Genomic DNA, 113,139 nt, shown 5'->3' with positions numbered 1-113,139 from the left:
GGGCTAAAGTGAAACCCTACCTCAAACAAACAAACAAACAAAACAAACAAATAAATAAATAAAAATAAGAAAGAAGCCGGGCGTGGTGGCGCATGCCTTTAATCCCAGCACTCGGGAGGCAGAGGTAGGAGGATCGCCGTGAGTTCGAGGCCACCCTGAGACTCCATAGTGAATTCCAGGTCAGCCTGGGCTAGAGTGAGACCCTACCTTGAAAAACCAAAAAAAAAAAAAAAAAAGAAAGAAAGAAAGAAAAAAGAAAAAAAGAGGTAAAACGAGGACTGAAGGTGTAGATCAGTGATAGGACACCTGCCTAGCATGCGTGAGTCCGTAGGTTTGATCCTCAGCACCACAGAAGATTAAAGATAAGACAACAGAGACAGTGTTCACAGCCTAATGGGGCACCGAGGGGAGATTTAGTGCTTAAAGGCACCTGCTTGCAAAGCCTGATAGCCCAGGTTCAATTCCTTGGTATCCATATAAAGCCAGATGCACAGAGTGGCACATGCATCTAGAATTTGTTTGCAGTGGTAAGAGGTCTTGGTATGTCCATTCTCTCTCTCTCTCTTTTTCTCTCTCTTTCTCCTTGCAAAAACTAAATAAATAAATATTTTTAAACCGAGGACGGGGGAGTCACTGAGGCTGAGGCATGGCCAAGGCCGTGCGGGTCGTCCTCATAGCCCTCTGTCCACAGGCATTCAGTGCAGTGCTTAGCAAATTCAAGCTTTGCTTTTTGGGGCTTTCTGGAATTTGTTTTAGAACATCTTCTGAGCTTGGTTGAATGGCAGATGGTGGGATTTGTTGGCCCGCTCTGCCTCGCCCGCCCTTCCATGCCCTTCCAGAACTAGAGTCCTTACAGCGTGCAATCTGAAAAGGGAATTCTCAGTGTTTTTGTTGTTGTTGTTGTTGTTTCGTTTTTTTTTTTTTTTTTTTTTTGAGGTAGGGTTTCACTCTAGTCTAGGCTGACCTGGAATTCACTATGTAGTCTCAGGGTGGCATCGAACTCACTGCGATCCTTCTACCTCTGCCTCCTGAGTGCTGGGATTAAAAGTGTGCCCCACCACACCTGGCTCAGGTGTTTGTTTTGTTTTGTTTTTTAATTTTTATTCATTTGAAAGCAAGAGAAAGAGGCAGAGAGAGAGAGAGAGAGTGGGCACATCAGGGCCTCCAGCCACTGTAAATGAATACCAGACACATGTGCCACCTTGTGCAGCTGGCTTACGTGGATCCAGGGGAATCGAACCTGGGTCCTTTGACTTTGCAGGCAAGTGCCTTAACCCCTAAGCCATTCCCTCCAGCCCCTCAGGTTTGTTTTTAAAAGCAGAGGCGTTGAATAACGGGGCTTGCACCTGGCGGGTGGGGAAGCTGCGGCAGAAGTGAGGTCGAGGGCTGCGGAGAGCTCACACTTGCCCGTGTCCATCGCCGTGAGTTCCCAGCAGTAGCCTCCTTGCTGTCTGGAATCTATTTCTTCTGAGTTTATATCTCAGGAATCCAAACTTTCCCATCTCTTGGGTCACCGTCCTTGCTAAGGACATGTCCTGCTCTCCTTTGAGGACAGAGCAAGCTGGAGTAACCTTCTTGGTCTCTCTCTGAGCAAGTTCAAACTTCGGAGGATGGGGACCAAGGTGACTACTGAAGACCAAGTGACTCAGTGCCCCCATCCCGGCTGTTAGGTCTCTAGGCACAGCTAAGCCACTGTGCGGCCTCCAGAGCCCTCATGACTGATGGGAGGCGGACAGGAGTTCGTGTGCGCAGGAGCTTTTCCACTGTCCCTGCTCCGTGCAGGGTGGCGTGGCATCTCCAGTACTGTAGACACACCGTCTTCCCAGGTCCTCAGACCCAACATCAGCCACGGGTGGGATCTGAGGATGGCACCAGGCACAGGTGCAGAGCCCACTCAAGCACCCCATGCACCTTCTCTGCAAAGGCAGAGTCCTTCGGGTGTGCAGGAAAGGGAGGGAGCAGGGATGACAGGTGTCAGGATCCAATGCCCCATTTTTATCAGCAAGCATTTGGCAATACCTCCTGTAGTGCTCTGAATTGACACTCATAACCAACAGGACTTTTCATGCATTTAATTTCTTAAAATTGCAACATAATGCCTGAACCGTGCAAGGCAGGAAAATGAAAACAATTGATTACCAAAGAGCACATGTTTTAAAATGTCAGTAGTCAGGCTGCATAGCCCCAGAAAGCATAATAAATGAGAGCCAGGCGCTTGCCTCTGCTTGTCATGAATAAGTTAGGCTCTACGAAAAGGAAAAGCTCTGGGGGCTGCAGAGATGGCTTAGCGGTTAAGGCGCTTGCCTGTGAAGCCTAAAGACCCAAGTTCCATTCCCCAAAACCAGATGCACAAAGTGGCACATGCATCTGGAGTTTGCTTGCAGTGGCTGGAGGTCCTGGCGTGCCCATTCTCTCTATTTGCCTCTTTGTCTTTCTTCTACTCTCTCTCAAATAAATAAATAAATAAAATATTTAAACAAAAAAGAAAAGTTCAAAAGTTATTCTATAGATGAACAAAAACAATGAGCCCAGATACACTATGAGACCCTAGACTTCATATTATTTTCATTGTGTTTGGGGTTTTAATTGTGTTTGTTATTTTTGTCTGTTTTTATTTGTTTGTTTTTCAAGGTAGGGTTTCTATCTAGCCCAGGCTGACCTGGCACTCACTCTGTAGTCTCAGGCTGGCCTCAAACTCACAGCAATCCTCCTATCTCTGACTCCCAAGTGCTGGGATTAAAGGCGTGCACCACCACACCCAACAGTTTTTGTCTGTTTTTTTGAGGTAAGGTCTCACTCTAGCCCAGGCTGGCTTTGAACTCACAATGATCCTCCTACCTTGGTCTCCAGCTTCTGGGATAAAAGGTGTGTGCAACCACACCTGGCTTAATTGTGTTTTATTTTGTTACCTGCAAACATAAATTGCTTTTCATGGAGTTCTGAGGGCAGGAATGGTTTCAAAACAAGCTGGGCCTGGTCAGTAAATGACAGCGGTGGTTGCCTACTGTGAAATCCAAATCCAAATCTAATCTCTCCAGAACCACACGCACCAGCTCCCCTCCCACAACCACTCAGTTAATGCTTGTGTTTTGGAAGAAAATATGCCAAAGGATTGACGGTGGTTTCTAAGGCAGAAAGTGAATTTCAAGAAACATTTCCATTCTTTTCATCCTTTTGTAAAATTTCCTCACATGTCTTCATTGTATAAAAATTCGTTTACAGGGCTGGAGGGATGGCTTAGGTCGAAGGACCCAGGTTCAATTCCCCCGGACCCACGTTAGCCAGCTGCACAAGGGGGCACACGCGTCTGGAGTTCGTTTGCAGTGGCTGGAGGCCCTGGGGTGCCCGTTCATTTCCTTTCTCTCCCTCTCTCTCCCTCTCTCTCTCTCTCTCTCTCTCTCTCTCTGGCAAATAAATTAATTAAATATTTTTAAAATTTGTTTACAACCTGTGGTTTGCCATAAAAAAAAAAACAAACAGCTGTTTTGGAAAACGATGCATCAGAGAGACCTCTAGTGGCTGTTTGTTTTGTTTCCTTTAAGAAAGATGCGAAGAGGGGCGGGGGGGGGGGTTAAAGGCCGGTGGGGGAGGGGGGGGCGAAAACCACTGATTGATTTTTGCTCACTCCAAGCACGACAACATGAGAGGCTCAGGAGCCCTCCTGGCGATGAGGCTGGCTCCTTGCTCCCCTGTCTGCACCGCCGCCCCGTGGCCAAAGGAGGTACTGCGTCGGGGGAACGAAGGCAGGGTAGGGACCCCGCCCTGCTGCAGAGGCCCTGATCTCTGTACTATTTATGGGGGTGGCCCTTAAGAACTTTATCACTGGCTACTTGGCAATCTAGAGAAGCTTATGGACGCCCCTGTCAGAATAATGGCTCATAACTATATAAAATAAATAAGTATATGTGTTTAAAATAAACTAACAATGGGCTGGAGAGATGATGGTTCAGTGGTTAAAAGTGCTTGCTTGCAAAACCTGACAGCCTGGGTTCCATTCCCTAGTGCCCACGTAAAGCCGGATGCATAATGTGGTGCATGCGTCCGAAGTTCATTTGAAACAAGAGGCTCTCGTACGCCCATTCATTCTCTGTCAAGTAAAAAATAATATTTAAAAAACTAAAATTAATGATAATGAAATGGTTATAAAATGGAATTGCATAATATAGTAATAAATAATGCATTTTCTTGTTACGTGATTAACCAGTTCCAGTGGCAGATCTAATAACATTTCCTAAGGTGTGAGGCATACTCAAGATATGCTGGGTCATCCAGCAATAACCAATTGCACCAGTGTTTGGGATTTTTTAGTTGTAACAGTTGCATGGTCTGCCAAGACCCCATGGGAATTCCTAACAGAAGGAAAGCAAAGCTGGGCGTGGTGGCGCAGGCCTTTAATCCCAGCGCTCAAGAGGCAGAAGTAGGAGACTCACAGTGAGTTCGAGGCCACCCTGAGAATACAGTGAATTCCAGGTCAGCCTGGACTAGAGTGAAACCCTACCTCGGAAGGGGGGGGGGGGGGAATCAGGAGCGATTTCTTTTTTCCTCATCCAAGTGCACGGATTTCCTGGTTTCTGCCTGTGCTGCGGAGCTTGGGTCTATCTCATAAATTCTCTGGAAGGACCTGGAATTCTCAGGCTGGGAGAGCCTGTCACAAAGGCAGCGAGGACAGCCAAGTAAAGAGAAGGGCAGAGGCGGCTCCCAGGCTGGGTGGCGGAGGGTGACCCGCGCCCCGCCCCTCCCTTCCTTTTGTAGTCCCTGGTGCTCCGGCGGGAATCTGGAGGGCCCTAGAGCAGCTTACAGCTGGGTGCGGCTGCTCCGGGGGGCACCTAGCACCCACCATGCGTTCTCTGGTCCTGCTCTGGGGCTGCCTGGCGCTCCCAGGTGAGATGGGGGCGGGTGGCAGGGATGGAGGGATATGGGGGTCCACAGAGGAGCTCCAGAGCCATTTCCTTCTCCCACACTGAGCCCTAGCCCGCTGGTCCTCAGCCTCAGTCCCCAGCACTGAGAGCTGGACACGCTTGCGGTTTCTGGGCTCAGAGCCAGGTAGCCCCCAAACCCACTGCTTCTAGGCCCTGAATGGCTGTGCAGTTGTAAGAGGAACAGTGCATCTCTGAGCTCAAAAACACCAATTTTCTCATCCCGTTAACTCGGGATATTTATGGAAGTTCCGCTATGCCTGCCTTACCCTTTTTTATTTTATTTTATTTTATTTTATTTTATTTTATTTTATTTTATTTTATTTTATTTTATTTTATTTGTTTTGGGGAGGGAAAGGTGATGGAGGTGGTACTGAGGCCCTAGGGAATGACAAGTAAGCACTCTTCCATTAAGCAATATTCCCCACCCTCTTTTTGCTTTTTATTTTGATACAGGATCTCCCTAAGTTGCCCAGGCTGGCCTTGAATTTGTGATCCTCCTGCCTCAGCTACTCAAGCAGCTGAAATCACAGGCTGGCCCCACAAGGTCCTGCTCTTTCCTTACCCTCTTTTTTTTGGGGGGGGGGTTGAGGTAGGGTCTTGCTGTAGCCCAGGCTGACCTGGAATTCACTATGTAGTCTCAGGCTGGCCTCGAACTCATAGCAATCCTCCTACCTCTGCCTCCCAAGTGCTGGGTTTCAAGGCGTGCGCCACCACGTCCGGCTGATATATCTTCTAACGCACAAAATCAGGGTGCATCTTGTAACTGATGTCAAGTGTTCAACTGGCTGTGGGGTTTTTTTTTCCCTTAATAATGCATAAAATTATATTGAGGTTTACACTTCTTAAATGCAACGAAGCCAGATATTATCATCATCTGCAAATATGAGAACCCAGAAGCCCAGAGGGGTTGAATAACTTGCCCAAAGGGGCATTACTGCTCAATGACAAGGCTGGGGCCCGACTCCCAGCTGACTGACTCTGGGGCGTCTCTGATAAGTGAGGGTTGGGGGAAAGGCACCAAGGGAGGGAGATAGCAGGCTTCCCCTCCAGAGCTTCTCTCGGGGAAAGCCTTCCTTCCTCTGGGTGAAATGAAACCTTCTGGTCTTGACCTGGGAAATGCCATGTCTCTCCTGCTGCGATTTCAGGTTATGAAGCCATGAAAGGACCCAAAGAGATCAGCGGATTTGAAGGGGACACCGTGTCCCTGAAATGCACGTACGAGACCAAGCTGCGGAAGCACAGGAAATACTGGTGCAGACAGGTCGGGCTCGTGGTGTCTCGCTGTTCTGGAACCATCTACACGAGAGACGAGCAGGAGGTGGGGCAGGGCAGGACGTCCATCCATGATCGTCGCCAAGAGCTCTCCGTCACTGTCACCATGAGGAGCCTCACGCTGCAGGACGCTGGGATATACTGGTGTGGGATCGACAGGCTGGGCTTCGACGACGGGTTCCAGGTCAAGCTGACTGTCTTTCCAGGTAACTGTCTCTCCTCCCTCTTGCCTGGCAACAGGGAGACTCAACGGGGAGCAGGGAGAGGTGGGAAGTCTTCAATCATGGATCCAAGCTTCTCCATTGCAAAAGGGGACAAGATCCTGGTACCCAGCTACCAGGAGTCGTTAGGACTAAGCGCTGAGCAGCACTGGGGATGTGGGCAGGGCCAGGAGAGCCTCAGCATGTCTTCCCTTGGGCTGCTGGAGTTGCCCCACTGGCACCTGACAGAGTAGGACAGAGGTACACCTGTCACTCTCGGGGCTCAGAGGTGCTAGAGGGAGATTGCCATGGACTGAGGGCGCAAAAAGGACATCCCAGGGGATAAGGAAGGACACCTATATGCCTTGTGTCTGAAGTGCCCCCCAGGCGTCCTGAGGTCGGGCCAGTCATTTCTGCCTAACCTGTGCCGTGCTGGCTTCACCGTGCTGACGGCTTCTGCCCCCTGTCTTGGACTCCTAGACCTGGGGAGCTAAGGGAAGAGATGTGAGAGGGCACAGGACATGGGAGGCCTGGTGTGCAGGTCAGCAAAGGCAAGATGGGTCTGTCTCTGCGTCTGTGTGTCACAGATGGGACCCAGAGGCTTTAAAGACCGGGATTTACCCGAGGTGTGGCAGGAAGTGGTAGAGGCAGGATTCAAACCCAGATCTTAGCTGCCTTTGGTTCTGTTCTTTTCCACCTGGCCCCAGGCCCATCCTCAGAGCCTGATGTCTTTCATGTCTGGGTCCTTAGTGTAATTTAAGAACATAAAGTCAAAGTCACTGAGTAATACCAGCAACATCAAAACCACCTTGACAGCTGGGCGTGATGGTGCACGCCTTGAATCCCAGAACTCAGGAGGCAGAGGTAGGAGGATCGCTGTGAGTTCAAGGCCACCCTGAGACTCTATAGTGAATTCCAGGTCAGCCTGAGTGAGCTACAGTGTGCCCTACCTCAAAAAACAAAAAACAAAACAAAACAAAAAAAACGGGGGGGGGGGGCTGGAGAGATGGTTTAGTGGTTAAGCTCTTGCCTGTGAAGCCTAAGGACCCCGGTTCGAGGCTCACTTCCCCAAGACCCCCCGTAAGCCAGATGCACAAGGTGGCGCATGCATCTGGAGTTTGTTTGCAGTGGCTACAGGCCCTGGTGCACCCATATTCTCTCTCTGTGTCTCTCCCTCTTTCTCTGTCTGTAGCTCTCAAATAAACAAACAAAACAAATTTCAAAAAAACACCTGGGCTCAGTGGTGGAGCCCTTGACGCATGTTCTACAAGCCTGCGTCCGTCCTGCCGCCCCCAAGCACTGCAGAAAAAAAAAAAAAAATCAAAGCAATTGAATCCGGGCACTGGCCAGATGGCTCCATGGATAAAACACTTGCTGCACAAACATTTGGACCTGAGCTCAGATCCCCAGAGCCCACATAAATGCCAGGAGAGTGGTGCCGCAGCCTGCCTGTAATGCCAGCGCCCTGGAGGAGGTGGAGACAGGCCATCCCCAGGGCAAGGTGACTAGACTACAGCGGACCCAGTGAACTCTGGGGTCAAGGGAAGACACCACTACCAGCCACTGGCGTCCACAGGCACGGACACCCATGCGTGCGCACACAAACCCCATTCTGTGCTTCTTACAAGTCCTTCAATCCCTTCCGGTTCTTGTTGGTATTCAACTGTCCTTTTTGCCTAGTTGTGGTCAATTTTGACTGATTTCTTAAAACGTTTTGTTTATTTATTTGCAAAGAGGGTGTGTGGGCGGGGGAATGGGCATGTACCAGGGCCTCCAACCGCACAAACTCCAGAAGCACGTGCCACTTTGTGTGTCTCGCTTTGTATGGGTACTGGGGAATCGAACCCAGGCTGTCAGCCTTGGCAAGCACGTGCTTCAAACTGCTGAGCCATCTCCCCAGCCAGCTTCGGCTGTTTATGAGGCTTTCCTATGTCTGGTTCTCAACTACAGCACGTCTCTGTGTGTGATCAACCCATGTGTTCGTGTCCCGTGCCCCACCCACCTGCTGTGGGCTCCCCAACCGCTGGGGACGCTGGTAGTTAACAATGTATGCCCATCTCTCATGGCAACCCACCTGCCACAGCCGATTTCCAGCCACCAACCAGCTCGCTAAATTCCTCAGAAGTTAACAAGCAGCTCTCCCATGGCCGCATGAGCCATTTCCTGCAGACTGATGAATACAGAGAGAGATGTAGGAGAATTTGTGGAAAGCAGGGCTGGAGAGATGGTTTCGTGGGTAAGGCACTTGCTAGCAAAGACAAAGGGCTTTTTTTTTTTTTTTTTTTTTTTTTTGTTCTCAAGTACCCAAATAAAGCTAGATACACGGGAGGACGCGCATCTGGAGTCGCTTTGCAGTGGCTAAAGGCCCTGGGGTGGCCATTCTCTCTCTCTCTCTCATAAATAAATAAAATATTTTAAAAAGAAAGGTTCAAACAAGCCAAGTGTACCCACTGTCATTTCATTTATTCCTTGTTGCCTGGAGGCCCTAGACAATGGATAGTGACTCATAAATACAGAAAACAAGAAATGCTGGAGCATTGCATGTAGTAATTGGGGTGGGGGTGGACAACTTCCAGGCTGGCTGTAGTCAGAAAGGTCTGGAAGGTTCTGGAGACTGTGGGGAGGAGGAGCACCACAGGTGCACCCACCTGGGCTTCTGCCACCTTTGTGGGGCAAAAGGGAGCAAGCTTTTCTGGCCCTGAGGAGCCACAGTCGTTTGGGAGGCCCCGCAAAGTCATAAGCGCGATGGAATTGAGTACCTGTTCCTCTGGAGGTGAGGGCAGAATGTGGGAGCCCACAGAGGAAAAGGGGGGACTTCGCTGTGCTCTGCAGAGTGAGTTGACTTTTGAGCTGGACTGAAGATCAGAAGTACGTTAGCCAGGCATGGTGCAACACGCGTTCGAACCCAGCACTGGGGAGGCTGAGGCAGGAGGATCACTGTGAATTTAAGAGTTCAAGGCTAGCCTGGAGCTACAGAGTGAGTTTTAGGTCAGTGTGGACTAGAGTTATACCCAGCCTCAAAAAAAACAGAAGCCGGGCATGGTGGCGCACGCCTTTAATCCCAGCACTCGGGAGGCAGAGGTAAGAGGATTGCCATGAGTTCAAGGCCACCCTCAGATGACAGAGTTAATCCAGGTCAGCCTGGACCAGAGTGAGACCCTACCTCGAAAAAAAAAAAAAAAAAAAAAAAGAAGGAGGAGGAGGAGGAGGAAAAAGAGGAAGAGGAAGAGAAAGAGGAAAAAGAAGTGCTTTAGACAGACGTGGAAAACGAAGTCATCACACAGGGGAACAGCTCCTCAAAGACACCAAGGCTGAAAGAGTGACACCGCCCCCCCCCCAAACAGGGAGAGGACAGCTCTGTGTGGCTGGGCCCCACATGGGGGGAGAAGTGGTGCCCACATGGTAGTTTGAAGTCCAGGTTTCAGGGGCCAACTTTGAAGGGCATGCTCCAGTCCATATGTGACGGGGCACCACCAGCAGCCGGAAGCAAGGTGCTTCTCAGAGCTGCAGGAGGCATCTGTGGGAAGGGAGCACGGGAGGGCGAGGGACACGCGAGTGGATGGAAGGCAGAAGCACCTGGTATCAGCTGGGAGCTGCCAGTCATAACCTCTGACTGGCTAGGAGAAGAACGTGTCGCTGTGTGCCAAGACTGGGGGAATGCTGCCCGCTGTTCCCAAGGTTGGCCCAGTGGCTGGGCCTCCCCTCAAAGCAGCCTCTCCCTTCCCTCTAGGAAAAGGGGACAGTGCCAGTCAGGCTGGTGTCTGCTGTCCTCCCTCCCCCAGCCCCTCTTTCCAGCCTCTCACTGCTACAAGGAGCCTGCAGCCTAAGGCCCATGCCTGGCAAACTCAGCCCCCAGAATTGAGTGAGTCGATACTGGGCTTTTCTGTCCCCTCCTCCCACAACACTCAGGAAACATCCAGCCAGTGCTGTACCTGGTCCCACAGCCCCCTCACGCCCACCCCGAAGCCAGACTGTCCCACTGAGGAAGCAGAGGCTTGGGGCAGGGAGGGGCTGGGGCACACAGGAAGCCAAGGAGTCAAGAGGGGTGTGCAGCTCATCCATCCCCAAACCCTTTCTCCATCCGGGGACTGGAGGAGAGCCAGGAAGGCTAGCCTTGGCCCTGACTCATGCCGGCCACCTTCTCACACAGGGGGCCTCTGGCTGTTGACAGAGATCAAGGCCTTCCTGAGCATAGTTGGAAGGGAGCATGTGAGAGAGTGACGGTGAACTTGACCTTCGTGGGATGGGGGATGGGTCCACCTCACCTGTCATGAGGAAACTGGCAGACATGCCTGGTCCCTACTCTCGGTGGGTAGAGTGGTCTCACCTAAGCCTCTGGTTGCTTAGTGGGGAGTCATTTACTTGAGCATGTCTGACAGAGTGGGGAGGCTAGTGGGCAGAGGTCAAGGGTGAGCCCGGGGAGGCTGGGGCTCAAGGGCCAGGGCAGGTGCTGAGGAATCGCTTTTGGACTTGTAGCTTCTCCTGATCTCCGCCCGACAGTCGCCACGGCCGAGCAGGAGAAGTCGGGGGTCAAGGTCCCTGCGTTCATAGGGGCGACCTCAGCCCCATCCGCAGGAACCTCCCGTTTCCCAGGAGCCTCTCGGAACGCAGGGAGCCCTCCTCACACAGCGACCTCTCCCCATGCAGGGAGCTCCCGCCCAGCCATCTGGCTACCCACCACACCAAAGGACCCCGGCCTTGACCCCGGCAGAAGCAGCTCCCAGCCCAGGTGAGTCTGGGGGACTGAGGCCAACCTCCGGCCTTAGTTCAAGCAGACATCTCCTCTTGTCATGGCCACAGCCTTCGGCGCAGAGGGCAGAGTTCAGCCCCCAACTCCCACACAGAGCCCCTTGAGCAACGCACATCCTGCAGTGTAGGAATCAGCAGCCTTGTTGCCATGGACACCCAGGACCATCTAAGACAAAGCCCCCCCCCCACACACCCCAGAACCTAGCTTCTCCCAGCCTTAGCGTCAGTCACTTCGACTCAGTAGCCTTGGCCTATGCAGCACTTGGTAGTAAGCCCTGTGCTGCACATGAAAATATGGACCCCCTCCCCTGACAGTTTTTTTTTTTTTTGTGGGGGGGGGTTCAAGGTAGGATTGCACTGTAGCCCAGGCTAACCTGGAATTCACTATGGAGTCTCAGCGTGGCCTCAAACTCACAGCGATCCTCCTACCTCTGCCTCCCAAGTGCTGGGATTAAAGGCGTGCACCACCACGCCCGGCTAAAAATTTAATTTATTTATTTGGGAGCAACAGACAGAGAAAGAGGCAGATGGAGAGAGAATGGGCAAGCCAGGGCCTCCAGCCACTGCAAATGGGACTCCAGATGCTTGTGCCACCTTGTGCATCTGGCTTACATGGGTCCTGGGAAATACAAGCCTCAAACCAGGGTCCTTAGGCTTCACAGGCAAGTGCTTAACCGCTAAGCCATCTCTCCAGACCAGTTTTTTCTTTAAACAACCGAAGTCCCTAAGGCTGGGGGAGTCTCCCTGTGCTCCCTTCCAGACATGCAGGCCAGTGCCAGCAGGATCAGACCCAGCTGAGAGTGTCTTGTGGGGCTGGCTCTGGGGTCTGGGGGGTCCTTCGCACCCCAGACAGAGTACACACTAATGAGCAGACGGTACCACGTAAACCAGGTGTGGTGCACACCCAATCCCAGCACTCAGGAGGTAGAGTCAAGATCAGAAGTTCAAGGACATTCTTGGCTATATATGGAGTTTATTTAACATTTTATTTTTTAAATTTATTTATTTATTTATGAGAGAGAGAATGGGCACACCAGGGTCTGTAGCCACTTCAAATGAACTGCAGACACATGCACCACCTTGTGCATCTGGCTTACATGGGTTCTGGGGAATTGAACTGGGTGCTTAGGCTTCACTGGGTGCTTAGCGCCTTAACTGCTAAGCCATCTCTCCAGCCCTGTATATGGAGTTTTTGAGGCCATCAGCCTGGACTACATGAGACCCTGTCTCATTGAATTAGACTCCAGACTAGGGCTTTCTCTGACAATGCCTGAGTTTTAAGGACATGGGTGGCTTATCCAGTGACAGCCACTGGTCTCTTTCCATTTCATTCCCAGGGCGTCTATCCCAGCGGTCCGAATGCTGGCCCCGGCCCTGGTGGTCTTGGGCCTTCTGCTAGCTGCAGGTCTCATTGCCTTCGGCAGCCACATCCTCCGACGGTGGAAGAACGGTGAGCTGTGGGCGGGGCAGCAAGGCGGGAGGCCCGAGGAGAGCGGGCTGCCCTGGCAACCCTGGGAAGAGTGGCAGGCCTCAGCGGGCCTGTCTGAGATACAGACATCCGGGCCCTGCCACTCCCTTCTGAGGGAGTCACAAGGCAGCCCACACTGGGAAAAAACAACTCAAGTGGGAAATGGGAGAAGGAGGGCTTCCAAGCTCCTGGGTCTGTCTGAGCTCACCAAGCATATCTTCCCTATTGGACCCAGCAAGTCCACACTCAGTCTGGGCAGGCCCAGCTCTTTGTGTGGGGGCTGTCCAGGGTGATGCAGGCCTGCGCCCTTGAACCTTACACAGCATGGATGCTGCGCCCCTCCCCCCACCCCACACACTTGCTGCTGGGCCTCTAGAGTGTTTGGTCCATTTTAGGGGCTTGGATTCAAATCTCAGTTCCGTGTTTATTTTATTTTTTTCTTCACTGAGGTAGGGTCTAGCCCAGGCTGACCTGGAATTCACTATGTAGTCTCAGACTGGCCTTGAACTCACAACATTCCTCCTATCTCTGCCTCCCAAATGCTGGGATTAAAGGTGTGCATCACCACGCGCTCTAGCCAGTTCTATTCTTTTTTTAGAGCTATGTGACCTCTAGCAATGCACCTAACAGCCCCTACCCTAGTTTCTCCAGGTGACAGATATCTTCCCATCAAAAAATAGAATACAAAGTATACAAGTATACACGTACCTGGAAGTTTTCTAATAGCCACATGAAGTTTTCTTTTAAATCGGGAATGGTGGCACATGCCTGTAATCCCAGCACTGAGGAGGTAGAGGCAGGAGGATCAGGAGTTTAAGGACAGCCTTGGCTAAACAGTGAGTTCAAACAAAGCCTGGGCTACATGAGACCCTGTCTCAAAAAAATAAAAGTAAAAAAATTAGTGAAGTTAATTGTAACAATATAGTTTATTTAATTTAACATATCCAAAACAAGCCGGGCGTGGTGGTGCACGCCTTTAATCCCAGCACTCGGGAGGCAGAGGTGGGAGGATCGCTGTGAGTTCAAGGCCACCCTGAGATTACATAGTGAATTCCAGGTCAGCCTGGGTCAGAGCGAGACCCTACCTCAAAAAAAAAAAAAAAAAAAAAGAATAAACATATCCAAAACATTATCAATTCAACATTGGGTCTACATTAAACTATGAAGGAAAGTCACACAGGCATAGTGATACAAATCTCTACAGTACAAGCTACTCAAGAGGCTGAGGTAGGAGGATCACTTGAGCCAGTCCTTTAAGGCCAGCCTGAGTAGCTCAGCAAGATCCTACCTCAAAGCGTCAACAACAACAACAACAACAAAAACAAATGCCTGGCGTGGTGGCACATGCTTTTAATCCCAGAGACAGAGGTAGGAGGATGGCTGTGAGTTTGAGGCCAGCCTAAGACTATATAGTGGATTCCAGGTCATCTTGGGCTAGCGCGAGACCAAAAAAAAAAAGGTAGTCTACATTTATTTTTTCCATATTAAGTCATTGAATGCTGATATGATTTAAAGTAATCCCGCTCCCATGCTGGGTGGCCTGTGTGCCCCCCCACCCGCAGGGTGGCACAGTCAAGAGGATTAAGTGATGTCATAGTATTGGCAGCTACCAGGCGCTGGGTACAGCTCTGTAGCTTACGTGCATGAATCTCCTCGGCACTGTGGAGAACCCTCGTTTTATAGAGGAGACTGGGACACACAGCCGTTCACCACCTTGCCCTGCATTTGCAGAACTGGGACGTGAGGTACTCAACAGTGGCATCCCAGTGATGGTGGACCTAGGGGCCATCGTGGGCCTGCTTCCTATCTCCCCCCCCCCGTGTGCCCCCTCCTCTCCCCCCAGGAAAAAAAAAAATCTCAGCTTTGCTCTGGTCTTCTCAGAGGAGTCCAGGAGGGAAGACATAGGATGGACACGCTCCTGGACTCAGCCTGAGAACCCCTGAGCCCCTTTGCCTCTGGAAATGTGGGCCCCAGCTAGCAGCAGCGCCTCCCTCTGGTAGGATGCGAGATATGCAAAGTCACAAAGCAAAGGCAACCAGACCTACTACCGTTATTAGAGCGCACCCAGGGCGAGTGTCTATGGGTGCACAGGGGCCTCTTGCCACTGCAGAGGAAGGCCAGACGCTTGTGCCACGTTTTGCGTCCAGCTTTACGTGGGTAGCTTGGGAATTAACCCTGGCGGCAGGCTTTGTAAGTAAGGGTATTTAACTGCTGAGCAATCACCCGAGCACCTGCATTTTGTTGTTGTTTTAATTTTTCATTTATTCATTTGCACTTAGGGAGCAGGTCTCTTGTTGATGCAAATGAATACTGGTCCGGCTTTACATGGGTGGGCTAGGTAATTAAACCCCAGGCCCACACACAGGCTTTGCAAACAAGGGTTTTTAAACCACTGAGCCATCTCCTCAGTCCTGAAACTCTCATTTTAAGAAAATTAGTCAGCTTTTCATCAGTGTAACAAGTCCATAAGGTAGTCAACCGAGAGAAAAGGTTTATTTCATAGCAGGGCATAGTGGCACACGCCTTTAGTCCCAAAACTCAGGAGGCAGAGATAGGAGGATCACTATGAGTTCGAGGCCAGCCTGAGACTACATAGTGACTTCCAGATCAGCCTGGGCTAGAGTGAGATGCTACCTTAAAAAAAAAAAAAAAAAAAAAAAAAAAGGTTATTTCAGTTGGCCCTGTTCCATTGGACCTGTGAAAAGATATACCATATTGTGGAAAGAAATAGAAATTGTTCACCTCATGACCAGGAAGGGAAGGGGGATCCCAGAGCCCTCTTCAAGAACACACCTTCAGTGAGCTAAAGACTTCCACCACCTCCCAACGCCACCAAACTGGGACCAGACTTCAATAGGACATGTAAGATCCAAGCCATAGCTATCTCATCTACACATTAAAGTTTGAGAGGCAATCACACTATTTCCCTAACCACTTTCTGGCTCACACAGGGGATCTCAAAGATCAAATACTTCCCAAGGGGTTGAGCTGGAGGGGGCTCCAGCCCAGTGCCTGCTAGCTCCCTCTGGAAGTACTTATTTACAGGTCCAAGGAACTAGTGCATTCTGGGAACACAGGGTGCTACTCCTGACCTCAAGGGGCTCCTTCTTGATCTCTTTCAGCTTGTCCGATGACAGAGACCCCGCAGAACGAGAAGGTCTACCTCCCGACTTCGGTAAGGACAAAAGCAGCTGAAGTCCAGACCATCCCCCTGGGGCTGAGATCAGACTCCTGGGCCTGCCTGTGTGTCTTTCCTCCTGGTCTTGTGGGTTGACCAGGAAGAACTTGTTCCTGGCCATGAAGGAATCTGTGGGGGTCTCGTGGCCAGCCCTTCAGGGTGGGAGCCAAACTGGCCACTATCAGCCCTGATTTCCCACCCAGCGTGAGGCAGGGTCGCAAAGAGCCACGTGAGTGTCTCTTCCCCAGGACACTCTCTTCCCATCATGACTGTTTAGAATCAGAGGACATCAGCACTGGGACCACGGGGAGTGTGTGGAGCCACCTGGCCCAGCTTTTCTCTGAGCTCAGAGGCCCTCTCACCTATCAGCAGTCTGAATGGTTTTAGAGCGTAGTCCCAGGCCACCTCTACAGGGCTGGGGCTGGGCACCAGCTAGCCCAAAGAGGGGCGCAAGATGATTCCAGTGAGTTTTCGCAAAACAAGAAGCTGAAGTCCAGAGAGTATAGACAGAGCTATTGTCTAAGCTCACACTGCAGGCAGTCCAAAGTCCAAGGCACTGCACGACTCGGATTTCTCTGTTTGTTTGCATCTTCCTTCCTTCTTTTCTCTCTCTCTGTCTTTGTTTCTTTCTTTCTGTGTGTGTGTGAGAGAGAGAGAGAGAGAATGTGTACGAGTGTACCAGGACTTCCTGTCACTTCAGATGAACTCCAGACTCATGCACCACTTGGTTCCTCGGGCTTTCCATGGGTACTGGAGAATCAAACCTGGGCTGTCAGGCTTTGCAAGCAAGCGCCTTTAACCTCTGAGCCAATGTCTCACTATGGTGTCCCTGCCCTAGGACCCAGCTGAAGGTGTGGCTATGGGGACCAGGGGGCAGAGGGATGGGCTGTGTCTACTTTCATGGAGAGGGAAGCTGCCCAAGGCTATACTTTGCTCTGGAGGAAGAGCCTGCTTCCCATGCCAAGGCTCCTAGGGAGGGAGAGGGGCTGCAGAAGTTGATTCAGAAACTAGAAGCCCTGCCTGCCTTCACCTCCCCACCCCCCAGCCCTCACCCAGCTGTTCACGGAGGCTTCATTCCCCCAAACACAGGTCCAGGAAAGGGGGCCCACTATCCTCTTCTTTCCTGGCGCCAGTGAGGACAAAAGATTCATGCCCGATCCCCCCAGGGAGGGCTGGGGTGGGAATGGACTCTTCCGCGGCTTAGGAAGCGGCTGCTGTTGTCTCAGGAAATGGGACAAGGCCAAAGGTGACCTGGGGAGTGAGGGAAAAGTCACGGAGGCCGAACAGCGCCATGGGCCACCTTCAGGGGTGGCCTGCTGGCTGGGCTTGTGACTAGCTCACTGGGGAAAGGGCCTGTGGGGGTGGGGAGGCTCTCTCTGCCGCTCCTAGTCCAGGCGGGCTGGTCTGCACTGCTTCTTGTGCGCAGCTCTGTGCCAGGCCCCTGCCCAGGTGAGAGGAAACAGGAAAGCGCCCAGGATTAATGAACAGAGGGGTGGCCTCTTTAGGAGGAAAGATGGAAGAGGGCACCCCAAAGGTCAGAAGTCAGAGCCCCTGAACATGACCAGCTGAGGGTGTGTGCTTTATCTTAATTTTTTTTTCCTTTTTGTCTTTCCTGTGGTCTTCAGTGGAGACTAGAGGGAGTGGGGGGTGCTGGAGAGCAGAGAGCAGGAAGGTTGTTTTTGTTTATTTGTTTTCTTTTGTGGCAAGCCCAACAGACTGGCCTTTTGTTGTTGTTGTTGTTTTGTTCTGTTTTAATTGTTGCCCCAGGGCCTCCAGCCACTGCAGTCGAACTCCAGACACGTGCAACCTTGCACATGCATCACCTTGTGCGTCTGGCTTACGTGGGATCTGGGGAGTCAAACGTGGGTCCTTAGGCTTCGCAGGCAAGGACCTTAACCACTAAGCCATCTCTCCAGCTCCCCCACCCCACTTTTTCCCACACACACAGGTCAAAGAAGGAAGGGACCAGACACTTGTCTTGCCAAAGAGTTAGAAAGCCAGGAACGCTGGACATGGCGGCACATGTCTGTCATCCAGCGCTTGGGAGGCTAGAGGATCACCAGTTCCAAGCCAGTCTGGGCTACACAAGACAGACAGACAGAAGAGAGGAGGAAGAGGAGAACAGGGAGTGTGACAGCTCAGAGCACAGTCTCCCTCCCCAAACAGCTACTCATTTTATTCCTTCTGTGCAGGGCCGTGTATTATCAGGGACTTTATGTGTGTCCTTGAACCCTCATACCTCCTATATTTCAGACCACTTTATAGTCAACACAACAGAGGCTGAGAGACAGGAATTACCTGTCTTGCAGTCACCAGACAACACTGGGCTGGGCAAAGTAGCCGTAGTTTGTGAGGCTGGCTGCACAGCCTGGTACTTCGTGCATCCTTTCATATGGAAGCACATGGTCAAAGGAATGGAGAAGATGAGTCCTTGGCCCAAGGCTGGTTCCCCAGCGTACGGAATATTATTTGTTTGCTATTTGGTGAATTTTGTTGTTGTTTTGTTTTGTTTTGTGTTTCAAGGCAGGGTCTCACTCGGGCTCAGGCTGACCTGGAATTCACTATGGAGTCTCAGGCTGGCCTTGAACTCATGGCGATCCTCCTACCTCTGCCTCCAGAGTGCTGGGATTTAAAGGCGTGTGACACCATGCCTGGCTGGTGAATCTTTTTTTTTTTTTTTTTTTTTGGTTTTTCGAGGTAGGGTCTCACTCTGGTCCAGGCTGACCTGGAATTAACTCTGTCATCTCAGGGTGGCCTTGAACTCATGGCGATCCTCCTACTCCTGCCTCCCAAGTGCTGGGATTAAAGGCGTGCGCCACCACGCCCGGCTAGGCTGGTGAATCTTTTGAGGCTCACTGAAAAAATGGACAGCCTGCCTGCTCTCTCTGCTTTAAAGTTTAGAAATAACACAATGAAAAGCAAACCATTTCAGAGGGTCTTGCTTGTTGGTTATTAAGATGCTATCTGGATATTTATTATAACCCTGCGGAAAACTAGTCACATCCCCAATCTTATAGCAGCGGAAACTGAGCCTTGGAGGGTTAGTAGCTTGGCCAGGGTCACACTGAGGTGTAGGAAGTAGTTGAGGCGCCCTGGAGCTGTGTTCTTCCTCTGAGGGCTCTCTTGGGCTTGGCTCCAGACCGTCCCTGCTGCCAAGGACGGGCTGTTCTGAATTCTGACTGCGCCTCTCTTACAGCCCCTCGGGAATGGCTGGGCCACTGATGCCATGATCAACCTTGCTGCACCCCCCGAGCCGCTCTCCAGCCCCACGCTCTCTGCTGACCCCTGCGCTGAGGTCCAGTACCTAAACCAGGTGTGCACAGAGGGGCCTGGGCTCTGGAGCCACGCCGCCTGGCTCCACTGGGACAATGGGAGGAAGGTCTTTTTCCTGAGCATCCATGACCCTGCACCCGCCCACCCATCCTGTCAAATCCTCAAGCCTAAATTATTCCACAAGAGCTCCTAACAATATCTTCTTTTTCCCTGCCCGTAATGTTCTTAAATAGCTCACTGGGAGTCAGTTTAAAGAGCCCTGAGACAATCCAGGTGTCATGTACATGCCTCTAACCCTAGCATTTGGGACACTGGGAAAGAGGGTGGGGAGTTTGAGGCCAGACTACATGGTGACTATCTCAAAAAAAAAAAAAAAAAAAAGCAACAGAGCTCTGTGGCCGAGGGGTGGCTCAGTGTTACCCATATGCTTACCATGCGAGTACGCAAGGTGAGACCTGAGTTTGGATTCAAGCTGGGGGTGGCAGCCCATGCCTGTAACCCCAGTGTTGGAAAGGCGTAGATAGGAAAGTCCCTGGGGTGGGCTGGGTAGCTAGTCAAGCTACATCCATGAGCTCTAGGATCACTGTGAGCCCCCGCCTCAAAAAATAAAGTGGAAGATGGTTGAGAAAGTCACTGGACACCAATCTCTGGCCTCCACGCACGTGTGTGTGCACACACACATGCACCCACATGTGTGTACCCAGACACACATCAACACGCATACAAACAAACAAAAAATAACCAGAGCTCTGAACAAGCAGAATTCTCCCATCAGTGGCCAGAGAAGCTGTTCTCCGAGGCAGCAGAGGCTGAGAGTTAGAGAAGGGGCAGGACTCAAGCCTGGGGTCTCTGCAGTGCCCCTGCAGATGGCATTGTGGAGATTCCCCCTCCACCCACCACCCCTGTGAGGCAGCCCCGACCCGGAGACCCCGGTCTCAGACTGTGCTTTTCAACCTCCTGTTGTCATCTCTCCAGACTACAGAAGAAGCCCTTTGCCAGCACGCGGAGGACTTGGTGGCATCTCCCCTGCAGATACCCGAGGAGGAGCTGCGCTTCTCTGAGTTCATCTCGGTGTAACTACAGCGCGCCCCGGGCCGGCGCCAGGGAGCTGCAAGACTGCGTTAGCACTAACTCTCAGGAGCTTGCTGCCACAGCCTCACGGTTCTTCTGGGCACGCTCCAGGGCTCTGCCCACCCTCTCCTCAGGCTCCCCCCCCCTTTTAAATAATATCATACTTTTTTGTTTGTTTTTGCTTTTTATTTATTTTTTTATTAACAACTTCCATGGTTGTAAACAATATCCCATGGTAATACCCTCCCCCCACTTTCCCCTTTGAAACTCCACTCTCCATCATATCCCCTCCCCCTCTCAATCAGTCTCTCTTTTATTTTGATGTCATCATCTTTTCCTCCTCTTATGATGGTCTTGTGTAGGTAGTGTCAGGCACAGTGAGGTCATGGATATCCAGGCCATTTTGTGCTTGGGGGGAGCACATTGTAAGGGATCCTACCCTTCCTTTGGCTTTTGCATTCTTTCCTTCCTCAGGCTCCCTTTTTGCATGCCCTAGCATAACTGGGCCTTGGAGCCCAGGGTGGTGCCTAGCTGTCCTGGCATGTTTCCCACCCTAGGCAGGGCTCACAGCTGTGGACCTTCATGGGAGGAGGGGGCAGGACCTGGCAGGACTCAGCAGGTCTGGGCTGAGTTTACATCTCCTCCAGGGAATCCCTTGGGCCTGAGTGCACAGCAACGGGCCCTGCTTCTGGTCCCCTGAAGACTCTACCTTCTCCCCCTCCAATTCTGCATCAGGTGCTGATGAGGAGGCAACATCTGTATCTATGAACCACCTGCGTCCAGGCCCTTAGGAAACTAAGATGGGGTTCCTGGGTCCCACCAGTGCTTGCACAAACCAGCCTGGGGCGGGGCTGGGGACTCTGATAGGTGGTAAGAGATTCCTGCACCCAAGTGCGAGGCCCAGTGGGCCCCTTGTAGCCTAGAGAGCCCACCTTTGAAGTGCAGGTCTTCCCGCCCTCTCTGGAGGCAGGGCTCTGTCCAGAGAGCAGCTTCCTAGAGTTTGCATGGCAGGCGCCGGTTGGAGGCTGGCAGGGAATGGCTGCCTTTCCTCTCTCCCTTCACGGCCCTGCATTCCTGGCTGTGGAAGGATGCTGCAGCTTAGCTCAGACAGAAGGGGTTACTACTGATGGCATCTGCTGCCTGGGTCAGGTATACGAAATGAGAGTGTGTGCGCGGGAGGAAGAGGCAGGTAAGAACTTGAAGATGATGGAAGAAAGAAAGAGAAGAAAGGAAGGAAGGAAAGAGGGGCAGGTGCTCAGTAAACAAAAGTTTTAAGAGAAAAGCCAAAAGAAGGGGGAAATGTCACCTGCAATGTCTCCTCCACATGACAACAACCCTGATGGCATTTGGCTCTATTTCCTTCCTGGTCTTTTTTCCCCTCCACCTTATTTTGCTGCCACTCCTGTTACAGAGTGTGTGCAACTCAAAGGGCTGCTTTTCCTGCTTCGTCATTACAATGTGTCACTTCATGCTCCACAGCCCAAATAAACTTTACCAGATGCATAACGTTTTGGTATGTCAGTGTCCTGATTGACTTAACTGGTTCTCTAGCACTAGAGACTTTGTTTGCATTTTTTAAAATATATTTTTCTTTTTATTTACTTCTTTGACAGAGAGAAAGGCACGTCAGGGCCTTTAGCCACTGTAAACGAACTCCAGACGCGTGCGCCACCTTGTGCATCTGGCTAACCTGGGTCCTAGGGAATGGAACCTGGGCCCTTTGGCTTTGCAGGCAAATGCCTTAACCACTAAACCATCCCTCCAGTCCTTTGTTTGCATTTTAATCTTGGCACTGGGCTTTGTTTGCTATTGGAGGTCTCTAAGAAGGATTTGCATGTGCGGAAAATACTTGGCAGATAAAAGATCAGCTTTTCCTTTCCTTTTTGTCTCTTTTTCTTCCCTCATCCCTCCTCTGCTTTCTTTTATTCCTCTTCCCTCTCTCTTTCCTTTCCTTTCCTCCCCCCAGCAGCCCCTCTCTCCCTGCCTTCCTCTCTTCTTTCTTTCTTCTTGGTTTCCTTCTTTCTTTTGTTTTGTCCCTACCAGGGTTTCTGAAAGGTCTCATTGTCTCTATGTTTGCCCCCTGAGGATGTCTCTGAGAGCTTGGAAGGTCCCAGGGGGCAGGAGGAGGTCAGACAAAGCCAAAACCCCAAAGAAGGGCTGTGCCCTACTTCCTTCGTCCGAAAGTGCCCGAGTCTGAGTTCTGAAGGCTCTGCCCAGGATCCTGGCAGAAGGTATAGAGCAGAAAAGTTCAAGTGGTTCCACCGAACCCCAAAAAGTTCATCAACAGAAGGCTTTCCAGCCTGACAGTAACACCCAGCCTTTGCGAGGCAGAGGCAGAAGGATCCCAAGTTCAAGGCTTGCCTGGACTAAATAATGAGACCCTGCCTCAAAACCACGCAAAACAAGAAAAAAAGGGGGAAAAAAAGGCATGGTGGATGTAGTGACACAAGTCTGTAATCTCAGCACTGGGGAGGCTGAGGCAAGTAGACTGCCATTAGTTCAAGGCCAGCCTGGTCCACATGGTAACTCCAGACCAGCTGAGGCTAGTGAGACCTGGTCTCAAAAAAACCCATAAACAACTGGGTTACCAGCCGCACAGGCATTCAGCCAGTCACTCTCCAGCTCCTACTAAGACTGCCAGGCCCACTTCACAGGCAGGGGAGGAAGACCACTCCCTGACCAGTTAGCATTTTGCAACCCCAGTTTTTAATTTTTTTTTTTTCCAGGTAGGTTCTCACTCTGGCCCAGGCTGACCTGGAACTCACTATGTAGTCTCAGGGTGTCCTTGAACTCATAGCAATCCTCCTACCTCTGCCTCCTGAGTGCTGGGATTAAAGGCATGCACCACCACGCCTGGCTAATTTTTAAATTTTTATTTATTTATTTGTTTGAGAGAGAGAGAAACAGGGGCACCAGGGCTTATAGCCACTATGAACAAATTCCAGACACATGCACCACCTTGTGCACCAGGCTTACATTGGTCCTGGGGAATCAAATCTTGGGCCTTTGGCTTTGCAGGCAGGCAAGTGCCTTCACCACTAAGCCTTCTCTCCAGCCCTGCACCCCATTTTGACACACCTTGATTTTACATATGTACCCCAAGATACTGGATACTCAATTTGTGTGTGTGTGTGTATGTGTATGTGTGTGTTTTCAAAAACTTTAAGCAAAAGGATGGGAAAAATCAGTGCTCAGCCATCTGAGATGAAATGTTAGTGTGGGGACTTCTTCTGGGAAGTAAACTACAAAGGATAAAAAAAAAAAAAAAAAAAAAACTAGGAGAGGGGCTGGAAAGATAGCCCAGCAGTTAAGGCTCTTGCCTGTGAAGCTGAATGACCTGGGTTCAATTCCCCAATACCCATGTAAAGCCAGAGGCACAAAGTGGAGCATGCAGTTTACGGAGTTTATGGAGTTTAGGGCAGCTGGAGACACTGATGTGCCCATTCTCTCCCTCCCTCCCTCCCTGTCTCCCTCCCTCTCTCTCTCTCTCTCTCTCCCATTTCCTCTCTCCTTGGGAATAAATACACAAACAAAACTGGGAACGTTTCAAAGAGATACATACATTTAGTTTTCCCAAATAGGAAAATAATCCAATAATATTAAGCTTTCCGTTATCCTCCCATTTGTTTCTTTAAACCGAACATGTTGGGGCAAGGGAAATGGCTCAGTGGCAAGGTGCTTGCCACTCAAACACGAATACCTGAGCTCAGATCCCCAGCACCACGTATAGCTGCATGGTGATGTGCGCCCATAATACTGGCACCAAGGAGGCTTAGACAGGGGTCCTCACTCACGTCGCGTGCGGGCTGGCAGGTCAAGCCAGACCTACGAGATCCTTCAAGTCATCGGGAGACCCTTTCTCAAAGAACAAGGTGGAAAGCCAGGCACAGTGGCTCTGCCTTATAATCCCAGCAATTGGGAGGCTAAAGTAAGAGAACCATTTTGAGTTCAAGGCCAGTCTGGGCTACAGAGTGAATTTTAGGTCAGTGTGGGCTAGAGTGAGACCCTACCTCAAAAACAGAGAAAAAGGGAGAGAAGGAGGGGGTTGGAGAAACCTGAAGTTGATCTCTGGCCTCCACATACACACCCCCCACATGCATACGTGAGCACACCACACAAACACACTGACACACAAATGCACACACACGTGCAAGAAAAAGATAGAAAAGAAAAAATAAACCTGCTGGGGCTAGAGAGATGGCTTAGTGGTTAAGCACTTGCCTGAGAAGCCTAAGGACCCCAGTTCGAGGCTCGATTCTCCGGGACCCATGTAAGCCAGATGCACAAGGGAGCGCATGTGTCTGGAGTTCATTTGCAGGGGCTGGAGACCCTGGCGCACCCATTCTCTATCTTCCTCTTTCTCTCTCTGTCACTCTTAAATAAATAAATAAAATTTAAAAAAAAAAACCTGCTAACCCCAAATGGGAGTGTGGACAAGAAAAATGGGTGACATTGCCCCATCTGGCTTCCCTTGGGAAGAACTGGATGCTGATTCTAATCCATTCAGTTCCATTATGCAAGGAGGAAGAAGAAATAGAAGTAGAAAAGATGGGCAGTAGCCCCTAGGTGCTGAGCGAGGGGAGGTAACGAGTTCACGGGCGTTTCCCCACAGAAATCAATCCCTACCCATGGTCACAGCCAGTGCTGGCAGCTGGCAGGGTGAGGCTCCACCCCTCACCCTGAGTGGCCCTTCTGGGCTGGGACTCATCATGCACACTGAATGCGAGTGGCTTTTGTTGTCTGGTCTGCTTGTGGCAGGTTCTCACTCCGTAGGGCAGGCCTGGAACTCACAGCAATCCTCCCGTCTCAGCCTCCCGAGTAATGGGACTACGGATGCGTGCCACTGCACCTGGCACTTGCACTTGTGGCCCCTTTCCATTTTCTTTCTTGCTTTTTAAAATGTGTAGGGTTTCGGGCTGGAGGGATGGCTTGGCAGTTAAGGTGCTTGCTTGTGAAGCCTAAAAATCCAGCCTGGATTCCCCAGGACCCATGTAAAGCCAGATTCCCAAGGTGGAGCATGTGTCTGGAGTTCATTTGCAGAGGCTGAAGGCCTTGGCATGCTCATTCTCTCTCTCTCTCTTCCCTCTCTCAAATATAAATAAATTATTTAAAAAATAAAAATTTGTGGGGTTTCTTGTATTATTGTTCCTTTTATTTCTCTTGTACAGTTAGAGATGACACTTTCTTTTTTTTTAATTATTTATTTATTTATTTATTTGAGAGCGACAGACACAGAGAGAAAGACAGATAGAGGGAGAGAGAGAGAATGGGCGCGCCAGGGCTTCCAGCCTCTGCAAACGAACTCCAGATGCGTGCGCCCCCTTGTGCATCTGGCTAACGTGGGACCTGGGGAACTGAGCCTTGAACCGGTGTCCTTAGGCTTCACAGGCAAGCACTTAACCGCTAAGCCATCTCTCCAGCCCAACACTTTCTTTATTAAACAAAAAGAGGGCCTGGAGAGACGGCTTAGCAGCTAAGGTACCTGCCTGCAAAGGCAAAGGAACCAGGTTCAGCTCCTCAGGACCCACAGAAGCCACATGCACAAGGAGGCACATGCGTCTGGAGTTCTTTTGCAGTGGTTGGAGGCCCTGGCGTACCCATTTTCTCTCTCTCTCTCTTTCTTGCTCTCTGCCTCTCTCAAATAAATGAAGAAAGAATCACCAAAGTTTGTGAAAAAAACAAACAACCAACCAAAAAAACCCCAAAAATAAAATAAATTAAAATAAAAACAGGGTCTCATGTTGCCCAGGATGTCCTCAAACTTGCTATGTAGCCAAGGATGACCCTAAAGTCCTCCTGACCCTCTGCCTCCACACCCCTAGGGCAAGGATTGTAAGTGCCACCACATACCTGATTTACGTGGTGCAGGGGATGGAACCCAGGGCTTTAAGTGTGCTAAGCAAGCACTCTACCAACTGAGCTACAAGCTCAACCTAGCTTTTTTGGCTTTCTGAAATCTGCCTAGTAAGCCCAGGTTGGCCTCATGTCAATCTCCGCCTCTGGGTGCTAGGATAGCATGCATCACAACACCTGGCAATACCCTCAATTTCTCATCTGGTTAACAAAGATCACCAGTAAGACAGCTGTCCCTCAGTGTCCTTGAAGGACTGGCCCCAGGACCACCTGCAGAAACCCACAGACAGGTGCTCAAAGCTCAGTGCTAACCTGCACACACCTACCTCCTGCATGCATTCTATCAGCTCTCAATGACTTGAGAGGTATGGAGGCATACACCTGGAATCCCAGCACTCAGGAGCCTGAGGCAGGAGGGTCAAGACCCAGGCCAGCCCATAATCCCAGCCCAGGGCCGATTGATGGAAATTTGGATTGTTTCCAGTTTGGGGTTTTGGGTTTGTTTGTTTGTTGTTTTTTTTTTTTTTTTTTTTTTTGGTTTTGTTCCCCCCACCCCAAGGTAAGGTCTTGTTTGAGCACAGGCTGACCTGGAATTCACTCTGAGTGTCAGAGTGGCCTTGAACTCAAGGCTATCCTCCTACCTCTGTTGGGATTAAAGGCATGAACCACCACATCTGGCCAGTTTGGGATTTTACAAAAAGAGCTACTATGCTCATTCATGTTTGAGTCTTTGTGTATTCTAATTTCTCCTGGGTAAATACCTAGGAGAAGAAGAATATGCAACATGCACAGATTCCTAGGTTCAATCCCCAGTGCCACAAAAAGGAAAAAAAAAAAAAAAAAAAAAGTCCAGGTCATGTGGCATGTGGATGCTTGTACTTGTAAAATTTCACATTCCCATTGGCCGTGTTTGGGAGCGAATTCCAGTTCCTCCATACCCCCAATGGATGGATGGATATATATATTTGGTTTTTTGAGATAGAGTCTTGCTCTAGCCCAAGCTGACCTGGAATTCACTATGCAGTCTCAGGGTGGCCTCACACTCACTATAATTCTCCCACCTCTGTCTCCTAAGTGCTGGGATTAAAGGCATGTGCCACCTCACCTGGCCCTACACCCATACATACACATGTGGTGAAATCTGGTTTACAATTTTTTAGTACTAAGGATCAAAAGTGTGACATTTGCTGGGCATTGTGGCCTTTAATCCCATCACTCGGGAGGTGGAGGCAGGAGGATCACCATGAGTTCGAGGCCACCTTGAGATTACATAGTAAATTCCAGGACTGCCTGAGCTAGAGTGAGACCCTACCTCGAAAAACAAAAAAAAAGTGTGACATTTTGCCAGGCATGGTGGCACATGCCTTTAATTCCAGCCCTCAGGAGGCAGAGGTACAGAAGGATCACCAAGAGTTCGAGGCCATCCTGAAACTACACAGTGAATTCCAGGGCAGCCTGGACTACTGTGAGACCCTACCTCGAAAACAAAACAACATAAAAAAAAAAGTGGCATTTCAACATCACCTCCTGCCCCTGTGTTGAGCACCCAGGTCCATCCAAGCATTGGCACCAGGAGAGTCTGTGACACCTTCAGAGAGGATGAAACTGAGGTCCAGAGAGGAAGGGAGATGGGCCTGAAGGCCACACAAGTTGCGTCTGGAGTCACATGAATTGGCCATGAAGTCCTTTCTCCCTTCAGCCTCCAGGACTTAGAGAGAGTGTCCTCGACAGTCCAAGTGTAGAGGGGAGGAAAGAAGACAGGACAGAACGCGGGACACATTCTACCTTCTGTCCTAGAGTCGCTTGTACTGTGCTCTCTGGCTTTTCAGCTTCTCCCAAAACTGTCCAAACAAAGATAAACTGAGCCCAGAAACATTTGCTTTCACATTTAATCAAAGGAACACAAAGAAACCTGGAGAGAAAGCTTAAGAACTGGATGGCTGGGAAAGGGGAGAGAGGAAGGGCAACTGGGCGCCGGTGGACTATGGACAGGGTCCGCATTCTCCCGAGGTCCCCAAAACACAAGAGCCCACAGTGAGGACAGAATCAAAGAGCTAACTTGGTGAGCAAGCACACCCTACAACTCAGCGCTGTGCCAGGCGAGCTGAGGCGGCCCAGGGCCTCTGCTCTCACCTGATGGGTACCTGGAGCATAGTGGGGCTCTGCGGGAGAGGTAGGAGGCTGTTCAGAGAGGAGGGGCCCAGCCCTGCCACTTGGGCAACACCAAAGGGAAGGTGTTGGGACTACCACCACAGGGAAGGGCTCATGCCAATTTTCCAGTATGGTACCTACCTGATCCCCATCAAAGAGTAAAGATCTTGTGGAAGGGGGAGCTTTGTGGGTTAACCAAGGTGATGGAGCTGTCATAACAGACCCTTCCCTGCCTCTGCACCCAAGTCCTCCAGGGGAGGTGAGAACTGGCAGATAAAGTCCATGTTGTAGTGAATGGAAAATGGTCCATTTCCCTCCCAGTCCCCTCAGACTGAGGGTGAGGGAGGGCATGTTGAACCAAGGACAGGACAGTAACTAAAGGAGAAACAAAGACTATGAAGATGGCTGCATCGTATATGCAGAGCTATGCAGATGAGCTGGGATCAGGCTTGACCTCTAGTCCCATTGGCACATCCTATGCAAATGAGCTTCCTAATATAATAAATATATTTCTAGCATTTGTAATAAATATTCTGTTCATTCTCCCTCCCCTTCCCTAGGAAACGGGCACACAGTGGTTCAGGGGTCAGTGTTGGCTGACTCTGCAGCGTAGACTCACTGACAGAAGAGCTGGGAGGCACAGAAAGGGGGAGAACTGGGGGAGACCCTTGTAGGGACAGGCACCCCCTCAGGAAGAGGGTGAGGGATGACATAGACGCCTTGGAATGTCTAGGACAGGATTCTTCTCTTAAGAGGATTCTCCTGTTTTACAAGATCACCCTCCCCAAGGGCTGAAGGGTGGTATTTAGGATGGGGGATGATAGAGAGCCGAGGAAGATGTCTGGGGAGCGCCCAGGGGCTGAGATAAGGGCCTTGTTAAGAAACCCAGGGCTGACAGGAGATCCATAAAGGGTCCCCAAAGAGTTACCTTCTAAAGAAAACAACCCTTTGTCTCTGCTCCCTCAAACCAAGCACATACTCTCTCTCTCTTTTTCTCTCTCTCTCTCTCTGTCTCTCTCTCACACAGGGTCAGAAACAGGCCGCCCAGCCAGCAGTGCGGATAGCGGCCCCTGGAGCCTGTGGCGAGTAGCTGCTAGCGCGCACCTGTGTGTTTCCAAACCCAGCTTCACAGTTCTGCACACACGCCTCCTTAGCCCCTAACGCCAATGAGCCACCTAGATCCATCACCCAGAGATGCTCATGGACACAGCTCAGCGTGTCCTCACTACGGGCCGTGAAGCCTGGGGCGCTGCGGTCCCCACACCAGAGAGCTCAGCCTTCCAACCCCGTCTCCCAACTTGGGCTGAGCTCGCCGTCCTGTGCCAGCCTCTCCCTGTTTGGGAGCAGGGTTGATCCGCCAGGGGCATATTGGGGAAGTCTGCAAAGACTTCGGCAGTGAGAAGCTGAGGATGAAGCGAGGGATGGAGCCTCACTCGCTCCGGGCAGAGCTGCAGGCTGTGCCACCCAGCTGCAGCATGGCTCCTCCGGTCTCCAAGATGGCCCAGATTGGCACCATTACCCGGGTCCGCCTGGCTACCAGTGGGCCGAGGACTCCCCTGGCCACACAGGAACGGCTCAAGGCTGTTCCTAGGACTATGGTAAGAGGAGAGGGGAGTCCAGGATCGGGGTGGGTGTGGCCAGTCCAGACGAGACAAAGCTGCCAGGGACCATATATACCCACTGACTACAGCTCCCCAGACAGCTTTGCTCTTCTTGGGAATAAGCATTATGGGGGTTGGGGAGTGACTCTGGGACACTTCTGGGCACAGCTCAGCCCTTAGAGAGAGGGACATTGGTGGCCAGTGGACATCGGGAGGGGTGTGGGTAGCACCTGAGCACAGAGACACCCCGCGGACAACTCGCCTGCCTCTGCACTGAACCCAGCTGCAGTGCCTGCTGGGAACTGCATGATCCAGAGAGAGCCAGACATGGGGGCTAAAGATCGTGGCCAGGGTCCCAGGTGCGGGGAAGGGAGTGAATTTACGTTCTAGATGTCAGCCAGCCAACGTCCAGATCAAGGCTCTCAGTACACCCAGCTGACGGGCACCCACTGGGGTTCTGTCCGCAGCTTCTCCATGGCGGCCTGGAGCTCCCGGAAGGTCCTCTCCAAGTTGCTGTTGACCAAGCTGAGGTCAAAGTAGTGCCCGTAGCCCCTCTGGATGCGGCTGCTCTCCTCCACTGTCCGCCGCAGGTCAGTGTCCTGCCAGGAACAAGGGGCCTCCCAAGGTAAGTCGCCCATGACTCCCCCAACATCAGGGGTGTCTAGAGCCCGCCCCTTCAAGTCCAGCAAAAGTGCGGTGGACTTCCTGGCCAGTTGGCAGGAGCCTTCCCTGTGCCCCTCAAGATTTTGCTCCTGCACCAATCTCAAAAGGAAGGGAGGAAAAAAAAGAAGAAAAAAATTTTAAAAAGAAGAAAAAAATTAAAAAGGAAGGAAGAGAAAATAAGGGAAGGGGATGGGGAGGGGAAGAAAAGAAGGGAGGGAGAGAGGGAAAGCTGTAGAAAGTGCCAAGCAGGGGACTCAATGCTTGTCAACCTACGCCTACCATCACTAGAGTTCTGCAAGGAAGGGGCAGCCATCTCCCACGTACAACACAAAACTAAGGTACAAAGAGTCGCCCATGGCTGAGGAGGGTCGGCTTGACTCCCCTAGCCAGTGGCCCCTCTAGTCCGACCAGGCCCCTCTTTCATGCAGCATGTGGTGACCCCAGGACACACTTGGTACGAGGTAACCCCCACACCTGACCCAGAGGAAGCTGTCTGGGTAGGAATGAGAAAGGAACTTGAAAACTAATTTAATGACGCTTGTGGCCAGCTGTGCCCCAAAGGCTCTAGGCAGCTGCAGTTGTTGCCAGGGACGACGGGGTGCCCAGGGCAGGGATGTGGCAATGCTCTGGAAAGAAAGCAAGCAGCCCAGCCTAGACAGCCTCTGTGGAGCCTGAGCCCTGCAGTAGCAGTTGTGACCAGCAGAGGGACCCCTGAGCTCAGAGCTCCACAAACCACTCCAGCCTCGAGGCAAGTTTCCTCCAGGCACTTCTCCAGGTCACCTCCGGCCCACAGATCTTCCACTAGCTCTCTGGAACTTCCTTCGGCCCCACTCTCTGCCTTAAGGTCACATACTCTATTTCACCAGATATATTTATATATATATATGTATGTGTAATTTTTTTTTTTCTTTTACACCTTTTAGTAAGAGAAAACATGAGCCAAGAAGCATGCCTGATGCCAGCCCCGCCCACCTGGTCCTGAGCCTGCAGTTCCCCAGATCTACCGAGAGAGGGCGCATCCCACACAGCTCACACCCTGGCTCAATCATTTCCTGTCCGCATCTACAAATCTGTGATCAAAAGTCCTACCTCTCCGAAGTGAGTGGGCATCTCCTCCCCATTAGCTCAGCCCATCTCCCACCACTTCAAACGTTCATTAAGCCTTCCCACGACAGCTCGGGGGCCCCTCACCGTGAGCTGCTTGGTGGACACTCCACTCTCTAGTGCGGCCCGGTTCATGGCCCGCAGGGTCTCAAAGTCAGGGGCCTCGATGAACACCACGTAAGGGACAAACTCGGCCGTCCTCAGCACCTTCACCGCCTGGGTGACGAGAGGAAGGGTGGATGCACACACCCACATGGGCTGGCAGCAGGAACGATTCTGGGTGGTAGAGTGGGCCCCTGGGAGTGGATGGATATGCCCGGATGGGGTTGTTTGGGGTTCTGGCACCTGAATCCTGGTATATGAGCAACTAGTGGGTGGCTGGGGTTGGAGTAACGGGGTGAGTCTGGGAGCGGAGCCTGGGAGGCTGAGAAAGGGCATCTGGGTAGCCGGGTCCCTAGCAGTAGTGGAGGGGAGCATGGAACTGGAGGTCAGCACCTGAGCACATGGGAAGGGAGCTGAGGGGGGAGGCAGAGTGCTGGGAGAGGGCACTGGCAGGTGGGGAAAGGGTGGACGGGACAGTACCTGGGGGTTGACGTCCAGCACGCACACCTTGCCGGAGGCAACCACGCCCCGTATGGAGTCGATCCGGGTGCCGTACAGGTTGCCCTCATACTCGCCATGTTCCAGGTAGCGCCCAGCGCGGATGTCGGCCTCCATCTCCCCACGGGACACAAAGCTGTAGCCCTGCCCTTCGCGCTCCGAGTCCTTGGGTCGCCGCGAAGTGTCTGCGGAGGGGGAGGGAGGCAGGGTGGCATGGTCAGGAGCAGAGGCCGCCCCACCTCCAAGACGTTTGTACCTGTGTATCCACGTGAGTGCAAGCCTGCCCTTCACCTTCCCAGCACCGCCGCCTTCTCACACCTACCTCCATGAGCCTCCCCCTCTAGCACGCACGTGTATACACACAGGCACACACACACACACACACACACACACACACACACCCTTCAGAGGACCCAGTGGGCATTCATGAGCGGCTGAGGTGCCGGAAGAGCGATACGCAGCCCAAAGACACACAGCAAGGGCCAAGCAGACCTGGAGTCAGCCCTCCCGTTCCAGTCTCCACGAACCTGAAGCACTCCCCAGTACCATCACGCCCACCCCCCCGCTGTCCCATCACTGAGGAGCCCTGTCTACTATAAGCTTACACACACTTCAACCCAATCTCACCAGTTCTCAAGAAATTTCTTTTTCTTTTTTTTTTTTCCTTTTATGCCTTTTAGCAAAAGAAAACTGGAGCGAAGCCAGCCCCGCCTATCTGGTCCTGAGACTGCAGCTGCCAATGGCTACCGACAGAGGGCGCCTATCGCACGGCCAGCCTGCACCCGAAGGATCCACCTGACCTGGTGTCCCCTTGGATGCCCATTCACAGCACTCAGCCCAGGCCACCTCCTGCCCCGGACAATCCCTGTCGTCCCCTGGCCCCGTCCAGGAGGACATAACCCTCTACTCACAGGGCACTGTGGTGCCGTAGCGATCTGGATCCCACAGGATGAGCTTGTTCTTCAGGCTACGCCGGCCCACACCCTGCGCCCCAATCAGCACCAGGGTTTTCCGGCGGAACGGGGGCATTCGGGCAACTTCCTCATAAATGAGCAGCTCATGGCGGTCAAACTCTGGACATGGGAAGAGGCACTGCTCATCAGTCTGCACCGTAGGGGAGGGGCAGGACCCTCAGAGAGAGTCAAGAACAACAACAACAACAAAAGAGCTTGGGGGCTGGAGGGATGGTTTAGTGGTTAAGGCGCTTGCCTGAGAAGCCTAAGGACACAGGTTTGATTCCCAAGGACCCATGTCAGCCAGATGCACAAGGTGGTGCATGTGTCTGGAGTTCGTTTGCAGTGGCTAGAGGCCCTGGTGTGCCCATTCTTTCTCTCTCTCTCCGTCTCTCTCTCTCTCTTTCCTGCCTCTTTTGCTCACATAAATAATTTAATTTTAAAGAAGAGCTTGGGAGGGGGACAGAGCAGGGCAGAAGTAGACAGGGCCTAGGAAACACGGCTGGAAGCATCTGAGGCAGAAGGAACTCATACAACATTTGTAAGGGACCAAGAGGACATGCCAGCTTAGAGGAGGATGAGGGGGTGGCCTCAATACCCACCTGCATTCTTGGTGGTCAAATACATCATTCGCTTCTTTTTCTTTCCTGAAAGGCTGCCACAGAGGGTCCCTGGCCACAGGGAGATGGGTGAGTAAAACAGGCAGGGCTGTGCCAGTTCTTAAATTGGGGCCTGGGGCCGGGAAGGGGGGTCCTACCCGAGGTTGGGGTCAGCTCCAGGTCTCGCTTGACAAAAGCTTTCCGCTTCTCCTCCAGCAGTTGGCTGGGGATAAGCCCAGCGCTGCCCCCTGCTACATGGCAAGCCTGAAATGACACGAGCCAAAGATACGCCTGAGAGGGAGGGCCCTTTTCAGCACCCCCCCCCCCGCCCCCATACACAGCCCATACCTACTGACACAATAGGAGTGCCTGGGCCTCACCTGCCACCAGTTGGCATCATCCTGGTTCACAATCTGAAGCAAGTCCCCGGCATTGAAGCGCAGGCCTGCTTCCTTGCAGGGGATGAGGCTGTCTCGGGCTGGGTCATAGTCAAAGTGGCATTTAACAAATACCTGGGCCCCGGGGAATTGCAGATAGGTCACGGGAAAAGAACAGAGGGCGCCTCTATTAAGGGGGTCAAAGACAGGCAGTCCCACCCCTGTGCCTTCCCCTCACAGACAAAAGGCACTAGAAAGCCAGGCCTGGTGGCGCATGCTCAGGAGGCAGAGGTAGGAGGAGGGCTGTGAGTTCGAGGCCAGCCTGAGACTACAAAGTGACTTCCAGGTCAGCCCGGGCTAGAATTTCTGGGCTAAGAGTGCTGCGTCCAGGCCTGCCCACCCTGTCTTCTTGGTTCCAACCTCCCTTGGTAACTAGAACTAAGCTATTCAGATTAAGGAGTGGGGAAATTATTCAGAGTTTGGGACAGGCCTCAGGATTTAGTAAGGACAGTCAAGCAGTGGGGTCATGGGCATCTAACCCCATATTCTTCCTTCTACCCACCCCTCCTGGAGGAAAAGGGCTCTAGGACAGAGTTCCACAGGCAAAGTAGAGGTGGGCGGAGCAGCTCCGCTATACACCCACCAGGAGGCAGCTTATACGGGCACGCGGCCAAACCCACTCTGCACAGGGGGGCACACTGGCGCACAGATCACTGCTCCCATTGGAGCCGACACCCCTTTCCTTGCACTCTCAGGTAGGGGTAGGTGTCCCGGGCCTGCATGCGCACACACGTCTCTTGCAGGGGCGACCAAGCACAGGAGAAGCAAATAGACAAGCGGCTGCACTTGGCTGTGGTGAGTGGTGCCAGCCGGCCCGTCCCACTGCCCACTGTGCCTCCCGCGAGCTGCTTGGCACACCAGACAGGTCCCCCAAGATCCGTGAACCTGTCAGCTAGGAGGCTCAGGTGGCCTGGGGGCTTTGTGCTGGGTGGGGTTCAGGCAGACAAGCCCACCTGGCGGGGTAGATGGGGCTCCTGGTAGCTAGGCAGGATCTTGAGGATCACGCTGCCGCTGGCGCTGCGCAGAAGTTCCTGCAGGGCCCGGGGGTCGCAGCCCACCGGCTGCCCGTTCACCTCTTTGATGATATCGCCCACGTGCAGCAGGCCTTGCTGAGCCACCATGCCCCCATGCAGAATGCGTGCGATCACCAGTTCACCGCCCTCCACGCGAAATGTCACGCCCTGAGGGACAGAAGGGCCCATATAAGGATGCCCCTGCCCAGTCTTCAAATGGGGTCTGCGATGGGCCCTCCATTCTTGTCCCCTTGCCCTACTCAAAAACTCCTCTTCCATTCCTGGGCCACCAATTCTTCTCTTACAGACGGTGTTAAAGGGGGAGGGGGGCGAGCCGGGAGAGGCCACCACGCACACGCATGAGCACATGCACGCAGCTCCTGCGCACAGGGCAAGCCCTCTCCTGAGCCAAGCTGGGCCTGATGGCTGCCTTCGACTCCCTCCTGACCTTTCTCGTTCCCCACTGGCCACTCTCCGTCTGCCCACCAGACCTCGGCTGGGACCCTCACCAGGTGCTCTCCTGCGGTCTTGCGGATTCCCACCATGCGCACGGCGTCCGGAGGTACCGGCTGGTTGCTGAAGGTGGGGTCCAAGCCAGGGCTGGGGGGTGGTGTTTCATAGGTCTTTGAGGCCACGGAGTCGTGTGTCTCCAGCAGGGACTGGGGCCGTGGTGGAAGAGAGACAAGGGGACAGTCAGTGCCTAATGATCCCTTCCCTCCCCGCCCCCAGCTGCGTGCCCCTCCCACGCCACCACCCACTGCCAGCATCCGGGAACCTGGAAGTGGGGCTCCTGGAGGATGCGGGCCAGCTCCGAGGCGGTGCTGCTGCGCTCGGCCAGCTGCGCCAGGTCCCGCAGGATTTCCTGCACCAGCTCCAAGTTGTTGTCCCGCACAGCCTGCAGCTTTGTCTCCTCCAGCCGCTCGTGGGCCTGTGGGTGGGGCAGGGGGTGGAGCGAGTCCTGGGGTGCCAAACAGCGCTCCTCCTCTGCCCCCCAAATCCTGACCCAGACCCCACCCACAGCGTTGCTCCGGGCACCCCCTCCTGCTTCTCTCTCACACACCAGCACACTCAGGCCCTTTGGCGTACTTTCTCCTTTCTCCCCCAGTTGATGATTAGACCCCAGTTTAGGGGAGGGGGACTCCATCTCCTGGGCATAGAGGGTCACCACACATCATCCAACTGTTCCCAAGAAACCGGATCTGAGTTCAGCTTCTTCTACTCGATACCATCCATGGTCACTTGGGACCTTGGAGACTCCGTGGTTCAAGAGGAGAAAGCCAAAGAAGGGAAGGAACTTTCCTAAGGTCAAAGGGGCGTGAACTTGGGTCTCCAGGCCCACAGCTCAGTGCTCCCAGGGAGGGAGGAGACACCTGCACCTACTCCTCACTCTACTGGCTCTGGGCTCCATGGCAAAGGGGCTGTGAAAAGGAAAGGATGGTTTTTGCGGTGGGCAGCAAATAATCTTGAGTGACAAAACGATGCCATTCTGGGATGTATAGGAAGATGAGTTATTGGTTTGTTTGTTTATTTATTTATTAAAAAGAGAGAGAGAGAGAGAATATGGGCACACTAGAGCCTCCACCCACTGCAAACAAACCCCAGGAGCATGTGCCACCTTGTGCATCTGGCTTACATGTGTCCTGGGGAATTGAACCTGGGTTCTTTGGCTTTGCAGGCAAGCACCTTAACTGCTAAGCCATCTCTCCAGCCCTTTTTTTTTTTTTTTTTTTTTTTTTTTTTTTGAGGTAGGGTCTCACTCTAGCCCAGACTGACCTGGGATTCACTCTGTAGTCTCAGGGTAGCCTCGGACTCACAGTGATCCTCCTACCTCTGCCTCCCAAGGGCTGGGATTAAAGAAGTTATTTACCCCTCTTACCCTGCACCTTTTTGGTGCGTGTGTAGAGTGTGTGTGGTGTGGTATGTGATGTGCTCATGCCCCGTGCCCACACAGAACACAGAACTCTTTCTACTCATCCTCTTGTTTCCTTGAGGTGAAGTCTCTCACTCAAGCCTAAGCAGCATTTCTGTCAGTGAGCCCCAGCGTTTCTCCGGTCGTCACCCCCTCCAGAGCTGGTGAAGTGTGTGGCCACACGCAGATTTTTACATGGGGAACTGAACTTGAGCAGTCTCAGACCTTCTCAGACCCTCATGCTTGTGTGGCAAGCACCATTACCCACCACTGAGCCAACTCCAGCCTGAGTTACCCCCCTGAATCACCTGAAGGTTGTTGCAGACCATCTTTTTGTTTGTCTGTCTATGAATGTGTACACACACACACACACACACACACACACACACACACACACACACACGCTGGGTTCTCTTGAGGCTGCTGTCGCTGCTGTAAATGAATGCCTGCTGGCTTTACATAAGTGGCTGGGGAATTGAACTTGGGCAGTTGAACCCAGGCCACTAACTCTGTAGCCCAGCCTGGCCTTGAACTCATGGCAATCCTCCTACCTCAGCCTCCTGAGTGCTATTAAAAGTGCGCCCTACCAAATCGGGCATGGTGGTGCACGCCTTTAATCCCAGCACTCGGGAAGCAGAGATAGGAGGATCACTATGAGTTTGAGGCTACCCTGAGAACACAGTGAATTCCAGGTCAGCCTGGGCTAAAGCGACACCCTACCTCGAAAAAAAAAAAAAGATAGACAATGGCCTAAAGATCCTCTTGGGCTGAAGAGATGGCTTAGTAGTTAAACACTTGCCTGTGAAGTCTAATGACCCCAGTTCAAGGCTCAATTCCCCAGGACCCATGTTAGCCAGATGCACAAGGGGGCACAAGCATTTGGAGTTCATTTGCAGAGGCTGGAGGCCCTGATGCACCCATTCTCTCTCTCTCTCTCTCTGCCTTTCTCTCTGTGTCTGTCGCTCTCAAATAAATAAATAATAAACAAAAAAAGTGTACCCTACCAGCTTGTTTTTTTCTTGTTGTTTGTTAGTTTTTACTTTTGTTTTTGCGAGGTGCGGTTTCCCTCTAGCACAGGCTGACCTGGAACTCACTATGTAGTCTCAGGGTGGCCTTGAACTCATGGTGATCCTCCTATGCTGGGATTAAAGGTGTGTGCACCACCACACCCAGATCCCAGCTTAGTTTTTTTTTGTAACCTAACAGTATGCTCTAGAAATCATTCCATGACGCTACTTTGGGATTTTCCTCTAGTATTATTATTATTGCCTTTTGTTTTTGTTTTTGTTTTTTGTGGTAGGGTCTCACAGTAGCTCATGCTGACCTGGAATTCTCTATGTAGTCTCAGAGTTGGCCTTGAACTCATGCTGATCCTCCTACCTCTGCCTCCGCTGAGTGTTGGGATGAAAGGTGTGCGCCACCACGCCCGGCCTGTTGCCTTTTGTGTGTAGACCTGTGTGTATCTGTGTGGATGCATGTGTGTAGGTGGATATGGAGACCAGAGGTCCATGTCTGGCGTCTTCCTCAGTCCCTCTCCACCTTTCTAAGACAGGGTCTCTCACTGAGCCCAGAGCTCACAGAGTCAGCAAGCCCCAGGCAGTCTCCTGTTTCTGTCTCCCCAGCATTAGAAGTACAGGCATTCGCCACTACACTCAGCATTGTTGTTGTTGTTGTTTTAATTTTTAATGTAATTTAATTCATTTACTTGAGAGAGACAGAGAATGGGCACAGCAGGGCCTCCAGCCACTGCACATGAACTCCAGACACATGCCCCACCTTGTGCATCTGGCCTCCATGGGTCCTGGGGAATCGAACCTGGATCCTTATGCTTCACAGGTATGTGCTTTAACCATTAAGCGATCTCTCCAGCTCTGCACTTGGCACTTTTATGTGAGTTCTGGGAATCCAAACTAAAGCCCTCAGGCTGGGATGGCAAGCACTTGACCCACTGAGCCATCTCCCTGGCCCTATTATTTCATCTTTAATTACTTCATTTTACTCTATCCCATGACGGGAGTCCTGGAAACATTCATTTGGTCTCTTGAGTAGAAAGGTTGTTCCTAATACGTTGCTGCTGCAAATGAGGCTGTGGTGAAACCCATGGCACAGTGCTGTGTCTGTGCAGATCTGTGTGTGTTTCTGGAAGCCTTGCTGGGTCAAGCAGTAAATCCGCGTGCAGTTTTCTTAGGTGTCGGCAGACCCTCTACCACCAGCGCTGAACGCAAGACTTCCCTGAAGCTCACATGCTGATCAAATCTTTGAATGCCTGCCAGTCACATGGATGAGAAATGACCTCTCGGTGGGGCTGGATTGACAGTTTGCTTATTATGAGTGCAGCCAAGCGTCCCTTTGTATGTTTAAGGACCATCTGTATATCTGCTACCGTGAACTGGCAGTTCATGTCTTTTGCCAATTTTTCTATTTCATTTTTTTTCTCCATTCCCATTTTTTTTTTTTTTTTCGAGGTAGGGTCTCACTCTGGTCCAGGCTGACCTGGAATTCACTCTGTAGTCTCAGGGTGGCCTTGAACTCACGGCTATCCTCCTACCTCTGCCTCCCGAGTGCTGGGATTAAAGGTGTGCGCCACCACGCCCAGCGATTCCATTCCCATTTTTAAATGTTCTCTCTATACCCTTTATTTGTAATATCTTTTGCAAATCCTTCTTCTGCAGTTTGTCATTTATCCTTTCGTTCTGCTAATGGTAATTTTGCCATGAGAAAATAGTTTGAACACAGCTGAATTCATCAATCTTTGACGCATATGAATTTTGAGGTACAGGGAGGCCTTGTTTCCTATGATGTATATTTTCACATTTAGATCTCTAATGTGCTTGGGGTTTACTCAGCTATATGTGTAAGGTATGGATCTAGTTTACTATATTTAAAACTGGTCATCTGGCCAGGTGTGGTGGCACACGTCCTTAATCCCAGCACTTGAGAGGCAGAGGTAGGAGGATCACTGTGAGTTCAAAGCCACCCTGAGATTACATAGTGAATTCCAGTCAGCCTGGGCTGCAGTGAGACCCTACGTTGAAAATACAACAACACCAACAACAAAATGATCATCTAGATGTCTCATTGTTATTTATTAGAAATGCATAATAAGAGGCTAGAGAAATGGCTCAGAAGTTAAGGCATTTGCCTACAAAGGCTGACCACCCAGATTCAATTCCTCAGTACCCACATAAAGCCAGATGCACAAAGGGGCATATGCATTTGGAGGCCATTTACAGTGGCCAAAGACCCTGGCATGCCCTCTGTCTCTCTCTGCTCGCAAATAAATTAAAAAAATATTTTAAGTGCATAATTTTTAAAAATGTATGGGCTGGAGAGATGGCTTAATGGTTAAGGTGCTTGCCTACAAAACCTAAGGACCCAGATTCAAGTCCCCAGTGTCCACATAAAGCCAGCTGCACCAGTGACACAACTGTGCAATGTCGCACATGCACACAAGGGGGCGCACACATCTGGAGTTTGTTTGCCGTGGCTGATGGCCCTGGCGCCATTCTTTCTCTTTCTCTCTCTCAAAGGCTCTGGCAATCTCCTCCATCCACACGCTCACCCATCCCTCTAAGAAACCACCATCTTCACTGCCTGTGCTCATCACTTGCTGGCTTCTTGTTTGTTATTACATCTTTATGTATTCTATACATCCCTAAGATGAATATAATTTTTAGTGATTTTTTACCTTTAATTTTTATTTATTTATTAAAGAGAGAGGGAGAGGAAGAAGAAGAGGCAGGTAGAGAGAGAATGGGTACATCATGACCTCCAGCCAGTGCAAATGAACTCCAGACGCATGTGTCACCTTGTGCATCTGGCTTACGTGGGTCCTGAGGAATCAAGCCTGGGTCCTTAGGGTTCACAGGCAAGTGCCTTAACCACTAAGCCATCTCTCCAGCCTGATTTTTACCTTCCAAGTTATTCTTTTATTTTTATTTTTATTTATTTATTTTTTTGGTTTATTTTTATTTATTTATTTGAGAGCAACAGACAGAGAACGAGGCAGAGAGAGAGAGAGAGAGAGAGAGAGCGAGCGCGCGCGTTAGGGCTTCCAGCCACTGCAGACGAACTCCAGATGCGTGCGCCCCCTTGTGCATCTGGCTAACGTGGGTCCTGGGGAATCGAGCCTCGAACCGGGGTTCTTAGGCTTCACAGGCAAGCGCTTAACCACTAAGCCATCTCTCCAGCCCCCAAGTTATTCTTTTTAATATTTTTATTTATTTATTTGGCATAGAAAGAGGGAGAGAGAGAGAGAGGATGGGCATGCCAGGGCCTCTAGCCACTGCAAGCAAACTCCAGACACGTGCGCCCCCTTGTGCATCTGGCTAACGTGGGTCCTGGGGAATTGAACCTGGGTCCTTTGGCTTTGTAGGCAAATGCCTTAACGGCTAAGCCATCCCTCCACCCACCCCCACCTTTTTTTTTTTTTTAAACAGATCCTGCCTCAAGTTTATTTGTAGAGAGGGCACAGGACGCCTGCCATCTGCAAACAGCCAAGGGAGACGTGCCAGCCCATCTGTCTTTACGCTGGTGGAGGAGAGCTTTACTGTGGGGCCTGAGCTGGAGCGGGAGGTGCAGCCTGGGTCGGGGCCTTAGCTGGAGCTGCAGCTTGGGCCTTGGGTTGTGTTTGGCAGAGCCTGCACTCTGGCCGATGTAGGGACGAACACGCTTCCCAAGCTTGGGGTGGGCGGTGAAGGCAAGTCGGCTGAGCTTGCGGCTGGGACCTGGGGGAGCATGGGCATGGACGTTTGGACGCGGGGGCCTTGACAGCCTCGCGTGAGCGCTCATCGCCTTCGCGTTGTGGGCCCACATCTTCCTCGGGCCCTGCTTGTGGTGCTTCTTGGCAAAACGCATGTTCCTCAGGACCTCCCCCCATTAAGAGATTCATATCTTTGGGATCAGGGCTTCTCGGTGCCATTTCCGGGACTGGTTGTGCGTGGTATGGTTCTTGGACTTGGCCACGTCTGCACGGCAACCCACACAACCCACGGCTCCCAAAGCGCCAGAGACTAGAAGCTGTTCTTAATTTTTGAATAAGTAATTCACACACACGCAGCAGTATTGGATGCAGTGGGTCCTGAAGAGAGCCAGGATTATGATTTGAATTTCTGAGGCAACTATTTGTATCATTCTGTTTTTGATGCCATCAGCAGAGGCTGGGAGTATAACTCAGTTGAGAGAGTGCTTGCTCAGAATATACCACGCTCTGGGTTTGAGCCCCAGCACTGTGTAAACTAAATGTGGTACCATGCCCATGGTGCTAGCACTCATGAGGCAGGAGGATCAGAAGTTCAAGGTCCACTACATAGCAAGTTTATGGCTAACCTGGAACAGATGATACTTTGTCTAAAAAACAAAATCATGACCTCACAGTGGCTGATGCTACCTACACAACACCTGCACAATAGGAGGGAAAAATAGTGACATCAAAATAGAAAAGAGGGGGCTGGAGAGATAGCTCAGTTGTTAAGGTACTTGCCTACAAAGCCTAAGGACCCAGGTTTGCTTCCCCAGGACCCACGCTAGCCAGATGCACAAGGGGGCGCATGCATCTGGAGTTTGTTTGCAGTGGCTGGAGGCCCTGGCATGCCCATTCTCTCTGCCTGTGTCTCTCTACTTGCAAATAAATTATGGGAGGGGGGATTTGGGAAGGGGAAAAGAGAGAGTGGTGGGAAGGGACTATGATCATGGTATATTGTTTATATTTTTTATATTTATGGAAGTTGCCAATCAAAGAAAGTTCTTTTAGGGCTGGTTAAGGCAATTGCCTGCAAAGCCTAACCACCCAGGTTTGATTCCCCAGGACCTACGTAAAGCCAGATACACAAGATGGCACATGTGTCTGGAATTTGTTTGCAGTGGCTGGAGGCCCTGTCATGCCCATTCTCTCTTTTTAACTGCCTCTTTCTCTCTCTCAAATGAACAAAAAATAAAATGTAAGAAAGGTTTTAGGGCTGGAGAGGTGGCCTAGAAGTTAAGGCACTTGCCTGTGAAGCCTAAGGACCCATGTTTGATTCTCCAGGTCCCACACAGCCAGACACCAGGTAATGCAAGTGTGCAAGGTTGCACATGTGCACTAGGTGGCACACACACCTGGAGTTCGATTACAGTGGCTGGAGACCGTGGTGCACCAATTCTGTCTCTCTCTCAACCCCATTCTCACTCTCTTGCACTTTTTTTAAAAAGACATGCAAAGCCAAAGCACCCAGGTTTGATTACCCAGGACCCACATAAGCCAGATGCACATGGTGGTGCATGTGTCTGGAGTTCATTTACAGTGACTGAAGGCCTTGGTGTGCCCATTCTCATTCTCTACTTACCTCTCTCTCTCTCTCAAATAAATAAATAAAAATGAGAAAATGAGTTTTTTGGTTTTTTTTTTAAAGGCCAGTCTGTTGGGCTTGCCTCAAAAAAAAAAAAGTTTTTAAAAAATCATCTTTAGCAAAGCAGAGCTCAGGCTCAGAGTGACCAGTGGCTGGGCTCAGAGACACAGCCGGCTGACAGCAGAGGCAGCGCCCCACCCTGCCGATTCCTGAGCCAGAGCCAACAGTGGACTGCAAACACAGAAACTCCATAGCCATTTCCTTACAAAGCTCTTCCCTCCACCCTACTACACTAAGCCTTTCTGATTTTCATAGAAGACAGAGAATTCTCCTTTGAACCATGGGCTCATATTTAAATTTTAAAAAATGAACCAAAGCCGAGCGTGGTGGTGTACGCCTTTTAAACCCAGCACTCAGGAAACAGAGGTAGGAGGATTGCCACGAGTTCGAGGCTACCCTGAGACTACATAGTGAATTCCAAGAAACCTGAACCAAGAGTGGGTGATGAGCCAGAGGGTGAAAGAACTCCTCAGCCAGGGTTGAGCAGAGGTGACTTGCTTTGGTCCGTGGACATCAGCAAGCGCAACACAGGCAAGCAGCGGCCTGACAGGTGCTTATCATTTGGGGCTTATCCCCCCACCTTGCTGGCAGGGTCTAGGCTACCCTCCTAGAGACTGAGAGATGACATGGAGAGAGGCTTGTCCACCGGGGATGTTGCAGCCTTCTCAACTGAGACAGCAGACATGTGGGCAAGGCCCTCCCGGACCACCCAGTCCCTGGAGAGCAAGCCCAGGCCAGAAAAGCTGCCAGATCCACCCGAAAAACCATGCGAGCAGAATCGCAGTGGTTTCAAGCTGTAGCACACTGGGTGGTTTGGGGGCTGCCACTGATTTGCTGGGCTCCCCACGGCCTCTTCTTGTCAAAGCCCCTCTCTTAAGTGACCTCCCTGAGCCCTCATTTTTCTAGTGCTCTGGCTGGCTTGGCCAGCTCTTCCACCCCAGCCTTACCACAGGACCGTCCCTTTGGACTCCAGGCTGACGGCTAAAAGCACACCATAGGAATTCCATCACAGCCACGACTGCCACCCGTCCCACCCTGACTCTAGGAGACAGGTGACATTCTCTCCGCTTCTCAGCAGAAACAAGTCCAGAGAGATTCACAGACATACTAAAGTCACAGGGGTTATGGTTTGAACCTGAAAAGTCCCTCATAGGCTCATGTTTTAGAAACTTCTTTCCCAGCTGGTGACGCTCGCTATTCAGGAGGACGATGGAGTCTAGCTGGCACATGTTGGGTTACTGGGGGGCAGGCTGTTGAAGGTGTTGCTCAATCTCCGGTTCTGGCAGCTCTCTGCTTCCTGGCCCTGAGCGATGTGAGGAGACTCTACCACATACTCCCTTGGCCACAAACTCTAACATGCCTTTCCCACCATCATAGACTGAGGTCCTCTGAAGCCCTGAGCTAAAATAAGTCTTTCCTGAGCTGGAGAGATTGCTTAGTGGTTAAGGTGCTTGCCTGTGAAGCCTAATAGCCCTGGTTTGATTCCCCAGTGCCCACATAAAGCCAGACACACAAAGTGGTGCATGCATCTGGAGTTCGTTTGCAGTGACTGGAGGCCCTGGAGCACCTATTCTCTTTGTATCTCTCTCTCCCTCTCTCTCTCTAATTGCAAATAAATAAAACATAATATTAAAAAATAAGTTTTAAGTTGGGTGTAGTGGTGCACGCCTTTAATCCCAGCAGAGGTAGGAGGATCACTGTGAGTTTGAGGCCACCCTGAGACTACATGGTGAATTCCAGGTCAGCCTAAACTAGAATGAGACCCTACCTTGAAAAACCAAAATAATAATAATAATAATAATAATAATAATGTTTTAGCCAGGCATGGTGGTGCATGCCTCTGATACTAGATAGTGAATTCCAGGTGAGCCTGGGCTAGAGCAGGCTGACAAAACAAAACAAAAACAAAACAAAAAACAAGTTTTTCCTGCCTTAAGTTTGCTGTATTAGGCATTAATAACACAGTAACATAAAAGCCAGTCAGTGAGTCTTGGGCTCGATGTGCTGGTCTCACGTGTATTGGTTCATACACTGCCTTTGCATGCCTCCCACTGGCATGCATTTTCCTGATTTTTTTAAAAAAATTTTATTTATTTATTTGAGAGCAACAGACACAGAGAGAAAGACAGATAGAGGGAGAGAGAGAGAATGGGTGCACCAGGGCTTTCAGCCTCTGCAAACGAACTCCAGACGCGTGCGCCCCCTTGTGCATCTGGCCAACGTGGGACCTGGGGAACCGAGCCTCGAACCGGGGTCCTTAGGCTTCACAGGCAAGCGCTCAACCGCTAAGCCATCTCTCCAGCCCCATTTTCCTGATTTCTGAATGACACCTGCCTTGGATTCCTCACCTTGAACTTGCCTGCTGTTAAAACACCTGCTGCTGAGCCTGTGTCGGCTCTCCCAGAAGCCAGCCACCTGCCAGGAAGCCACCTGTGGCCTACAGCCAACACCGAGTCTTATGATCTACCTGCCAGGCTTGGCTTCACCTCAGCACTTTTAATTCTCTTGGGTTTGTCCCATGGGCGCCCCCTCCCTGCTCTGAGATCTACCCAGTCAGGCCCTTGCACACACTTGCCATATCTCCAGAGAGGAGCGAAGGCCAACCCCACGTGGCAAGGGAAGGAGGTGATTGCTACCACAGATAATTCACTGCAGCACAAAGGTAACTTGTCAACGAGACTGTATTGTGAGGGCCTAGGACTGGGGCATTACGGGACCCACTGAGAGGAAGTCAGACTTGAGAGCCACTGGAAGAACAAACCACCTGCAGCTCATTACCATAGCCCTGGTACCGTGCCCGGTGCATGATGGATGTGTAATTGACAGTTGTTGAATAGAATGGAAGAATGAATGAGGAGCAAGCGAGTGAGTGATACGGCCAGCCAACAATCCCTCTTTGGAGAGCTGTCAAGTGGGTTGGACAAGGGCACCAGGGGAAAGAACGTGACTGAGGAAAGTCTCCCTGGGAAAGAGGCTGATCACTTGGCCCTGAACCTGGGTTTACTTCACTCATCTCACTGAAGAAGCTACTATGACCCAGAGAAGTCTTTTCCAACACTCCCAACTCTGAAAGTGTTGGAAGGTCACAGATGTTGAAGGGGAAAACTCCACACATTCATCAATTCTACAGCCAGTGCCCACTCTAGAGAAAGCTTCACGCTGTGCAGAAGCAGACAGACACAAGGACTTTCACTATAGCACCGTGCTTCACAAAAGAAAATCGCCTCCACCTGTCAATAGTGGAGCCAATAACCTCTACCCGTGTGCAATTAGCATACAACAGTGTGTTAAGCAGATGAACCTTGCTATCGATGTCTATACTTAGGTCATAACTTTACGCCTTGTATGAACTAGAAATCTCAAAAACAGAAGCAGCTGACGACTGTCATGCCATTCATGGAAAATTCAAAGACATATATCACAAGGGCATATTATTTGTGGCTAAACATATATGCAGACAAGAATAGCAAACCTAGGGCTGGAGAGATGGCGTAGTGGTTAAGCGCTTGCCTGTGAAGCCTAAGGACCCCGGTTCGAGGCTCGGTTCCCCAGGTCCCACGTTAGCCAGATGCACAAGGGGGCGCACGCGTCTGGAGTTCGTTTGCAGAGGCTGGAGGTCCTGGCGCGCCCATTCTCTCTCTCTCTCTACCTGTCTTTCTCTCTGTGTCTGTCGCTCTCAAATAAATAAAAAAAATTAAAAAAAAAAAAAAAAGAATAGCAAACCTAGCCGGGTGTGGTGGCGCACACCTTTAATCCCAGCATTTGGGAGGCAGAGATAGGAGGATTGCAGTGAGTTCAAGGCCACCCTGAGACTACATAGTGAATTCCAGGTCAGCCTGGGCTAGAGTGAGACCCTACGTCAAAAAAAAAAAAAAAAAAAAAAAGAATAGCAACCCTTATGCTGGAGAGATGGCTTAGCAGTTACGGTGCTTGCCTGCAAAGCCTAAGGATCCAGGATCCAGGTTCGATTCTCCAGGTCCCACATAAGCCATCTGCATAAGGTGGTGCATACATCTGGAGTTCATTTGCAGTGACTATAGAGACCCTGGACACCCATTCTCTATCTCTCTACCTCTCTCTCTAATAAATAAATAAAAATAAATCTTAAAAAAAAAGCAAACCTTCAGGGAAATGATGTCATCAGTCTCTAGCCAGTGTTTACCCTTGGAGAAAGTGGTAAAAATAAAAAAGAGATACATACATTTTCTTTTATTCTTTTGTTGTTGTTGTTTTTATCTTTCTTTTTTAGTTTTTCAAGGTAGGGTCTCACTCTAGCCCACGCTGACCTGGAATTCACTATGTAGTTTCAGGGTGGCCTTGAACTCACAGCAATCCTCCTACCTCTGCCTCCCGAGAGCTGGGATTAAAGGTGTGCACCACCATGCCTGGTTTCCTTTTTCCATATATATATTTTTATTTATCTATCTATTTATTTATTTGCAAACAGAGAGATAGAGAGAGAGAAGACAGAATGGGCATGCCAGGGCCTCCAGATGAGGCAAGTGAACTTTAGATGCATGTGCCACTTTGTGCATCTTGCCTTATGTGGGTACTGGGGAATTAAACCCAGGTTATTAGGCTTTGCAGGAACTGCTAAGCCTCTCTCCAGCCCATTCTTTATTTTAGAGAGAGAATTGGTGTGCCAGGGCCTCCACCACTGCAATCGAACTCCAGATGCTTATGCCACCTAGCAGGCATGTGCGACCTTGCACTTGCCTCACCTTTGTGTGTCTGGCTAAAGTGGGATCTGGAGAGTCAAACATGGGTCCTTAGGCTTCACAGGCAAGCACCTTAACTGCTAAATCATCTCTCCAGCCCTATCTCAGTTTTCTCTCCCCCAGCGTTTCTCATTATTTAACTCTCTTGGACTTTTCATCATCTGCTCATTTTTGGATTTTTTTGTGTGTTTGTTTTGTGATGATTTGTTTTACTTTTGGGTTTGTTGTTTTTGTTTGGTTGGTTTTGGTTTTGTTTTGTTTGTTGAGGTAGGATCTCACTCTAGCCCAGGCTGATGAGATTTAAAATGTATTTTATTTATTTATTTGAAAGAAAGAGGCAAACAAAGACAGTGAGTATGGACACACCAGAGCCTCCTGCCACTACAAATGAACTCCAAACACATGTGCCGCTTAGTGCATTTGGCTTTTATGTTGGTACTGGGGAATCAAACCCAGGGCCATCAGGCTTTGCAAGCAGTGACTTTAACCAATGAGCAATCTCTCTAGCCCCTGTTGTTGTTTTTAAGTCAAGGTCTCATGCAGCCCAGGTTGGCCTTGAATTCACTATGTTGGCAAGGATGGCCTTGAACTCCTGATCCTCCACCTCCATAGTGCTGAGATTAATGTCATGTGCCACCATAGATGGCTCTTGTTTTGTTTTATTGAGACAGGGACTTGCTATGTAGCCCAGGCAAACTCACAATCCTCCTGCCTCGGATTACCAAGTTCTAGGATTAAAAGAGTGTGCCACCCCACCCGAACCATCTGCTTTTAACCTCCTAAACCCTCAAGTACTCCACGCAAGACCATCACCACGTTGTCTCCCAGGATGCAGCAGCCGTCCCCGCTCCCGGGCCTGCTCTTTCTCACGTCCCTTGCCAGGGTTGGCCATAGCCCCTCTGTTTCCCAGAGCCCCCTGCCCAGCCCTAGAGAAAACCCGCCACCTCACTGTACTGCCGCCCCCCCCAGCCACTCTATCACTGTCATTGCTGACGTCCTGCAACTGAACCCACATTCCTGAAGACCCCAGGGACTGCCTCAATTTTCTTTTTTTCTTTCTTTCTTTCTTTTTTGTTATTGTTGTTGTTGTTTTGTTTATCCAGGTAGGGTTTTACTCTAGCCCAGGCTGACCTGGAATTCACTGTGTAGTCTCAGACTCATGACGATCCTCCTACCTCTGCCTCCCAAGTGCTGGGATTAAAGGCGTGCGCCACACCCAGCCTGTCTCAGTTTTCTCCCCGTGCCCAACTGCCATCCCCTGCCATGCCTACCCACACGCAGCCTTCCACTTCTGGGCCTCTTTAGCATCGCTGATCAACCCCTCCGTGACAGCCACACCCCGTGTAGTCATGCCATCCTCCAGAACTGTCCTCCAAGGAAAGCTTTTACTCTCTTCCTCCTTCTCTCTGTTCTTGGCCTTCTTCCCTTCCATCTCTAGGCCCCTGCTTCTCCTCAAACACCTTGTGACCTCAGACAGACCCAGAGCCTTCACTCCTGTTGTCTCTTTACCTCTCTAGCTCCTCCCAACCTGGACCCCAGAGGTGCTGCTTTCCTAGCCAGCTTCCTTCATGGCTCCTGCCACATCTGGCAGACCAGAGTCCTAAGTCAAAGCCACCTTCTTTGTTTCAAGACTGAGTCATCCCACCTTGAAAGTCAACCATACCCAGGGGTCCTTCCCTGGACAGTCTGGGTCCCTGTCCACTGGATTTCATATCCTCACCTTCAGTTCTTCTACCTATATCTATATCTATATCTATATCTATATCTATATCTATATCTATATTTATCTATCTATCTATATAATTACTTATTTATTTATTTATTTAAGAGAGAGAATGAATATGGGTGTTCCAAGGCCTCTTGCCACTACAAATGAACTCTAGACACATGCACCATGTTGAGCATATGGCTTTACATGGGCACTGGGGAATTGAACCTGGGCTGGCAGGCTTTGCCCACCTGAGCCATCTCCCCAGACCCCAACTTTCACTTCCAAATCCCCTGCTTGACCCCTGGTCTAAATCCCAGAGGAGAACTGGTGTCCTCACTGAGACATGGCAACAGTCACCCTGGTCTCCCACCATGTCCAGGAGCACATCCTGCCCCTCAGAAGGGCATCTTCCCTTCTGCCACACTTGCTGTCAGCTTTGCCAGCCTCACCCCTCCTGGGGTAGAACCCCAGATGACTTGCTATGTCCCACTCCACATCTCCCAAACACCAAGTTACACCTATCACCTCAGCTCAAGATGGCTTTAAAAAAAAAATCAATAGTTTGTTTATTTATTTGAGAGATAAAGAGACAGAGAAAGAGAATGGGCACGCCAGGGCCTCCAGCCACTGCAAACGAACTCCAGATGCATGCACCCCCTTGTGCATCTGGACTATGTGGGTCCTGGGCAACCAAACCAGGTTCCTTAGACTTGGCAGGCAAACGCCTTCACAGCAAAGCCATTTCCCCAGCCCTCAAGATGGCTCTCAACAACCCCAACTTAAACTACTCCAGGGCCCTTAACTGGTCTCTGCAATCCCAGATGTGACTGTCCAGCAGTCCTCCTGCCAAGATAACACTCTGAAATGACTATTTATCACTGCCCTACCCCACAAAAGCTGCATAATCTCCTTGATGCCCAAGGAGTAATGCCCGTGTCTCCATGTATGGTCACCAGCACCTTCTACAACCGCCACTGTCTCCATGGCTCACTTCCCTTGTCTCCACCCAGCTCAGGACGCGCCACCACTCTGCGTCCCCCACACAAGCAAGTTAGGCAGCAGTCCTCTCTATTCCCTGACCATGTGTGCCTCTGGCCCTAGCCCAGCTAGTACTGACTATCTTAATGTCTATTTTCCCGAGTAGTCCTCTTATTTGACATGCCTGTGCAAATATCCAAAGGCCCAGAAATGACTGGGATGCACCTGGGAGATTCCGCTGCATGGGCCCGCTCCCCTGTCAATCATGCCCTTGCCCACCACTCACCATAGGTACAGGACAACCTTTCTACCTGTGAGCCCAGGTTCATCACCTGGGCATGATGTTCTACACATCCCTTGGAGGTGGGGGGGGGGCATCGTGTGCCACATTTCCCATTCCCAAGTACCCCTGAGGGTCCCAGGTAGAACACCCCGTGCCCACCTCCTTGGAGCACCATACCTTAGCCAGGGATCTGACTATGGGACTTTCCATAATGCCTCGAAGAAAGATCAGATCCAGCTCTGCGGCCCCCGTGGCACTGGGGAGAGATCCCAGGTTGTCCAGGACTTGTTGCATGGCTGGGGGGAAGGGGAAGGCAGTGAGACACTGGGCACAGAAGGCCAAAATTTACCCCAACACCTCCTCTTCCCTCCCCAGGCCCACAAAAGTTATCCACTCCCCAGCAGCAGACACCCAGATCCTTGTACTCTCGGGGCAGAGACTCCAGCACAGGTGGTAGTTTCTTGGCCTGTCTTCTCCAGCCCTGGCAAAGTCAGCCTGGGCAGGTGGGAGGCACCCAGCAGCAGGAGGTGAACCCCTCTGACAGGGAGCAGGTGTCCCATCCCAGATTCTGCCCAGCCCTGGAGGACCACAGACTCCTCACTCAATCTCTACATGGGCTAAAGCCCGGGGACTGCGCCTAGCGAGTTCAAGGGTAAGACAGACAATGCTTGGGGCCTGTCTCTGAGCACAGGCCAAGTGAAGCAGGCAGCCACACGGGAGGCCAGGGCCCACCAGCCCCGAGTCCCAGCCGCACTACTGACGCGCTGTGACACTGCACAAGTCACTGACCCTCCCCAGCCTCCGTCTTGCCCTCAGCCCTGACAGCGAATCACGCTTGGGAAATTAGTTGAGTGACCAAAGTGGAAGATGAGGTCTGGAACACTGCCAGAGCCTGGGGATACAGGCACCCTGGGGCTCAGGGTGGCCCAGGGGGCACCCAAGGGCAGAGGTCACAGCCCATCACCTCAGGAATAAGCACGCTCGGCCTGGAACAGAGCGTGACCGGAACGTGAGGACACCTGGAGTTAGGCCTCTGAGACATTGGGGTGGGAGCTGTCTTTAACCCCCACCCCACCCCATCCCAGCAGCAGCAGACGCTCCAGGAGGTGACAGGTTCCCGGGGAAGCAGTGTGCCCAGCTGGGGGCAGAGATGGGCAGGGGGTATCATTACTCTGCCCACCCTGCCACCCACGCCTACATCTGCACAACAGCACCCGAGCCCTGGAGGAGGTGGGGAGACACACTCCCTGGTACCCCTCAACATTCTCACCAGTGCTGTCCTCCTCCAAGAAGGAGTGGGGGGTGAGCAGAAGACCCTGAAACTGGAGCTGAAGAGATGGTTCAGACCTGGGGGGTTTCCCCTTCCCTCTACTCCTCCCCACCTTCTGCAGAAAAAACAGCCAAGCTTTCCTTCGGAGCCCTCCTGTCTGAACCTGGGCTTCACATGATCTGAGACCTGTAAGGTCCTTAGTGGCTCCTTACAGGAACGCTTCCAGCTCTGCAAGGGGTCCGCTGTACCTGGGCCTGCCCACAGACTCCTAGCCTGCCAGTGATTGGGGTGGAGGGGACTGAACAACTGGGGTTGGGGTGGTACCCTCTACCTAGATCAGCTCTCCTGGCTGGCTGGGTCCCCAGATCATTCCTAGGGCGTGCAGTCCCCCCACAATCCACCGCACCACCCATGCATGGGAGGGTCAGTTAAAGGGGTGAGCTCTCCACCCCCAGGCGCCCCAGCCCACCTTTCCCTACCTTCTCTGCGGAGCTCCGCTTCCTCAGAGGAGCCCAGGGAAATCCCCTCCAAAGAGGCTCCACTGCCTGGGCTGCAGGCCATGGCGACCCCCGCCTGGCTCCCAGAGCAGCTGCCCAAGTGGTGGGTGCCTTCCCAGGGCTGGAGAAGGAGGGACGCCCCCCCCCCCACCCAATGCTGTGGAATCAGCCAATGGCAAGGCCCCGCCTCCCCGACTGCCTTGTCGATTGGCCAAAGCCCCGCTAGCTGCTGGTGGGGACGGGGTGTAATGTGGAGGGGGCGTAATGGGTGGCAGGGAGGGAGGGCTATGGGAGGAGAGTGATCTTACAGATCCCCTCGCTGAGTATCCTCAGAGGCAGGGAGGCAGCAGCTGAGAGCAGGCTCGGAGGACAGGGGTAACCCCCCCCAATGGTGTGGTGCCCAGGGACCCTTCCTTCTGAGCCAGTGCCACAAAGCCAGGTGGAGAGGAGGACATTGGACTCCATCTCCTTCCTGCGCCCCTCTTTTTTCTGGAAGTCCCTCCTCCACGACACCCCATACCATTGTCCCCCTCCCCTTCCCCCCACACCCCACTCTTTCACCTCTGCCCTCCCTCCATTGGGTCGTTTTCTCTACAATGACCCCTTCAGTCACAGGAAGCCCCTAAAAACTATTCTAGTTCCTCCCCACCCTCCGTCCCCATCAGGGACTGTCGTGGTACTGAAAGGATAAAAGTTGCCCTATTTCTGCTGCCCTGTTTTCTAGTTGCTCTGCTAACCTGCCTTTTTAAGCTTCTGTAATATGGCTTGCTTGCTGCTGCACTGAACCACAGAACTGCCATTTTGCAACCGCCTCCATTTTGTAAAAAGTATACCATGAGGACCTGACCTTTTGTACGCCTTACCCAATGCCTAAATTCCAGGAACTCGAGCTGAACAAACAACTCCTAGTTCCTCATAAAGACACAACCAATCAATGGTCAACACATATCTGAAGTCCCCAGACACGAGCCCACCCCGTGGGCCCCACCCAATCAGAGGGACCCACGGCTGAAAAGCCCCTATGACTCTGCATACCTGTGTTTTTAGCCTTTATAAGCTGACCAAACCCATTGCTAGGGGCTCTTCACCCCTCCTGCGAGAGGAATCTGTGTTGAGCCCCGATGCATCGGATTCAATAAACCTCGTGCGGTTTGCATTGAGAGCGTCCTGCGTGAGTGTTCTTGGGGTCGCATAGACAGCCCTGAGCAGGGACCCCTCTGGAGAACCCCACATTTGGTGCATTGGCCGGGAAGCTCTACAAGACCCCAGACCTCATTTAGGACCCCTCAGAGGTAAGAGGCGCCTCCTGTCTTGTCTGTGTACGTCTGTACTTTTATCTCTGTCCTCTGGAAAAATTCTCAATTTCAACCGGTTTCAGTATCTGGATGCCTTCCCTTTGGGTGCTCTGAGTCGGGGCTGACGGGCCTGAGGACCACCACCCAGCAATCTGGAGGACGCTCCTGATTGCCCCCAGGAGACAGGTTTTTCTGTCTCCTATCTGAAGAACTCGGATCGAGTTCGCCTCTGTCGGGAAGCATCATCTGGGTCCCGCTCGCCGCCATCTGCTTCAGTTTCATTTTTACTCGAGCAGCGATCGGGCCGCCTTTGTCTCTTTGTTCTCGGTGTTCTCCAGATCCTTTTGTTCTCCTATCTCTTTTATTCCTCTCCTAACATGGGACAGACTATCTCAACCCCTTTAGACTTGACTTTAGCTCACTGGACTGACGTTAAGAGCTGAGCTCATAGTTTATCTGTTGAAATAAAGAAAGGAAAATGGCAAACTCTATGTGAGGGAGAATGGACTATGTTTAATGTTGGATGGCCCTGAGGAGGGACCTTTAGCCAGATCTTATTCAGGCTGTTAAACGGATCATCTTGCAGGAGCCCGGAGGCCACCCCGACCAGATGCCTTACATTTTTACTTGGCAGGATCTTGTCCAAGACCCGCCTTCCTGGTTGAAGCCCTGGATTCCTCCCCAACCCACTAACAGTAGCCCCTTGGGGACTTCAAAAGTTCTCGTTGCAGGACCCCCCTGGGAGGAAAAGAAGATTTACCCGGACATTCAGACGGAGCTCCTCCTCCTGGATTCACCACCACCCTACCCGCCAACCCACACCCCCACAGCTCCTCCTCCTGCCCCCTCACCAGAGGGGGCACGGGGGGGGGGGCCCAGCCACGGGGACCCGAAGTAGACGAGCTCTGTCTCCTGATACTACCGTTGCCCTACCACTCAGGGCTATAGGACCCCCACCCCCTTTAGGACCAGGGGATGACCCAACTCAGAGACCTCTGCCACCCCTACAATATTGGCCTTTCTCCTCCGCAGACCTTGATAATTGGAAGGCCAACCACCCTCCCTTCTCGGAGGACCCCTCAAAATTAACTGCACTCATGGAATCCCTAGTTTTCTCCCACCAGCCCACATGGGATGATTGCCAGCAGTTACTCCAGACCCTCTTCACGACCGAGGAGAGGGAACGTATCCTGTTGGAAGCCAGAAAGAACGTTCCTGGTGACGACGGGTGCCCAACCCAACTCCAGAACATCATAGATGACGGGTTCCCCCTGATCAGACCCAATTGGGACTTCAACACCCCTGACGGTAGGGAGCATCTCCGAATCTATCGCCAGGCTCTGGTGGCTGGTCTCCGTGGGGCTGCAAGATGCCCTACCAATTTGGCCAAGGTAAGGGAAGTCATTCAGGGACCTAATGAGGTCCCCTCTGTGTTCCTTGAGCGCCTCATGGAGGCCTATCGTAGGTATATGCCCTTTGATCCTATGGCGGAGGAACAAAGAGTTTCAGTGCTGATGTATTTTGTAGATCAGTCAGCACCAGATATCAGAAGGAAATTACAAAGACTAGATGGGTTAAGCCGTTATACTCTGTCAGACTTAGTTAAGGAAGCAGAAAAGGTTTATAATAAAAGAGAAACTGAAGAGGAAAAAGAAGAGAGAAGGGTAAAAGAACAGGAAGAAAGGGACCATAAACGTGATAAGAGGCATGAGAAAAACATGACTAGAATTCTGGCCGCCGTAATCCAGAATAAAAGAGACGCAGGCAGACCTAGGGATACTAGGCAGAAGCAAAACCCGGGCAACAGGCGCCAATTAGAAAAGGACCCAGACTCCGGAATCTCCGGACAGTTGACTTGAACTAGGCTGCCCCAAGGATTCAAGAACGCACCCACCATCTTTGACGAGGCACTTCACCAGGACCTGGCCTCCTTCCGAACTTCAAACCCCCAGGTAACTCTCCTCCAATACGTTGATGACTTACTCCTCGCGGCTGGAACCCAAACTGAATGTGAACAGGGGACAAAGGCACTATTGGAGGAACTGGCCCGCCTGGGTTACCGTGCCTCAGCGAAGAAGGCCCAACTCTGCAAAAGGCAAGTAACCTACTTGGGGTATTCCCTGAAAGGAGGGCAGAGATGTCTGACAGAAGCACGTAAACAGGCTGTGGAACAGATCCCAGTGCCTGCAAATGCCAAGCAAGTATGGGAATTCCTGGGATCTGCAGGATTTTTTAGACTGTGGATACCGGGGTTCGATGCCCTGGCGGCCCCCTTGACTAAGACGTCTGCAGTTTTCCAATGGGGAGAGGAACAACAACAGGCTTTTGACGACATCAAGCGTGCCCTCTTAAAGGCACCTGCTCTCTCCCTTCCCGACACCTCCAAGCCATTTTACTTGTATATACATGAACAGAAAGGCATTGCAAAAGGGGTACTGACTTAGAAACTAGAGCCCTGGCGAAAGCCAGTGGCCTATTTATCAAAAAATTGGATCCTGTGGCCGCCAGGTGGCCCCCTTGCCTCAAGATTATTGCCGCCGTGGCTTTACTATTAAAGGATGCTGATAAATTAACTCTGGGGCAGACTGTCACAGTCATTGGATCCCATGCACTGGAGAGTGTCATCCGTCAGCCTCTAGACCGATGGCTCTCAAACGCCCGAATCACCCACTACCAGAGTCTCCTCCTTAACTCGGACAGAGTCAAGTTTGCACCCCCCACTCAACTAAATCCGGCTACCCTCTGGCCAGATCCCGACTCCACAGTAATTCACAGCTGTGGGGACATCTTGGCTGAGGTTACCGGAATGAGACCTGATCTGACGGACCAGCCACTACCGGATGCCAAGGTAACCTGGTTCACTGATGGCAGTAGCTACCTCCTTGAAGGTAAGCGGATGGCAGGGGCGGCAATTGTTGACGGAGACAGGGTGATCTGGGCTAACAAACTGCCTGAAGGGACTTCAGCCCAGAAGGCCGAACTAATTGCATTAACCCAAGCCTTAAATATGGCAGAAGGGAAAAAGGCTACCATATATACAGACAGCCGGTATGCTTTTGCAACTGCACATGTGCATGGTGCCATCTACCGGCAGAGAGGATTATTAACCTCTGCAGGAAAAGAAATCAAAAACAAACAAGAAATTTTAGATTTACTCGATGCCCTGCATCGGCCTGCCAAGCTGGCTATAGTCCATTGTCTGGGGCACCAAAAAGGAAACTCTCCAGTGGCAAGAGGAAACAGGATGGCTGATGTAGAGGCCAAAAAGGCTGCTCAAGGAACGTATCTGTTCCCCTTAGTTGAAAAAGAAATTGACCTCCCAAAATTACAGCCTTCAGAATATACTGAACAGGACCTAAGAGATATGACTAGAATACAAAAGAAATTTAATAAGGACACCCAAAGATGGGAGACAGAAGAAGGAAAACATATCCTACCTAGACAACAAGCAGAATCCACTCTGCAACAGCTACATAGGCTAACTCATTTTGGAGCTAGAAAATTAATAGAAACTCTCAAAAAGACTGATTATCACATAATAGGACTCAAAGAAATAGCTGAGAAACTGGTAAAACAATGCATCCCATGTCAGAAAGTAAATACCCAGACCTCCCAGACGGACCCTGGTAAGAGACTTCACGGAGATCGACCAGGCTTGTATTGGGAGACTGATTTCACTGAGCTGAAACCTGCCCGCTATGGGAATAAATATCTTCTAGTTTTTATAGACACATTCTCTGGATGGGTGGAAGCCTACCCCACTAAGAAAGAGACAGCCACGATGCTAACCAAAAAACTTTTAGAAGAAATCATCCCCAGATATGGGGTACCTCAGGTAATAGGCTCAGACAACGGTCCTGCCTTTGTTGCCCAGGTAAATCAGGAGGTGGCCAAAACTTTGGGGATTAATTGGAAATTACATTGTGCTTATAGACCCCAGAGCTCAGGACAGGTAGAAAGAATGAATAGAACATTAAAAGAGACCATGACTAAATTGTCCTTAGAGACTGGCTGTACAGATTGGACGATGCTCCTTCCGTGGGCCCTCTTCCAGGTTCGCAACACCCCTTACAAGTTTAACCTAACTCCTTTTGAGATTTTATTTGGGGTCCCAACCCCACTTAATAAATTGCTAATGCAGAACCCAGATATGATTTCTTCCTCTGATCTGAACCACAGGCTCTAGGTGCTATATATCCTCCAAAAGGACTTATGGCCAAAACTGAAAGAGAGCTATCTACCTGCTAAGGACCCAGCCCCGCACTCATACCAGCCGGGGGACTCAGTCTACGTGAGGTGACACCGACCCTCAAACCTTGAACCTCGTTGGAAGGGGCCCTTCACGGTACTCCTGACGACACCCACCGCCGTGAAGGTAGAAGGGATAGCTGTCTGGATCCACGCATCTCACGTGAAACCAGCTCCATCACCTGACCCCCGCTGGCAGCTGACAAAGACTGATAACCCCCTTAAACTGCGTCTTCGCCGTGTCTCTGTCAGCCGCGATGAAGTTTCTTAAGGTTTGGACATTGTTAACCATATTGTTGCCTTGTTCTCTATCCTCTTCACCCTATCAACTTTACAATTATACCTGGCAGGTCATTAATCAAGCAGGGGATGTAGCTAACACCACATCTCAACTATCAACGTCTACCCCCTGGCCAATCTTAGAAGTAGACCTTTGCAAACTAGCTTTAGGGGCTGACTCCGCTTGGGGTACTCCTGACCATTTTTTGCCTCAGCCAACACCTGTTAACACCCAAAAGAGATATGCTTCTCTTCCCGGTTGTTTTAATGCCGCTGCCCAGAGCTTCTTAAATATGGCCCCTATATATGTTTGCCCAGGGACCCATAGAGATCGTTCCCAGGGCTCGAAGTGTGGTTATTCCACGGATTATTTCTGTGCTTCCTGGGGATGTGAAACCACTGGTGATGTCTATTGGAAACCCTCCTCTAAGTGGGATTATATCACAATTAAACGGAAAAAATCCCTCAAAGTCTCAACTTAACTCGGGACCGGTGCACTTTGACCCAAATTGCCAAAATTGGTGCAATCCCATAACTATCTCTTTCACTGAACATGCAAAAACCAAGGATTGGGGACTTAGAGGATTTGAGTGGGGCCTTCGCTTATACGTGTCAGGGAAGGACCCCGGCCTAACTTTTAAGATTAAGCTAACCAAAACTCTCCCAGATTCCCAAAAAGCCAGTAGGCCCCAACCCTGTACTCCATAACCCACAATCCCCAGCTCAACCTAAACCACCCCAGCAATCACTCCCCTCTACTTCCCCGACTGCAGCTGCCTCTGCCTTTTTCAGACCCACGGTTCCCCCAAGGTCCCCCTCCTCTGCCGATCTCATCCTAACTCTGATCAATTCCTCTATTCAGATCTTTAATTCTGTCAACCATACTCCAAAGGAATGTTGGATTTGTTACTCTTCCAGCCCCCCCTTCTATGAAGGGCTAGCCGCCTCAGGAAATGTAACGTTTACCAAGGAGACCTCTGGCCTACGCTGGCGGCCCCCACCTGGCACTCAGGGACTCACTATGAGTTTTGTCTCTGGAGCAGGACTCTGTCTGGTAGGCCCTCGCATGTTGCCTCCTACCTCCCTCCAGGAAATCTGTAATCAGACTCTCAGCATAGACTCCCAAAATTACAAATATGTTTCAGCCCCCTCGGACGCCTACCTCACTTGCTCCACAGGGTTAACTACCTATATAGAAAAAACAACTTTTCTAGAGAAAAAGGACTATTGTGTGCTTATCAACTTGCTGCCCAGACTTGCTATAAGAAATTCTGATGATTTTCAAAGAATCTGGAATTCTGGCCCTTCCACCCCTTCTAGGAATAAGAGAGAGCCTATAACTACCCTTACATTAGCCTTAATAACGGGGTTAGGTGTTGCAGGAGCAGGCACTGGCATAGCTTCCCTTGTCACCTCCAACCAACAGTACGCTCAGCTCAGCCTAGCAATAGACAAAGACCTACAAGAATTACAGTCAGGAATGCAGAACCTAAAGGACTCGGTTTCTTCACTTTCAGAGGTTGTATTACAGAATAGAAGAGGCCTAGATTTATTATTTTTACAACAAGGGGGACTCTGTGCAGCTCTAAAAGAAGAGTGCTGCTTCTATGCAGACAAGACTGGATTAGTAGAAAACAGCTTGCAGAAAGTACGAGAAAGCCTAGAACAACGCAAACAGGAGAGACAACAGAACCAGTCTTGGTATGAATCCTGGTTCACCAGGTCCCCCTGGATGACTACTTTAATCTCCACCTTGCTAGGGCCACTTATCATCTTAATTCTCCTCTTCACCTTCGGTCCATGCATAATAAATAAATTAGTTACCTTTATTAGAGAAAGGATCAGCACCGTCCAAGTCATGATACTTAAACAACAGTACCAGTCTCTTGCAGAAACTGAAATTCCATGATTGTATTTATGACAAAGAAAAGGGGGAAATGAAAGGATAAAAGTTGCTGTATTTCTGCTGCCCTGTTTTCTAGTTGCTCTGCTAACCTGCCTTTTTTTTTTTAATTTTTTTTTTATTTATTTATTTGAGAGCGACAGACACAGAGAGAAAGACAGATAGAGGGAGAGAGAGAATGGGCGCGCCAGGGCTTCCAGCCTCTGCAAACGAACTCCAGACACGTGCGCCCCCTTGTGCATCTGGCTAACGGGGGACCTGGGGAACCGAGCCTCGAACCGGGGTCCTTAGGCTTCACAGGCAAGCGCTTAACCGCTAAGCCATCTCTCCAGCCCTAACCTGCCTTTTTAAGCTTCTGTAATATGGCTTGCTTGCTGCTGCACTGAATCACAGAACTGCCATTTTGCAACTGCCTCCATTTTGTAAAAAGTATACCATGAGGACCTGACCTTTTGTACGCCTTACCCAATGCCTAAATTCTAGGAACTCGAGCTGAACAAACAACTCCTAGTTCCTCATAAAGACACAACCAATCAACAGTCAACACATATCTGAAGTCCCCAGACACGAGCCCACCCCGTGGGCCCCACCTAATCAGAGGGACCCACGGCTGAAAAGCCCCTATGACTCTGCATACCTGTGTTTTTAGCCTTTATAAGCTGACCAAACCCATTGCTAGGGGCTCTTCACCCCTCCTGCGAGAGGAATCTGTGTTGAGCCCCGATGCATCGGATTCAATAAACCTCGTGCGGTTTGCATTGAGAGCGTCTTGCGTGAGTGTTCTTGGGGTCGCGTAGACAGCCCTGAGCAGGGACCCCTCTGGGGAACCCCACAGTACCACTGTGACAAGAAGCACATACTTCAACCCCAAATGCCACCTGCTGTTGGGGAACAGGGTTGTGGGAAAAGGTGACAGACCCTGAGACAGAGAAGACTCGGCCCCATGAGCCCATCTCAGCAGCCCCTGCTCCCCCTGCACCGTCTCCCCTCACCTCTGCCCCTGGGCGAGGGTTGATGCCAAGGAAGCCAGCCAGACGCCCACCGTGGAAGTGGTGGAGGGAAGCGCTGAGGAGAGTGTATTCAGCGGCAGGAATAATGGTGGGCGACGGGGAGGGCCTTAGCACTTGCTATGACCCCCTGACCCTATTCCTCTGAACCCCTGTGTAAACAAGGCCATCACCAGGACTCTGTGGCAGCCACCAGTTAGTCATTCCCGGAGGAGTGGCACCAGGTCGCCTTGCACCCCTGGTTGCCACGGCAACAGCAGGATTACACGCCAGGACAGTAACTCTGGGATGCCAGAAAATTTAAAGGGACAGCGAGCTATCCGAAAGCACCCCACATCCCCCACTTTGAATGACAGAAAGGAATGAGTGTGGGGAGGAAGGAAGAGAGGGAGAAGTTGCAGATCAGAGCAAAATGTCTAAACGCCCAACCTGTGCCACCTCATATAGCTCCCACCCACCTCCACCTCCTCCTTAGGGAGTGGGATGGGAATCCCCTCACAAGGACCACAATCACCCAAGGGCCTTACTAACTTCACCTCTGCAGAGCCCAAGCCAGGGATGTCCCAGAGAAGCAAGGGGTGGGGAGGTGAACCTGACCTCAGATGGGGGGAACAGCTGTCTCTGCCAAACCCCCTGGGAGGTATAATGACCAGCAGATGACAAGAGGCAGAACCCACCCTTAGGTCTTGAAGCTGACAGCTAGGATAACCCCCAGCAAAGGGCCGCCTCAGGAAACAAACAGGAGCTCTGTGGGCTACAGGCCCAAGGACTCCATGGAGAGAGCTGGCCCCACCCACTGCACAAGTGGCCTGGGGCAGGGGAGCCAAGTCACAGGGCTTGTTTCTCCCTCTGCACCCCTGTGGCCACTGCTAATGGGTTTACTGGGCAGTCTCAGATGAGAGGCCTTTAATCACAGGCTCAGGGATGGGTTTCATTAACTCCTAAGCAGCTTAAAATGGAACCAAGGCCCACTGGAGCAGAGTGGGGAGAGGCCAGGGGGCACTGAGCCCTCCAAGCTATAGAAGCTAAGGGACATTGTGCAGACCCTCCACTGCAGAAAGGAAGCTTTTGTGGTAGACAAGGGTATCAAGGCACCTTCACTTTCTTCGAGGGTAGGGACATGGAGTCATTATAAGCAAAGGAGGGGCTGTGGATGTCTTATAGAGTTACTGCAAGAGGTTCAGAGCAGTTTGTGGCCGCTGAGAGGGCTCTTAGCTTCTAGACGGAACTTAACCTGGGACTCTTCTTGAAAGTGCTCTAGGGTCCGTGAGCTACTGGAGGGAGGTGCAAATTTGGGGCATGGAAGCATGTATCTATGACGGGACCCATTGCTTTGATCACAATCTCAGAGATCTAGGAACAGTAAAAGCTAAAAAAAAAAAAAAAAAGCCAGTCTGGTGGCGTATGCCTTTAATCCCAGCACTTGGGGGCAGAGATAGGAGGATCACTGTGAGTTCAAGGCCACCCTGATCTAGAGTGAATCCCTACCTGAAAGAAACAAAAAAGTGAGAAAAAAAAAAAAAATAAAGAAGCAAACACTGACCCTGTCCTAAAGCCTCATGTGAGAGGGCCAGGGTTGACTCACAGCCATAGGTTAACGTCATAACAAGACACCAGCAGCAGCACGATTGTGACAACGTCTCACGGAGATGAACACTCCTTTTTCACCGCCTTCAAGCCTTACAACTCTTTCAGAGGAGGAGATGCTGCTAGGGGAGTGCGGGGGGGGCGGGGGGCATTGGCTCTTGGGCTTTCCTAGCCAGTCTGAGTGGTGCACTCTCCTGCCTCAACACTTTCAGTGGAGCAAAGTACAGGCATCCCGAAATGGGGTTCTTGCTACCCCAGTACCCCCACCCACCTCCAGCATGCCAGTGTAGGACAGTACACTGTGGACTCCTCAGTCCCTCCAACTGGCTCCATTCTCCAATGCCCAGCGCCCCAGCCACCTCCTAAGCGCACTTCCTTGCCATTGCCCTCCAGCCACAGCATACGCCCACCTTCTCCGGAGCAGGCATCCTGGCCCTCAGGCAGAGGAGCTGCCTACCTAGAGCAGGCGCAGGTCTTGTTTCTCCTCTGCCTGCTTCTACCCCAAGGACCCACAGAGGGGGCTAGGGCCTGCATGGAGAGCTGAGCGACCCCCACATCCTTGCCTGGCCACGTGTGAACCACTGAGATAAGCTGGTGACAAGCCTTATCTGCTTCTTACCAGACTCGGAGTTGGTGGCGGCAACTGGCATGGTGACGTCAGCGAGGGCTCTGAAGTGTCTCTCCTGGAGAAGGGAGATAGAATGATGAGAAAACACAGGGCCCAAGAGAATTGGAAGGGCATCCTCTCAGGAAGAAAGCCCTACCCCAATCTGGGGGTTGCATTATAAGAATGACCCCAGGTGCTCTGGCAAGGAAGGTAGATTGTAGGCCCCTTCTCTGAGCAGGAAGGGATGGGGGGAGGGGCATGGCAGAGGTTCATCAATTTTTTTTCCCCCCCCAAGGTCCCAAAGCAAGTACAAAGCACTACAGTGAAAACCTAGGTTATATGACTCTAAATTAGAATGATAATGTTGGAGGCAGGGGAGATGGCTCAGCATGCAAGAGCCCTTGCTTTGCAAGCATGACGGTCTGAGAAGGCCCGATTCAATTCCCCAGCGCCCACACAGGCAGCTGGGCATAGCCACACATGCCAGTCACTTCAGTCCTGTGGAAAGTGTCAGAAGAGTCACTGGGGCTCACTGGGCAGCCAGTCTAAAACCCAAAACCGCAGCTCTGGATCCAGTGAGAGACTCTGTCTGAGGAAACACGTGGGCAAGGGAGAATGCTCAACGTTCTCCACTATCTGCCTGCACACACGCGTGTGCACCACACACCGCACCATGCCACACACACTACAGAGGCTTCCTCTAGCCTCTGCATGCACACACATACATAACACACACACACACCACCACCACCACCACCATATATACTACACGTGCGAAAATAAAAATAAAATAATTAAAATTTAAAAAATAATGTTCCTAGCTGGGCATGGTAATACACAACTGTATGCCATCTCAGAAGCACAGGAAGCCAAGACAGAAGGGTCCCTTGAGCCCAGGAGTTTGAGAACAGCCTGGACAACATAGGGAGATCGCATCTCAAAACAAACAAGTTTTCTCCCTGCCAACTCCCTCCCCTTGTTTTTTTTTGTTTGTTTGGGGTTTGGGGGGGTTGTTTGTTTGTTTTTGTTTTTTGGGGTAGGGTCTCACTCTAGCCCAGGCTGACCTGGAATTCGCTATGGAGTCTCAGGGTGGCCTCGAACTGTCAATGATCTTCCCACCTCTGGCCTTCCTGAGTGCTGGGATTAAAGGCCACCACACCCCCTCCTCTCGTTTTGTTTTTAAGGGGAGAAAGAAGCATAAATCCTGAATCCCAGAGAAAAGCAGGAAAGGTGAGTGTGTCCCCTGACTGTAAGATCTGGGAGAAAAACCACCACCGCCAGTTATTCACCTCTGGGTCCCTCCACCATAGCGCCTCTGGCTTTTCTCTCTCCCCTCTTCCCTGCCTAGCCTGGAGCAGGGACCGGGAGAGCCTGGGCTGCAGGCAGGAATGAACTTAGAGCTGGCAGCTCCAGCACCTATCCCAGGGTTTCTCCAAGCTGGGGTTCGTTCCCTTATCCTCCCAGGACAGGGGAAAGGGGCGACCCACCCCCTTCCTTCCCTCACCTTCCCGGGGTGTGTGCTACAGGATAAAACCCTAATTCCCCTGTTGCCATGACAACAGGAGGCAGTGGCTCACAGCTGAGGTGGGGGAGTAGGGGGGAATCAGCTGGCAGTGCCCACTTTAGGACTAAATGCCTGCTGGGCCCCAGGGTGGGGGAGCCACAGGGCCACTTCATTTCCTTCACCTCAAAAGGATTCCCAGAGGAACTATTACCTGATGTCAATAAAACCCTCTGATCCCTTCCTCTTCTAGGCCTGAGGCCCGTCACAGCAGCTCTGGGGAGACCTGACAAAGGTGAGCGGACGCGCTCCCTCTCCACCTGAATGGGCTCCGGGAAGAACTGACTTTGCAGAGAGGCAAGGCACCTCTCTCACACTAGGACCACGGGCTGGAAGAACGCCCTGGGCCAGCTGCGGTGCCCATTCCTCTGTCCCTGTTCTTAAGGGTGTTTTGCTACTGCAGGGTCAGTGAGGAGACATCCCCCCCGCCCCCCCCCCCCAGTCCTTATTCTCTGGAACTCCAGGAGGTGGGAAGAGGCTGGAAGAATTCTTTCTGCAAGGAAGCCTAGACCCAAGAGTCTTGCCCAATCTGCCTGGATTTGCTCCCTGGGGAGACGGTTCCCACGGCATCGGCTCGCTCTGCCCCACCCCCACGCAAGCCTCAGAGAAAGGCGGGGCTGGCTTTGCCCACAGGAGAACGGCAGTGCCAGGCAAGCTAGGGCCTGGGTTCATGCCAAGGTCCCAAGAGCCACCTCCCCCCCCCCGCCTCCCCCCCTCCCCCTGGCGGCATCGCGGAACTCGTACTTCTGCTTCCAAAAGCCTGAGCCCAGGGCGCCTCCACACCCCGCCTCCAAGCTACCCACCTCTACCAGGGCGTCGGTAGGTGAGCCCGGCCTGCCTCAAAGTGGGAGGTTTCCCCCAGCCTCCCACCCACCTCCATCAGGGCAGACACAGAGAGGGTATGATGGAAGAGGAAGATCTGACAAAGGCACTTTGGAGCCGGGCAGGTCGTGGGGGAGGGCTTGCACGGAGCGGGGGGAGGGTTGCTGCGGGATGGGGTGTAGAGAGCCGGCGGACGTGCCCGCACTCTCAATCAGACGGCCCCCGCCCCTCGAGGCCGGTCCGAACCCGCTGGGCGCTAGGACCCGGGGGGAGGGGGGGCGTGTGGCGAGCCATCCGTGAAGGCTCTTGGCTCGCTGCGCCCGCGGAGACCAGGGGATGAGGTCACTGAATGACTGCCCCCCCCAAGTCTTCAGTCCCCGCCCCCCCCTTAGTTGACCTAACTTTCTGACCCTGGCTCCTCTCTTCGGGAACCGATCCTCTCCCGAGTTCCCAGGCCTTGATGCTGGTTCTGGTCCCCAATCCTCCTCTCCCTACTGCCTGGGTTTTTAGGGGGGGGCGAGGGGAGCAGTGTACCCTTTTCCCCGGGGGACCCCCTCCCAGGGAAGGCAGAGGTGTGGACCTACTTGAGGGGGCGGGGTACCAAGGGAATTCAACATCATCCCAGTCTAGATCCCCCACGGCCCCGAAGCGCCAGCAACAGGGCGGCTCTTACGTAATGCCCCCCAAAAAACACACCGCCCCCAGAGAGGCCGTGGGGACACCCGGGATCCTTCCCCCCTGCACAGTTCAGCACCTCTGGGCTCCGTGTCACTCTGGACTCCCCACTGGTGGAGCGAGGGCCAGTGTCCCGGGACTCGGGGGGGGGGGGTGTCCACCAGCATCCTAGAGGGAGATGGAGGGGGGCTGGCGATGCAGCTGGAGAGCGGGGGAACCCTCCTGGGGAAAGAGCCCTGGAGTTTGGATCCCGAGATCAGGGCCCCAAGTGCCGTGTAAGGACCCGGGGGGAGAAGTAAGGGTCCTGAGATGGTTGCCAAGGTGGGGACACCTACCTGGGCTTCGGGGAGCCCCTTGCTCCCAGAGACTCCAGCGCAGCCCGGCGCTCGGGGTTTATTGCTGTCAATCGCCAGCCGCTCTCTTAAAGCGGCAAGGCCTCCTTGGCGCGAGGGGGCGGAGACAGAAAGAGGACCGGGAAGGGGAGGGGATGTGGCCGCCTCTGGACGACTGCAAAAGTCATCTTGCAGCAGCTGATGGGTGGGTGGGAGGGGGAGGTAAATGGATAGGAGACTCCGTATAGCCCGCGACCCCCAGTCGGGAAACCACCAACTAGGACCAGTACCCCACTAGTGTCCCTTGGGGCCCAGTCATCCTTTAAAAGGGCGATGGTGGGGAAACTGAGATTAATGGGACCACCCCTTAATGGGACCGCTTCGGTTTCGGTGCTAGGCATGCCTACCCGCCCTTCTTACCCTTCACAATTTGGAAAAGGAATAGGATGACTTTAAGAAACCAGTTCCCTTAGAGCCTCGGCCCAGGAGCAGCATTTAAGGACTCAGATGGCGAATACCTGGATCTTTCAGGAAAATTCGCAGAAAAGGGGAAATATCTTTGTGAAAATCAGGACCTTATTTTAGGCCTGGGTCTGGGGAGTAGGCCCATGCCTCTGACCATAGATTAAAGAACTAACTCGCCATCCTTCCCGAATCCTATTTGAAGAATACAGAGAGCTGGGGGTGGGGGGAGGTGCGAGCGAGGTGTCGCACGCTTTTACTCCCAGCACTCCGGAGGCAGAAGTAGGAGGATCTCCGTGAGTCAGAGGCCACCTTGGGACTACTTGGGACTACATCGTGAATTCCAGGTCAGCCTGAGCTACAGTGAGACCCTACCTCAAAGAGAGGGAGAGAGAACGCGGGGAGTAGAGCTGGACCGACTTGTGGCTTGGTTGGAAGAGCCGCACGCATAGCAAGGATGAGGCACTAGGCTCAAGCTCCAGCAACAAAAAAAGAAGAAAACAAAGGATTAAGCTCACTAGCCTGCCTGCTCCCCACCTCCAGCTCCTCCCAGACCCGATATCAAACAGTGCTGCGCAGCCTTGCACTTCTGACCACACCACTGCCTTGTGGACAAACATCTTTCTACAGCTCCGGCCAGTCAGGGTACTTCCCTGATCACGGTTCCATACCCCCCCCCACAACACACACACCCCTGTCCTCTGCAATGTATGCATAGGGTGAGGGCAGGAGAAACCCCACTTCCTTGCTAACTAGACTCCTTAAATGGGTTACTGGTATATCTTGGAAATGAATTAACTTGGGAATCCATTCTGGAATTAACTTGAGAATACATCCTGGCAGCCAAGAAAGATCTGGTCCTGCAATCTCAGGAGACAGCTCGACCCCTCAGAGTGGAGGTTAAACATTGGCTTATTAGCCCGGTTTGGTGGAGCTGGCCTTTAGTCCCGGGAGGCAGAGGTAAGAGGATAGCTGTGAGGTCAAGGCCAGCCTAGGGTGACTGAATGAATTTCAGGACAGCCTGGGCTAGAGTGAGACCCTACCTAGAAAAACAAACAAACAAATGAAAAAGTCAAAATACTGAAAGACGTCTTCAGAGGCTGCCCTCGCCATTACAAAGGGGAAGGGGTGGGGGAAGAAAGTTAGTGGGGACCCCAGATGGCAGTGCATGGAATTACAGCCATTTGCCTGAGGGGGGAAACAAAATGTCCTGGATGCTTCCAATTCTCTCTGCCCTATGACTATAAGCTCTTCCCAATTGAACCTAGGAAAACGGGTATTCTTCCATGTTAAACACCACCCCCACTAGCCCCTGTCCATTTCTGCTCAGGAGACCACTATCTATCTGCATGTGATTGGGAAGGGGTGAGATCGTCAATCTTTTCAAATTGGTTATTACTTCTGAATCTGAACCCCACAGCAACCCACAGCAAAACTTGTACTCCATTCAGGATCCCAATGTCAGTGTGAAGTGCCAGTTCTATCCCACTTAGTAGGGCCCCTCTCATTATTGTCAAACTCTTCCTTCCCTCATTGGTCCATCTACAAATATTTCTCGAATCAGGGTTTTCAAGTGGTGCTAGCCCCTCCCATGTGTTCACAACCTTACAACTGGTCAACTGTTTAGTACAAAAGCCCTGTGAGGTTAGAAACATTTCTCAGTGAGATCTAGGATGCTCCTATTTGGTCTGTGGTATTAGATGGATGTAGAACGTGACCTTCTGGGGTGGAGGTTGGGGAGGAATGTGTCCCATGGATGCCAAAACACAGCAGGGCGTGGTGACGCACGCCTTTAATCCCTGCACTCGGGAGGCAGAGGTAGGAGGATTGCCATGAGTTCGAGGCCACCCTGAGACTACATAGTGAATTCCAGGTCAGCCTGGACTAGAGCAAAACCCTACCTCGAACCCCCCCCCCCGAAAAAAAACCCCACCGCTGTTTAGTGGTGGAGCTGAATGTCATACCAGACGGTGCTGCAGAATGTACTATTCCAAGCTAGGCCCCAAACAAGCCACGTTCTACGGGGTGGGAAATGGAGTAACTGGAGGGAAACAGGGCTGTGGGAGCACAAGGTCTCTCATAGTTACAGAGGCTGCACTGCCCCAGGGAACAACGTGCCCCCCACCTTAATTACATCTTTCTCCCTGCCTCAGCCCCAGAGATGCACATAGTGTCCCTGCTTACCCTAAAATCAGGTCATCCTACTTTTTTTGTTGGTTTGTTTTTAGAGGTAGGGTCTCACTCTAGCCCAAGCTAACCTGGAATTCACTATGTAGTCTCAGGATGGTCTCAAACTCCAGAAGATCCTCCTACCCCTGCCTCCCAAGTGCTGGGATTAAAGGCGTGCGCCACCACAACCAGCAGGTTACCACACTTCTATGGGGTGTTCACCTCACAGGGAAGCAGTGCACAGAGAGAAATAAAACGCCTAGCAGGTGTGATCTCTAGCCGCACCTCCCCCCCTCCCAACATGCCTCTGGAGTAATGATACACTTCCTAGAATGGCCAGCAGGGGCCGCCAGCAGTTATGTCCGGTCCTCAGGATTTCCTCAGCCTCAACCCCGCAACCCAGAGCCTGTCGGGGCAACCTTATATATTGGAGATATAGAATGGCTCAAGAAAAAGATGTGAGGAGAACCTTAATGCCAAGATGGATTAGATAGATGATGATGATGATGAAGGTAGGTAGGTAGGTAGGTAGGTAGGTAGGTAGGTAGGTAGGTAGGTAGATGATAGATAGATAGATAGATAGATAGATAGATAGATAGATAGATACATACATACATACATACATACATACATACATACATACATACATGCATACATACATTCAGACATACATGCATAGATTCATAGTTATATAAATAACAAGTTAAGATATTTGCTGGGCTGGAGAGATGGCTTAGCGGTTAAGCGCTTGCCTGTGAAGCCTAAGGACCCCGGTTCGAGGCTCGGTTCCCCAGGTCCCAAGTTAGCCAGATGCACAAGGGGGCGCACGCGTCTGGAGTTCGTTTGCAGAGGCTGGAAGCCCTGGCGCGCCCATTCTCTCTCTCTCCCTCTGTCTGTCTTTCTCTCTGTGTCTGTCGCTCTCAAATAAATAAATAAATAAATAAATAAGATATTTGCTTATAATTATTGTATCTTAGCTATTGAACCATCATGCCTATTATAAACCCATTCGTATATACACAAAAATTTAAAACATGGGCTGGAGAGATGGCTTAGCCATTAAGCGCTTGCCTGTGAAGCCTAAGGACCCCAGCTCAAGGCTCAATTCCCCAGAACCCACATAAGCCAGATGCACAAAGTGGCGCATGCATCTGGAGTCCATCTGCAGTGGCTGGAGGCCCTGGTGCACCTATCCTCTCTCTCTCTCTCTCTCACTCTCAAACAAATAAATAAATAAAAATAAACAAAAAAATAAAACAATATTCTCAAACTATGGATAGCCAATAGGTCCTTCCCACACAACAAAGAATTACCTTGCACGCCCCTTAATGTACCCCGCCCCACTTCAGAAACCAGTGTTTAGAAAGAAACAGCGTGTCCCTCTCTCCAGTCCCAGCCCTAATATGACAGCCAGACAGATATCTTTGCCTCCCATCCAAGACCAAGCCCTGGCCTCCCCGTCAGGTGTCCAGGCCCCACCCTACCAGTGTGGGAAGTTATAAAAACAAAGAATTCGGTTGAAATCCTGACCCAGCCACTATAGGGTGTGTTGTGTGTGTGCACCATGCCAGCACTGTAACCTCGCTGTGCCTCAGTTTCCTCATCTGTGCACTGAGGATGCCAGCCTTCATCGTGGGGAGGGCATCTGGAGAGCTCTATGAATACTAACACTGTCTAGGAATACATATGAACAGGCTCTATCAAGGTGTCACCTGGGCAGTGAGAGGTTTGTCCATTTCTTAGGCCATCTGATGTGCCCTGACTGGCCTCAGGTCCACACCAGGGCTTCTGAAACCCCAAGTCTCTGGTCTGGACAGCATGTCCCCTTCCCATTGCCCACACAACAGTAATGGCACTCTGCCAAGGCCTATCTGTGACACCCACTTCTCTCTGTACCTCCGCTGAGATGCCAAGGGCTTTGATGTGATAACTATGTGAAGGGGCAGGAGCAAGTAGCCTACCACTAAAGTGGAGGGACCCTGGGACTGCAGGATGGTCCTGATAGATGCCCCCATCACCCAGTGTCCACTGCAGAGACTCACACAAGCCAACTGTGCCTTGAGGAGCTCTGTAGACGGTGGATGGGGCAGGGATATGGGAGGTGAAGGGGAGAATGAGGCTGTGGAGAGCAGAGGGAGAAGAGGCTGAAATAGCCAGAGACCGGGTTAGACAGCTTGAGGAGCATGTGAGGTACTTGAGTTGCTATTCAGAGATGAAAAGAAAGAACAGGGCCTGAGAGATGGCTCAGTAGTTAAGGCACTTGCCTGAAAACCTAACCACCCAAGTTCAATTTGCCAGTACCCATGTAAAGTCAGATGCACAAAGTGGTGTATGTATCGGGAGTTCATTTGCAGCAGCTGGAAGCCCTGGTGTGCCCATTCTCTGTCTATCTCTCTTCTCTCTAGTCTCTCTGCTTGCAAATAAATAATTCTTTTTTAGAAAGAAACAAGGAAAGAGAGAGAGAGAAAGAAAGAAAGAGAAAAATAGAAAAGTGCTTTTACTTGAACTGGTAAACACACACCTTCTGGTTTTTCAGGCAATTCTTTCAGAGTAGGTCAGGCTGAGACAGAAGGAGAGAGAGGGTCAGGGTCTGAGAGAAGTACTGAGTGACTTAGGCAAGCCACTGTCAAATGGTGGTCTAGCATCCATCTTACAGACTCTGGGAAGTCTGCAGGAAATGACCCCCAGGAGAGATTGGTATGGCGTGAGGGGAGAATCTGAGGGGGGCGCCCAGCTGATACTTTCCCAGAACACAGCTGACTTCAGTCCCAGAGCCCTTCTCTATCTCTGGTCCTGTCTCCACCACCCACCAACTTTGTCCCTAGCCTGCTTGGCACCAGATGTTCAGCTGTGTCCACCCTTGCCATCACAAGTATCCTGTAGCCCACCCCAGGCCCACCTGTCTCTCCTCTTTGAGATGCTTGAAGGCAAAGTGCCACCCATCTGTCTCACATAACATGGGGGACTCTAAGCCCTGTGGCCCCTCAGCTTCCAGCTGCCCTGCTAACTCTGGAGCTCTGGTGTGGGAAAAGGTGGGGCTCTGGAAGGAAGAGAAGTCCTACCTCCTGCCCCTTACGGCTCTTTTCCAGGTCCAGAGCCCTTGGGGGAGAGTATGTCCTCCTCCCCCATCCAGAACTGAGTCTGCGGACTGTGAGGGGTGGCCATCAACTGAAGCCCACTGAAGTGTGCAAGACCCAAGCAGCAAGCTTCAGTGGAGGAGATAAGAGCACAGCAAGGTCAAGTCACTGCAATGGGGCTTGGGAAGATAGTCAGGAGTTAAAGGTGCTTGCTTGCAAAGCCTACCAGCCCAGGTTCAATTCCCCAGTACCCACAAAGTGACACGTACATCTGGAGTTCGTTTGCAGTGGCTGGAAGCCCTGGCATGCCCATTCTCTCTCTCTCTTACTTATAAATAAATAAAAATAAAATATTTAAAAATAAATAAATAAATAAACAAAAGGCACATGCCTATTATGGGGAAAACCAACTGCTCTCTGATTGGACTGAAGGCCCAGTCCACAGGAGGGAATCTGGAACTGAAAACCTAATCAAAAACCTATGACCGTGGAGATCAGAAGCCCCAGGGGGGAGACTACTCCTGTTATCTGGCTGAATGGACATATTATGCTCATCATACTGCTCTGTAAATACTTAAGTTTATGCCATATATTAATGCTTCTCTCACTTTTGATTAGAGACATTTCTCCTTTCTGATGGTGGTGACCACTGGGTTGACTCAAAATTCATCAAAGTGCTGAGAAGTGACAGTGTTGTGTCCAGCACTAAGTGAGACGTCTCTATCATACCCTCCATGGCTCAGGAACCATTGCAGAAGATATGGCTGAAAGAATATAAGAGCCAAAAGCAGGGGGGAGTGCTGTAATACTGTCTTCAGACACAAAGTGGCCGTGGCACTCATGACTTCACAGTGGCTGATGCTATCTACTCAAGACCTACATAATAGGAGGGGGAAAATGATGACATCAAAATAGAAGACAGGTGGCGCATGCCTTTAATCCCAGCGGGAGGCAGAGGTAGGAGGATCGCCGTGAGTTCAAGGCCACCCTGAGACTACAGAGTTAATTCCAGGTCAGCCTGGACCAGAGTGAGACCCTACCTCGAAAAACCAAAAAAAAAAAAAAAAAAAAAATAGAAGACAGACTAGTTGAAAAGATGACGGAAAGCCGGGCATCGTGGCACACACCTTTAACCCCACCCTTGAGAGGCAGAGCTAGGAAGTTTGTTGTGAGTTCGAGATGGACAATTGCTAGTGGTCTATGGCTCAGAGAAATGAGAGGTGACAGATAAAGGGTATATCTCCTTAGAGGCTCAGTCTGGCATACAAGCCAGACTTGTACATACACACCTGGCACAACACCTGTAAACGCAGCACATCCACCTGAGTGGGTAGGAGCTCTGGGAGCCAGAGGAGGACAGGCAGGGGACCAGCAAAGCTTAACAGTAGCCAGTATTCAGAACTGGGCCTTGGTGGGATTCAGCCAGGCAGAGGAGTAGAAGGTCATTCCAGGCAAGGCTGGAGGGTGTGATGTGAAAGTATGTGACTCACTTTAGAGCCACAGGAGCCCAGAGGATGAAAGGTAGGCAGGCGGGACAAGGGAGAACCAGCAGGAAGTGTGGCTAAAGAGAGCAGGAGGCAGTTTGAATTTGCAGAGCAGGCGAGTGATAACTTGTGGCATCTCTTGACAAGAAAAGAGTACTCTCTCAAAACAAAAGAACTTGGGCTGGAGAGATGGCTTAGCAGTTAAGCGCTTGTCTGTGAAGCCTAAGGACCCCAGTTCGAGGCTTGATTCCCCAGGACCCACGTTAGCCAGATGCACAAGGGGGTGCACGTGTCTGGAGTTCATTTGCAATGGCTGGAAGCCCTGGCACGCCCATTCTCTCTATATATCTGCCTCTTTCTCTCTCTGTCTATTTCTCTCAAATAGATAAATAAAAATAAACAAAAAATAAAAATAAAAGAACTTAATGGCATGGGGAGAGTGCAAGGCCCTGGGTTCCATCCCTAGGACTACAGAAATAGAATGAAACAAAAGCAGGGGGCTGGGCTGATGACTCGGTGGGTAAGAGTGCTTTTTGAGACTGGAGAGATGGCTTAGCGTTAAGGTGCTTGCCTATGAAGCCTAGGGACTCATGTTGAACTCTCGAGATCCCAGGTGAGCCAGATGCACAAAGTGACGCCAGAGTGCAAGGTCGCACATGCGCACAAGGGGGCGCATGCATCTGGAATTCGATTTAAGTAGCTGGAGACCCCATGTGCACCAATTCTCTCTTTTACTCTCTCTCTTGCATAAAAAAAAAAAAAAAAAAGGCCAGTCTGAGCTGGAGAGATGGTTTAGCGGTTAAGGTGTTTGCCTATAAATTTTTTTTTTTTTAAAGCCAGGGCTGGAGAGATGGCTTAGTGGCTAAGCCCTTGCCTGTGAAACCTAAAGACCCCGGTTTGAGGCTCGATTCCCCAGAACCCATGTTAGCCAGATGCACAAGGGGGCGCACACGTCTGGAGTTCATTTGCAGTGGCTAGAGGCCCTGGTGCGCCCATTTTCTCTCTCTCTCTCTCTCTCTCTGTCTCTGCCTCTTTCTCTCTGTCACTCTCAAATAAATAAATAAAAATGAATTTTAAAAAAATTAAAAAACAGCCAAAGGATCCCTGTTTGATTCTCCAGGACCCATGTAAGGATGCATGCATCTGGACTTTGTTTGCAGTGGCTGGAGGTCCTGACGCACACATTCTCTCTCTCTGCCTCTTTCTCTTTCTCAAATAAATAAATAAAATGTATTAAAAAAAAAAAAAGATCAGTCTGTTGGGCTTGCCTCAAAAAAAAAAAAAAAAGCTTGCTGCAGAAGCATCAGGGCCTGAGTCCAGATCTCATGCAAAACAATTATGATCAGCTATTTGTCAATAACTGTGTATTCTCCAACCATTATTATTGATGGTAACTCTGAGCTCGGTCCCTTGAGTCTAAATCCATCCCAGCTGACCATGAAAATCAGCCATGACACGTCCACCCCTTTGCAAAGCGCCAGCCAAGCACATCACCTATAAACCCTAACATTTCAGTCCTGGCTCCCAAAGGCTCATGGCCATGTCATAACACAAAATGTGTTCTATCCAACTTGGAAAGTCCCTGGACAGGGCTGAGGAGATGGCTCACCAGGTAAGAGTGCTTGCTACGCACACTTAAGGACGTGAGACTGCTCAAGTTCAATCTCCCAGCACCTGTAACCATGGTTCAACCGAAGGCAGAGGCTACAGAACCTCTGGGGTTCACGTAATGAAAAGCGACACAGAGAGAGACCATCTCAAGGACACTCAACACACGTGCATGGCCACACACACATCACATCATACACGACACTACACATGCCCTCCACACACCACACACATGGACACACACACACAAAAGGGGAAAGCCCCTATAGTCTTTAACAGCCTCAATATTATTTTAAAATCCAGTCTCTTTTTTGACTCAAGATAAACTCCAAACTTTGATATTCTATACCATTAAAAAAAATTGTATCCTAGCTACAGATGATTGGGCTTCTGCGTGAGAATGAAAATACTTAGTAGCAGAGGCCAGTAAGGTAAAAAGGAGACATAAAGGGTAGAGAAAGGAAGGGAGGAGGATACTTAATAGGTTAATATTGTACATATGTAATTACAATGAATGTAATGGGGAGGTAATATGATGGAGAATGGAATTTCAAATGGGAAAGTGTGGGGGTGGGGAGGGAGGGAATTACCATGGGATATATTTTATAATCATGGAAAATGTTAATAAAAATTAAAAAAAATTGTAGACTGGGAAGGTGGCTCAGTGGTTAAAGACACTTGCTTGCAAAGCCTGCCAGCCCAGGTTTGATTCCCCAGAACTCATGTAAAGTCAGATGCATCAAGTGACATGTCACTTTGTCTGGAGTTGGTTTGCAAAGACCATGATGTGCCCATTCTCATTCTTTCTGTCTTTCTGTATGTCTCTCTGTCTTCTAAATAAATAAAAAATGTTAAAAAAAAAAAAAAAAGAGCCGGGTGTGGTGGTGCAAGCCTTTAATCCCAGCACTCGGGAGGCAGAGGTAGCAGGATCGCCATGAGTTCGAGGCCACCCTGAGACTACACAGTGAATTCCAGGTCAGCCTGAGCTAGAGTGAGACCCTACCTCAGAAAAACAAAAGAAAAAAAAAAAGAGAGAGAGGGCTGGAGAGATGACTTAGCAGTTAAGCGATTGCCTGTGAAGCCTAAGGACCCCGGTTCGAGGCTCAATTCCCCAGGACCCATGTTAGCCAGATGCACAAGGGGGCACACACATCTGGAGTTCGTTTGCAGTGGCTGGAAGTCCCTGGCGCACCCATTCTCCCTCTCTCTCTCTCTCTCTGTTGCTCTCAAATAAATAAATAAAAATCAACAAAAAAAGGAAAGGAATATCATCAAAAAGAGAATAAAAGAAGATCTTTAAATAACAGTAAGTTGCATACGTACAATATACGATGGCACAGAGTAAATATTTCCATTCCAAGAGTAAGAACGGGCACAGCAGAGGAGGGTCAGACCAAAGCAAGGCTGAGACCCAGCAGGGCAAACACGAGCTCTACAGCTCCATCCGGGCCACTGTCGCAGGTTCTGGGTGGCCTCATCTGGACTCTTGACATCCTTGGATAGTCCTGCCCCTCCCCGCAGCACACTCGGCCCCTCTCTTAGACCAGCACCTTCCACGCCTCTAGCTTTCCTCGGGCCACAAAGGAGAGCAGCTGAGCCCCAAACCCAAGGCCGTGGAGGGCACGTCACTGAAGTTCTTGTGGCTGGGGGCTGGGGTGCGGGCTTCAGCACTATGCTCGGGTCTAGTTCGGATAAGCAACAGCCTGTTTAAAGCTGGGAGTGGGGACGGGAGAGATGGCTCAGTGGTTAAAAGCACTTGCTTGCAAACGACCTGGGTTTGAGTCCCCAGTACCGTCTTAAAAGTCAGATGCACAAAGTGACACGTGCAACTAGGGTTTCTCTGCAGTGGCAAGAGGCCCTGGTGTGCCCATTCTCATCCTCTCCCTCTCCCCCCGCCCCTCTCTCTCTCTCACTCACTCAAATAAATAAATAATTTTATTTATTTCTTTATTTTGTTTTTCTGAGGTAGGGTCTCACTCTAGCCCAGGCTGACCTGGAATTCACTGTGTAGTCTCAGGGTGGCCTCGAACTCATGGTGATCCTGCTACCTCTGCCTCCCGAGTGCTGGGATTAAAGGCTCATGCCACCACACCTGGCTGCTAAAAGTATTTTTAAAAAGAAAAAGTAAAGGAAGTTAGAGTGGTGGCACATCCCTGCAATCTGAGTGATCAGAAGGTAGAGACAGAAGGGTCAGGAGTTTAAGATAATTCTCAGATACACACTGGGTTTGAGGCCAGCCTGAGCTACATGAGAACCTGTCTAAAAAACAACAGTACAGGCTGGGGAGATGGCTTAGCAATTAAAGGCATTGCTTGCAAAGCCTGCTGGCCGCCGTCCAATTCCCCAATCACCCACATAAAGCCAGACAGGCTTTCAGTTGCAGCGACAAAAAAACCTAACATGCACACACAGACACAGTTACATGCAAATGAATAAATAATTTAAAAATTTGTTTCTTGGCAATATGAGGTACACTCCCTCCCATATAGCTCTCCTGGCCCTTTATTCATTTTTTTTTGAATTTGAACCCTAGGATCTCATTTTTCTAGACATTCTTGCTGCATAGAAATGAAGGCTGGAGAGATGGTCCAACCGTTAAAGGTGCTTGCCTGCAAAGCCTAATGGCTCAGGTTCGATTCCCCAGTACCAATGTAAAGCCAGATGCACAACATGGCGGATGTGTCTGGAGTTTGTTTGCAGTGGCAAGAGACCCTGGTGTGTCCATTTTTGTTCTCTCTCTCTCTCTCTTGCACCCTCTTTGCAAATAAATAAAATATGCTTTAAAAAGATAAACCTGGTCTCACTAGGCTTCAAGCAGTCCCATATACTTCAGTGACATTGACACTGAATTCTCACCCCTCCCTGAGAGCAGATTGTACTTAAGAGAGGACGAAGAGGAGAGATGTGGGAATGGGGAAGACCATGCATCGGAGGAGCTCACCATGTCCATCACCCACTCAGTGCCCAGAGCTGTCTAGGGACTGAGCCACGTGGTCAGCCCAATCCTGGCAACAGTCCTATGCCAAGGGGCGATCAGATCCAGGCCCCATATGATGATGTGGGAGCTCACTCCACAGTAAGGCCCTTTGATCAAGGTCACATAACCAGGAAGTGCTGAAGTCAGGATTCCTTCCCTGAAGACTCCACTCTTCCTCTTGCCCCCTTCCTGGGTGGATCATGGCCATATAGATTCTAGCCATAGTTCCAACCTGTGCCCAGAAAAGCAGCAAGGCAGAGCAGATAGGGAGGTCTAACAGGACTGCATGGAGGTCTTGTGGCCTGAGGGAGTCCCAAGTCCTGAGGGGCACCACCAGAGCCTCCTCCATGGCTGGGCAAGCTGAGCAGGGATGGCCACCCTCAAGGTGGAACCCTGCTTTAGACAGCAGATCTAGAGGTCACAGTAGGGGTGCCAGGTCCCACAGCAGGCTGCAGGAAAGGTGTCCCCTGGATCTGCTAGACGGAAAGGGTGTCCCCTCTCTCAACTGGACTGCGGACTCCAATAACGACCTGTAGGAAAGGCACAGTCCCCCCACAAACCTCCAGATAGCTCCTCTCTAGGATCTGTGATCTTGGAGCAGAAAGTAACCCAGCCCAAGCGCCTCTTGCCTCTGCCACCCACTCCTCTGGCCCCTGGCAGACACTGTGCCCTGGTTAGGATAACCAGCTGCCAGTGTCCTTCCACCCCCACGCTCTCTCATTCCCAACACCTGGGTCATGAGATGGGAAGAGAAGGAGGCCATGCTAGGGGAGGAGCCTTAGAGAGACAGGGGCCATGGAACCAAAGCAATATAAGGAGCCTCAGAGGTGCTGCCAAGAGACCCTTTGCTGTGCCAATCTGCTACTGCCCAGCATCATGGTAATGTCTCGTGACCACATCTGGGACTCCTGGTATCTAAGATCTCTAGGAGTTTGGAAATGGAGGCTGCCACCAAGAGTCCCTCTCCAGGCCCACTAAGGGCACAAAGAAGTGATGCCATTCTGATGGCCAGGGCAGTTGCCAGAGAGGGCTTCCTGCCCCTGCTTGGGTGGAATGGAGGAGGGGGAGTTGTGGTGAAGAAAGACTTGAGGGGCTCAGGGTTCAAGGGAGTCTCAGACGTATGGGCATCATAGTCTGTGAGTTGTCCGTCCCTGTGTGTTTGACCCAACATGCTCTGTGTGTGGCTGTAAGTAGGATTGTGGGGCTTGAATTCCACTGTGCAACTGTTTTATTCATTATGTGTGTGTGTGTGTGTGTATGTATATGTATGTATGTATATGTATATATATATATATGTGTGTGTGTGTGTGTGTGTGTGTGTATGTATGTATGTATATACTGCTGAGCACCTACTAAGTGACAGGCGTGGCTCTGAGTGCCGCCACCATATCAGTAGACAAGGTAGGCAGAGTCCACCCGCAGCGCTGCTGACGGTGAAGGAGGAGGTGCCAGCGGGAAGAGACTCGTGATAAATATCACAAAATTAATACAGAACACAGCGAGAGGGCTGGAGAGATGGCTTAGCGGTTAATCGATTGCCTGTGAAGCCGAAGGATCCCGGTTCGAGGCTCAATTCTCCAGGTCCCATGTTAGCCAGATGCACAAGGGGGCGCAAGCGTCGAGAGTTCGTTTGCAGTGGCTGGAGGCCCTGGCGCGCCCATTCTCTCTCTCTCTCTCTCTTTACCTATCTGCCTCTTTCTCTCTGTGTCACTCTCAAATAAATAAATAAAAATGAACAAAAAAATTAAAAAAAAAAAAAGAACACAGCGAGAAAGCTGAAGAGAGGAGTAGAGAAAGATGAAAGGGGACAACTTTTTACTTTTTAATCTTTTTTGTTTTTATTTATTTGAGAGAGAGAAAGAAAGAAGCAGAGAAAGAATGCGTGTGCCAGGCCCTCTGGCCACTGCAAACGAACTCCAGACGCACGCACCACCCTGTGCCATCTGGCTCGCGCGGGTACTGGGGAATTGAACTGGGGGCCTTAGGCTTCACAGACAAGCACCTTAACTGCTATCTCTCCAGCCCTCTTTTCAAAATCCTTATTAATGCAAGCACAGAGGAGAAGCGAGGAGACAGAGAGACAGACTGGGGGCTGGGGCCTCCTGCACCTTGCAAACGAACTCCAGATGTGCAACTGGCTCGATGTGGGTATTGAGGAACTGAGCCGAAGTGGTCAGGTTTGGCAAGCAAGCGCCCTAACTGCTAGCCATCTCCCCAGCCCAGAGGGTGCAGTTTTAAATAGCAATGTCAGGACTGGATCCGTTTAGGTGAATGTTCTTTAGAAGGTGAATTTTGACGCTAGTGTGTCTGGAGGACGAGGAGGAGAAGGAGGAGGCTACAGCAGCGTGTCTGGCGTTTTTGAGGAGTAACTGAGAGGCTGGGGTTGGGGCTGGGCTGTGCAAGGAGCGGCAGCAGCCAGTGAGATGAGCTCGCGTTGGCACCCTGGCTCCCGCACCCGGCGAGGGTCCTTTAGACCCAGGACCCGCCGCGCGCGGGCGTCACCGCGGTCACGTGGCTCTGTCTGCCCCGCCCCCCCCGGCCCTGGCTGTGCGCTGCGCGTGCGCACTGGCTCTGGCGAGCCTCGCGTCGCTGCTGGCGCCGCCCGAGGGCGCTCTAGGCGCCGAGGTCCGACTGCAGCCGTCCCCCGAACCCAGGGTGGCCAGTTGGTTCGCAAACCTTGGCCGGATCAGCAAGTATCTAGAAAAGCTCTTCAGCAGCAGGTAGGCCTGCGGAGAAAGCCCGGGTAGGGGTGGGAAGCACCCGGACTGTGTCAAGACCCAATGACCTCTGCAATGATGTATCCTCCAATTCGAGGAAACCCAAAGCCCACCAGAAACCCTCGAACACCACCGACCCGGCACCCCGGGCCACCAGCAAACCCCAAACACTGGAGCCGCTGAACCTCAACCAAAGCCCTCGGGCTCCAGGTAGGCAAGCCTGATCACTGTTCTCCAGCCAGTCCGATCGCGATCCAGGGCAACGTGGGTGGGAAGAGAGGAAACGCATGGGGGAGGAGGAGGAGGGATGGGATACCAGGGCCCTGGGATGCCCTTCTCCATGTTGAGCCTTGACCTCCAGACACCTGACCCCCGACCTTGCTGCCCACAGACCTTATTAGATGGTGAGATGGACCTCACTTCTCCCCACGCAGCGAGAGCAATAAAGAGAATCAATGTCTCTTGCTTCAGTGACTTCTGTGGATGCTGGCAAGGACCGCCTGCGCTGAGGACAGGGGGACTCTGGAGTTGCTGCTGTGTGAGAGAAAGACCTCAGTCCGGCCACTTTTCTGCCTCCCTCCCTGCAACCCACCATCTTCCCCATTGCACACCCACCATTCACAGGGTGAAGAGCTGTGACTCCAGGGAAGAACAGTGAGTTAGTCCCAGCAACCTCAAAGCAGGGCCTTCAGCCAGACCCAAATCATGCCAAGTTTCCACACAGGTCAGGATGGCTTAGAATGCCACAGGGTGAGCTGTGGAGCCAGCGTAGGGCAGCAGACCCAGCTTCCTTCAGAATGCCAAGCAGGGGACAGTAAGGAGCCTAGCCAGCGCCCTGTCCCTAAGAGGCCACGCACACAGAGGCCTGGACCAGGGCAGACACCTCTCCTGTCATCCAGCCATAGTGATGGAGGCTCCCAATTCCTGCCTCTAGGAAGTGTCTTCACCTCTCCCGTTAGGACCCGTCACTGAAGCTGACAGAGAAAACGTTGGAACTAAAGGTTCCATTGTCCACACTCATTCTCCTGCTGAAACCAAACCCCATCCAAACACCCCTTGGATTTACGAATCAACCTGAGCCAAGCCTGTGCCTGGGAGCTGTATCCTGTAGAATTCCTCTGTCTTTTGGGCCCAGATTCCACTTAGAGGTCATTCACTTCACCAGACAGAAACACCATGATGGAGTCATTGTCATGGGACCAATGCAACATGTTGAAAGTGGGACCCTCACCCACCAAGCTCACCAGCCCTCCAGACTAAGCATGTGGGAAGATGGGAGAAGCCATCCTGGGAACCAGAAAGGTTCTGTGTATCTCACTTCTCCCCACCCCCGCATCCCCCCCATGATTCTCTGATCCACAGGAGCTCCCAGACCCAGGAAAGGAGACCAGCTCATTCCTTCCCACTTTACACACCACTCACAGACACACAGACACACTTACACTCACACTACCTCTCTACCTATTCAAGATACCCGAAAAGGACAGGGGTGGACAGGCTGCTGAGGCCCACCGGGACTCCTGAAGTAGGACCTGCGTCCTCACCCCTTGCCCCCAAACTAGAGCGTGGACTCCACAGATTGGGCTCATGAGGGTGCTTCCTCTCTGGGAGGGGCGCATCCCCCCCACCCTGAGGCTCCAGCAGCAGTTAATCCAGCCTTGAACTCACTCAAGAGTTCACGGTCTCTCAAAACAGCCCATTCTCTCCAGATTTCAGAAGAGCAGATGTCCACCCTATGCCGCTTAGTACCAGAGCAGTTCCTCTGGGCTGTCCCTGTCCCTGTGCCAAGGGCACCTTTGTGCATAGGAAGCATTCCGGGGTACATTTGGGAGCAGGCCTCAGGCTGACGGTTTAGAGGTGCTGTGAGGTGGAAAGATCATGCTCAAAACTGCCACGTCACAGACGTGCTCCCTGATCTTGGGGGATTCCGTGGGTGCCCCTCTGTCAAGTGAAGAGGGCGAGTTGAGCGCTCTAATGCCCCCGCAGACATTCTGTACCGTTTATAACTCCCCATGTCCTATACCCTGACCTGTACACTTGGCCTACTGATTCCCCCACTGGGGGGGGGGGGTCTACAGACACACAGAGAGGTTGTGATTTTGAACTTGCTTTATTTCGCTTGTGGGGAAACGGAAGCATGTGCCCAGAGCCTACGACGCACAGGAAGAGCAGGACAGGCACTGCCTTAGAGAGGCAGGTGGCAGGAGGGGCCGCTACAAGTCCATCTGGCTGAGCTCCCTGCAAGGAGAGAAAACCTGGCAATGTGAGGGGGGCAGCCCCTGGCGCCCAGGAGGACTACCCTGAGTCCCTGCTCTCCCTCCCACCCCTCCAAGACCACACTCTCCAGAACCCCTGCTTCAACGCCAGGGAACCGAGCAGGGAGTCACACCTGGAAGCAGCTGCGTGGGGGGAGTCCCGTTCCAGGAAGCCCAGCCTGGCATCCTTGTCTCTCTTCCCATACCTGGAAGGGAAGAGACAGCGGGGACAAGCACTGTGCTCAGGTGCCAACTCACCTGCTTCCCGCTTTCCTGTGGGCACCATCCCGCCCTCAGCTCATGAGCCCATGTTGCTCTATAGAGACACCGCTATCCCAAGAGTGGACATAGAAGGGGCTGGCGTTGGAGACAGGGTCATGACCGGGAATACAGGGAGCCCAGGGTCCCACAGGCTGGGATCTCTCCCCATCTCTTGCACACACACCTAGGCCTGGTCAGCATGTTGATGTATCTGCGGAGGTCGGCGGCATACTGGGCCATCTGCTCTGGTGTAGCATTGTCCCCTGGGTACACTGGCTCCAGTGGGGCACCCTGCAGGGGCTGCAGCAACAGAGCCACCCAGGTGGACAGGAGCAGCAGAGAGAGATAACAACGTGCAGCAGCCATCTGAGGAGCAAGGAGGGGTGTGGAGGCAGAAGAGCCCGTCTGTAGATCCTACCATGCCCAGGAATCAGGGCCTGCCCACCCAGCCCTTACACACCACCCATTTCTCCAGGGGGCACAGGATAAAGCAAGGAACCAGCAGCACCCAGCACCCTCCTACTAAACAGTGCTGTGGAGGAAGGACACCCCACGCACAGACACCTCGCCCCTGTGAGCAGCCCAGCAGCCAAGGAGAAAAGCATAACAAAAAGGGTCGGACACCCCGCACTCATGATATCCAGGACCTGATGGCTCCGAGGAGGCAGGAATTATGTGGGAGTTCATGACAAGGGCTAGCTGGAAGTGGGGCACTCCAACCTCCTCACCGAGCAGGAGACATAGAATGAATTTATGGAACGCAAGACAGAATTCTGTGACCTGGTAGGTCCAGCCCTCCTCCGACAGGTTTGCAGAGGATGGACCCAAGGAGAACCTCAGGCCTCGTGAAGCCCCCGGCTCAGCAGTGTATCAACTCCCACTCTCCAACACAGGCCGCAGCCCTGAGAAGCCCCCAGAGCCCACGCCGGGCTCAGCCCACTTACCCTGAATCCTAAACCGGTGGGCGTTGGACCAACCAGGCACCTACCTCAGGCTGGACAGATCTTCCTGCACACGATTATGCCCCTTTATACTCCTGGCCCCCCCCAGAGTCCCCGCCTCCTGTCAGCCTCTCTCGCTCCCCAACCCTCACCCCCCCCCACACACACACTGTCTCCCTGGTACCTGTCACGACAGCACTGGGCCAGGGACAGGAGGGGCTGGAGCAGTGTTCTAGATACCAGAGTCACAGCAGAATGGGTGAAGTTAGACCGTGACAAAGGTCTCCCGTGGGCCTCTGTCTTTAGGCATCAGAGAAGGCCTGGTTCACAAAGGACTGGGTCCTGAAAGGTTTCAGGACAGCCCAAAAGTTTTAGCTCCTCCAACATCCCCAGGGTCAATCCACGTTCTTAACGGGATTTCCTCAGTGTGCAAGATGGAGGTTAGAGCTCCAGGGCCTCAGGGGTGAAGGATGGAAAGGCAGGCCCTCCCTTCCAGTGTACAGCTAGAAAAAGAAGGGGACAAAGAGAGGCCTTCGGTCCTTGGGCCACCCAGAAGGGTAGACCCTCATCTGCTGAATGCATAGGCTGTCCTGTGAGAACTGATGGGCCTGGGCTCAGAGGACCTGGGTTCATAGGTGGCAGTGACAACTTCTGGCGGCCACTTCCTCTCCTACCCCTGTTACAGGAGAGTGCCAGCCAAAAACCAGTATCGTTTATAAAGCCTCAAGTTGTCCAAAATGCTCCCAGCTGTCATCTCATGAATCCCTACCAGAGCACATTTTATACACTCAAAAACTGAACTCTGGGGCTGGAGAGATGGCTTAGTGGTTAAGGCACTTGCCTGTAAAGCCTAAGGACCCCTGTTCAACTCCCCAAGTCCCATGTAAGCCAGACACACAAGGTGACACAGCGCACAAGGTCGCACTTGCGCATAAGGTCCGGAGCTCAATTGCTCTGGCTGGAGGCCCTGACACACCAATTCTCTCTCTCTGTCACACACACACACACACACACACACACACACACACACACACATTGTCCAGTCTGTTGGACTTCCCTCAAAAAAATAAAAATAAAAATAAACCTGAACTCTGCTCAAAGACATTCGTACCTGGCCCAGACCACACAGCTGTTAAGTGGAAGATCCCGGCTGGAGCTCTGAAACCTGGATTGCTGTCGTTGGATCTGTCAAGGCATTGTTATCATTTCCCACTTCTTGACAGAGAGAAGGGAGGCCACAGAGGTGGGACCCTTGTTCACACACAATTCTCTTGACCCCACGTCTCTCACTGCCTTCTGTTTCTACCCCCACGGGTCCCAGGCTCACCTGACCAGAAGAAGCCCTTGTCACTCCTGGCCCAGGATCCCTTCCCCAGCCAAGGACCTCTGCCCTGGCCCAGGCCGAGGAGCAGTCATTGGCTGTGTCTACACTGACATCTGAATAGGGAGCAAAGAACCTGTCACCCCTAAGGTTCTGCTGTGCCACGTCAGAACAGAAGAAGCCTCGTGGGAGGAGGAAGGAAAGAAGAGCATATGGAGATTGGAAGAGATACCCAAGAATCTGGTGCAGTGGGATTAGAAGTCAAAAGGAGGCTGGGTGTGGTGGCGCACGCCTTTAATCCCAGCACTCAGGAGGCAGAGGTAAGAGGATTGCCGTGAGTTCAAGGTCACCCTGAGACTACATCATGAAATCCAGGACAGCCTGAGCTAGCTTGAGACCCTATCTCGAAGAACCAAAAAGCAAAAAAAGAATCAGAAGGCCTGGGCCCAATTCCACCGGCTTGGTGTTACCCCGGGAGCCCAATCCCTTTGGCCTCTCCAAGTTAAAGTGGGGTTCATCATGCCTATTGCCGGATAGGGAGAATCCAGGACGAGGTGGGGTTCTGTCTGGTTCTCTCAACTGTCATTTCTGGTAACAAGTATAAGAACGCCTTATCAGACAACAGACATTCCACAAAGAAAATGAAGCTTTTTCTCTTAGAAAACCTGCAGCTCTTCTCTGGCCCTGGGCTTTTCTACTCTGCAGCCCAGTGGTCAGGAACTGGGGAGATGGTTCAGTGAATAGAGCACTTGCCTAGTGAGCATGAAGACCAGAGTGTTCGTAACCCTGACTCAAAATAAAGTGAACGGCAATCAAAGAAGGCAACCAAGCCCGGTGTGGTGGCGCACGCCGTTAATTCCAGCACTTGGGAGGCTGGTGTAGAAGGATCGCCGAGAGTTCAAGGCTGCCTTGACAGTGAATTCCAGGTGAGCCTGAACTAGAATGAGTTCACAGCCAGCCCGAGGCCACAGAGTAAGAGCCAGGTAAATCTGGGCTAGAGTAAGATCTGACCTCGAGGTGGCGATAGGAGAGGGAGAAAGACAGCAGACAACCAAGTCAAGCTCTAGTCTCCACACTCACTCACTCACCTGCACACACGTTAAAAAGAAAACCGAGGGCTAGAGAGATGGCTTAGCAGTTAAGGCACTTGCCTGCAAAGCCAAAGGACCCAGGTTCACTTCTCCAGGACCCACATAAGCCAGATGCATATGGTGGTACATGCACTTGAGTTCCTCGCCCCCCCCCACTCTCTCTCTGCCTCTTTTTTGCTAATAAATAAATAAAAATAAAATATTTAAAACAAAAAAGAAAACTGAGCCAGCGTGGTGGCACACGCCTTTAATCCCTGCATTTGGGAGGCAGAAGTAGGAGGATGGCTGAGAGTTTGAGGCCACCCTGAGACTACATAGAGAATTCCAGGTCAGCCTGAGCTAGAGTGAGACCCTACCTCAAAAAAAATAAAAAAAGAAAGAAAGAAAGAAAGAGAGAGAGAGAGAGAAAGAGAGAGAGAAAGAAAGAAAGAAAGAAAGAAAGAAAGAAAGAAAGAAAGAAAGAAAGAAAGAAAGAAAGAAAGAAAGAAAGAGCAGGAAGGGAGGGAGGGAGGGAGAGAGAAAGGAAGGAAGGAAAGAAAGAAAAAGAAAACTGCTCAGCTTTGGATGTGAAGTGCTACATCCACCACCAGAGGTCGCCAGGCTCCAGCACTGATTGGAAGCCTTAAATTCCCACAGCCGGACCTGGTGGCATCTGTTCGCTTGTCAGGACGCACTACCAGACCAACGGGGCCTGCGGATTGACCTCAGGGACGCCCCTGGCGTGGAGATGTGTTCTTAGAGGCAGAGCTGGCAGTATAAGGAGCTGAGGGCTGGAGAGATGGCTTAGCGGTTAAGGTGCTTGTCTTCGAAGTCTAAGGACCGAGGTTCTTCCCAGAACTCACATAAGCCAGATGCATGTGGTAGTTTATGTCTGGAGTTCATTTGCAGTGTCTAGAGACCCTGGTGTGCCCATTCTCTCTCCCTCTCTGTCTCAGCTTGAAAATAAATCAATAAAATTTATTTCAAAAAAAGAAAAGCCCTGCGTGGTGGCAAACGTCTGCCTTTAATCCCAGCACTCAGGAGGCAGAGGTAGGAGGATCATCATGGGTTCAAGGCCACCCTGAGACTACATCCAGGTCAGCCTGGCCCAGAGCGAGACCCTACCTCAAAAAGGGTGGGGGGCTGGAGGTATGGCTTAGCGGTTAAGGCGTTTGCCTGAAAAGCCAAAGGACCCAGGTTTGATTCCCCAGGACCCATGTTAGTCAGATGCACAAGGGACACATGCATCTGGAATTCGTTTGCAGTGGCTGGAGGCACTGGCATACCCATTCCACCCATTCTCCCTCCCCCCCCCCCCCCCGTGTGTGTCTGCCTTTTCCCTCTCTCAAATAAATAAAATTTTATAAACAAAGTATTTTTAAAAAGGAGCTGATAAAAGAACATTCAACATTCATCACTCTCTCCTTCCTCCCTGCTGATGTGACAGTGTGACATTGGCTTTCCTGCTACTGCTGTGCTGTCCCACCATGACGGAGCCAACTCTCTGGAACTGTAAACAGAAATAAACCTTTCCTTCCATAAACTGCCTCTGTTAAGGCATTTTGTCCCAGCAACAAGAAAGGAACTGATACAAAATACTTACAATATGGAGACACAATCCCTTGGACATACATGTTTATACTTGCACTCATAAACATTAAAAGTCAGCACTCTCTCTGCAAAAAAAAAAAAAAAAAAAGGAGCTGAAAGGTGAGGGAGGAAGATGGGCAAGATGAGGTCACTGAAGGTCAGAAAGGGGGTGAAGCAGGCTGTGGTAAGTACAGCCAACCCTCCCTCACCTGCAACTGTATTCCAGAACCTTCCTCACAAAACATCTCAATAGTGCCCCTTCAATATCTAGGATGGCAGCAGGAGTTACTCTCCCCACTTCACCTACCAGCTGGAAGACAGGATCAGCAAGGTCGCTGAGGTGGCCTCAGGTCACAGGAGGGTTGAAGGCTAAACAGGTCTGTGTGGTTCCAGCTGCTACTCTCTGTCCCTACTTCCAGGATGCCTCTTACTAGCCAGAGCTTGGCCAAATTTGCAGGTCACTATTTATATATTTTATATTTATTTATTTACTGATCTATTCATTTTGCTATACTAGGAACTGAACCTAGGGACTAAACAAACGTTATGCCATTCTACCCAGCCCTGAGTTTTATTATTTTCTTGTCTTTAAACTAATGTCTTATTCCCAAAGTGAGTGGCAGCAGTCAAGGGAGGGAAGGCTATGGCATGACTCCTCTATGCCTCTAGGGCCTTTGGGATCCCCATACCTTGGGAGACACCTTTGAGCTGAGGATAGCTGTGACACCTACCACACACCTTAAGCCCCTTGGGCGCTACTCACTTCACTAATGTAGAGCCTAGGTGCTGCCCACACTTCCCTCTTCCCTGGAGAGTCCACGTGTTCCTAATGCAGTGTAGCTGGTGTCCTTGCAATACCATTGGTGTCCTTTGGAATATACAAAAACAGACGTCCTGGCTGGTAGGATGGCTCAGTGGTTAAGAGCACTTCCTGTTCAAGCAGGAGGGCCTGAGGAGGTCTGAGAGACTGGAGTTTGAATCTCCAGGATCTACAGAAACAGCTGGATGTGGTCATGCGCTTCTGTAACCCCCAGTCCTGTAGGGGAGCACAGACCCAAGAATGGCTGGCTCTTGGGGGGAAGGGAATGGCATATTCCAGGGTCAGTAAGAGACTCCAGCTCAAGTAAGGACAGGCAGAAGGGCAATGGAGCAAGACATCCAGCATTCTGTCCTAGCACATGGGGTGTTACATAAGCATTTATATGTGCACACGCCACATGACACACGCACATGCACACAAGCAGAAATAAACATATATGGGCTGGCCAGGTGTGGTGGCGCCCGCCTTTAATCCCAGCACTCGGGAGACAGAGGTAGAAGGTTCACCCTGAGTTCGAGGCCACTGTGAGACTACATAGTGAATGCCAGGTCAGCCTGGGCTAGAGTGAGACCCTACCTCAAAAAACAAACAACAACAACAAAAAGATGTATGGGCTGGTGAGTGGTTAAGGCACAAGGCACTTGCCTATGAAGCCTAAGGACCCAGGTTCAATTCCCCGTACCCACATAAGCCAGGTGCACATGGTGGCACATGCATCTGGAGTTCGTTTGCACTGGCTAGAAGCCCTGGTACTCCTATTCTTTCTCTCTGTATCAAATCCCCATCAACACTGTGGTTGTAGACTTCTAGCTTCTAGAATCATGACCCATGGCTTAAAACACATAACTGGGGCAAAGCCCATGCTAGGGGAGAGTAAGCCCCGGTATGGCCTACTGCTTTGTTGTTGAACATGGGTGATGGGACAGAGGCTGCCTGCACCTTGTTCTGCCTGCCCTGCCCTGCCCATGCGCCCACCTGCCACACAGACCACCAGAGTCTGTCTGGATCCAGCCCATGCTGGACCAGTTACATAGATCCAGCCCAGTTTTTCGGTTCCTTCATGTCATCATCTTCCTCTTCCTTCCTGGTGGGTTCGGATAGTAGGAATATGAAGGGAACATCGGGTGGAGGGACTGTTTCAGGTCCAGTGTTCTCCAGCAAATTCTTGTCTAGTTCCTCCTATTCCAGTTCTTCCAATTCTGCCTGAGTTCCTCCTCATCGCATTCTTCTGCAGAGCCCACAGGTTTGGAAATAGCTGTGGGAATCTGCTCTGCAAAGTCTGCTGGTCAGCAATGTCCTGCAAGAATTCATTGGCTGTATTTTTTTTTTAATTTTTTTGTTTGTTTTGTTTTCCGAGGTAGGGTCTCTCAGTAACCCAGGCTGACCTGGAATTCACTATATAGTCCCAGGCTGGCCTCAAACTCATGGTGATCCTCCTACCTCTGCCTCCCAAGTGCTGGGGTTAAAGGTGTGCACCACCATGCTCTGCTTAAAGTATTTTTAATTATTTATTTGAGAGGGAGAGAAGAGGAGGAGAGAGAACTGGGCCCTCCTGCCACCGCAAACAAACTCAGGATGTAAGTGCCACATTGTGCATCTTGTTTTATGTGGGTGCTGGGTAATTAGCCCTGGCTGTCAGGCTTTGCAAGCAAACACCTCTAACCACTAAGCAATCTCCCTAGACAAACTTCATTTTATATATATTTATATATAATATTATGTTTATATAATATATATATGTATGTATATATATAAATTTTTTAGAGAGGGCAAGAGAGAGAGAGAATTGGCACACCAGGGCCTCAGCCAGTACAATCAAATTCCAAATGCTTGCGCAACCTAGTGGGCATGTGCGACCTTGCCTCATCTTTTGTGCCTCAGGCATAAGTGGGATCTGGAGAGAGATGGAACGCAGGTACTTAGGCTTTGCAGGCGAGCGCCATAACCACTTACCCATCCCTCCAGCCCACACTGACTTTATTGATGTCCATGTTGTCATGGGCAGCCTTCATGGTCTTGGTGGCAAATAGCCCATGGTCTTGAGCACCTCCATGTTGGTGTTGGCATTCCCCAGGGCTTCCCGCTGGATCCCAATGGCTGACACGGTGCCATCAATCTGTGCCAGTTGCTTCTCACACCTCTGCCTGTGCTTCAGTACCTGGAGGGTAGCGCGCTCGTTTTTGGAGCCGTGTTTCTTGATGGCCATCGACCCCTGACTTGATCTTTTCCTCCAGGAACTCCTGCTTTTGCTTAATATCTCCTCCATGTCCTAAAGCCACTGGGTGGCCTCCAGGGAGGCTGGGCCTCCCTTGCCAGTCTTGTTACCCACCTTGCTGGCCTTCAGTCTTCAAAGCCCACTTAGGTTCAGCTCCGGTGTCCACTCCAGCCAGACCACTCCTGCCTCCGCAGGCTTGTGCCTGGGCAGAACCAGCACCACAGAAGTCCAGCTACCCAAGAGACTAGGGCTAGGGAGGCCCTAAGTGGCAGCTATCTATGGGCAACAGCTGAACCTCTGGCTAACAGCCAGCAGCACCCCCCAGGCTTGTGAGTGAGCGTTCTCAAGTGTGAGTCTAGTGCAGCCTTGAGATGGCTGCAGCCTGGACAACCTGCAACTACAGCTGTGTGAGAGACCCTGGGCAGCTGCCCGGGCTGGCCCTTCCCAACGCTGATCTGCGACACATGTGAACTGCATGGCTTCTTCCAGAGAGGAGATTTTAGCATAACTTGTTAACACTAGACAGTACCCAGAATGCCTGCCCTTTCCCCCACCCTCCTTGCCACTGGTTAGAACACAGGTGTGTTCAGTCCTGTAGATGAGGACTTGGAGAGGCTGCGATATAGGGGTCTGGACTCTTAGACACCCTTGTGGAACAGTGATGCCAATGACCCAGATATCACTTGCATTTCTCTTTCTCTTTCGGGAGAGAGGAAGAGAGGACTGGCATGCCAGGACCTCCATCCACTGCAATCAAACTCCAGACACATGCGCCATCTTGTGTGCATGTGCAAGCTTGCACACTTGTGTCACCTTGTGCATATGGCTTACATGGAATCTGGAGAGTTGAACCTGGGTCCTTAGGCTTCTTAGGCAAGCACCCTAACTGCTAAGCCATCTCTCCAGCCTGCATTTTTTTTTCTTTGTATAATAGATCTCTCTCCTTGCAAATAAATAAATATTTTTTTAAAAAGAGAGGGGATGGAGAGATGGCTTAGCAGTCAAGGAGCTTGCCTGTGAAGTCTAAGGATCCAGGTTCAATTCCCTAGTACCCATGTAAGCCAGATGCACATGGTGGCACATGCATCTGGAGTTTGTTTGAAGTGGCTAGAGGCCCTGGCATGACCATTCTCTCTCTCTCTCTCTCTCTCTCTCATAAATAAAAACAAAATATAAAAAAATTTAAAAGAGGTGGAGAGATGGTTTACTGGTTAAGGCACTTGCCTGGCAAGGCCTAATGACCCAGGTTTGATTCCCCACTACCCACGTAAAGACAGATGCACAAAGTGGTGCATGCATCTTGAATTTGTTTGCAATGGCTAGAAGCCCTGTCACACCCATTCTCTCACTTTCTGTCTCTCCCCCCGCCTTGCAAATAAATAATATAGAGAAATAAGCTTCCACCTGGCTTAAGTCATTGTTTGTTTGTTTTTTTAATCTAGAGGCTGGGGACATAGCTCAGTGGCAGAGTGCTTGTTTAGTGTGTGTGAAGCCCTGGGCTCTGTACTCAGCATGAGAGAGGGGGAGGAAGGGAGTGAGGACAGAGAGACAGAGTCAAATTCAGATCCTAGCAATATAATGTGTGTAAAATACATAGCTAATAGTCTAGCCCATAAACCTGAGCTTTTTTTTTTTTTTATTGCTGTTGCCCCTGTTATTACATCTTAGTTTCCCTTTGGCTCTCATATTGATTGAGTTGATCAGCAGTGGATTATCCTCCTGTTCAACATTCCTCTAAGTGAACCTGTGTCACTACCAGTCAAGAAAACCTATCACTTTCCCAGAAATGGCCTGTAGCCATTCATAGAATTCATACCAGCTCTCTCTTCCATTAACCTCAGACTGACCTTAGCACCCTCATGCAGACACAGAAGACAAGGGACCAAGGACACCAGCACCCAGATATGTAGCCTCCTGCTCCTCTGTCACAGGATGGAATCAAGGCAGTAGCTGAACTCTTGGTACAGTGTGGGGAAGGGGGAGATGGTGAGCATAACAGGATAGGACTTGGGCCATGGTGATACTGCGGGCAAGGGAACAGAGAAACCAGAAATGACTTCTGGGACGTGGCCATTGAACTGGAGGTATTTTCCAGGCAGGAGAGGGGAGGGGAAATGGGCTGTGCAAAGGCACAGCATGAGAAATCGCATGGCCTGTGACAGGCCCCGGGCTCGCCTTCTCCTCCTTTCCTTCTGGTTCTAAGAAGCTGAAGCTTAGCTCCAAGAGGGTGGGTGTGAGGGCCCCATGGTCCCCTTGTGCAGGAGGTACCTCAGCAGGGACCTCTCCTGCAGCTGTGGCATTGCCTGCTCTGGAGATTTCTCTTCTGGGGTCACCAAGGTGTTCATACTTCTGAATGCCCCCCCCCCCCATGATGCCTCCTAGCCTTCTTGCCTGACACACTCTGACTCTGGGGCCTTGCTTTTAACTTGGTCCTCCTCACCCCCAATTCTCCAGCTACCTTGCCTAGCACTCAGGCAGGTCTTGTTCAGCTAGGGGCCCCGACAGAGGAGGGGACACACAGGCCTTTCCTCCAGGGCCCCTCAAGCTTAGAAGCCCAGCAGGACACAGAAGAGGAGGTGGATAGATTTCCTAAGAGTGAGAAAGAAGTTTTAAAGACCCAGGGCACGTTTAGACCTTAGTGTATAGCGGGGAGGGAAAGACATTAGGGAATCTTCCTTCAGCCTTGTCACTAGGAAGTCACAGTGAATGAAGCCTGCTGCACTGGGTGTGCACTGAGCAAGGTGGGGAAGGGCTGTGCTGAGAAAGAAGGCCTCCTCGCTCCTTCTGCTCAGGGAATTGGGGATACTGGAAATGGCCCACCTCTTCACTCTGTGCACCCCTCTTCCTCCACGTCCATCCCGTCACCTCGGCCCTGGGAACAAATGTCTGAAGCCTCCCCTTCTTGGGCTGCCAGCCTCCAAACTCCTCTCCAGCCTTCCATTCCTGTTCCTGCTCCTCCCCGCCTCTTTTCAAGGATTCCCCTCCACCCACTCTCCCACGCCCCTGCCCGCCCCCAGAGTGCCTTCCAGGTCCTCTGGGCCGGGTCCAGCCCCAGGCAGGGCAGAAATGGCTGTGGTCAGCTCCTACCCCACCCTTGCCTAGTCCTGGGAGCCTTTTGTCCTAGGGGCTGGAGTCTTTTTCTCAGCTCAAAAGCCTCCACTCTCCACTCCCGCGGATGTCATCTCCAGGAAGGAGAAAGGCACAGAAAAAAACACACGCACACGTGCTGTTTTTGTGAAATTTGCTCTTTATTTGGGGATCGGGAAATGACCACACACAGCTCTCCAGCCCGCATGCCCCTGGCACCGAGAACTGGGCGGCGAGGCTCCACTCCGAACCAAATATGCAAACGACGTCGGTGAAGTTAGCGCGTCTTCCAGGTCTTCACCACGGGTAGACGCTTTCGGGCCTTGGAGGAGGGAAAAGAAAGGAACTGGATCTGGTGTGTGGGGGGTGTAACACTGGGGGGCTTGTACTCGATGGTACCCAGGGCACTCTCCAAGGGACACGTGTGGTCGTGGGTGAGGGGGACGCTTTTACCGCGATTTAAGGGAGAGGTCCTCCTCGCTGTCATCGGGGAAGAGCATTTTGGAGAACACAGCTTCAGGGAGGTCGCGTTTCCCATACCTGGGGGCGGGGCCGCGGGGGGCGTGGTCAGAGCCCGGGGGCGTGCCTGCAGGCCAGGCCCCGCCCACCCGCCCGCGCGCGCACGCGCGCACTCACCGCTGCCGGGTGACCAGGTTGAGGTAGTGGCGCAGGGAGGCGTAGTAGCGGCTCAGCTCCTCCGGGGAGGCGTCTTCGCCCGGGGCCTCGGGTTTGGCGGGGTAGGCGTGGGCCAGAGCCCCCAGGCAGGCCAGCAGGGTCAGTAGCACCGCGGTCATGGCGGGCCACGGCCTGCGCACCGTCACCATCTGCAAAGGGGCGTTGGAGCGTGTGGGTCATCCTGAGCCTCGACCGTAGGAGGCTGCAGCTGCCCGGCGTCGGGCCTGTGCCGGGGTCCGTGCGTCTGAGGCTGATGCCAGACCAAGGCTCGCACTGCACACCATCTCTGGCCTCAGTTTCCTCATCTGTCAGAGAGCCATGAAGGCCTTGCCTTGCCTCCCGCTCCTGCTGCTACCCAGAGAGGTAGATAAGGGGGGCGAAAGTTAACGTTGGCAATGGAGTTCCCACCTCTGCTGGACGCTGCCCACCCACCCAGCTTCTAGCCGCCCAGCCCCAGCTTCCACCGTCGCAGACCTCAGTTTCCCCACAAAGCAGCTCCGTAGCAGACCATTCCTGAGCCCCAGTCACTCACAGCCACGGCTCCCCAAGCGAGATGATGAGCAGGAGCTGGAAGGAAGGCAAGGGCGGTCGTGAGGGCTGCACCTCGGCCTCGGGCCTCTGTGCAGCGCTTTCCCGGTGGGATTTATATCCCAGCCTGGAAAGGGAGGGGGAACCCGAGGGGAGGGGATCCAGCAAGGGAAATCCCTGCCTCCTCCCTCCTTCCCTCCCTCCACCGCCCGCCAGTGACTTCACCCCCCGTCCAGGACGTGATGTCCCCACCTCACAGGAGCTGAGGGGGCGAGCTGCCTGGCTCAGACTCAGGGTCCCACTGGAGGGGGTGTCTTGCCTGAAACCCGGGTTCATCCCACAGCTTTCCAAGCAGCAGGACAGCCTCCTGAGGAAGTGGTACCTTTGAATGGAGCTTCCAGGGACAGGAACCTAGGATGGGATTCCCATTTTCCCCAGGCGGTCCATAGGAGGTGGGGATTACATTTTCTTCAGTCTGTGGGACCTAACACGCAGCCATTTTCAGACTCTACTTGACAACACCTTCGAGAAAGACCCAGAAGCGACAGGACCTGTGGGGGAAGTCTTTTCCTCCTTGGCCTCCATGACTGACTGACTAGGATGGGCTTGAGGAGACCTCTGTGGACCTTGTTAGTTCCTCTCTCCATTGAAAACAGAAGTAGTTTCATAGGCCACCGGATTCCTACACTCCAGCTGTGCACAGCTGACATAGAGCCCTCTTCCCAGACAGAAACACTGCCCGCTTCCAAACCAAGCAGCACACTGGTGTCTTCTGCAGCTAAGTGATGCCAACCTGGCCAAACACATGCCACTGTCTCCAGCCCATTACAGCATCCACGGGGCTCTGGGGCCAAGCTCTTCACCAAGACTGTCGGAAGGGGACAGGCCAGGGTGGGTTATTAGGTACCGCCCAGTGTTCCCCCGTGTTACAGCTGAGAAAAACGACGCTCTGAGAAGTATCACCCGTGAATCGAACAGGGACCAAGAGAATGAACAGACCCCAAAAGAGGCCCTCTCAGTCCTGAGGCTCAGCGCCGAGAATGACTGTGGGGCTCACAAGTCCAGCAGGGGAGAAGACAATGAGACACTTAACTTTGGGGCCACCACCCACTCAGAGTAGCTGGGTGGGGGAAAAGCCCTAGGACCACCAACCCCATCCAGACCTACCTGCCCCACCAGGAAGAAAGGATTGTTGAGGTGTCCCCTGCATAAAGCTTTTTCCAGCCCCTTCTCCCTGGTCAGGCCAGAGCCTCCACTGCTTCTGACCAATGGTAGCATTAGGAGCCATGTTGCCCATGCCCCTGTCCCTTCCAGGACAGATGGCTGCGGATGCTATTTTTAGAGCTCTCCTGACCTGGAACGTCCCTCAATCACTTTTTTTATGGGTTCAATCACCTGCGCTCCCTGGAAATGGATCCTTATCAGTCATCCAGGTCCTATGGGGGGGGTGTAACCTACGAAGCACCCAGGCACCTTGCTGAGCACGGAGGTGGAAAAAGTGCATAGGGACATGGACCCCACCCATACCCATGAGGGCCAAGGCACAGCCCTGTCTTCCAGGCACCATCATGTCAGAGGAGAGTCATGGACATGTCCTTGGAGGGGAGGGGTCCCCAGTCTTAACAGTTCCCAGAACAAATCAAGACAAGCTTGTGTCCTGTTTGAAAAGGAGACAGCAGAGGTAGAATTCGACCCCTCCCCCATGGAAAGATGAGGGCCATGGGAAGACAAGACTGGTGCTCAGCCTAGGGCAGCTCTGAGAAGCTGGTGAGGACAACCATGACCTTTGGGGCCAGAGTCTAGACAAGGACCTTGTAAGGGAAAGAGGGCATAGATGTGGGAGTGGTCATCCGCCCCCTGGGCCCCTGCAACACTAGCTAAGGTGATGAGGGGTGTTGTTAATGTCCTCACCCCAGACAAACAGACGAAGGCGTTTGTGAGATGTGTATAGGAAATCCTAGACAGTGATGTCCCCTGCCCCACAAGCCTTGGAGAGCGCAGGGTCTGAGAACAGACAGGAGAAGATGCAGGGTAGAGACACACTAAAGGGCATGGAGGAAGGCTCAGGTTCACTATCCAATGTAAAACTGGACCCGAGCGCTCTCCCACTCCCTCCTTCAAGTAGAGACTAGACACAGCCTCCCTCTCCTCACCAGCCCGCCCGATCCATCATGGAACTCCAGCCACTTACACTCCCCAATTACAGGGCAAGCAGACTGTTCATTAATCACCGCCTCCTCATCGAAGACCTCATTAGAGGTTGATTAGCGGGGAGGATGTCTCGGCCCTCAATCGATGGGCTCAGCTGCCCCCACCACATGCCCACCATCGTCATTGACCCGTGATGACTCAGCTGTATGAGACACGTCTGGGGGATTGGGGACTGGACATCTGGAAGGGGGCGTCTTCAGAAATCTGTGTTCATGTGCACCTGAGACCAGGACTTGGCTCCAACTTGTCCTTGAAGAGTTGCGAGTTAGAACCATCAGGGGCTTCTGTGCTCCCCATCCTCAGAGCCCCTGGCAAGGCCAGCCCAGGTCAGAGAGGCCAAAGACAGAGGCCTCAGACAACCACTCACCTAACCCAGGAGTCTTGATAAATGATCCCTCTTCTAACCACTGTGCTATGTGCACAGAATGAAGCTGAGAAGGACCAGCTGATACCATGGAGAACTGCCTATATCCCCATAGGTGGACACTAACCTCGTGCAAGGAGGGAGACCACTCTACTGGCCAGCATCCCTCACCACAGGCAAAGCAGGGAAATAGGCTGTGACTGAGGGAGGGAGGAAGGGAGAGAGGGAGGGTGGGAAGGAGGGAGGGGGCTCTTAGAACTGCTGCATCAAGGATTCTGGTGCAACAAACCACTGGCTTGTGAATTTAAGGAACAAGACACCAAGAAAGAAGTTTTCATTTTTAATGGCAGGAATTTCACCAGGAGCCCCTTCCTGTGGAGGGGCTGGTCCTGGAACATGCAGGGACAGGAAGCTATGGCAAGGCACTTAGTCCTGGACCAGCTACTCTTCAGGGTGGCTGGTCAGCAAACTTTCTGTAGAGGGCCAGACAATAAACATTTAGGCTTTACCAGTCACACAGTCTGTCACAATGGCTCTACTCAGCCACTGTGACTTGAAGTGGCCACGGAACACACCAAAAAGTGTACAAGCAAGCCATGTTTCAGTAAAACTTTAATCCTGAATATCAAAGTTTAAATTTCAGTTAATTTTCAAATCATGAGATATTACTGTTTTTTCTTCTCTCTCCCCTTCTCTCTCTCCCTCCCTCTCTCTCTCTCTTTCTCTCTCTCTAGAATTTTGAGATAAGGTTGCATTCATATATATATATATATATATATATATATATATATATATGTGTGTGTGTGTGTGTGTGTGTGTGTGTGTGTGTGTGTGTGTGTGTCTATATATATATATATATATATATATATATATATATATATATATATATAGACACACACACATAGGCTCTCCTCAAACTCATAATGTATACAAGGATGGCCTTAACTCCTGATTCTCCTGCTTCCACCTCCAGGTGCTGCGTTCACAGGAGTGGGCCACCATGCCCAATTTATGTGCTGCTAGGGATCAAACTCTGGGGTGGCTGGGACTACAGATTTACACCATCAGAAAGTTAGAAAGAGAAAGCCAGGCATGGTGGCGCACACTTTTAATTCCAGCACTCAGGAGGCCGAGGTAGGAGGATCACCTGTGACTACATAGTGAATTCCAGGTCAGCCTGAGCTAAAGTGAGACCCTACCTTGAAAAAACAACAAAGAAAATTAGAAAGTGATTTTAGGTGATAAACAATTTTGTATGTAAAATTTAAAAATGTGGGGTTTTTTTGTTTTGTTTTTTTGAGGTAGGATATTGTTCTAGCCCAGGCTGACCTGATATTCACTCTGTAGTCTCAGGGTGGCCTCAAACTCACAGTGAGCCTTCTATCTCTGCCTCCTGCGTGCTGGGATTAAAGGCATGCACCACCATGCCTGGCTAAAATAAATTTTTTTTCTTTTTTTTTCCAGTTACTTTTTATTTTATTTTTTCTCAATTTTTTATTTATTTTATTTTTTTAATTTTTATTAGCATTTTCCATGATTATAAAAAAATCCCATGTTAATTCCCTCCCTCCCCCCACACTTTCTCCTTTGAAATTCCATTCTCCATCATATTACCTCCCCATAACAATCATTGTACTTACATATATACAATATCAACCTATTAAGTACCCTCCTCCCTTCCTTTCTCTTCCCTTTATGTCTCCTTTTTAACTTACTGGCCTCTGTTACTAAGTATTTTCATTCTCACACAGAAGCCCAGTCATCTGTAGCTAGGATCCACATATGAGAGAGAACATGTGGCGCTTGGCTTTCTGGGCCTGGGTTGCCTCACTTAGTATAATCCTTTCCAGGTCCATCCATTTTTCTGCAAATTTCATAACTTCATTTTTCTTTACTGCTGAGTAGAACTCCATTGTATAAATGTGCCACATCTTCATTATCCACTCATCAGTTGAGGGACATCTAGGCTGGTTCCATTTCCCAGCTATTATAAATTGAGCAGCAATAAACATGGTTGAGCACGTACTTCTAAGGAAATGAGATAATTCCTTCGGATATATGCCTAGGAGTGCTATAGCTGGGTCATACGGTAGATCAGTCTTTAGCTGTTTTAGGAACCTCCACACTGATTTCCACAATGGCTGGACCAGATTGCATTCCCACCAGCAGTGTAGAAGGGTTCCTCTTTTTCCACATCCCCGCCAACATTTATGATCATTTGTTTTCATGATGGTGGCCAATCTGACAGGAGTGAGATGGAATCTCAATGTAGTTTTAATCTGCATTTCCCTGATGACTAGTGATGTAGAACATTTTTTTAGATGCTTATATGCCATTCATATTTCTTCCTTTGAGAATGCTCCATACCCCATTTTTTGATTGGCTTGTTTGATTCCTTATTATTTAACTTTTTGTAAAATAAAATTTTGCCTAAGGTAAGAGATTTTTGAAAATCAAGAAAAAAGATGAGGACAAAACTAGAAGGTTGAGCTGGAGAGCTGGCTTAGTGGCTAAAGCACTTGTCAGCAAAGCCAAAAGATCCAGCACCCACACAAACCAGATGAACAAGGTGGCACATGCATCTGGCATTTGCAGTGGCTAGAGGCCCTGACATGCCCATTCTCTCTGCCTCTCTCTCTCTCTCTCTCCCCCCCCCTCAAATAAATAAAGTATTTTTTAAACTAGAAGGTTAAAATATGTCACCAGAAGGTTTGGGAAAGGTAAAACTAAGATAATATCTATGACAAAGTTGGTTATAAAGGTTATTAAAAATTTAAAAAAATAATTCCTTAGCGTGCCGGGTGTGGTGGCACATGCCTTTAATCCCAGCACCTGGGAGGCAGAGGTAGGAGAATCACTGTGAGTTCAAGGCCACCCTGAGAATACAGAGTTAATTCCAGGTCAGCCTGGACCAGAGTGAGACCCTACCTCGAAAAACAACAACAACAAAAAAAATTTCTTAGCGAGGCCACCCTGTGACTCTATAGTGAATGCCAGGCCAGCCTGGCCTAGAGTGAGACCCTACCTTGAAAAAAAAAAAAAAAATCCTTAGGTCAGAGCTGGAGAGATGGCTAAGGCACTTGCCTTCAAAGCCTAATGACCCTGGTTCAATTTCCTATTATCCACGTAAAGCTAGATGCACACATGCCTCTGGAGTTCATTTGCAGTGGCAAAAGACCCTAGTGTGCTCGCTCGCTCCCTCTCTCTCTCTCTCTCTCTCTCTCTCTCTCTCTCTTTCTCTCTCTCTCTCTCTGTCTTTTGCAAATAAATAATTAATTTTAAAATCCTTGGGCTGGAGAGATGGCTTAGCAGTTAAGCGCTTGCATGTGAAGCCTAAGGACCTGGGTTTGAGGCTCGGTTCCCCAGGACCCATGTTAGCAAGATGCACAAGGGGGCGCATGAGTCTGGAGTTCGTTTGCAGTGGCTGGAGGCCCTGGTGCACCCATTCTCTCTCTCTCTCTCTCTCTCTCTCTCTCTCTCTCTCTCTCTCTCTCTATCTGCCTCTTTCTTTCTCTGTCTGTTGCTCTCAAATAAATAAATAATGAACAACAACAACAGCAAAATCCTTAGGTCACCAGGTTTGGTGGCACATGCCTTTAATCCCAGCACTTGGGAAGCTGAAGTAGGAGGATCATTGTGAGTTTGAGGTCAGCCTGAGACTAATTTCAGGTCAGCTTGTACTAGAGCAAGACCCTACCTCGATAAAAACCCAAAACAAACAAATAAATAAAGCAAAATAAAAAAATTCCTTAGGCCAAAATTAAGTAGCCTGGCATAAAACTAAAAATTAACTTTCTATGCTAACAATAAGGATTTACGTTTTACAAAAACCAGCTTCCCTTTAATGGATGAGTCATTTGAAACCTGGTAATTAGATTTTATCCAAATTCTTCCGAAACAAAGATCTAAGTATGACTTAATGCCAATTTTATATGTTTTCTCATTAGGTTGAATTCTCCCCTTGTTGTCAGGCTACTGTTTTAGATGTAAGAAAGTGTCTACAAAAGAAAAAAAAAGAAAAAGAAAAAGAAAAAGCCAGGCGTGGTGGCGCACGCCTTTAATCCCAGCACTTGGGAGGCAGGGGTAGCAGGATCTTCATGAGTTCAAGGCCACCCTGAGACTACATAGTGAATTCCAGGTCAGCCTGGGCTAGAGTGAAACCCTACCTCAAAACAAAAAAAAAAAAAAAAAAAAAAAAAAAAACTGTCTAAAAGCCGTGTGTGGTGGTGCATGGTGTACCTTTAGGCCCAGCACTCAGGAGGCTGAGGTAGGAGGATCTTGGTGAATTTGAGGGCAGTCTGGGTCTACAGAGTGAGTTCCAGGTCAGCTTGAGCAAAAGTGAAATACTGTCTAGAAAAAAACAAAAAACAAAAAAAAATATATATATATAAGAAAAATTATATTACAATGCTTCTACATAATAATTATTAAGTAAATTACTAAACTAAATAGTGATAAAGCAATTGCTATTAAGCAAATTGCTAAATTCTATACTGGAAATCATTTTAATGGACAAATACTTAAAACTATAAAACATGGCTTTACTGCTTAGAATTTTCACTGTACTTATGGTCTTCAGTACTCTGGACAGATGGTTAAATGAACAAATAACACTGTAAAAATATCAGTTGTTAGACTTCCTTAGTGAAATACAATCCTGTCAGTTCTCCTAATTCTTAGATTTAATGGACAAAGGAGCCATCTTTGCAAAGGGAGACATTGTACATTATTAAAAAGTGACTTTGGGGCTGGAGAGATGGCTTAGTGGGTAAGGCACTTGCCTGCAAAGCCAAAGGACCCATGTTCAATTCCCCAGGACCCACATAAGCCAGATGCATAAGGTGGTACATGCCTCTGGAGTTTGTTTGCAGTGGCTGGAGGCCCTGGTGCCTCCATTCTTCTCTCCTCCTCCTCCTCTTTTTCTCTCTCAAATAAATAAATAAAAATATTAAAAGTAACTTTTAAAAATGACAATTGGGGCCAGGCGTGGTGGTGCACGTCTTTAATCCCAGCACTCGGGAGGCAGAGGTAGGAGGATCGCCGTGAATTCGAGGCCACCCTGAGACTACAGAGTGAATTCCAGGTCAGCCTGGGCCAGAGTGAGACCCGACCTCGAAAACAAAACAAAACAAAAGACAACTGGGGATTGGAGTGATGGCACAGCAATTAAGCCATCTTAATGCATTTGGAATACATTTGTAGTGGCTGGAGGTCCTGGCACACCCATTCTCTCTGTGTATCTCTCCTATCTCTCTCTCTCTCTGCTTGCAAATAGACAAATAAAAAACTTTTGTTTGTTTTGTTTTTCAAGGTCAGGTCTCACTCTAGCCCAGGCTGACCTGGAAACCACTATGTAGTCTCAGGGTGGCCTCAATCTCAGGGTGATCCTCCTACTTCAGCCTCCCAAGTACTAGGATTAAAGGCGTGCACCACCACACCCATCAAAAATATTTTTTTAAATGATAACTAAAGGACTGGAGAAGTGGCTTAGCAGTTAAAGTCTCTTGCTTGCAAAGCCTAATGGCCCGGGTTTGATTCCCCAGTACCCACATAAGCCAGATGCACAAAGTGGCACATGCATCTGGGGTTTGTTTGCAATAATAGGAGGCCCTGTCATGCCCATTCTTCTCCTGTCTCTGTCTGCCTCTTTCTGTCCCAAATAAATAAATATTTTTAAATGATAAATAGGGCTGGAGAGATGGCTTAGAGGTTAAGGCACTTGCCTGCAAAGCCTAAGGACTCACATCTTACTCTCCAGGTCCTATATAAGCCAAATGCAGTGACACAAGCATGCAATGCCATACATGCACACAAGAGGGCACATGCATTCGAGGTGTGATAGCAGTGACTGGAGGCCCTGATACACCAAGTCTCTCTTTCATTAAAAAAAATTAAAAATGTAACTAAGGGGCTGGAGAGATGGTTTAGCAGTTAATGTGCTTGCATGCAAGGCCAAAGGACCTAAGTTTGATTCCCCAGGACCCACGTAAGCCAGAAGCACAAGGTGGTGCACATGCCTGGAGTTTGTCTGCAGCAACTAGAGGACCTAGCATGCCTGTTCTCTCTTTCTCTATATCTGCCTCTTTCTCTCTCCCTCAAATAAATAAATATACAAATAAACAGTTGTTTTTTAATTTATTCGAGAGTCAAAGAGTAGACAGACAGAGAAAATGGGCACGCAAGGGCCTCCAGCCACTGCAAATGAACTCCAGACACATGCTCCACCTTGTGCATCTGGCTTATGTGGGTCCTGGGGAATTGAACCAGGGTCCTATGGCTTTGCAGGCAAATGCCTTAATCACTAAGCCATCCCTTCAGCCCAAATAAATAGTTTTTGCGTTTTTTTTTTTTTTTTTTTAATGATAAATAAGGGCTGGAGAGATGGCTTAATGATTAAGGCATTTGGCTGTGATGCCTGAGGACACAGGTTCAATGCCCCAGAACCCACATAAGTCAGATGCATGTGCACAGGTGGCATATGCATCTAGAGTTCCTTTGCAGTGGCTAAGGCCCTGGCATGCCAATTCTCTCATGCGCGCACTCTGTCTCTCAGAAAAAAAAATGATAACAAAAAGTTCAGAGGTGTCTACGGATCACGATAAGTAGTCAGGGACTTGCTTTGTGTGTGTGTGTGTGTGTGTGTGTGTGGTTTTTCGAGGTAGGGTCTCATTTTAGCCCAGGCTGACCTGGAATTCCCTCTGTAGTCTCAGGGTGGCCTTGAACTCACAGCGATCCTCCTACCTCTGCCTCCCGAGTGCTGGGATTAAAGGCATGCGCCACCACGCTGGGCAAGGACTTCCTCTTAATGAATGACTTTTACAACTATTCCCCTCTTCTGAAGACTGGTCTGGACCTATTCAGTCTCACTTTTTTTTTTTTTTCTTTATTTTGGTTTTCAGAGGTAAAGTGTTACTCTGGACCAGGCTGACCTGGGGAATTCACTATGTAGTCTCATGGTGGCCTTGAACTCACAGCAATCCTCCTACTTCTGCCTCCCTGGTGCTGGGATTAAAGGCGTGTGCCAGCACGCCCAGCTCCTTTCAGTCTCATCTTTTAAAAAATATTTTATTTATTTATTTGACAGAGAAAGAGGGGGAGAGAGAGAGAATGGAGTGCCAGAGCCTCCAGCCACTGCAAATGAACTCCAGACTCATGTGCCTCCTTGTGCATCTGGCTAATGTGGGTCCTGGGGAATTGAACCTGGGTTCTTTGGCTTTGCAGGCAAACGCCTTAACCACTAAGCCATCCCTCCAACCCTCAGTCTCATCTTTATCAGATCCTAGGAATGACTTCCTAGCATCATGGAACATAAAACGCCATCTGGCCTCGGCATGCACAAAATCTCATGGCTGGCCAACAGGGGGGACTGTGATCTGCAGTTCCCAGGAAGAGAAAAACAAAGGCCACACCTGTGTTGAAGATTCCACAAGGCTGATTGATTACATGAACTGGTGTTCCCAGGAAAAAGCCACGCCTATGATAAGGATTCTACTGGTTTGATGGAGTGATTAGAAGTTATTATTGCAGAAGTTTCTGCCAGTGTACTTGAATGGCCCTCACTTATGACCTTGTTTTGTTCTGTAATTATAGAAAACTTTATAAAAGTATTTCCAGCACTCTTGAGGTAGAGGTAGGAGGATCACCGTGAATTCAAGGTTACCCTGAGACTACATTCCAGGTCAGCCTGAGCTAGAGCAAAACCCTGCCTCAAAAAAAAAAAAAAAAGGTATTTCTACATTGGAACATGGTATCTGAGATACCCTAACTCTATGCTCCTAGGCCATCGTCGCTCATATTTTCCTCAGTAGTAAATGATCTCTTATTCCTTTTGGAACGAGCGCTATGTTTTGCACTGACAAGGAATTGAGGAGAGGCCACAGGGAGAGTCCTGAGATAAAGGAAGTCATGAGATCACAGTTAGGAGGTACATCAAACGATGCATCAGAGAGCTTTCCATGCTCGTGGCTACGTCTGCTCTCGTCTCACTGCAGGCCAGATGCTTGTGAGAAGAAAGCGATTCTCAGAACATGACTGTTGAATGACTTCTCCTGAGGAGACCTGAATAAGCCTCCGTTCACCCCAGATAGGACACCAACAACAGACTAAAGAAATGATTCTGCCCAAGTCCAAACGGTGAGCCAATGAGCGTATCGAGCTTACTTACAGGAGCATGGGCGGGGGGGGGGGGTGGCTTCAGGAGGGGGGCTGACTGAAAAGCAGCTGCCTCACAGAAGAGCATCACACAGCCTTCCCTTCACCCTTCTCCTGCCTCTATACTCTAGCTCCTCCCCTAAGGCCACTGAGGCCGAGGACTGAGTAACGCCTCGGTCCCAAGTACATCCCATGACTTTCCCTTTTCACCTGTCTTTTTGTTTGTCTACTTGTTTGTTTTCAAGCTAGGGTCTCATTCTAGCCCAGGCTAACCTGAACTTATTCTGTAGCCCCAGGCTAGCCTTGAACTCAGAGTGATCCTCCTACCTCAGCTTCCCCATTGCTGGGATTAAAGACATGCACCACCACACCTGGTCCCCTTTCCCGTTTCCTAGGGGTCTTAAGAGCCCCATTACCATTGCTATCAGCCTAGATTTCACTAGCATTTTGCTTATTTCATTGTCATGACTAGGGACCAAGGTTATCTCTGCCCCATGATGTGCAGAAATGGTCAAGTTTTGCCTGGAGGGAAAAGCAACAAAGATACGCTCCCCATTCTCCCACCCTGAAGGCTACAGGGCAGGCACTATTAGCCTGAGCAACATGCCCCCCATCCCCCCTCCCCACCCCCTCCACCCCAACCCCCACCCCTGCTAGTGAGGCAGCCAAGAGAAAAGACACTTTGGTGCATCACACTCACAGCAAGTCAACCCCAGATGGAGAGGAAAGATTGAATCATGCCAGGAAGCTGTGGGCTCACTTTATCCCAAGGTGTGTGTGTGTGTGTGTGTGTGTGTGTTATAATGTGTGGTGTGGTGTATGCACATGTGCGTGCTAATGTAAGTGCCGTGTGGGCACATGTGAAGGTCAGAGGTTAATGTCGGATGTTGGACATTCTAACAGTTACTTTACTCACTGCTGGGACAAAACACCAGCCACTCTAGAAAATACTTTGACACTTTCTTCTAAAATTAAAGCATGCATATATTGGGCTGGAGAGCTGGCTCAGCAGTCGAGTGTGCTTCCCGCATGAACATGAGGACCTGAGGGGGCCTGAAACTGCCTGGGTTCAAATTTTCAGACCCTACATAAAATAGCTGGGCATGGCCACATGTGCCTGTAACCCCAGTCCCACAGGGGAGTAGAGGCATGAGAATCATCAGAGCCCCTGATGAGCCAAAGAGGTTTTGGCACAAAACAAGGCAATCACACCTTCCAAGGCTCAGGGTCCATTGTGGAAGAGGTGGCGGAAAGAATGTAAGAGCCAAGGGAAAGGTAGGACTCCTTACAACGTGCTCCTCCAGACACCAAATGGCCTGGATATCCATGACCTCACAGCGCCTGACACTACCTACACAAGACCATCATAATAGGAGGAAAAAGTTGATGACATCAAAATAAAAGAGAGACTGATTGAGAGGGGGAGGGGTTATGATGGAGAGTGGAGTTTCAAAGGGGAAAGTGAGGGGAGGGAGGGCATTAATGTGGGATATTGTTTATGATTATGGAAGTTGTCAATTAAAACTAAATAAATAAAAATAAAATTTTAAAAAGACAAGTCAGAAGAACTGCAGGCAAGTGTATGGGTGCTGCAAAAGCACATGCATGTGCATACACACCACACCTACAAAAACATGCATAGATTTGCAAAAAACAAAAATGAAAAAACTCCAGGGTCATCTGTCTCCTAGAGATGAATGCACACATGCACACAAAAACTTGAGCATTAGGCCTGACGTGGTGGCACACACCTTGTATCCCAGCTCTTGGGAGGCAGAGGGAGGAGGATCACTGTAAAGTTGAGGCCACTGTGAGACTACATAGTGAATCCCAGGTCAGCTTGAGCTAGAGTGAGACCATACCTCAAGAACAACAAAGGAGAGATGGCTTAGCGGTTAAGACACTTGTCTGCCAAGCCAAAGGACCCAGGTTCGATTCCCCAAGACTGACGTTAGCCGCATGCACACAGGGGGCACATGTGTCTGGAGTTCATTTGCAGTGGCTGGAGGCCCTGGCACACCCATTCTCTCTCTCTTTCTCTTTCTCTGTCAAATAAATAAATAAGAATAAAATACTATAAGAAAATAAAAACCCTGAGGATGACTGTTAATAGCAGATCCATTATGATTGTCCTAAGCTGGAAACAACCTGAAAGCTTTCCCGTCATTATGATACACCCAAAAGCAGGGCTGTTCACCATTTAGTCATGAGAAGGAATGAGCTATTGATATACAGAACAAATTGGGTTAATCTCAAAGGCAATTAGGCTGACTGAACAAAGCCTGTCTCAAAAGGTTACTTCTTGTGCAAATCCACTTATATGACATTCACAAAAAGATAAAACTAGAGTGAGAGAGAACAGATTAATGGTTGTCAAAAAATTAGGAATGGAAGCCAGGTGTGGTGGCATACGCCTTTAATCCCAGCACTCGGGAGGCAGAAGTAGGAGGATCACCATGAGTTTGAGGCCACCCTGAGACTACATAGTGAATTCCAGGTCAGCCTGAGCTACAGTGAGACCCTACCTCAAAAAACAAAACAACAACAACAACAAAAAATCAGGAATGGGGGATTAGAGAGATGATTCAGCAGTTAAGGTGCTTGCTAGCAAAACCTGATGACCAGGGTTCAATTCCCTAGTACCCACATAAAGCCAGATGCACAGAGTGGCACATGGTCTAGAGTTCATTTGCAGTGGCAAGAGACCCTGACACACCAGTTCTCTCTCTCTCTCCCTCGCTCCCTCCCTCTTTCTCTCCTGCAAATAAATAAATAAAAATATTCTTTTAAAATTAGGAATGGGGGCTGGAGAGATGATTTAGTGGTTAAGGCGCTTGCCTGTGAAGCCTAAGAATTCATGTTTGAATCTCCAGGTCCCAAGTAAGCCAGACAGAGTGACGCAAGCATGCAATGTTGCACAAGAGCCACAAGGGGAGGACACGTCTGGAGTTCGTTCACAGTGGCTGAAAGCACTGGCACACCCATTCTCTCCCTCTTTGTCTCTCAAAAACGAAAAAAAAAAAAGGAAAATAGGATGGAAGGAGTATGTTATTATTCTGCATCTTGAAGACAGCAGTGGATATAAGAATCCACACCTGTGTCAAAGTTCGTAGACCAACTCACACCAACAGGAAAACAACCAATTTTACTGCACATTACTTAAAAAGCATTTGTTCTAAAAGCCTGTTGACCAAAGTTCAAAGCTTAGTCCCCACATAAAGCTGGACACAAAGTGGTGCACACATCTGTAATCCCAATGCACCCATGGCAATGGGAGATGGAACCAGGAGAATTGCAAAGTTTGAGGCCCAACTAAACTATCCTTCTCAGTAGGAGGAAAACACACAAAAAAGACAAGAGATGTCCTATCTCCAAAACAATATGCAGCTGGAGAGATTGCTCAGAGGTTATGGGCACTTGCTTACAAAGCCTGACTGCCTAGGTTCAATTCCCCAGTACCCACATTAAGTCAGATGCACAAACTGGTGTATGCGTCTGTCTAGAGTTAGTTTGAAACAGAAGGAGGCCCATTCTCTCCCATGCTTGCCTTCTTTCTCTCTCTCCTCCTCTCTCAGATAATTAAACATTTAAAAAACAAAGGGAGGGGGGTGCGCGGGAGAGATATCTCAGCATTTAAGGCACTTGCCTACAGAGCCTAATGACCAGAGTTCAATTCCCCAATACCCATGTAAAACCAGATGCACAAAGTGGGTCATGCATCTGGAGTTCATGTGTAGCAGCTGGAGGCCCTGGAGTGGCCCCCTCCCTCCTTGCAAATAAATAAATAAAATAAGGACTGGAGAGATGGCTTAGTGGTTAAGGCAATTGCCTACAAAACCAAAGGACCTAGGTTCAATTCCCCAGAACCTATATAAGCCAGATGCACATGATGGCACATGTGTTTGGAGTTTGTTTGCAGTGGCTGGAGGCCCTGGTGTACCCATTCTCTCTCTCTCTCTCTCTCTCATAAATAAATAAAAATAAAATTTTAATAAAATAAAATGGGTTGGGGAGGTGACTTTGTAGTTAAGGCACTTTCCTACTAAGCCTAAGAACCCAGGTTCAATTCCTCAGTACCCACATAAGCCAGATGCACAAGGAGGCGCATGCATCTGGAGTTTGTTTGTAATGGCTAGAGACCCTGGTGTACCCATTCTCTCTCTCTCTCTCTGTGTGTGTGTCTCCCCTTCAAATAAATGGTAGAGTGCCAGCCCAGCATGCATGAGTCCCAGGGTTAAATCCCCAGCATGACATAAAACCTGATGCAAGGGCAAACACCTGTAATCTCAGCACTCAGGAGGTGGAAGCAGAAACATCAGCAGTTCAAGTCCATCCTCTGATACATAGTTGGTCTGGAATGCTCATATTCTTTCTCTAATAAGTAAATAAAATACTAAAATAAATAAACAAATAAATAAATAGCTATATGAATGACAGTATTCTATTTCCTGACTACAAGTACAATGTGACCCGCTGTCTCCAGCTCCCGCCACCACCCTTCCCCACCATGATGAACTATATATCTCCTTGAACTATAAGCCAAAATAATCCCTTCTTCCTTTAAAAACAAATGAATCAATGAACTAGCAAACAAACAGAGGGAAAGGAAAAATATGTAAAAAATAGAACAGGCCCAAGGACAGAGCCCCATAGCGTGAGGCCACCCGTGTCACTTGACTCAGTCTTTGCCTGTAGAGTCTGTCCTCCATCTAACTGGACCTTCCTCCAGCCTGTCAGCCACTTCACCCACACATCACCGCATGTCTGCAAGGTGTCAGGAGAGATCTTGCTGTGCGCCTTGCTAAAGCCCAGGCACAGGAGTTTATAGAACCCTGACCTCTGACCAGATAATTCTATCAATGCAGAGAATCAGATGAAGCCAGACTAATGTGTTCTGTCTCCTCATGCCCCACCTTTCCACATTCTTGCAAACCAAGGGCAGAGCAAGGAATATGGGTTCTGCGGTCTCACTCTTCTTAGTTTGAATATCACATACTTTCATCCCTAGGTGACTTTGGACAAGTTTCCAGACCCCATTGAGACTCACATTAAAAAGGAATATTAAGTCCACATCACAGGCTTCTATTGATATTTAAATAGTCGATGTTTCTGTTTAGTTTTGCCAGGCATGGTAGTGCACACCTTTAATCCCAGCACTCAGGAGGCAGAAGTAGGAGGATCACCATGAGTTCAAGGCCAATCTGAGATTCCATAGTGAATTGCAGGTCAGTCTGAGTTAGAGCAAGACCCTACCTAGGGGGTGAGGGGGGAGCGGAGATACTGTTTATATAATCTCCTTTCCCTACTAAACTGTGGTCTCCTCAGAGACAAGGTTAGGGACTGGGAATATACTTTAGTGGCAGAGGAGTACTTTCCTAGCATGTGCAAGGCTCTGAGTTTGAAAACAAAACATGATGGCACATGTCTGTAACAGCGCTGAGAAGGCTGAGGCAGGAGAATTGCAAGTTCAAGGCCAGCCTGAACTTGCTAGTGAGACTCTGTCTCAAAAAGAGGAAAAAAGAGGGAATTGGTGAGATGGCTCAGCAGTTAAAGGTGTTTGCTTGAAATCCCGATGTCCTGGGTTTGATTCCCTGGTACCCACATAAAGTCAGATGTACAAAGTGGTACATGTGTCTGAGTTCATCTGCAGGGGCAAGAAGCTCTGGTGCATTCATTTCTCTCTCTCCCTCTCTCTGTCCGTCTGCTTGCAAATTAATAAATTTAAAAAAAAAAACATTTAAAAAGAAAAGAAAGAAGAGGGGCTGGAGAGATGGCTCAGTGGGTGAAATGCTTGCCTTGCAAGGATAAAGACTGGAGTTCGGATCCCTGGAACTCTGGGAATACAGGATAACCATAGCACCTGCCTACAGTCCTGGGACGCAGAAAGTGGAGACACAGGACCCCTGGTGCAAGCTGGCTGGCTTCTAGACTTGTTGAGTTGGTGAGCTCTGTGTTCAAATGAGAAACCCTGGCTCACATAACAC

At 50.7% G+C, this 113,139-nt stretch overlaps 3 protein-coding genes and 1 pseudogene across 12 annotated transcripts; 1 reads left to right on the top strand and 3 right to left on the bottom strand.

The window, feature by feature from the left end:
- The first annotated feature begins 4,669 nt into the window (after positions 1–4,669).
- Positions 4,670–20,374, top strand: Cd300lg (CD300 molecule like family member g). Of its 4 annotated transcripts, none has more exons than XM_045159076.1 (8): positions 4,670–4,881; positions 6,065–6,397; positions 10,122–10,253; positions 11,039–11,120; positions 12,478–12,590; positions 15,731–15,783; positions 18,983–19,099; positions 20,035–20,374. In XM_045159076.1, the coding sequence occupies exons 1-8, from the start codon at positions 4,839–4,841 to the stop codon at positions 20,134–20,136; spliced, it is 975 nt and encodes a 324-aa protein (XP_045015011.1). In that variant the 5' UTR covers positions 4,670–4,838; the 3' UTR covers positions 20,137–20,374. The 4 variants fall into 4 exon arrangements, with proteins under 4 accessions (XP_045015011.1, XP_004655784.2, XP_045015012.1 ...); XM_004655727.2 differs by having other exon boundaries at positions 10,868–11,120; XM_045159077.1 differs by lacking the exon at positions 10,122–10,253.
- Positions 20,375–27,854: 7,480 nt separating this feature from the next.
- Mpp2 (MAGUK p55 scaffold protein 2) lies at positions 27,855–67,328 on the bottom strand. 6 transcript variants are annotated; one of them, XM_004655283.2, is made up of 13 exons: positions 67,176–67,328; positions 63,795–63,858; positions 51,267–51,385; positions 35,880–36,032; positions 35,614–35,763; positions 35,045–35,272; positions 34,035–34,166; positions 33,813–33,918; positions 33,658–33,726; positions 33,014–33,175; positions 32,085–32,287; positions 31,590–31,718; positions 27,855–30,334 (listed from the first exon to the last, which is right to left on the bottom strand). In XM_004655283.2, exons 2-13 carry the CDS (start codon positions 63,823–63,825, stop codon positions 30,158–30,160), a joined length of 1,659 nt encoding a protein of 552 aa, XP_004655340.1. In that variant the 5' UTR covers positions 63,826–63,858; positions 67,176–67,328; the 3' UTR covers positions 27,855–30,157. The 6 variants fall into 6 exon arrangements, with proteins under 6 accessions (XP_004655340.1, XP_045014334.1, XP_045014335.1 ...); XM_045158399.1 differs by lacking the exon at positions 67,176–67,328 and adding an exon at positions 66,147–66,295; XM_045158400.1 differs by lacking the exon at positions 67,176–67,328 and adding an exon at positions 65,498–65,605.
- Positions 67,329–90,950: 23,622 nt separating this feature from the next.
- Positions 90,951–92,130, bottom strand: LOC101617407 (annotated as a pseudogene).
- Positions 92,131–95,395: 3,265 nt separating this feature from the next.
- Pyy (peptide YY) lies at positions 95,396–96,470 on the bottom strand. Of its 2 annotated transcripts, XM_045159813.1 has the most exons (4): positions 96,376–96,470; positions 95,863–96,050; positions 95,680–95,766; positions 95,396–95,548 (listed from the first exon to the last, which is right to left on the bottom strand). In XM_045159813.1, exons 2-4 carry the CDS (start codon positions 96,048–96,050, stop codon positions 95,524–95,526), a joined length of 300 nt encoding a protein of 99 aa, XP_045015748.1. In that variant the 5' UTR covers positions 96,376–96,470; the 3' UTR covers positions 95,396–95,523. The 2 variants fall into 2 exon arrangements, with proteins under 2 accessions (XP_045015748.1, XP_004655341.1); XM_004655284.2 differs by lacking the exon at positions 95,396–95,548 and having other exon boundaries at positions 95,676–95,766.
- Between the last annotated feature and the right edge of the window lie 16,669 nt (positions 96,471–113,139).

Source organism: Jaculus jaculus, chromosome 9 (genome assembly GCF_020740685.1).
Source record: "Jaculus jaculus isolate mJacJac1 chromosome 9, mJacJac1.mat.Y.cur, whole genome shotgun sequence".
Taxonomy (NCBI): Eukaryota; Metazoa; Chordata; class Mammalia; order Rodentia; family Dipodidae; genus Jaculus; species Jaculus jaculus.
Note: the sequence above shows the minus strand (reverse complement) of the source record. Positions and strands in the feature narration are given on the sequence as shown.

Coding starts and splice junctions, on each gene's coding strand:
- Cd300lg (XM_004655727.2), top strand. CDS start 4,839: ATGCGTTCTCTGGTCCTGCTCTGGGGCTGCCTGGCGCTCCCAG. Junction 11,121..12,477: donor AGAAGCAGCTCCCAGCCCAG/GTGAGTCTGGGG, acceptor TTTCATTCCCAG/GGCGTCTATCCCAGCGGTCC. Junction 15,784..18,982: donor AGGTCTACCTCCCGACTTCG/GTAAGGACAAAA, acceptor CCTCTCTTACAG/CCCCTCGGGAATGGCTGGGC.
- Mpp2 (XM_004655282.2), bottom strand. CDS start 52,920: ATGGCCTGCAGCCCAGGCAGTGGAGCCTCTTTGGAGGGGATTTCCCTG. Junction 36,033..51,266: donor TAGTCAGATCCCTGGCTAAG/GTATGGTGCTCC, acceptor CCCCACCCACAG/GCCCACGAGCGGCTGGAGGA. Junction 33,919..34,034: donor ATGATGCCAACTGGTGGCAG/GTGAGGCCCAGG, acceptor GTGTCATTTCAG/GCTTGCCATGTAGCAGGGGG.
- Pyy (XM_045159813.1), bottom strand. CDS start 96,050: ATGGTGACGGTGCGCAGGCCGTGGCCCGCCATGACCGCGGTGCTACTG. Junction 95,767..95,862: donor AACCTGGTCACCCGGCAGCG/GTGAGTGCGCGC, acceptor CCCCGCCCCCAG/GTATGGGAAACGCGACCTCC. Junction 95,549..95,679: donor GACCTCTCCCTTAAATCGCG/GTAAAAGCGTCC, acceptor CCCTCCTCCAAG/GCCCGAAAGCGTCTACCCGT.